Source organism: Cherax quadricarinatus, chromosome 92 (assembly GCF_038502225.1).
Source record: "Cherax quadricarinatus isolate ZL_2023a chromosome 92, ASM3850222v1, whole genome shotgun sequence".
Taxonomy (NCBI): Eukaryota; Metazoa; Arthropoda; class Malacostraca; order Decapoda; family Parastacidae; genus Cherax; species Cherax quadricarinatus.
Window position 1 is genome coordinate 522,501 of NC_091383.1, and position 140,426 is coordinate 662,926.

The 140,426-nt window shown below is 42.7% G+C and overlaps 3 protein-coding genes across 6 annotated transcripts; 2 read left to right on the top strand and 1 right to left on the bottom strand.

Annotated features, from left to right (window-relative positions):
- The first annotated feature begins 20,191 nt into the window (after nucleotides 1-20,191).
- HLH3B (Helix loop helix protein 3B) lies at nucleotides 20,192-52,044 on the top strand. Its single transcript, XM_070104520.1, has 5 exons — nucleotides 20,192-20,204; nucleotides 21,474-21,723; nucleotides 22,231-22,539; nucleotides 48,171-48,469; nucleotides 50,688-52,044. The coding sequence occupies exons 1-5, from the start codon at nucleotides 20,192-20,194 to the stop codon at nucleotides 51,404-51,406; spliced, it is 1,590 nt and encodes a 529-aa protein (XP_069960621.1). The 3' UTR covers nucleotides 51,407-52,044.
- Nucleotides 52,045-56,599: 4,555 nt separating this feature from the next.
- On the bottom strand, nucleotides 56,600-76,425 carry LOC128698367 (solute carrier family 49 member 4 homolog). Of its 2 annotated transcripts, none has more exons than XM_053790580.2 (10): nucleotides 76,242-76,425; nucleotides 70,074-70,258; nucleotides 65,338-65,582; nucleotides 64,629-64,741; nucleotides 63,520-63,648; nucleotides 63,234-63,363; nucleotides 59,542-59,650; nucleotides 58,561-58,747; nucleotides 58,070-58,252; nucleotides 56,600-56,950 (listed from the first exon to the last, which is right to left on the bottom strand). In XM_053790580.2, exons 1-10 carry the CDS (start codon nucleotides 76,318-76,320, stop codon nucleotides 56,838-56,840), a joined length of 1,473 nt encoding a protein of 490 aa, XP_053646555.2. In that variant the 5' UTR covers nucleotides 76,321-76,425; the 3' UTR covers nucleotides 56,600-56,837. The 2 variants fall into 2 exon arrangements, with proteins under 2 accessions (XP_053646555.2, XP_053646556.2); XM_053790581.2 differs by having other exon boundaries at nucleotides 56,696-56,950; nucleotides 58,070-58,180.
- A 29,857-nt stretch (nucleotides 76,426-106,282) lies between these two features.
- LOC128698368 (glycosyltransferase 25 family member) lies at nucleotides 106,283-125,142 on the top strand. Of its 3 annotated transcripts, none has more exons than XM_053790583.2 (5): nucleotides 106,283-107,820; nucleotides 111,154-111,297; nucleotides 113,356-113,517; nucleotides 116,548-116,722; nucleotides 118,923-125,142. In XM_053790583.2, the coding sequence occupies exons 1-5, from the start codon at nucleotides 106,570-106,572 to the stop codon at nucleotides 118,931-118,933; spliced, it is 1,743 nt and encodes a 580-aa protein (XP_053646558.1). In that variant the 5' UTR covers nucleotides 106,283-106,569; the 3' UTR covers nucleotides 118,934-125,142. The 3 variants fall into 3 exon arrangements, 2 of the variants coding, with proteins under 2 accessions (XP_053646558.1, XP_053646557.1); XR_008408460.2 differs by having other exon boundaries at nucleotides 106,284-107,820; nucleotides 116,548-123,424; nucleotides 123,509-125,142; XM_053790582.2 differs by having other exon boundaries at nucleotides 106,284-107,820; nucleotides 116,548-125,142.
- The last annotated feature ends 15,284 nt before the right edge of the window (nucleotides 125,143-140,426 follow it).

Consider the following 140,426-nt stretch of genomic DNA (forward strand, 5'->3'; position numbering starts at 1 on the left):
AGCTTTGTTTAGGCCGTTACAAACAAGACAGCGACACAAAGGTAGGTAGTAGTGGTAGTAGTAGCAGTAGTCCCTGTAGTGGTAGTAGTAGTAGTTGTAGTAGCAGTCCTTGTGGTGGTGGTAGTAGTAGTAGTAGTCGTCCTAGTCCTTGTGGTGGTAGTAGTAGCAGTAGTCCTTGTAGTGGTGGTAGTAGTAGTAGTTGTAGTAGCAGTCCTTGTGGTGGTGGTAGTAGTAGTAGTAGTAGTCGTAGTAGTCCTTGTGGTGGTAGTAGTAGCAGTAGTCCTTGTAGTGGTGGTAGTAGTAGTAGTTGTAGCAGCAGTCCTTGTGGTGGTGGTAGTAGTAGTAGTAGTAGTAGTAGTAGTCGTAGTAGTCCTTGTGGTGGTAGTAGTAGTACTTCAATGTCGTCCTAGTCAGATCTTTTATGGAACTACTGGTTGCTGTAGCGACTCTAATGTTAGCTAGTGCGAGCACTCTAGAAACGTTGAGTGCAACTTGGCTCTAGGGAAGAATTATAACTTTGTCAGGAGTGGTGTTAGTGCGTGGAGAAAAATGATCTGAAGGACTCTTTCCTTACACTCCGTTGAAAAAGGAAATGTGGATCAGTGAATGTTTGGTGCAGACATGTACATTCCTCGTCAAGAAACTCCAGACTGTAAATAAATGGTATAAAATACCGACACAATGGAAATATAAACACATATGCAGTTTAATGTGATCCTTTATTGACAACGTTTCGCCCACACAGGGGGCTTTTTCAAGTCACAAACAGATTTACCTGGGGTGAAAGGTATGTGAGTATTTATAGTCAGGTTCAGAATGTTGAGGTCAGGTGGAGAATGCTGCATCTGATGATGTACCGAGTGGGGTTATAGAGTCTAAAATCTTGGGTAGCTTGGAAGGGAGATTGGATAAGTTTGTGAGCAGACCTTCTACAGTGTTCTTCCATTCCTATGCTCTTATGTGGGATAGCGATGGAGAAGTTTCTTGGCGAGTGGTTCAGCTATGTTATAGAAGCCACTATTCTGGTTGAAGTTGTCGGATATAGAGATAAGCGATGATTCCAGGATTCTTCGGTATTGAGTGTTGTCTTCTGTGGCGATAAGTCTTGAGTTTCTGTAGTTTATCAAGTGGTTGTGTGAATTACGGTGTTGTACACAGACATTCCTTGTATCGTCAGACCTGCTTGCGTATTGGTGTTCTGAAATACGTGTTTGGAGGTCCCTTGATGTATCGCCCACGTATAATTTGTTGCAGTCATTACAAGAGATTATGTATACCCCTGTAGAGGATGGAAGCTTGTCCTGTCTATCACTGGTAATGTCCTTGATGGTCGTGGTTGTGGAGGTAGATACTTGGAATGAGGTGTTGTAAAAGATGTTGGAAACGTGCTTGGCAGTGGAGTTGGTGGGGAGGACTATGTATCTCTTCTCGGCAGTGTCTTCTCTGGGTGTGTTGAAGATGTTTAATGCCCGTCGTCTGCAGTCTCTGATGAAGTGACGAGGATAGTGGAGTTTAGAAAATACTTGTTCAATTATAGTGCATTCTTCCTCAAGGAACTCGTTGCTGCAGATTCTGAGTGCACGCAGGAAGAAGCCTATAATTACACCACGTTTAGTTTTGGTGTCGTGGTGAGAGTAGAAGTGGAGAAGATCGTTTTGGTTGGTGGGTTTTCGATAGACTTTAAAACGAAGTTCGTGGTCAGCTTTGCAGAGCAGAACATCAAGGAAAGGAAGAGTGTTGTCGACTTCTTCTACAAGTGTGAACTGGATTGAAGGCTCGACCTGGTTGAGCTTGTCTTGGAGAACTTGAACGTTGAAGCGTCTAGGAGTTATGAGGAGAATGTCGTCAACATAACGGAGCCAGGTGACAGACGAAGGAATAATGGTGGAGAAACGTTCGGCTTCTAGATGTTCCATATATAGGTTCGCCAGGACCGCACTGAGTGGCGAACTCATGGGTAGTCCGAAAGTCTGCTGAAAGAGGTGATTTTCGAAAGAGAAACACGTAAAGCCAACACATAGTTCAACAAGATCGATGAAATCGCTGGCTGGAATAGGAAGATCAAGTGAATCGTCAATTTTCCTGCGCAGGAGATCGATGGCTTGTGTAGTAGGTACTTTGGTGAATAGGAAAGTTACGTCAAGGCTGGAAAGTTTCTTGTTCCTGATGTTGATGTTGCGAATGCAACTGAGAAGATCACCCGAGTGTTTGAGATGTGCTGGACTGATAGTGCCCAAGAGTTTAGACTGCATATTCGGTATTCTCTCAGAGAAAAACCCAATAATGATGCCTCTTTTGGTGTCAATGTCTTGACTGGAATAAAGTGTGTGAGATCGTTTTTGTTGGTAGGTTTCCTGTAAACTTGTCATATCTCTAGTAATTCCCTCGTCAATGTCATTGATTTATATTATAACTAACAATGGGCCTAAAACTGATCCTTGTGGAACGCCACTTGTTACAGATCCCCACTCAGATTTTACCCCATTTATGCACACTCTCTGCTTCCTATTGGTGAGCCATGACTCGATCCATGACAGCACTTATCCCCCAATACCATGAGCTGCCACTTTCTTTATCAGTCTCTGGTGCGGTACTCTATCAAAAGCCTTACTAAAATCCAAATAAACAATATCGAATCCTTTATCACGATCAACAGCCTCAAAACTTAACAAATTAGTCAGGAACTGCCTCTCGTGAATCCATACTGAACATCATTAATCAAATTATGTTATTTGACTTAATTGGCTCTAGCAATTTACCTACAATTGAGGTCAGGCTTATTGGGCGGTAATTTTACTGTTACAAAAAAATGCGATTCTAAAAGCTTAGAGATCTCCAGTGAACACTAGAAAGGACTGCCCTTCTAGCATCCAGCCTGTTACTGGGTTTTTATAACAAGTAGTCAGTATCCTTGTCCAATTATCCATTGAAATTTAGTATGGTTCAATAGTGCTTTAGGATTACAACTGGTAGGCTACTAACTAGAGAAATTAAAATTTAATAAATTTATTAAGTCTATAAGTTGTCTAGAGGTATATTATCAAATTAAATTAATTACAGCAATCAAAATAAAATCAATCTCTCGAGTTCAATATTATTGTGCTGAAAGCACATATCACATTTATAATTCTTAAGTACCGTCAGGTACAATAACATTTAATAAGATATTACAAATATGTACAAGTAAGTGAGTGTATGCGTGTAAGTGCTCTTAAGTAGTTAGCCATGTCTCAAGACTCGAATAAGACTTAAACAAGTGACTGACAAAGTCCTCAAATAAACTAACTTCTTGACCGACTGGCAACCCGAACAGTCTGCTTGAACAACAAAGAATGCTAAGCCCAATAGCAATACAATATCAAGCGACTGCTACACAGTATCAGGAACTGGGAAATAATATAACGACACTAAGTAGGGACCATCAGCAGATCCTCCACAAGTTACAAAACTCCCATAATACTGAATCTTTGTTCAGCATAGGAAAAACTGTGACTGTGACAATACACAGGAACCAGTACAAAATTAGGTCAGAAGCTATAGCTCGGGACCTGAGATGTTCAGAGTGTCAATAGGACACACAACCTCAGTACAACGTAGAAAATCACTAAGTCTACACAATGTTCTGTGAACAAAGTTCTACAGAACTAACAAGAATAATGAGACAGACAATCTGTCCAACCAGCAAGCGAGTCTCCAGCAGACTCTCAGACAGACAATCTGTCCAACCACCAAGCGAGTCTCCAGCAGACTGAGACAGACAATGTCCAACCAGCAAGCGAGTCTCCAGCAGACTGAGACAGACAATGTCCAACCAGCAAGCGAGTCTCCAGCAGACTCTCAGACAGACAATCTGTCCAACCACCAAGCGAGTCTCCAGCAGACTGAATACTTTACGAGAGGTGAGGACACCCCCCCCTCGATCACGTGATAGCTACGTGGACAACTGCAGCTCAGAAGCCGGCAGTATAACGAGCGACAAGCGATAATTACAGTAGTTTGACAATCAAGCCTAACTGAGCACATTTTATATACATCCTAACAACATAAGCTAAATAACAATATAAAAGTCAAATAATAATATAAAGTCATACATTTACGATTTAGCTATTATCGCAAATATAAGCAATATAAAATTAAATGAAAAGGTAATATACATTATATATACATAATAATCATTGTAACCCATTCAGGGGTTGCAACACCCCCCCCAACACGACAGAGGGTCGCACTAGGAGTTGCATAAATGTCTTTCATTGTTTCTGGTTACTCATATCAATATTATCAATATCAATATTAACGAGTCTCTCTTGTGCCAAGCACCTCTACAATTTCACAGCGTCCGTCACTAGGATATGTCCCTAGGTACTAGGGCAGTACACAGTATCGTATATCTTCATATTCGTGGTTATGTACATCAGTGTAGAGACAGGATAGCGCTGACAAGGAGGGCACGTTGAGGCTCGATCATAGTAGAGGAGACTGCATTCCACTCTTAAGTAGTGGTTGTGGAATGCGAGGCAGTATGAACATCTGAGTATGAAACAGCTTAAGGTGTGTAGTGAGGGGGGGGTCTGCGACAGGACAGTGTTGCGTCACGCAGTACATCACCCGCACCACACTACTCACTCAACACTCAGCTTGTCTCCTCCTCACATAACATTACTGTGAATATATAAATATAATAATTAGACATGACATGAGTATATATAGTTAATATGGGCTGGAGGGATTAAGTTACTTTACTGAATTTGACATAGCAAGTAACAAAAGGTATTTGGGCATAAAATTACGTTAATTTAATGTAACTGATAATTATTAAGGACGAGACAGAGCGTCAGCAATTACATTACAATGACCACTTATGTGTTTTATACTAATAGAATAAGGTTGGATTCTGAGAGCCCACCTCAAGATTCTAGCATTCTTACTCTTCATGGTGTTTATATAAGTGAGTGGATTGTGGTCAGAAAAAACGTTAATTTTAAATGGGGAAGTGCCCAAATACACGTCAAAATGTTCCAATGACACCACAAGAGCTAGAGCCTCTTTCTCAATAGTGGCATAATTTTTCTGGTGTCGTTTAAGCTTAGATGAATTGTAACATTTAGGATGGAGAATATCAGAGGATGTTGACTGTTGGAGCAGCACAGCACCCACTGCATAGCCACTCGCATCTATATGTAAAAAGAAGGGAAGATTGAAATTAGGACTCTTCAACACAGGAGCAGAGGATAGCAAGCGCTTCAACCTTTTGAACGAGTCTGAACAATCTCTAGTCCAGGTGAACTGAACTTTGCTACTAGTAAGCTCAGTGAGAGGAGCTGCAATCTGAGAAAAGTTTGGACAGAACCTGCGATAATATCCTGCCATACCCAGGAATCTCTGTACTCCTTTCCTATCCTGTGGCACTGGAAATTCAGAAATGGCACGAACCTTAGCCTCAATAGGAGCAACCTCACCTTGGCCGATACAAAAGCCTAGATAGGTAATCTTGGCTTGACCAAAACTACATTTAGCTAAGTTAACAGTGAAGTTGTAGTGCGCCAGTCTCTCAAACAATGCTCTGAGACGCGTCAAGTGCTGTTCCCACTCGTCACTGTACACCACTAAGTCGTCAAGGTAGGCTTCTACTCCTTCTAAGTTGTGGGTCAATTCGTTCATTATACGTTGGAATGAAGAAGCCGCGTTACATAGGCCGAAGGGGGTGACGAGGTAGTTAAACAATCCATCTTGAACAGTAAAAGCAGATATTTCTTGAGCAGGTTCAGTAAGCGGGACTTGATAATAGCCTCGTAAGAGATCTAAACGGCTGACAAACTGGGCTCCTGACACACGGTCAATAAGGTCGTCAATGCGAGGTAGAGGATAACCATCAGGTAAGGTGACAGAGTTCACTTTCCTGTAATCAGTGCACATCCTGAAACTACCGTCAGGTTTAGGCACTAAAATACAGGGAGATGCCCATGGACTTTTACTGCGTTCAATAAGTCCGTGAGATAACAGAAAATCAACCTCTTCTCTCAATGCTTTATGCTTTGTTGGACTCATCCTATATGGTGATTGCTTAATGGGTGATGCTCCCTGTACATCAACGTCATGTACACCCAGAGTACAACGTTTAGGAACATCAGCGAACAATTCAGGGAAATGCAAAATCATGTTTTTAATATCACCAGCTTTATCAATCCCAAGGTTACTAAGAAAATCGTCTAGTGATTGTAGAGTCACTGAATTTTCTAAACGAACCTCTATACCTCTAGAGATGTCAGGTAGACTGACGTTATCTTCCTCTGTCCTAGGAAGAATAGAAGTAGTAGGTAGAGGACTAGCGTAGTATGCCTTGAGCTGGTTAACATGGTACACATGATTAGATTTCTTTTTCCCAGGCGTACGTACCAAATAATTTACGTCGCTAAGCTTTTTCACTACTTCCAGGGGACCATCATACCTGGCTTGTAGAGCATGACCTGGTACTAATTTCCGAGCCATCACCTTATCTCCAGCTTTAAAAGAACGAGGGACAGCACGCTTGTCATAATGTTGCTTCATTCTAGCTTGGGCTGAAACTAGGTTTTTCGAAGCTAGCTCTCTAGCGGCTGTCAAATGTTGCTGCATTAATGAAGGTGAAGTACTCAATGATGGATTTGATTTTCCTGTCCACACGTCTTTCAACACTGCAAGAGGACCACGCACTTGGTGTCCGAATATTAGTTCAAACGGACTAAACCCGAGACTTTCTTGCTCACTTTCTCTCATAGCGAACAGAAGAAAAGGTATACCCTCATCCCAGTCTCTAGAAAAATGTTCACAATAAGCTCTCATCATGGACTTCAGTGTCTGATGAAATCTCTCTAGAGCCCCTTGTGACTGTGGATGATAACTGGTTGAAAGTACAGACTTTATTCCTAGGTGGGATAATGCTTCTCGAAAGATCTTAGAAGTGAAGTTAGATCCCTGATCTGATTGTATCTCTCGTGGCAATCCAACCTGGGAGAAAAATTTCATCAGCGCTCTCACAATAGCACGAGCATTAATTTTTCTCATAGGAATAGCTTCGGGATAGCGTGTTGCAGCGTCCATAATAGTAAATAAGTATTGGTTTCCTAGTTTGGTTCTAGGCAAAGGACCAACACAATCAATAATAAGACGTGAGAATGGTTCACCATGCACGGTGATAGGAATGAGAGGCGCAGGTGGAGGTGTGTGCGCTGGCTTGCCTGTCACTTGACACACGTGGCAACGTCGCACATGATCAGCTACTGTTTCCTTCATCTTTGGCCAAGTAAAATGTTTTGCCAGTTTACCGAGTGTCTTCTTGACACCCAAATGTCCTCCTATGGGACTATTGTGAGCAAAATCAATGGCTTGTTCACGAAATGTAACTGGTAACACAACTAGATTCTTGACTGTGGTAGAAACACTATCAGCTGACAACTTACATGTATTTTTCTCCATCAGTACACCGTTACTATAATAGTAACAATTATCGAGATCCTTTGCTTCACTCTCAGTAACTGCTATATCTCTCAGTCTTTCCAGTGACTGATCAACAAACTGATCCTTGATTAAATCATCATGAGTTAGAAATTTAACGTCAGTTGTGTCCTGACTAGGTTGATGACCAGGGGGAGTCAGTGTTAATGATCCTGGGCGCAGAGCGTCACTAAACAACATATTCAAGCCCAAATCATTGTCATCCACTAACTCAACAGGAGACAAGGATGGTTGTTGAATCTTTGACATAGCTCTAGTAATTGCGCTGAGAGGAAATAAAATAGGTTTCTCTCTACAAGCTTCAATGGCATAATTATCATCAGTGTTATTATCAATCACAAGTGGTTCTTTACATATACCAGCATGAAGGCTATCGTTCCCTATCAACAATTCCACTGACCTGATGGGAAATACACCACTGGATATACCCACTGAAATATAACCAGTATAATAGCTTGTTTCAATATAAACTTTGTGCAGAGGCACTTTTATAACAGCCCCTCCATAGGCTTCTAACAATACATCTATCTTGCAATAGGTATCGTCAGTAATGGGTAGTACATCTCCTCTTAATAACGTGAGATAACTGCCAGTGTCTCTGAAAGAAATTATCTCAGTTAGATGTGATTCGTCAAATCCTACTTTATCTCTCGAAAAGTAAGGACTCATCGCTGAACGAATCTTTTCGTCAGATACACTTTCTGACGATAGTCATCTATCCTGAGTAACATTATCTAAAACAGTAGGATCAGAGGCATTGCTAGGCTTTTGGTGTCTTTGTTGCACGGAAGAGGATACGACTTGAGTGGGGGCGCCAGCCGCACGACTGTTTCTCGTATCTCTTTCTAACTTATAGCAATATTCTCTAGTATGTCCTTTTCTGTTACAATAGGTACATTTAACTTTCTTCTTCTCGATACCAGATTTCTGTCTAGCCACAGAGACAGATTCAGGATTGTGAGTTTTCCTGGTAAAGGTACGAGAAGTTACAGTAGCAGGTACATCAGGCCGGCAATGAGCAGCTGATTTAGTTTGCCAAATTCTAGGACAATTTTTAGTTACCTTGTTTCTTTGTGTTTTAGTACGTACAAGTTTGTGAGAAATCTCATAATTGTCTGCTAATGCTGCAGTTTCCAGAATATCTGAGGTAGTATGATCGATCAGATATTCTTGTATGTCAGCAGACATACAGTTGTTAAACTCTTCGTGTAGTAACAACTGAACAAGGCTGTCGTAGTTGGTACACTTAGCAGCTCTAGACCATCTCTCAAATGCAACTTTTTTCTCACGAGCAAACTCTACACAAGTTTGATCTTGTCGTCGTTGTAACGTACGAAAGGCTCTTTGATAACTTACAGGTAACAAGTTATACATCTCTAGAATAGTTTGTTTGACAGCGTCATAACTAATGTACTTAGCAAATGGCAAAGCAGCCGTACAAGTTTGAGCTCTTCCCGTCAACGCTGTATGAAGCAATGTTGCCCAGTGCTTACGTGGCCAGTTCATAGCACGAGCCTGGTTCTCAAACACATCAAAATATGTGTCTAAGTCACTTTCAAAAAACTTAGGAACCATGGATGCAGCTTTCTGCACATTAAATGTGTCCTGTGATATATCAGTCTGTTGTCTTCCCAGACGAACATTTTCTCTTTGGAAATCTTCTTCGTTCAATTTCCTCTGTGCCTCTATTTGTGCAGTCTGCAACATAATGAGGCGTTCAAACCTCTCAAACTGTTCCTGAGAGATAGGACCAGTGGGTAATGGAGGAGTAGGGAAATTAACGTGGTCTGGACGGTCCTTAGGTCGGACACTTGGTCCAGCCGTCTCTAGAGAGTCTAGATCTGGTCTAGGATAAGTAAATACAGGTGTAGTATACACTGTACTAGTATTAGGCTGTGTCATACTACCAGCTACACTCTGTACTATAGTGTCAGTGAAGGAAGGAGCGAGCGAGAACTGAGCTACACTAGGCTCAGACACTAGGCTCACTTCTGCTCTAGTTGCTCTTTCTTCATCAAATAGAGTCATACTTCCTAATCGTGACACTAGGCTTTCTAAATCTGAATCATAATCAGACATCTCTGTATGAGCAGGAAACAATATATCTTTAATTAATGCTCTGACAGTTTCTGCGGTGTAATTCCTGTTATACGTCACACCGAGATATTTGGCTACTTGCCAACACGTCTGAAGTTTTAATGTACTTAACTCAGACAAAGTCAGAGTATCAATTAACTGTTTCACTTTGGCATACATCACGAAAATAATTGTACTACGAGAGAGTGATTATGGGAAACTATAATCCTAATAGGAATTTTAGTGTTGGATGTCTTAGAGTTAGAACTCATAAACAGTATTTCCATCTCCTTGGATCAAGAGACTCAGTCAGGTACATACATCCACCTGGTATGTTGTACAAGACTAAACTCAAAGTCTTCAGATTAGGAAAGTACTCAAAGTGTTTGATCATAGATTCACTAGTATGTCAAACTGGACAATTTCTCCAACACCTTGGATCAAGAGCCTCCCGGACAGGCCCCCATTTGTTACAAAAAACGCGATTCTAAAAGCTTAGAGATCTCCAGTGAATACTAGAAAGGACTGCCCTTCTAGCATCCAGCCTGTTACTGGGTTTTCGTAACAAGTAGTCAGTATCCTTGTCCAATTATCCATTGAAATTCAGTATGGTTCAATAGTGCTTTAGGATTACAACTGGTAGGCTACTAACTAGAGAAATTAAAATTTAATAAATTTATTAAGTCTATAAGTTGTCTAGAGGTATATTATCAAATTAAATTAATTACAGCAATCAAAATAAAATCAATCTCTCGAGTTCAATATTATTGTGCTGAAAGCACATATCACATTTATAATTCTTAAGTACCGTCAGGTACATTAACATTTAATAAGATATTACAAATATGTACAAGTAAGTGTGTATGCGTGTAAGTGCTCTTAAGTAGTTAGCTATGTCTCAAGACTCGAATAAGACTTAAACAAGTGACTGACAAAGTCCTCAAATAAACTAACTTCTTGACCGACTGGCAACCCGAACAGTCTGCTTGAACAACAAAGAATGCTAAGCCCAATAGCAATGCAATATCAAGCGACTGCGACACAGAATCAGGAACTGGGAAATAATATAACGACACTAAGTAGGGACCATCAGCAGATCCTCCACAAAAGTTACAAAACTCCCATAATACTGAATCTTTGTTCAGCATAGGAAAAACTGTGACTGTGACAATACACAGGAACCAGTACAAAATTAGGTCAGAAGCTATAGCTCGGGACCTGAGATGTTCAGAGTGTCAATAGGACACACAACCTCAGTACAACGTCGAAAATCACTAAGTCTATACAATGTTCTGTGAACAAAGTTCTACAGAACTAACAAGAATAATGAGACAGACAATCTGTCCAACCAGCAAGCGAGTCTCCAGCAGACTCTCAGACAGACAATCTGTCCAACCACCAAGCGAGTCTCCAGCAGACTGAATACTTTACGAGAGGTGAGGACACCCCCCCCCTCGATCACGTGATAGCTACGTGGACAACTGCAGCTCAGAAGCCGGCAGTATAACGAGCGACAAGCGATAATTACAGTAGTTTGACAATCAAGCCTAACTGAGCACATTTTATATACATCCTAACAACATAAGCTAAATAACAATATAAGTCAAATAATAATATAAAGTCATACATTTACGATTTAGCTATTATCGCAAATATAAGCAATATAAAATTAAATGAAAAGGTAATATACATTATATATACATAATAATCATTGTAACCCATTCAGGGGTTGCAACACGTAATCTGCTAAGTGAAAATCTGGGACCAGTACTGAATTAACTCTACTATCATACTTCCATTCTATGCTAAGGTAATTGATTTGTGATCGCTAGTGCCGAGTTCCTCTGTAATTCCTAAATTATTAACAAGGGATTCTTTGCTTGCTAGAACTAAGTCAAGCAGGTTATTTCCCCTTGTAGGTTCTGTCACAAACTGCTTTTAAAAACAATCCTGAACTACTTCTAAGAAGTCGTTGGACTCTAAATTCCCAGTCAAGGAATTCCAATCAATCTGACTAGTTAAAGTCTCCTAGAATTACTACATTATCGTGCCTTGTGGCCTTAACAATTTCCTCCCATAGTAGTCTCCCTTGGTCCCTATCTAAGTTTGGGGGACGGTATATCACTCCTAAAATTAATTTTTCATGCCCCTCTGAAAATTCTATCCATACAGACTCTGTACGTGTTACTTCAGACTTAATACCCGTTTTTATGCAACAGTTCAAGCGATCTCGGACATACAGTGCCACCCCACCCACCTTCCCGATACTTCTATCTACCTGGAACAATTTAGAACCCTGAATGGGACATCCAGGAGGCATGTCCCGATTTTTCGTATTGAACCACGTCTCAGTTATGTCAAAAACATTAATGTTACAGCACTAGCAACTATCCTCAACTCATCCATCTTATCCCTAGCACTAGACTATTAGTATGATATTAATTTAAAGACCCTCCCTTCTCTTTTCCCTTCCTGCTCATTTCTGTTCCGCCGCTGTACCTGTTACTCTCCTTATCAGCCAGTACCACTGACTTTCCAGTACTGGCAAATAACTCGACCTCATTCTGCCTATAATTGACTTTCCCGAAAATCACACTGTCGCTACACTGTGTTGTCCAGGGCCCCCATCCCGGTACTCCCATCCCGGTACTCCCATCCCGGTACTCCCATCCCGGTACTCCCATCCCGGTACTCCCATCCCGGTACTCCCATCCCGGTACTCCCATCCCGGTACTCCCATCCCGGTACTCCCAGTGAGTACGGGATGTAATGTACAAATGGTATATTTTAAATGTATGACTTGTTATAACAATAATAATAATAATAATAATAATAATAATAATAATAATAATAATAATAATAATAATAATAATAATCCTTATTTACTACCAGTACATGATGCAACTTATACAGACCATAGCTGACGTCAATGACATACTACTATATAGAAAATCCCTTGTTATGTTGAGCATTTCCCGCAAATTAGGTCAGTTTTGTCCCAGGATGCGACCCACACCAGTCCACTAACACCCAGGATGTGACCCACACCAGTCCACTAGCACCCAGGATGCGACCCACACCAGTCCACTAACACCCAGGATGTGACCCACACCAGTCCACTAGCACCCAGGATGTGACCCACACCAGTCCACTAGCACCCAGGATGTGACCCACACCAGTCCACTAGCACCCAGGATGTGACCCCACACCAGTCCACTAACACCCAGGATGTGACCCACACCAGTCCACTAGCACCCAGGATGCGACCCACACCAGTCCACTAACACCCAGGATGTGACCCACACAAGTCCACTAACACCCAGGATGTGACCCACACCAGTCCACTAGCACCCAGGATGCGACCCACACCAGTCCACTAACACCCAGGATGTGACCCACACAAGTCCACTAACACCCAGGATGTGACCCACACCAGCCCACTAACACCCAGGATGTGACCCACACCAGTCCACTAACACCCAGGATGCCACCCACACAAGTCCACTAACACCCAGGATGTGACCCACACCAGCCCACTAACACCCAGGATGTGACCCACACCAGTCCACTAACACCCAGGATGCGACCCACACCAGTCCACTAACACCCAGGATGTGACCCACACCAGCCCACTAACACCCAGGATGTGACCCACACCAGTCCACTAACACCCAGGATGTGACCCACACCAGTCCACTAACACCCAGGGTGTGACCCACACCAGTCCACTAACACCCAGGGTGTGACCCACACCAGTCCACTAACACCCAGGTACCTACTTGCTGCTAGGTGAACACTGACAACCGGTGTAAGGAAATACGCTCACTGTTTCAACCCTCGCCGGGAATCGAACCCGGAGACTCACTGTGTGAAGCGAGAGGTTTTGCCACCAGGCCACGGGCCACTGTCACCAGGCCACGGGCCACTGTGACCAGGCCACGGGCCACTGTCACCAGGTCACGGGCCACTGTCACCAGGCCACGGGCCACTGTCACCAGGCCACGGGCCACTGTGACCAGACCACGGGCCACTGTGACCAGGCCACGGGTCACTGTCACCAGGCCACGGGCCACTGTCACCAGGCCACGGGCCACTGTCACCAGGCTACGGGCCACTGTCACCAGGCCACGGGTCACTGTCACCAGGCCACGGGCCACTGTCACCAGGCTACGGGCCACTGTCACCAGGCCACGGGCCACTGTCACCAGGCCACGGGCCACTGTCACCAGGCTACGGGCCACTGTCACCAGGCTACGGGCCACTGTCACCAGGCCACGGGCCACTGTCACCAGGCCACGGGCCACTGTCACCAGGCCACGGGCCACTGTGACCAGACCACGGGCCACTGTCACCAGGCCACGGGTCACTGTCACCAGGCCAGGGGCCACTGTCACCAGGCCACGGGCCACTGTGACCAGGCCACGGGCCACTGTCACCAGGCCACGGGCCACTGTCACCAGGCCACGGGCCACTGTCACCAGGCCACGGGCCACTGTCACCAGGCCACGGGCCACTGTCACCAGGCCACGGGCCACTGTCACCAGGCCACGGGCCACTGTCACCAGGCTACGGGCCACTGTCACCAGGCCACGGGCCACTGTCACCAGGCCACGGGCCACTGTCACCAGGCCACGGGCCACTGTCACCAGGCCACGGGCCACTGTGACCAGACCACGGGCCACTGTGACCAGGCCACGGGCCACTGTCACCAGGCCACGGGCCACTGTCACCAGACCACGGGCCACTGTCACCAGGCCACGGGCCACTGTCACCAGGCCACGGGCCACTGTGACCAGGCCACGGGCCACTGTCACCAGGTCACGGGCCACTGTCACCAGGCCACGGGCCACTGTCACCAGGCCACGGGCCACTGTGACCAGACCACGGGCCACTGTGACCAGGCCACGGGTCACTGTCACCAGGCCACGGGCCACTGTCACCAGGCCACGGGCCACTGTCACCAGGCTACGGGCCACTGTCACCAGGCCACGGGTCACTGTCACCAGGCCACGGGCCACTGTCACCAGGCCACGGGCCACTGTCACCAGGCCACGGGCCACTGTCACCAGGCCACGGGCCACTGTCACCAGGCTACGGGCCACTGTCACCAATCGACGGGCCACTGTCACCAGGCCACGGGCCACTGTCACCAGGCCACGGGCCACTGTGACCAGGCCACGGGCCACTGTGACCAGACCACGGGCCACTGTCACCAGGCCACGGGTCACTGTCACCAGGCCAGGGGCCACTGTCACCAGGCCACGGGCCACTGTCACCAGGCCACGGGCCACTGTCACCAGGCCACGGGCCACTGTCACCAGGCCACGGGCCACTGTCACCAGGCCACGGGCCACTGTCACCAGGCCACGGGCCACTGTCACCAGGCTACGGGCCACTGTCACCAGGCTACGGGCCACTGTCACCAGGCCACGGGCCACTGTCACCAGGCCACGGGCCACTGTCACCAGGCCACGGGCCACTGTGACCAGACCACGGGCCACTGTGACCAGGCCACGGGCCACTGTCACCAGGCCACGGGCCACTGTCACCAGACCACGGGCCACTGTCACCAGGCCACGGGCCACTGTCACCAGGCCACGGGCCACTATCACCAGGCCACGGGCCACTGTCACCAGGCCACGGGCCACTGTCACCAGGCCACGGGCCACTGTCACCAGGCCACGGGCCACAGGAAAATAAATTAGACACATGTACAACATCAGGGTTACATTTATTGTGGAAACGTTTCCTCACACTGCCTTCATCAGTCCAATATAAAGAAGAACGGTGAAAATCAGAAAAACTTTGAGGTAATCGGTCCCTCAACCTGGAATCGATGTAATTAATCCTCAAAAGATTACATCATAAGAAGAACATAAGAACATAAGAACGAAGGAACACTGCAGAAGGCCTACTGGCCCATGCGAGGCAGGTCCAAGTCTCCTACCGGCTTAAGCCAATGCACCCAACCTAGTCAGGTCAGGTCACATTGACTTAAGGGAGGAACACGGCAACCGACCTGTTAGCACAAGCTATCAGGTCTAACTCACACCCACCCACATCCACTCATGTATTTAGGTCAGGTTTGTGAGGACACAAGTGTTTCCTGACGCTGGTCTTAGTTATATGAAGACCCACAGCTGGAGCTTTTGGTCATCTGACAGAGACCTTCCGCTGGCTTACCACATTAAAACTTATGGCTATAATTATACAAGAATGGTATACAATACCCACAGGATAAAAATTTGACACGTGTACAACATCTGGGTATCTTTATTGTAGACGTTTCGCCCACCAGTGACTTTAAATACAAATTCTTGAAGACTACGGTGGTCTTCACCACCAAGACTGAGGGACTGATTACCTCATCTTTTGTATATACTTCTACAGTCTTCACATTATGTCTTTGTATTGATAAAGTCGCTGGAGGGCGAAACGTCTTCAATATAGACACCCAGGTACTGCACGTGTCTAATTTTCATGGTTATAACTAGAAGAGTTTGGTTTATACAGAGCTTATACGTGAAAACGGGACTTATACAGCAACCAGGTGAAGCAGTGGTAGGCGGCGTCACCTGGGATAAATCCACATGTGCAAGCAGGTCATGTCAGGTCAAAGGACACTAAGTGAAACTAATGTGACCTTTATTGTGGCAAAACGTTTCGCTCTCCAGGAACTTTGTCGACCCGACATTATTACGAAAGTAGGTCCTGAGTATAGGTTACCTAGTGAAGGAGTTATGTGTCAGGATCCCAGGATGATGTTGCGTCTGACAGCAGTGTTAATAGGACATATTTGCAACAGTTAGGTACCTTTATTCCGAAACGTTTCGCCTACACAGTAGGCTTCTTCAGTCGAATACAGAAAGTAGGCAGGAAGAGTAGAGATGTGAAGACGATGTAATCAGTCCATCACCCTTGAAAGTCCTGCCTACTTTCTGTACTCGACTGAAGAAGCCTACTGTGTAGGCGAAACGTTTCGGAATAAAGTTGCCTAACTGTTGCCTATGTGTCTCACCTACCAACCTGTCGGTATTGTATACCATTTTAATGTTCAACAGTTAGGTACCTTTATTCCGAAACGTTTCGCCTACATAGTAGGCTTCTTTAGTCGGGTACAGTTAGCAGAGCAGAAGAGATGCAAAGACGATGTCTTCAGTCTATCACCTTTCACGACGCAGTTCTGAGGTGGTCAGTCCCTCAGCCAGGAGAAGAGTGTTGTTCCATAGTCCGGAACAATGTTCCAGATAGTTACACTATCAGAGATAGTTACACTATCAGGGATAGTTACACTATCAGGGATAGTTACACTATCAGGGATAGTTACACTATCAGGGATAGTTACACTATCAGGGATAGTTACACTATCAGGGATAGTTACACTATCAGGGATAGTTACACTAACAGGGATAGTTACACTATCAGGGATAGTTACACTATCAGGGATAGTTACACTATCAGGGATAGTTACACTATCAAGGATAGTTACACTATCAGGGATAGTTACACTATCGGGGATAGTTACACTATCAGGGATAGTTCCACCATCGGGGATAGTTACACTATCAGGGATAGTTACACTATCAGGGATAATACACTATCAGGGATAGTTACACTATCAGGGATAGTTACACTAACAGGGATAGTTACACTATCAGGGATAGTTACACTATCAGGGATAGTTACACTATCAGGGATAGTTACACTATCAAGGATAGTTACACTATCAGGGATAGTTACACTATCAAGGATAGTTACACTATCAAGGATAGTTCCACCATCGGGGATAGTTACACCATCGGGGATAGTTACACTATCAGGGATAGTTACACTATCAGGGATAGTTACACTATCAGGTATAGTTACACTATCAGGGATAGTTACACTATCAGGGATAGTTACACTATCAGGGATAGTTACACTAACAGGGATAGTTACACTATCAGGGATAGTTACACTATCAGGGATAGTTACACTATCAGGGATAGTTACACTATCAGGGATAGTTACACTATCAGGGATAGTTACACTATCAGGGATAGTTACACTATCAAGGATAGTTACACTATCAGGGATAGTTACACTATCGGGGATAGTTACACTATCAGAGATAGTTCCACCATCGGGGATAGTTACACTATCAGGGATAATACACTATCAGGGATAGTTACACTATCAGGGATAATTACACTAACAGGGATAGTTACACTATCAGGGATAGTTACACTATCAGGGATAGTTACACTATCAGGGATAGTTACACTATCAAGGATAGTTACACTATCAGGGATAGTTACACTATCAAGGATAGTTCCACCATCGGGGATAGTTACACTATCAGGGATAGTTACACTATCAGGGATAGTTACGCTATCAGGGATAGTTACACTATCAGGGATAGTTACACTATCAGGTATAGTTACACTATCAGGGATAGTTACACTATCAGGGATAGTTACACTATCAGGGATAGTTACACTAACAGGGATAGTTACACTATCAGGGATAGTTACACTATCAGGGATAGTTACACTATCAGGGATAGTTACACTATCAGGGATAGTTACACTATCAGGGATAGTTACACTATCAGGGATAGTTACACTATCAGAGATAGTTACACTATCAGGGATAGTTACACTATCAGGGATAGTTACACTATCAGGGATAGTTACACTATCAGGGATAGTTACACTATCAGGGATAGTTCCACTATCAGGGATAGTTACACTATCATAGTTACACTATCGGGGATAGTTACACTATCAGGGATAGTTCCACTATCAAGGATAGTTACACTATCAGGGATAGTTACACTATCAGGGATAGTTACACTATCAAGGATAGTTACACTATCAGGGATAGTTACACTATCAAGGATAGTTACACTATCGGGGATAGTTACACTATCAGGGATAGTTACACTATCAGGGATAGTTACACTATCAGGGATAGTTACACTATCAGGGATAGTTACACTATCAGGGATAGTTACACTATCAGGGATAGTTACACTATCAGGGATAGTTACACTATCAGGGATAGTTACACTATCAAGGATAGTTACACTATCAGGGATAGTTACACTATCAGGGATAGTTACACTATCAGGGATAGTTACACTATCAGGGATAGTTACACTATCAGGGATAGTTACACTATCAGGGATAGTTACACTAACAGGGATAGTTACACTATCAAGGATAGTTACACTATCAGGGATAGTTACACTAACAGGGATAGTTACACTATCAGGGATAGTTACACTATCAGGGATAGTTACACTATCAGGGATAGTTACACTAACAGGGATAGTTACACTATCAGGGATAGTTACACTATCAGGGATAGTTACACTATCAGGGATAGTTACACTATCAGGGATAGTAGTACACTATCAGGGATAGTTACACTAACAGGGATAGTTACACTATCAGGGATAGTTACACTAACAGGGATAGTTACACTATCAGGGATAGTTACACTATCAGGGATAGTTACACTATCAGGGATAGTTACACTATCAGGGATAGTTACACTATCAGGGATAGTTACACTATCAGGGATAGTTACACTAACAGGGATAGTTACACTATCAGGGATAGTTACACTAACAGGGATAGTTACACTATCAGGGATAGTTACACTATCAGGGATAGTTACACTATCAGGGATAGTTACACTAACAGGGATAGTTACACTATCAGGGATAGTTACACTATCAGGGATAGTTACACTATCAGGGATAGTTACACTATCAGGGATAGTTACACTATCAGGGATAGTTACACTATCAGGGATAGTTACACTATCAGGGATAGTTACACTATCATAGTCCATCATATGAGCACTTTTTAAATAATTTCTTTATTTTATTACAATATACCGCAGACTGATGATGTATGGAGGAACAACCGAAATGTTAAGAAAATGTGCATTCATATCTATCTATTATCTATCCATCTATATAGATAGATAGTGATATCTTGCACGTGGTAGAGAGAGAGAGGGAGTGTGTTGGTCACGTGTCTATTAGTAGCTACCACCACCACTACTATCACCACTACCACCACCACTACCACCACCACTACCACCACCACCACCACTACTATCACCACTACCACCACCACTACCACCACCACTACCACTACCACTACCACCACCACTACAACCACCACTACCACCACCACCGCTACCACCACCACTACCACCACCACTAGTAAGATCACGTACTAGTAAGATCACGTACCAAGATAACTAGTGTTATAAAAGTTCTCAACCACAATCACCCACGTCAGAGGTCAACCCTCCCACTGTTATCATAATTGAATGACGTAATAACCAGCAAATTGTTGCCTTAATACCCATGGGAAACATTTTTTTCTGTGGCCACGAGGCTAATAAGTCAATTTAAATCAATACATTCCCCTCGTAATGTAAATATTGGCCAATGGCCTCGCACGTGGCCCTTCGGAGGCCTTCCATTGGCTCCCGCCGGCGGGGAGGATAACGGTCAGCGCGTTGATTGGCCTTGGCGGCTCCCAGAGGGAAGGTGATTGGCTGAGAGCTCGTAAGCTCCGCCCACCGGGGGAAGAATGTCAACAGAGGGGTTTCCGGTGTCATGGCGGCTGAGGGTAAGTGGATAAGACAATTGTTTTGGTGTGGAGTGTCAGGTGGGAGGTTCAAGTGGCACTCTAAAGTGCCATCCACGCCGCCTAGATGATGGATAAGGTGAGTCAGTGGATGATGGATCAGTGGATGATGGATCAGTGGGTGATGGATCAGTGGGTGATGGATCAGTAGGTGATGGATCAGTGGATGATGTACCAGTGAATGATGGATCAGTGGATGATGGATCAGTGGATAATATACCAGTGGATGATGTAACAGCGATTGACGGATCAGTGGAAGATATGTCGGTGAAGATTTTGTTCCTGTGAGCGAAGCCTTCCCTGGCTTACTTCAGAGGCTTATTAACCCAGGATAATCCAAGCAGTGTGTCTCCCCCAAGATGCCACCCACAACAGTCAACTAACACCAAGGTACCGACTTACTGCTAAGTGAACACTGACAGCATGTGACCATCCTGTGGATGGTAGCACAAGAACGTATGGATACACAATAGGCCTAAGAACTAGGTTTCAAAAGGGTTAACAGGAGAACATCTGGATTTATATCTACAGTTCACTTATCTGTCACAAGGAAATTTAGGAAATTTGCTTAATATATCTGGTATCTTATTTTCGTTAATATCTTGACATATCACATAAGTTATTATACTGTCTATATATTCCTCAGTAAGTGGATGATTAAGCACATAGTGTTTAAGATAGTGACCATAGGCCTGGCCACACAAGATAGTGACCATAGGCCTGGTCACACAAGATAGTGACTATAGGCCTGGCCACACAAGATAGCGACCATAGGCCTGGCCACACAAGTTAGTGACCACAGGCCTGGTCACACAAGATAGCGACCATAGGCCTGGCCACACAAGTTAGTGACCATAGGCCTGGCCACACAAGATACCGACCATAGGCCTGGCCACACAAGATAGTGACCATAGGCCTGGCCACACAAGTTAGTGAACATAGGCCTGGTTACACAAGATAGCGACCATAGGCCTGGCCGCACAAGTTAGTGACCATAGGCCTGGTCAAAAAAGATAGCGACCATAGGCCTGGCCACACAAGTTAGTCACCATAGGCCTGGCCACACAAGATAGTGACCATAGGCCTGGCTAAATACTTTGGATTTGGTTTGATCATCTGTCTGGCTGACATATTGTCAGAAGTATACACAAATAACCCGCACATACAAGAGAGAAGCTTATGACGACGTTTCGGTCCAACTTGGACCATCGTTCCAATCACGGTATTGTGCCTTTTTGTTATTTCTGTCAGAAGCGCCTATAACCAAGCCTAAGCCTAGCTTCCACATCATCAGACTGTCAGAAGTACTTGTAACCAAGCCTAAGCCTAGCTTCCACATCATCAGACTGTCAGAAGTACTTGTGACCAAGCCTAAGTCTGACTACCACATCATCAGACTGTCAGAAGTACTTGTAACCAAGCCTAAGTCTGACTACCACATCATCAGACTGTCAGAAGTACTTGTAACCAAGCCTAAGCCAGGCTACTACATCATCAGACTGTCAGAAGTACTTGTAACCAAGCCTAAGCCTGACTACCACATCATCAGACTGTCAGAAGTACTTGTAACCAAGCCTAAGTCTGGCTACTACATCATCAGACCCTCAGAAGTACTTGTAACCAAGCCTACGTCTGGCTACTACATCATCAGACTGTCAGAAGTACTTGTAACCAAGCATAAGTCTGGCTACTACATCATCAGACTGTCAGAAGTACTTGTAACCAAGCCTAAGTCTGGCTACTACATCATCAGACCCTCAGAAGTACTTGTAACCAAGCCTAAGTCTGGCTACTACATCATCAGACTGTCAGAAGTACTTGTAACCAAGCCTAAGCCTGACTACCACATCATCAGACCCTCAGAAGTACTTGTAACCAAGCCTAAGTCTGGCTACTACATCATCAGACTGTCAGAAGTACTTGTAACCAAGCCTAAGTCTGGCTACCACATCATCAGACTGTCAGAAGTACTTGTAACCAAGCCTAAGTCTGGCTACTACATCATCAGACTGTCAGAAGTACTTGTAACCAAGCCTAAGTCTGACTACTACATCATCAGACTGTCAGAAGTACTCGTAACCAAGCCTAAGTCTGACTACCACATCATCAGACTGTCGGTAGTACTTGTAACCAAGCCTAAGCCTGACAACCACATCATCAGACTGTCAGAAGTACTTGTAACCAAGCCTAAGTCTGACTACCACATCATCAGACTGTCAGAAGTACTTGTAACCAAGCCTAAGCCTGACTACCACATCATCAAACTGTCAGAAGTACTTGTAACCAAGCCTAAGTCTGGCTACTACATCATCAGACTGTCAGAAGTACTTGTAACCAAGCCTAAGTCTGGCTACTACATCATCAGACTGTCAGAAGTACTTGTATCCAAGCCTAAGCCTGACTACTACATCATCAGACTGTCAGAAGTACTTATAACCAAGTCTAAGCCTGGCTACCACATCTTCTGACGTTCAGAAGCACTTGTAACCAAGCCTAAGCCTGACTACCACATCTTCAGACTGTCAGAAGTACTTGTAACCAAGCCTAAGCCTGGCTACCACATCATCAGACTGTCAGAAGTACTTGTAACCAAGCCTAAGCCTGGCTACCATATCATCAGACTGTCAGAAGTACTTGTAACCAAGCCTAAGCCTGGCTACCACATCTTCAGACTGTCAGAAGTACTTGTAACCAAGCCTAAGCCTGACTACCACATCTTCAGACTGTCAGAAGTACTTGTAACCAAGCCTAAGCCTGGCTACCACATCATCAGACTGTCAGAAGTACTTGTAACCAAGCCTAAGCCTGGCTACCACATCATCAGACTGTCAGAAGTACTTGTAACCAAGCCTAAGCCTGGCTACCACATCATCAGACTGTCAGAAGTACTTGTAACCAAGCCTAAGCCTGGCTACCACATCATCAGACTGTCAGAAGTACTTGTAACCAAGCCTAAGCCTGGCTACCACATCATCAGACTGTCAGAAGTACTTGTAACCAAGCCTAAGCCTGGCTACCACATCATCAGACTGTCAGAAGTACTTGTAACCAAGCCTAAGCCTGGCTACCACATCATCAAACTGTCAGAAGTACTTGTAACCAAGCCTAAGCCTGGCTACCACATCATCAGACTGTCAGAAGTACTTGTAACCAAGCCTAAGCCTGGCTACCACATCATCAGACTGTCAGAAGTACTTGTAACCAAGCCTAAGCCTGGCTACCACATCATCAAACTGTCAGAAGTACTTGTAACCAAGCCTAAGCCTGGCTACCACATCATCAGACTGTCAGAAGTACTTGTAACCAAGCCTAAGTCTGGCTACCACATCATCAGACTGTCAGAAGTACTTGTAACCAAGCCTAAGCCTGGCTACCACATCATCAGACTGTCAGAAGTACTTGTAACCAAGCCTAAGCCTGGCTACTACATCTTCAGACTGTCAGAAGTACTTGTAACCAAGCCTAAGTCTGGCTACCACATCATCAGACTGTCAGAAGTACTTGTAACCAAGCCTAAGCCTGGCTACCACATCATCAGACTGTCAGAAGTACTTGTAACCAAGCCTAAGCCTGGCTACTACATCTTCAGACTGTCAGAAGCACTTGTAACCAAACCTAAGCCTGTCTACCACATCATCAGACTGTCGCATCCTGGGACAAAACTGACCTAATTTGCGGGAAATGCTCAGCATAAGAAGTTTTTCTACATAGTAGTATGTCATAGGTGTCAGCTATGGTCTGTATAAGTTTTAACATATACTTGTAGAAATAAAGATTACTATTATTATTATTATTATCATTTTATTATATAGTTCGGGGATTTTTCAGTATCTATACTCGGCTTCCGGTCATGTTAGTCATTATATGAGACAAGAGTCTTAAGTGATGACAGAGTCATTAATAATTACAGAGTCAAGCTCAGTGTTGTAAGTTACCTTTAATGTCACCAGGATGATAAATAATTTAGTTAGCAGTGTAGACATGTTGTTGATATGTCTAACTTAGCGTAGGTTCTGTTGCTGAGGTGACAACACTGCTAGTAGACTACTGCTGGTGGTGACAACACTGCTAGTAGACTACTGCTGGAGGTGACAACACTGCTAGTAGACTACTGCTGGAGGTGACAACACTGCTAGTAGACTACTGCTGGTGGTGACAACACTGCTAGTAGACTACTGCTGGTGGTGACAACACTGCTAGTAGACTACTGCTGGAGGTGACAACACTGCTAGTAGACTTCTGCTGGAGGTGACAATACTGCTAGTAGACTACTGCTGGTGGTGACAACACTGCTAGTAGACTACTGCTGGAGGTGACAACACTGCTAGTAGATTTCTGCTGGAGGTGACAACACTGCTAGTAGACTACTGCTGGTGGTGACAACACTGCTAGTAGACTACTGCTGGAGGTGACAACACTGCTAGTAGACTTCTGCTGGAGGTGACAACACTGCTAGTAGACTGCTGCTGGAGGTGACAACACTGCTAGTAGACTACTGCTGGTGGTGACAACACTGCTAGTAGACTACTGCTGGTGGTGACAACACTGCTAGTAGACTGCTGCTGGAGGTGACAACACTGCTAGTAGACTAGTGCTGGTGGTGACAACACTGCTAGTAGACTACTGCTGGTGGTGACAACACTGCTAGTAGACTGCTGCTGGAGGTGACAACACTGCTAGTAGACTACTGCTGATGGTGACAACGCTGCTAGTAGACTACTGCTGGTGGTGACAACACTGCTAGTAGACTGCTGCTGGAGGTGACAACACTGCTAGTAGACTACTGCTGGTGGTGACAACACTGCTAGTAGACTACTGCTGGTGGTGACAACACTGCTAGTAGACTTCTGCTGGAGGTGACAACACTGCTAGTAGACTACTGCTGGTGGTGACAACGCTGCTAGTAGACTACTGCTGGTGGTGACAACACTGCTAGTAGACTACTGCTGGTGGTGACAACACTGCTAGTAGACTACTGCTGGAGGTGACAACACTGCTAGTAGACTACTGCTGGTGGTGACAACGCTGCTAGTAGACTACTGTTTGTGGTGACAACATTGCTAGTAGACTACTGCTGGTGGTGACAACGCTGCTAGTAGACTACTGCTGGTAGTGACAGCACTGCTAGTAGACTACTGCTGGTGGTGACAACACTGCTAGTAGACTACTGCTGGTGGTGACAACGCTGCTAGTAGACTACTGCTGGTGGTGACAACACTGCTAGTAGACTACTGCTGGTGGTGACAACACTGCTAGTAGACTACTGCTGGAGGTGACAACACTGCTAGTAGACTACTGCTGGAGGTGACAACACTGCTAGCAGACTACTGCTGGAGGTGACACCACTGCTAGTAGACTACTGCTAGTGGTGACAACATTGCTAGTAGACTATTGCTGTTGTGACAACACTGCTAGTAGACTACTGCTGGTGGTGACAACACTGCTAGTAGACTACTGCTAGTGGTGACAACATTGCTAGTAGACTACTGCTAGTGGTGACAACACTGCTAGTAGACTACTGCTAGTGGTGACAACACTGCTAGTAGACTACTGCTGGTGGTGACAACACTGCTAGTAGACTACTGCTGGAGGTGACAACACTGCTAGTAGACTACTGCTGGAGGTGACAACACTGCTAGTAGACTACTGCTGGTGGTGACAACACTGCTAGTAGACTACTGCTGGAGGTGACAACACTGCTAGTAGACTACTGCTGGAGGTGACAACACTGCTAGTAGACTACTGCTGGTGGTGACAACACTGCTAGTAGACTACTGCTGGAGGTGACAACACTGCTAGTAGACTACTGCGGGTGGTGACAACACTGCTAGTAGACTACTGCTGGTGGTGACAGCACTGCTAGTAGACTACTGCTGGAGGTGACAACACTGCTAGTAGACTACTGCTGGTGGTGACAACACTGCTAGTAGACTACTGCTGGTGGTGACAACACTGCTAGTAGACTACTGCTGGTGGTGACAACACTGCTAGCAGACTACTGCTGGTGGTGACAACACTGCTAGTAGACTACTGCTGGTGGTGACAACACTGCTAGCAGACTACTGCTGGTGGTGACAACACTGCTAGTAGACTACTGCTGGTGGTGACAACACTGCTAGCAGACTACTGCTGGTGGTGACAACACTGCTAGCAGACTACTGCTGGTGGTGACAACACTGCTAGCAGACTACTGCTGGAGGTGACAACACTGCTAGTAGACGCCTGAATAGATCCATCAGTGCAGATAATTTATGGTCAATTAATAATAATAATAATAATAATAATAATAATAATATTAAAAATAATAATAATAATAATAATAATAATAATAATAATAATAATAATAATAATAATAAGTACAAGTACATGTACAAGGTATACAAGTACATGTACAAGGTATACAAGTAAATGTACAAGGTATACAAGTACATGTACAAGGTATACAAGTAAATGTACAAGGTATACAAGTACATGTACAAGGTATACAAGTACATGTACAAGGTATACAAGTACATGTACAAGGTATACAAGTACATGTACAAGGTATACAAGTGCATGTACAAGGTATACAAGTACATGTACAAGGTATACAAGCACATGTACAAGGTATACAAGTACATGTACAATTAATACAAGTACATGTACAAGGTATACAAGTACATGTACAAGGTATACAAGTACATGTACAAGGTATACAAGTACATGTACAAGGTATACAAGTACATGTACAAGGTATACAAGTACATGTACAAGGTATACAAGTAAATGTACAAGGTATACAATTACATGTACAAGGTATACAAGTACATGTACAAGGTATACATGTACATTTACAAGGTATACAAGTACATGTACAAGGTATACAGTGCATGTACAAGGTATACAAGTACATGTACAAGGTATACAAGTACATTTACAAGGTATACAAGTACATGTACAAGGTATACAGTGCATGTACAAGGTATACAAGTACATGTACAAGGTATACAAGCACATGTACAAGGTATACAAGTACATGTACAAATTATACAAGTACATGTACAAGGTATACAAGTACATGTACAAGGTATACAAGTACATGTACAAGGTATACAAGTACATGTACAAGGTATACAAGTACATGTACAAGGTATACAGTGCATGTACAAGGTATACAAGTACATGTACAAGGTATACAAGCACATGTACAAGGTATACAAGTACATGTACAAATTATACAAGTACATGTACAAGGTATACAAGTACATGTACAAGGTATACAAGTTCATGTACAAATTATACAAGTACATGTACAAGGTATACAGGTACATGTACAAGGTATACAAGTACATGTACAAGGTATACAAGTACATGTACAAGGTATACAAGTACCTGTACAAGGTATACAAGTACATGTACAAGGTATACAAGTACATGTACAAGGTATACAAGTACATGTACAAGGTATACAAGTACATGTACAAGGTATACAAGTACATGTACAAGGTATACAAGTAAATGTACAAGGTATACAAGTACATGTACAAGGTATACAAGTACATGTACAAGGTATACAAGTACATGTACAAGGTATACAAGTACATGTACAAGGTATACAAGTACATGTACAAGGTATACAAGTACCTGTACAAGGTATACAAGTACCTGTACAAGGTATACAAAAACATGTACAAGGTATACAAGTACATGTACAAGTACATGTACAAGTTATACAAGTACATGTACAAGTACATGTACAAGTTATACAAGTACATGTACAAGTACATGTACAAGTTATACAAGTACATGTACAAGTACATGTACAAGTTATACAAGTACATGTACAAGGTATACAAGTACATGGACAAGGTATACAAGTACATGAACAAGGTATACAAGTACATGTACAAGGTATACAAGTACAAGTACAAGGTATACAAGTACATGTACAAGTTATACAAGTACATGTACAAGTTATACAAGTACATGTACAAGGTATACAAGTACCTGTACAAGGTATACAAGTACATGTACAAGGTACACAAGTACATGCACAAGTTATACAAGTACATGTACAAGTTATACAAGTACATATACAAGGTATACAAGTACATGTACAAGGTATACAAGTACATGTACAAGGTATACAAGTACATGTACAAGGTATACAAGTACATGTACAAGGTATACAAGTACATGTACAAGGTATACACGTACATGTACAAGTTATACAAGTACATGTACAAGTTATACAAGTACATGTACAAGGTATACAAGTACCTGTACAAAGTATACAAGTACCTGTACAAGGTATACAAGTACACGTACAAGGTATACAAGTACATGTACAAGGTATGCAAGTACATGTACAAGGTATACAAGTACGTGTACAAGGTATACAAGTACATGTACAAGGTACACAAGTACATGTACAAGGTATACAAGTACATGTACAAGGTATACAAGTACATGTACAAGGTATACAAGTACATGTACAAGGTATACAAGTACATGTACAAGGTATACAGTGCATGTACAAGGTATACAAGTACATGTACAAGGTATACAAGCACATGTACAAGGTATACAAGTACATGTACAAATTATACAAGTACATGTACAAGGTATACAAGTACATGTACAAGGTATACAAGTACATGTACAAGGTATACAAGTACATGTACAAGGTATACAAGTACATGTACAAGGTATACAAGTACATGTGCAAGGTATACAGTGCATGTACAAGGTATACAAGTACATGTACAAGGCATACAAGTACATGTACAAGGTATACAAGTACATGTACAAGGTATACAAGTACATGTACAAGGTATACAAGTACCTGTACAAGGTATGCAAGTACATGTACAAGGTATACAAGTACATGTACAAGGTATACAAGTACATGTACAAGGTATACAAGTACATGTGCAAGGTATACAAGTACATGTACAAGGTATACAAGTAAATGTACAAGGTATACAAGTACATGTACAAGGTATACAAGTACATGTACAAAGTATACAAGTACATGTACAAGGTATACAAGTACATGTACAAGGTATACAAGTACATGTACAAGGTATACAAGTACCTGTACAAGGTATACAAGAACATGTACAAGGTATACAAGTACATGTACAAGTACATGTACAAGTACATGTACAAGTTTTACAAGTACATGTACAAGTTATACAAGTACATGTACAAGGTATACAAGTACATGTACAAGGTATACAAGTACCTGTACAAGGTATACAAGTACACGTACAAGGTATACAAGTACATGTACAAGTTATACAAGTACATGTACAAGGTATACAAGTACATGTACAAGGTATACAAGTACATGTACAAGGTATACAAGTACATGTACAAGGTATACCAGTACATGTACAAGGTATACAAGTACATGTACAAGGTATACAAGTACATGTACAAGGTATACAAGTACATGTACAAGGTATACAAGTACATGTACAAGGTATACAAGTACATGTACAAGGTATACAAGTACATGTACAAGGTATACAAGTACATGTACAAGGTATACAAGTACATGTACAAGGTATACAAGTACATGTACAAGGTATACAAGTACATGTACAAGGTATACAAGTACATGTACAAGGTATACAAGTACATGTACAAGGTATACAAGTACATGTACAAGGTATACAAGTACATGTACAAGGTATACAAGTACATGTACAAGGTATACAAGTACATGTACAAGGTATACAAGTACATGTACGAGGTATACAAGTACATGTACAACTTATACAGACCATAGCTGACATCAATGACATACTACTACATAGAAAGCCACTTGTTATTACCCAGAGTATACCTGGAGAGGGTTTGGAGGGGTCAACGCCCCCGCGCCTCGGTCTAAGACCAGGCCTCGTGGTGGATCTGGGTCTGATCAACCAGGCTGTTACTGCTGTCAAGCTGACGTTCGAACCACAGCCCGATTGGTCAGGTACTGACTTTAGGTGCCTGTCCAGTGCCTTCTTGAAGACAGCCAGGAGTCTTGAAGACTGCCAGGGGTCTATTGGTAATCCCCCTTATGTATGCTGGGAGACAATTGAACAGTCTTGGGCCCCTGACACTTATTGTGGCACCCCTGCTTTTCACTTGGGGAATGTTGCATCTCCTGCCCAGTCTTTTGCTTTCATAAGAAGTGATTTTCGTGTACAAGTTTGATACCAGTCCCTCCAGGACCTTCCAAGTGTATATTATCATGTAGCTCTCTCGCCTGCGTTCCAAGGAATACAGATCAAGGACCTTCAACCGTTCCCAGTAGTTTAGGTGCCTTATTGTACTTATATGTGCCGTGAAAGTTCTTTGTACATTCTCCAGGTCTGCAATGTTGCCAGTCTTGAAGGTGGCCGTTAGTGTACAGCAGTATTACAGCCTAGAGAGCACATTAGGTCAGTATTATTCCCAGGATGCCACCCACACCAGTCCACTAACACCCAGGTACCTACTTACTGCTAGGTGAACAGAGACAGCAGGTGTAAGGTGACTAACACCCAGGTACCTACTTACTGCTAGGTGAACAGTGACAGCATGTGTAAGGTAACTAACACCCAGGTACCTACTTACTGCTAGGTGAACAGGGACAGCAGGTGTAAGGTGACTAACACCCAGGTACCTACTTACTGCTAGGTGAACAGTGACAGCATGTGTAAGGTGACTAACACCCAGGTACCTACTTACTGCTAGGTGAACACACACAACAGGTGTAAATCAACACGTCCAGTGTTATTTGTTGCTACCAGTGTTGCAGCAACAGTATTACCACCAGTGTTGCAGCAACAATATTACCACCAGTGTTGTAGCAACAATATTACCACCAGTGTTGTAGCAACAATATTACCACCAGTGTTGTAGCAACAATATTACCACCAGTGTTGTAGCAACAATATTACCACCAGTGTTGTAGCAACAATATTACCACCAGTGTTGCAGCAACAATATTACCACCAGTGTTGTAGCAACAATATTACCACCAGTGTTGTAGCAACAATATTACCACCAGTGTTGTAGCAACAATATTACCACCAGTGTTGTAGCAACAATATTACCACCAGTGTTGTAGCAACAATATTACCACCAGTGTTGTAGCAACAATATTACCACCAGTGTTGTAGCAACAATATCACCAGTGTTGTAGCAACAATATTACCACCAGTGTTGTAACAACAATATTACCACCAGTGTTGTAGCAACAATATTACCACCAGTGTTGCAGCAACAATATTACCACCAGTGTTGCAGCAACAATATTACCACCATTGTTGTAGCAACAATATTACCACCAGTGTTGTAGCAACAATATTACCACCAGTGTTGTAGCAACAATATTACCACCAGTGTTGTAGCAACAATATTACTACCAGTGTTGTAGCAACAATATTACCACCAGTGTTGTAGCAACAATATTACCACCAGTGTTGTAGCAACAATATTACTACCAGTGTTGTAGCAACAATATTGCCACCAGTGTTGTAGCAACAATATTACTACCAGTGTTGTAGCAACAATATTACCACCAGTGTTGTAGCAACAATATTACCACCAGTGTTGCAGCAACAATATTACCACCAGTGTTGTAGCAACAATATTACCACCAGTGTTGTAGCAACAATATTACCACCAGTGTTGTAGCAACAATATTACCACCAGTGTTGTAGCAACAATATTACCACCAGTGTTGTAGCAACAATATTACCACCAGTGTTGTAGCAACAATATTACCACCAGTGTTGTAGCAACAATATTACCACCAGTGTTGTAGCAACACTAACACCAGTGTTGTAGCAGCAACACTAACACCAGTGTTGTAGCAGCAACACTAACACCAGTGTTGTAGCAACACTAACACCAGTGTTGTAGCAGCAACACTATCACCAGTGTTGTAGCAGCAACACTAACACCAGTGTTGTAGCAGCAACACTAACACCAGTGTTGTAGCAGCAACACTAACACCAGTGTTGTAGCAGCAACACTAACACCAGTGTTGTAGCAGCAACACTATCACCAGTGTTGTAGCAACAATATAACCACCAGTGTTGTAGCAACAATATTACCACCAGTGTTGTAGCAACAATATTACCACCAGTGTTGTAGCAACAATATTACCACCAGTGTTGTAGCAACAATATTACCACCAGTGTTGTAGCAACAATATTACCACCAGTGTTGTAGCAACAATATTACCACCAGTGTTGTAGCAACAATATTACCACCAGTGTTGTAGCAACAATATTACCACCAGTGTTGTAGCAACAATATTACCACCAGTGTTGTAGCAACAATATTTCCACCAGTGTTGTAGCAACAATATTACCACCAGTGTTGTAGCAACAATATTACCACCAGTGTTGTAGCAACAATATTACCACCAGTGTTGTAGCAACAATATTACCACCAGTGTTGTAGCAACAATATTACCACCAGTGTTGTAGCAACAATATTACCACCAGTGTTGTAGCAACAATATTACCACCAGTGTTGTAGCAACAATATTACCACCAGTGTTGTAGCAACAATATTACCACCAGTGTTGTTTACCTGGAGTTTACCTGGAGAGAGTTTCTTGGGTCAACGCCCCCGCGGCCCGGTCTGTGACCAGGCCTCCTGGTGGATCAGCCCCTGATCAACCAGGCTGTTGCTGCTGGCTGCACGCAAACCAACGTACGAGCCACAGCCCGGCTGATCAGGAACTGACTTTAGGTGATTGTCCAGTGCCAGCTTGAAGACTGCCAGGGGTCTGTTGGTAATCCCCCTTATGTATGCTGGGAGGCAGTTGAACAGTCTCGGGCCCCTGACACTTATTGTATGGTCTCTTAACGTGCTAGTGACACCCCTGCTTTTCATTGGGGGGATGGTGCATCGTCTGCCAAGTCTTTTGCTTTCGTAGTGAGTGATTTTCGTGTGCAAGTTCGGTACTAGTCCCTCTAGGATTTTCCAGGTGTATATAATCATGTATCTCTCCCTCCTGCGTTCCAGGGAATACAGGTTTAGAAACCTCAAGCGCTCCCAGTAATTGAGGTGTTTTATCTCCGTTATGCGCGCCGTGAAAGTTCTCTGTACATTTTCTAGGTCGGCAATTTCACCTGCCTTGAAAGGTGCTGTTAGAGTGCAGCAGTATTCCAGCCTAGATAGAACAAGAGACCTGAAGAGTGCCATCATGGGCTTGGCCTCCCTAGTTTTGAAGGTTCTCATTATCCATCCTGTCATTTATCTAGCAGATGCGATTGATACAATGTTATGGTCCTTGAAGGTGAGATCCTCCGACATAATCACTCCCAGGTCTTTGACGTTGGTGTTTCGCTCTATTTTGTGGCCAGAATTTGTTTTGTACTCTGATGAAGATTTAATTTCCTCATGTTTACCATATCTGAGTAATTGAAATTTCTCATCGTTGAACTTCATATTGTTTTCCGCAGCCCACTGAAAGATTTGGTTGATGTCCGCCTGGAGCCTTGCAGTGTCTGCAATGGAAGACACTGTCATGCAGATTCGGGTGTCATCTGCAAAGGAAGACACGGTGCTGTGGCTGACATCCTTGTCTATGTCGGATATGAGGATGAGGAACAAGATGGGAGCGAGTACTGTGCCTTGTGGAACAGAGCTTTTCACCGTAGCTGCCTCGGACTTTACTCTGTTGACGACTACTCTCTGTGTTCTGTTAGTGAGGAAATTATAGATCCATCGACCGACTTTTCCTGTTATTCCTTTAGCACGCATTTTGTGCGCTATTACGCCATGGTCACACTTGTCGAAGGCTTTTGCAAAGTCTGTATATATTACATCTGCATTCTTTTTGTCTTCTAGTGCATTTAGGACCTTGTCGTAGTGATCCAATAGTTGAGACAGACAGGAGCGACCTGTTCTAAACCCATGTTGTCCAGGGTTGTGTAACTGATGGGTTTCTAGATGGGTGGTGATCTTGCTTCTTAGGACCCTTTCAAAGATTTTTATGATATGGGATGTTAGTGCTATTGGTCTGTAGTTCTTTGCTGTTGCTTTTCTGCCCCCTTTGTGGAGTGGGGCTATGTCTGTTGTTTTTAGTAACTGTGGGACGACCCCCGTGTCCATGCTCCCTCTCCATAGGATGGAAAAGGCTCGTGATAGGGGCTTCTTGCAGTTCTTGATGAACACAGAGTTCCATGAGTCTGGCCCTGGGGCAGAGTGCATGGGCATGTCATTTATCGCCTGTTCGAAGTCATTTGGCGTCAGGATAACATCGGATAGGCTTGTGTTAATCAAATTTTGTGGCTCTCTCATAAAAAATTCATTTTGATCTTCGACTCTCAGTCTGGTTAGCGGCTTGTTAAAAACTGAGTCATATTGGGACTTGAGTAGCTCACTCATTTCCTTGCTGTCATCTGTGTAGGACCCATCTTGTTTAAGTAGGGGCCCAATACTGGACGTTGTTCTCGATTTTGATTTGGCATAGGAGAAGAAATACTTTGGGTTTCTTTCGATTTCATTTATGGCTTTTAGTTCTTCCCGCGATTCCTGACTCCTAAAGGATTCTTTTAGCTTAAGTTCGATGCTTGCTATTTCTCTGACCAGTGTCTCCCTACGCATTTCAGATATATTGACCTCTTTTAGCCGCTCTGTTATTCTTTTCCGTCGCCTGTAAAGGGAGCGCCTGTCTCTTTCTGTTTTACATCTACTCCTCCTTTTTCTTAGAGGAATAAGCCTTGTGCATACATCGAGTGCCACCGAGTTAATCTGTTCTAGGCATAAGTTGGGGTCTGTGTTGCTTAGTATATCTTCCCAGCTTATATCGGTTAGGACTTGGTTTACTTGGTCCCACTTTATGTTTTTGTTATTGAAGTTGAATTTGGTGAATGCTCCCTCGTGACTAATCTCATTATGTCGGTCTGGGGCTCCACGCATACATGACTGAACCTCAATTATGTTGTGATCTGAGTATATTGTTTTTGATATGGTGATATTTCTTATCAGATCATCATTGTTAGTGAAGATGAGGTCTAGTGTATTCTCCAGTCTAGTAGGCTCTATTATTTGCTGGTTTAAATTGAATTTTGTGCAGAGATTTAAAAGCTCGCGTGAGTGTGAGTTTTCATCAGAGCTGCCTCCTGGTGTTATTACTGCAACAATATTATTTGCTATATTCCTCCATTTTAGGTGCCTTAAGTTGAAATCCCCCAGGAGCAAGATGTTGGGTGCAGGAGCTGGAAGGTTTTCCAGACAGTGGTCAATTTTTAACAGCTGTTCCTGGAATTGCTGGGATGTTGCATCCGGAGGCTTGTAGACTATCACAATGAATAGGTTTTGGTTCTCTACCTTTACTGCTAAAACTTCCACTACATCATTTGAGGCATTTAGCAGTTCTGTGCAAACAAGTGACTCTGCAATGTACAGGCCAACCCCCCCCCCCTTTTGCCTGTTCACTCTGCCACATCTGTATAGGTTGTAACCTGGGATCCATATTTCGTTGTCCAAGTGATCCTTTATGTGGGTCTCAGTGAAAGCCGCGAACATTGCCTTTGCCTCTGCAAGCAGTCCACGGATGAAAGGTATTTTGTTGTTTGTTGCTGGCTTTAGACCCTGTATATTTGCAAAGAAGAATGTTATCGGACTGGTGGTATTGTTGGTACTGGGGGGGGATTTTTTTCCCGGCATTAGTATCTGTATCTGTTGGTTTGGAGTGGAGGCCATCGACTGTGGTTCCACTCCAGGAATGACTGGATTTGGTGTACGATTTCTGCCATTTCCTGCCAGTTTTTTTTCCTTCCTGGCACTAAAAAACCTCTCCCTCTTGAGTGGCTGTGGCTACCCAGGTTTTCCCATGGCCTGGATGTTTTGTATCTTTTTGTCCCCTTTAGATGGTATGCCTGGCAATTTAAGTTATAGCACAGTCTTTCCTGTACTGAAGAGGTACACAGTTCAGGGTGAAAAAGCTTACAGGAAGGGAGTTTGCATTTTCCTGTTGTCATATGGGCATGGCATTTCCTAGGGTGGTCATAGTTGCACGTCCCATCTGTTTTTCCAGATTTCCCATGCCAGCAGATACCGAGTGCATAGTATGTGCACAGGCTTGGTTTCCGTTTGCCTTGGGTTTCTGTGACTGTATTCCCTGTTGGTGCATGTTTCCCTGTCTTACTTCTATCCTCCCTAGCACCAACAATGGAGCTCCCACCATTTGTTTTTGGTAATATATCCTCACTATTGCTAGTGTAGTCCTCTTGTTTGCTATTTCCTGCGGTATTTCTAGTTTGCAATATTGGTTTTATCTTATCTTTGACTACACTTGTTTCCCTACTATGGCTCCTGTCCCCTATGGGGTCATTTATATGTATTCCTTCCTGCGTATAATTCCCGACTACCTGGACAAAATCTCCAGCTTCACCATTACTGTCTCCCAGGACAGCATCTCCAGCTTCCCCATTACTGTCTCCCAGGACAGCATCTCCAGCTTCACCATTACTGTCTCCCAGGACAGCACCTCCAGCTTCACCATTACTGTCTCCCAGGACAGCACCTCCAGCTTCCCCATTACTGTCTCCCAGGACAGCACTATCAGCCCCCCATTTACTGACTACCAGGACATCATCTCCAGCCTTACAGTTTGTGACTACATGGCCAGTATCAAGGGCAGTATCATTCAGCCCGGACTTTTTATGTTCCCATCTGTTGTAGAAAGCTTCCAGGTTTTCTATGAAAGCAGCTTTGATGTTATCCTCTTTTAATACCCTTGTGATTTTAGTCCACAGATTTATCTCATTTGGGCATACCCAAAAACACTTCCCTGTTTTAATACTGCTTGTAGCTAGTTCTTGGATATCTGCACAAGGGGCGTGACACCAATTTCCACAGAAATGACAATTTATGCATGTGGAAGCCCGTTTGTTTGACTGACCACAGACTACACACAGCTTCATAATGATTTGAATGGTTGATTTACTGCAATTCTACTAGCAACCTCTTGAATATTATATTAATAACCTGCTAGGTGGTGCACAACGAAACCGTTTGAAACCAGTCCAGGGTTCGGACCAGTCAAGGGTTCGGACCAGTCAAGGGTTCGGACCAGTCAAGGGTTCGGACCAGTCAAGGGTTCGGTCCAGTCTATCTGATCTGATCAGTGGGTCACTTATTTAAACCATACTGGTCGGTGATTTGAGCTAACACATGAAGGATCTACTGGAAATTATCTACCCGAGTAATATGTGATTTGATTGATACAAAAGTATAACTTGCGTGTTGAAGAGCCGGTGACTGCTGGCACTCCTACAATGACGAACGGTCGAGCCTCCACCTTTGTTTATCAATCGCTGTATCTAGCTTCTCTATTTTTTTTCCGTCTCCACCACAATAAATGTTATATTATCACTATAGTTGACTGGTGCAAATTTTGGAGGAAGGGCGCTTTTTCTGTAGTAATAATTGCTTCTCGTTGTGTATATTGCGACCGCTGGTAACTACAGGTTATATGAAATTCACAGTATACGTCTGGTATTTCAAGAAAAAGAAACTAATGAAAGTCACTCCACTCCACTAAGTACCATTATAATACTGGTTAGTTGCTACTACAACACTGTATTCTGCTATTCACTGGTATCACTAGATTATATGCGAGTACACTAGCAGGCCAGGAAGATTATTAAAAACAGCTGACATGTGGTAAGTTTCTGGCGACTTCTGGCACCTGCCTCTATAGGCTTATCACTTCATTTACAAATTCACCTGTTTTCAAATGACACTTTAGCCTTTATCATCAATATACTAGGGAGCCACTGTAGTATACACTATACACTATGTATACTCAATGCTTTCAGGGAGACTTTCTTTCCTCTGACACAAAGTTCAATTATTATTATTTTTCCACACGGGACAGGCCTATGATTCCCCTCTGGCAGTAAACTCTGCTAGGTAGTGCACACAATTCTCCTTTTTTGACTCAGTATATAATGTTTTCCGCCCAAGATTGGTTCCAGGCGCTAGAGGGATGTATCGTATAGGATTGATGACACAAATTAAAGTTCTAGCACGTAAGAGCGACCGTGAAAACACCAGAAAACCCGGAGCACAACGAGGCACGCTGACACTGTAGCACTACACCAGTGTTGTAGCAACAATATTACCACAAGTGTTGTAGCAACAATATTACCACCAGTGTTGTAGCAACAATATTACCACCAGTGTTGTAGCAACAATATTACCACCAGTGTTGTAGCTACAATATTACCACCAGTGTTGTAGCAACAATATTACCACCAGTGTTGTAGCAACAATATTACCACCAGTGTTGTAGCTACAATATTACCACCAGTGTTGTAGCAACAATATTACCACCAGTGTTGTAGCAACACTAACACCAGTGTTGTAGCAACACTAACACCAGTGTTGTAGCAGCAACACTAACACCAGTGTTGTAGCAGCAACACTAACACCAGTGTTGTAGCAGCAACACTAACACCAGTGTTGTAGCAGCAACACTAACACCAGTGTTGTAGCAACAACACTAACACCAGTGTTGTAGCAACACTAACACCAGTGTTGTAGCAACACTAACACCAGTGTTGTAGCAACAATATTACCACCAGTGTTGTAGCAACAATATTGCCACCAGTGTTGTAGCAACAATATTACCACCAGTGTTGTAGCAACAATATTACCACCAGTGTTGTAGCAACAATATTACCACCAGTGTTGTAGCAACAATATTACCACCAGTGTTGTAGCAACAATATTACCACCAGTGTTGTAGCAACAATATTACCACCAGTGTTGTAGTAACAATATTACCACCAGTGTTGTAGCAACAATATTACCACCAGTTTTGTAGCAACAATATTACCACCAGTGTTGTATCAACAATATTACCACCAGTGTTGTAGTAACAATATTACCACCAGTGTTGTAGCAACAATATTACCACCAGTGTTGTAGCAACAATATTACCACCAGTGTTGTAGCAACAATATTACCACCAATGTTGTAGCAACATTATTACCACCAGTGTTGTAGCAACAATATTACCACCAGTGTTGTAGCAACAATATTACCACCAGTGTTGTAGCAACAATATTACCACCAGTGTTGTAGCAACAATATTACCACCAGTGTTGTAGCAACAATATTACCACCAGTGTTGTAGCAACAATATTACCACCAATGTTGTAGCAACATTATTACCACCAGTGTTGTAGCAACAATATTACCACCAGTGTTGTAGCAACAATATTACCACCAGTGTTGTAGCAACAATATTACCACCAGTGTTGTAGCAACAATATTACCACCAGTGTTGTAGCAACAATATTACCACCAGTGTTGTAGCAACAATATTACCACCAGTGTTGTAGCAACAATATTACCACCAGTGTTGTAGCAACACTAACACCAGTGTTGTAGCAACACTAACACCAGTGTTGTAGCAACACTAACACCAGTGTTGTAGCAACACTAACACCAGTGTTGTAGCAACACTAACACCAGTGTTGTAGCAACACTAACACCAGTGTTGTAGCAGCAACACTGTACAACACTCGGGTATCTTTACTGACGGAACGTTTCGCCCATCAGTGTCTTCAGTCCAAGACAGATAATTCCTCCTTGTGGAGGTCCTCGTCTACAACTACGATGGTTGTTGACGATCTATTGGATAGATAACCTGTTATCTGATTGAGTTAATTGTTATTCATGCGAGTTGTTGTTATCAAAGAGTGTAGTCACCTATTTGTGGTTGTTGGGGTCGAGGCACAACCCCTGGCCCCGCCTCTTCGGGGTCCGGGGGTCGAATCTCCCCCGGTACGGCTGGAAAATATTAGAGACGTGTTTCCATAAGACACCTGTTGTCCCTGTTTACCCATCAGTAACATGGGTACCTGGGTATTACTGGACTGGAGTGGGTCATATCCAGCGTGTTAGTGGACTGGTGTGGGTCATATCCAGCGTGTTAGTGGACTGGTGTGGGTCATATCCAGCGTGTTAGTGGACTGGTGTGGGTCATATCCAGCGTGTTAGTGGACTGGTGTGGGTCATATCCAGCGTGTTAGTGGACTGGTGTGGGTCATATCCAGCGTGTTAGTGGACTGGTGTGGGTCATATCCAGCGTGTTAGTGGACTGGTGTGGGTCATATCCAGCGTGTTAGTGGACTGGTGTGGGTCATATCCAGCGTGTTAGTGGACTGGTGTGGGTCATATCCAGCGTGTTAGTGGACTGGTGTGGGTCATATCCAGCGTGTTAGTGGACTGGTGTGGGTCATATCCAGGGTGTTAGAGGACTGGTGTGGATCATATCAAGCGTGTTAGTGGACTGGTGTGGGTCATATCCAGCGTGTTAGTGGACTGGTGTGGGTCACATCCTGGGTGTTAGTGGACTGGTGTGGGTCATATCCAGCGTGTTAGTGGACTGGTGTGGGTCATATCCAGCGTGTTAGTGGACTGGTGTGGGTCATATCCAGGGTGTTAGAGGACTGGTGTGGGTCATATCCAGCGTGTTAGTGGACTGGTGTGGGTCATATCCAGCGTGTTAGTGGACTGGTGTGGGTCATATCCAGGGTGTTAGTGGACTGGTGTGGGTCATATCCAGCGTGTTAGTGGACTGGTGTGGGTCACATCCTGGGTGTTAGAGGACTGGTGTGGGTCATATCCTGGGTGTTAGAGGACTGTTGTGGGTCATATCCTGGGTGTTAGAGGACTGTTGTGGGTCATATCCTGGGTGTTAGTGGACTGGTGTGGGTCATATCCTGGGTGTTAGAGGACTGGTGTGGGTCACATCCTGGGTATAGTGGACTGGTGTGGGTCATATCCAGCGTATTAGTGGACTGGTGTGGGTCACATTCTGGGTGTTAGTGGACTGGTGTGGGTCACATTCTGGGTGTTAGTGGACTGGTGTGGGTCATATCCAGCGTGTTAGTGGACTGGTGTCGGTCACATTCTGGGTGTTAGTGGACTGGTGTGGGTCATATCCAGCGTGTTAGTGGACTGGTGTGGGTCACATTCTGGGTGTTAGTGGACTGGTGTGGGTCATATCCTGGGTGTTAGAGGACTGGTGTGGGTCACATCCTGGGTGTTAGTGGACTGGTGTGGGTCACATCCTGGGTGTTAGTGGACTGGTGTTGGTCATATCCAGCGTGTTAGTGGACTGGTGTGGGTCATATCCAGCGTGTTAGTGGACTGGTGTGGGTCATATCCAGGGTGTTAGAGGACTGGTGTGGGTCATATCCTGGGTGTTAGAGGACTGTTGTGGGTCATATCCTGGGTGTTAGAGGACTGTTGTGGGTCATATCCTGGGTGTTAGTGGACTGGTGTGGGTCATATCCTGGGTGTTAGAGGACTGGTGTGGGTCACATCCTGGGTATTAGTGGACTGGTGTGGGTCATATCCAGCGTGTTAGTGGACTGGTGTGGGTCACATTCTGGGTGTTAGTGGACTGGTGTGGGTCACATTCTGGGTGTTAGTGGACTGGTGTGGGTCATATCCAGCGTGTTAGTGGACTGGTGTGGGTCACATTCTGGGTGTTAGTGGACTGGTGTGGGTCATATCCAGCGTGTTAGTGGACTGGTGTGGGTCACATTCTGGGTGTTAGTGGACTGGTGTGGGTCATATCCTGGGTGTTAGAGGACTGGTGTGGGTCACATCCTGGGTGTTAGTGGACTGGTGTGGGTCACATCCTGGGTGTTAGTGGACTGGTGTGGGTCACATCCTGAGTATTAGTGGACTGGAGTGGGTCATATCCAGCGTGTTAGTGGACCGGTGTGTGTCACATTCTGGGTGTTAGTGGACTGGTGTGGGTCATATCCTGGGTGTTAGAGGACTGGTGTGGGTCATATCCTGGGTGTTAGTGGACTGGTGTGGGTCACATCCTGGGTGTTAGTGGACTGGTGTGGGTCACATTCTGGGTGTTAGTGGACTGGTGTGGGTCATATCCTGGGTGTTAGAGGACTGGTGTGGGTCACATTCTGGGTGTTAGTGGACTGGTGTGGGTCACATCCTGGATGTTAGTGGACTGGTGTGGGTCATATCCAGCGTGTTTGTGGACTGGTGTGGGTAATATCCAGGGTGTTAGTGGACTGGTGTGGGTCACATCCTGGGTATTAGTGGACTGGTGTGGGTCATATCCAGCGTGTTAGTGGACTGGTGTGGGTCACATTCTGGGTGTTAGTGGACTGGTGTGGGTCATATCCTGGGTGTTAGTGGACTGGTGTGGGTCATATTCTGGGTGTTAGTGGACTGGTGTGGGTCACATTCTGGGTGTTAGTGGACTGGTGTGGGTCATATCCTGGGTGTTAGTGGACTGGTGTGGGTCACATTCTGGGTGTTAGTGGACTGGTGTGGGTCACATTCTGGGTGTTAGTGGACTGGTGTGGGTCACATTCTGGGTGTTAGTGGACTGGTGTGGGTCACATCCTGGGTATTAGAAGGACTGGTGTGGGCCATATCCTGGGTGTTAGTGGGCTGGTGTGGGTCACACCCTGGGTATTAGTGGACCGGTGTGGGTGGCATCCTGGGTGTTAGTGGACTGGTGTGGGTCACATCCTGGGTGTTAGTGGACCGGTGTGGGTGGCATCCTGGGTATTAGTGGACTGGTGTGGGTGGCATCCTGGATGTTAGTGGACTGGTGTGGGTTACATCCTGGGTCTTAGTGGACTGGTGTGGGTGGCATCCTGGGTGTTAGTGGACTGGTGTGGATCACATCCTGGGTGTTAGTGGACTGGTGTGTGTCACATCCTGGGTGTTAGTGGACTGGTGTGGGTGACATCCTGGGTGTTAGTGGACTGGTGTGGGTGACATCCTGGGTGTTAGTGGACTGGTGTGGGTGGCATCCTGGGTGTTAGTGGACTGGTGTGGGTCGCATCCAGGGTATTAGTGGACTGGTGTGGGTCATATCCTGGGTGTTAGTGGACTGGTGTGGGTCGCATCCTGGGTGTTAGTGGACTGGTGTGGGTCGCATCCTGGGTGTTAGTGGACTGGTGTGGGTCACATCCTGGGTATTAGTGGACTGTTGTGGGTGGCATCCTGAGTGTTAATGGACTGGTGTGGGTGGCACCCTGGGTGTTAGTGGACTGGTGTGGGTGGCATCCTGGGTGTTAGTGGACTGGTGTGGGTGACATCCTGGGTGTTAGTGGACTGGTGTGGGTGGCATCCTGGGTGTTAGTGGACTGGTGTGGGTGGAATCCTGGGTGTTAGTGGACTGGTGTGAGTGGCATCCTGGGTGTTAGTGGACTGGTGTGGGTGGCATCCTGGGTGTTAGTGGACTGCTGTGGGTGGCATCCTGGGTGTTAGTGGACTGCTGTGGGTGGCATCCTGGGTGTTAGTGGACTGCTGTGGGTGGCATCCTGGATGTTAGTGGACTGGTGTGGGTGGCATCCTGGGTGTTAGTGGACTGGTGTGGGTCACATCCTGGGTGTTAGTGGACCGGTGTGGGTGGCATCCTGGGTGTTAGTGGACTGGTGTAGGTGGCATCCTGGATGTTAGTGGACTGGTGTGGGTGACATCCTGGGTGTTAGTGGACTGGTGTGGGTGGCATCCTGGGTGTTAGTGGACTGGTGTGGGTGGCATCCTGGGTGCTAGTGGACTGCTGTGGGTGGCATCCTGGGTGTTAGTGGACTGGTGTGGGTGGCATCCTGGGTGTTAGTGGACTGGTGTGGGTCACATCCTGGGTGTTAGTGGACCGGTGTGGGTGGCATCCTGGGTGTTAGTGGACTGGTGTAGGTGGCATCCTGGATGTTAGTGGACTGGTGTGGGTGACATCCTGGGTGTTAGTGGACTGGTGTGGGTGGCATCCTGGGTGTTAGTGGACTGGTGTGGGTGGCATCCTGGGTGTTAGTGGACTTGTGTGGGTCACATCCTGGGTGTTAGTGAACTGGTGTGGGTGGCATCCTGGGTGTTAGTGGACTGGTGTGGGTGACATCCTGGGTGTTAGTGGACTGGTGTGGGTGGCATCCTGGGTGTTAGTGGACTGGTGTGAGTGGCATCCTGGGTGTTAGTGGACTGGTGTGGGTGGCATCCTGGGTGTTAGTGGACTGGTGTGGGTGGCATCCTGGGTGTTAGTGGACTGCTGTGGGTGGCATCCTGGGTGTTAGTGGACTGCTGTGGGTGGCATCCTGGGTGTTTGTGGACTGGTGTGGGTGGCATCCTGGGTGTTAGTGGACTGGTGTGGGTCACATCCTAGGTGTTAGTGGACTGGTGTGGGTGGCATCCTGGGTGTTAGTGGACTGGTGTGGGTGGCATCCTGGATGTTAGTGGACTGGTGTGGGTGACATCCTGGGTGTTAGTGGACTGGTGTGGGTGGCATCCTGGGTGTTAGTGGACTTGTGTGGGTCACATCCTGGGTGTTAGTGAACTGGTGTGGGTGGCATCCTGGGTGTTAGTGGACTGGTGTGGGTGACATCCTGGGTGTTAGTGGACTGGTGTGGGTGGCATCCTGGGTGTTAGTGGACTGGTGTGGGTCACATCCTGGGTGTTAGTTGACTTTTGTGGGTCGCATCCTGGGTGTTAGTGGACTGGTGTGGGTTACATCCTGGGTGTTAGTGGACTAGTGTGGGTGGCATCCTGGGTGTTAGGACACTGGAGTGGGTCACATCCTGGGTATTAGTGGACTGGTGTGGGTGGCATCCTGGGTGTTAGTGGACTGGTGTGGGTCACATCCTGGGTGTTAGTTGACTGGTGTGGGTCGCATCCTGGGTGTTAGTGGACTGGTGTGGGTCACATCCTGGGTGTTAGTGGACTGATGTGGGTGGCATCCTGGGTGTTAGTGGACTGGTGTGGGTCACATCCTAGGTGTTAGTAGACTGGTGTGTGTCGCATCCTGGGTGGTAGTGGACTGGTGAGGGTCACATCCTGGGTGTTAGTCGACTGGTGTGGGTCAAATCCTGGGTGTTAGTGGATTGGTGTGGGCCACATCCTGGGTGTTATTAGACTGGTGTGGGTGGCATCCTGGGTGTTAGTGGACTGGTGTGGGTCACATCCTGCGTGTTAGTGGACTTGTGTGTGTCGCATCCTGGGTGTTAGTGGACTGGTGTGTGTCACATCCTGGGTGGTAGTGGACTGGTGTGGGTCACATCCTGGGTGTTAGTGAACTGGTGTGGGTCACATCCTGGGTGTTAGTGGACTGGTGTGTGTCACATCCAGGGTGTTAGTTGACTGGTGTGAGTCGCATCCTGGGTGTTAGTGGACTGGTGTGGGTCACAAATTGGGTGTTAGTGGACTGGTGTGGGTCATATCCTGGGTGTTAGTGGACTGGTGTGGGCCACGTCCTGGGTGTTAGTGGACTGGTGTGGGTGGCATCCTGGGTGTTAGTGGACTGGTGTGGGTCACATCCTGCGTGTTAGTGGACTGGTGTGTGTCGCATCCTGGGTGTTAGTGGACTGGTGTGGGTCGCATCCTGGGTGTTAGTGGACTGGTGTGGGTCACAAATTGGGTGTTAGTGGACTGGTGTGGGTCGCATGCTGCGACAAAACTGACCTAATTTGCGGGATACCTTGTACATGTACTTGTATACCTTGTACATGTACTTGTATACCTTGTACATGTACTTGTATACCTTGTACATGTACTGGTATACCTTGTACATGTACTTGTATACCTTGTACATATACTGGTATGCCTTGTACATGTACTTGTATACCTTGTACATGTACTTGTATACCTTGTACATGTACTTGTATACCTTGTACATGTACTTGTATACCTTGTACATATACTGATATGCCTTGTACATATACTGGTATACCTTGTACATGTACTTGTATACCTTGTACATGTACTTGTATACCTTGTACATGGAATTGTATACCTTGTACATATACTGGTATACCTTGTACATGTACTTGTATACCTTGTACATGTACTTGTATACCTTGTACATGTACTTGTATACCTTGTACATGTACTGGTATACCTTGTACATGTACTGGTATACCTTGTACATGTACTGATATACCTTGTACATGTACTTGTATACCTTGTACATGTACTGGTATACCTTGTACATGTACTTGTATACCTTGTACATGTACTGGTATACCTTGTACATGTACTGGTATACCTTGTACATGTACTGGTATACCTTGTACGTGTACTTGTATACCTTGTACGTGTACTGGTATACCTTGTACATGTACTTGTATACCTTGTACATGTACTTGTATACCTTGTACATGTACTGGTATACCTTGTACATGTACTTGTATACCTTGTACATGTACTGGTATACCTTGTACATGTACTTGTATACCTTGTACATGTACTTGTATACCTTGTACTTGTATACCTTGTACATGTTCTTGTATACCTTGTACATGTACTGGCATACATTGTACATGTACTTTTATACCTTGTACATGTACTTGTATACCTTGTACATGTACTTGTATACCTTGTACATGTACTTGTATACCTTGTACATGTACTTGTATTCCTTGTACATGTACTTGTATACCTTGTACATGTACTTGTATACCTTGTACATGTACTTGTATACCTTGTACATGTACTTGTATACCTTGTACATGTACTTGTATACCTTGTACATGTACTTGTATACTTTTTACATGTACTGGTATAACTTGTACATGTACTTGTATACCTTGTACATGTACTTGTATTCCTTGTACATGTACTTGTATACCTTGTACGTGTACTTGTATACCTTGTACATGTACTTGTATACCTTGTACATGTACTTGTATACCTTGTACATGTACTTGTATACCTTGTACATGTACTTGTATACCTTGTACATGTACTTGTATACCTTGTACATGTACTTGTATACCTTGTACATGTACTTGTATACCTTGTACATGTACTTGTGTACCTTGTACATGTACTTGTATACCTTGTACATGTACTTGTATACCTTGTACATGTACTTGTATACCTTGTACATGTACTTGTATACCTTGTACATGTACTTGTATACCTTGTACATGTACTTGTATACCTTGTACATGTACTTGTATACCTTGTACATGTACTGGTATACCTTGTACATGTACTGGTAGAAATAAAGATTATTATTATTATTATTATTATTATTATTATTATTATTATTATTATTATTATAGATAGATAGATAGATAGATAGATAGATAGATAGATAGATAGATTGATAGATAGATAGATAGATAGATAGATAGATAGATAGAGAGAGAGAGAGAGAGAGAGAGAGAGAGAGAGAGAGAGAGAGAGAGAGAGAGAGAGAGAGAGAGAGAGAGAGAGAGAGAGAGAGAGAGAGTTATGGATACACCATTGTTTGTGTGAGTGTCACATGACACCCAGGGGGGTCAGGTCACCGCCACCTGCATCAATGTATCAGCCTACATGTCACTCGGGAGAAAGTCACGTCACCTACCACCTGCCTTGACGCTGGTGAAGGGATCTTGATCAAAGGCATCAGAACTATTCCCTCTACATCCATTAGAACGTGTATCCATAAGACACCTGCTGTCCCTGTTCACCTAGCAGTAAGTAGGTACCAAGGTGTTAGTTACCTTACACCTGCTGCCACTGTTTACTTAGCAGTAAGTAGGTACCCGGGTGTTAGTTACCTTACACCTGCTGCCACTGTTTACTTAGCAGTAAGTAGGTACCCGGGTGTTAGTTACCTTACACCTGCTGCCACTGTTTACTTAGCAGTAAGTAGGTACCCGGGTGTTAGTTACCTTACACCTGCTGTCACTGCTTACTTAGCAGTAAGTAGGTACCTGGGTGTTAGTTACCTTACGCCTGCTGTCACTGTTCAGCTAGCAGTAAGTAGGTACCTGGGTGTTAGGTAACTGGTGTGGGTGGCATCCTGGGGGACAAGATTGGAGTATGACAATGGAAATAAGAGACGGCTCTTGATAACGCACTGATTTTCTTGCCTTATCCTGGCTTATTAATCCAACATGTTATCCTGGGTTAATAATCCAAGGAAGCACTAAGCCCGTAAGGGTCACACCGTAATGAGGTCTGACCCCATGGTAGCTCCGGTTCCTCGGATCAAGGCTACGAAACTATATTTCATTTTTTAATTGGTCAGGTGACAGATGAGAATTCCCCGGGCGGCGTGTGTGGGTGTGTGGGCGGCTGTGTGGGCGGCTGTGGGGGCGAGAGTAGCGACCTGGACCTGGCTGACGACCTCTCTGACGACACCCACGACTCTACTACTGACGACGACCACGGGGAAGATGGTGGTAGTGGTGGTAGTGGTGGTGGTAGTGGTGGTAGTGGTGACTACACTTCTACTCACCATCCCAGGTACCTATCCTGGAGACGATCCCATGGTGAGTACTCTGTCTATCTATCTATCTGTCTATCTATCTATCTATCTATCTATCTCTCTAAATATATCTATCTAAATATATCTCTCTCACAAACATATACATAGCTTTAAGAAGAGGTACAATAAGGGTCTTGGAGCAGGGAGAGTTGATCTAGTAGCGAAGAGCCGGGACCAGGAGTTGTGAATCGACCCCTGCAACTACAAATTGGTAAGTACACACACAGACTAGTAGCGACCAGCGAAGAGGCGGGGCCAGGAGCTATGACTCGACCCCTGCAACCACAAATAGGTGAGGGCACACACACACACACACACACACACACACACACACACACACACACACACACACACACACACACACAGGGAGAGTGACCCAGTAGTGGCTAGTGAAGAGGCGGGGACAGGAGCTATGACTCGACCCCTGCAACCACAAATAGGTGAGGGCACACACACACACACACACACACACACACACACACACACACACACACACACACACACACAGGGAGAGTGACCCAGTAGTTGCTAGTGAAGAGGCGGGGCCAGGAGCTATGACTCGACCCCTGCAACCACAAATAGGTGAGGGCACACACACACACACACACACACACAAACACACACACACACACACACACACACACACACACACGCACACACAGGGAGAGTGACCCAGTAGTGGCTAGTGAAGAGGCGGGGCCAGGAGCTATGACTCGACCCCTGCAACCACAAATAGGTGAGGGCACACACACACACACACACACACACACACACACAGCAGTAAGACAAGAGAGAGAGGGGTGGGTGGATTGCATTTTCTTGGACTGCAAGAAGGCGTTTGACACAGTTCCACACAAGAGATTGGTGCAAAAACTGGAGGACCAAGCAGGGATAACAGGGAAGGCACTACAATGGATCAGGGAATACTTGTCAGGAAGACAGCAGCGAGTCATGGTACGTGGCGAGGTGTCAGAGTGGGCACCTGTGACCAGCGGGGTCCCGCAGGGGTCAGTCCTAGGACCAGTGCTGTTTCTGGTATTTGTGAACGACATGACGGAAGGAATAGACTCTGAGGTGTCCCTGTTTGCAGATGACGTGAAGTTGATGAGAAGAATACACTCGATCGAAGACCAGGCAGAACTACAAAGGGATCTGGACAGGCTGCAGAACTGGTCCAGCAATTGGCTCCTGGAGTTCAATCCCACCAAGTGCAAAGTCATGAAGATTGGGGAAGGGCAAAGAAGGCCGCAAACGGAGTACAGTCTAGGGGGTCAGAGACTACAAACCTCACTCAAGGAAAAAGATCTTGGGGTGAGTATAACACCAGGCACATCTCCTGAAGCGCACATCAACCAAATAACTGCTGCAGCATATGGGCGCCTAGCAAACCTCAGAACAGCATTCCGACATCTTAATAAGGAATCGTTCAGGACCCTGTACACCGTATACGTTAGGCCCATATTGGAGTATGCGGCACCAGTTTGGAACCCACACCTAGCCAAGCACGTAAAGAAACTAGAGAAAGTGCAAAGGTTTGCAACAAGACTAGTCCCAGAGCTAAGAGGTATGTCCTACGAGGAGAGGTTAAGGGAAATCAACCTGACGACACTGGAGGACAGGAGAGATAGGGGGGACATGATAACGACATACAAAATACTGAGAGGAATTGACAAGGTGGACAAAAACAGGATGTTCCAGAGATTGGACACAGTAACAAGGGGACACAGTTGGAAGCTAAAGACACAGATGAATCACAGGGATGTTAGGAAGTATTTCTTCAGCCACAGAGTAGTCAGTAAGTGGAATAGTTTGGGAAGCGATGTAGTGGAGGCAGGATCCATACATAGCTTTAAGCAGAGGTACGATAAAGCTCACGGCTCAGGGAGAGTGACCTAGTAGCGATCAGTGAAGAGGCGGGGCCAGGAGCTCGGACTCGACCCCCGCAACCTCAACTAGGTGAGTACAACTAGGTGAGTACACACACACACACACACAGGGAGAGTGACCCAGTAGTTGCCAGTGAAGAGGCGGGGCCAGGAGCTGTGACTCGACCCCTGCAACCACAAATAGGTGAGTACACACAATCACACACTGACACAGGATCAAGGTGTGAGGGTTGTAAATGGTGTAACATCCACTGTAATATTTAACATTCCTTGTATTTAACAGAAGACTTGCTGTAACAGTTACTGTAACAAAAGCCACATCTTGTTACGTTACAGGATCCGGCTGTGAGGGCGGGGATAGTGAAGGAGGACTGGTAGTTGAACCTGGCTCAGGTGAAGAGTCTGGGGCCCCACAACGTACCATCAGGAAGGTGTTTACCAACACAAGAGAAAGATGGAGGCAGCAGAATGTCAGTGGGGCATTTGCCGAGTTGCGACGTCTCGTACCCACACATCCCCCTGATAAAAAACTTTCTAAGAACGAAATCTTGAGGTTGACGATCAAATACATCAAATTACTCAACTCTGTGTTGGAGTGGCAACAGAAACATGATAATCTGGACTCTGATAGTTGTAATAACAACACCAGTAAGACTGGCAATGCTAATTCCCGTAGCAGCCAGCTACGACCCATGTCCCCTAACGATACCTGTCTCACATTGGATGCCTCAATGAGGTACCGGTACCTAACTCTGGCTTCACCTCCATCACCTAATTCTCCTCTACCTATCTCCTCTACATCCTCCACTCCTTCTCCAGTATCTTACTCCACTACCAGTGTACGACCCTCTCCACTACCCACACAAGTACCTACCCTACCCACATCCTCACCTCCCTCACCTACTCCAGCACCTACTCCCTCTACAGCACCTTCTCCAGCACCTGAGGAATTAGTACCGTCATCACCTGATGACCCAGGACGTAGGTACCATCCTTATGTACTAGCACTTAGAGTCCGTCCAGGACTCTCACTCCTTAACCCTCACACTAACTAAAGCTCCATCTAAAGCTCTACGTATGAGGAAATAGAGCTTCTCCTGGTTACTTCCCCCTATGTCCCTAGGTAATCTATGACCGCCCCTGTGGGTTTAGCACTTTCCAAAGAAATATAGTAATTATCTCTACTTCTGTGTAGAGCTGTATGAAGTCATACCAATGCTCTGTAGAGAGCACAACGTAACTTGATAAAGCTCTACATGACTTGATAAAGCTCTACGTAGAGTGAAACATGACTTGATAAAGCTCTACGTAGAGTGAAACATGACTTGATAAAGCTCTACGTAGAGTGAAACATGGCTTGATAAAGCTCTACACAGAGTGAAACATGACTTGATAAAGCTCTACGTAGAGTGAAACATGGCTTGATAAAGCTCTACACAGAGTGAAACATGACTTGATAAAGCTCTACGTAGAGTGAAACATGACTTGATAAAGCTCTACATAGAGTGAAACATGACTTGATAAAGCTCTACGTAGAGTGAAACATGACTTGATAAAGCTCTACGTAGAGTGAAACATGACTTTATAAAGCTCTACACAGAGTGAAACATGACTTTATAAAGCTCTGGAAACAGCATATTAGTCACCTCTGTATCAGACAGGAGAAGCCTGCTGAGCAGACGGTAAGTGTCGTTAATAAAGTTACCAAATGTGACATATGTTTTATTAATGACTAATTCTCACTACTAGTGCACTAGTGTGTACTAGTTCTCACTACTAGTACACTAGTGTGTACTAGTTCTCACTACTAGTGCACTAGTGTGTACTAGTTCTCACTACTAGTGCACTAGTGTGTACTAGTTCTCACTACTAGTGCACTAGTGTGTACTAGTTCTCACTACTAGTGCACTAGTGTGTACTAGTTCTCACTACTAGTGTCATGTAGGGGGGTGATGATTAGGGGAATATGGGGGTAAGTGGGGGGAGTCAGTAGGTAGGGGACAGGCGAGGTGGTAGGAGTGAGGTAGGTAGATAATGTAAGGTCACTGGTGACTACAACTTCACCTCTCATTACTCTACCCACCACACTACACTCCCTCTCACTACATGAAATAAAATAAGAAATAGGAATAGCAAATAACGGGGACAGTGAATATTATTATTCTACTCAAACACAGTTTATTATTAAGTCTTTGTACAATAATATATTTGGGAACAGAACACTATTGTGGTTTAGATAAATGGGGTGGTACACATAAGCAGTGAGACAGGGAACACAATCAACTTGACCAAAATGAATATAACTTACAATATAGTTCAGAGGACAGTTCACCACAGGAACTAAGCCACAGGTCCCAAGACCTACACAGCACGAGTACTGCGCCAAGCCAGTACTCTGCCCAATGCCTCCAACAGTCTCCTCCAGAGACTTCAGCAGCCTTCTCCCGAGCCCTGCACCCCAGCAGCAGCTCCGCTCGAAGTCTCTGCTCAGGAGCTCTGCACCCCAGCAGCAGCTCCGCTCGACTCTCTGCTCAGGAGCTCTGCACCCCAGCAGTAGCTCCGCTCGAATCTCTGCTCAGGAGCTCTGCACCCCAGCAGCAGCTCCGCTCGAATCTCTTGATCATGCTCTTCCTTGGGCTTTTATGGTGGTCCAAGCACCCTCCACAACCACGTGTACGACCTGACGCCTAGGTCTGAGGCGTCAAGAACAAAAGACCTCAGACGTGGGCGTGGCTACAGACGTTTGCCAAGGCAAGGTGTGACCATATAATTGGTTAAATTAGGTCTCCCCAGAGACCTCACAAGCCCAGCTGGACTACATCACACTAGTGCACTAGTGTGTATTAGTTCTCACTACTAGTGCACTAGTGTGTATTAGTTCTCACTACTAGTGCACTAGTGTGTGCTAGTTCTCAGTACTAGTGCACTAGTGTGTACTAGTTCTCACTACTAGTGCACTAGTGTGTACTAGTTCTGACTACTAGTGCACTAGTGTGTACTAGTTCCCACTACTAGTGCACTAGTTCTCACTACTAGTGCACTAGTGTGTACTAGTTCTCACAACTAGTGCACTAGTGTGTACTAGTTCTCACTACTAGTGCACTAGTGTGTACTAGTTCTCACTACTAGTGCACTAGTTCTCACTACTAGTGCACTAGTGTGTACTAGTTCTCACTACTAGTGCACTAGTGTGTACTAGTTCTCACTACTAGTGCACTAGTTCTCACTACTAGTGCACTAGTGTGTACTAGTTCTCACTACTAGTGCACTAGTGTGTACTAGTTCTCACTACTAGTGCACTAGTTCTCACTACTAGTGCACTAGTGTGTACTAGTTCTCACTACTAGTGCACTAGTTCTCACTACTAGTGCACTAGTGTGTACTAGTTCTCACTACTAGTGCACTAGTGTGTACTAGTTCTCACTACTAGTGCACTAGTTCTCACTACTAGTGCACTAGTGTGTACTAGTTCTCACTACTAGTGCACTAGTGTGTACTAGTTCTCACTACTAGTGCACTAGTTCTCACTACTAGTGCACTAGTGTGTACTAGTTCTCACTACTAGTGCACTAGTTCTCACTACTAGTGCACTAGTGTGTACTAGTTCTCACTACTAGTGCACTAGTTCTCACTACTAGTGCACTAGTGTGTACTAGTTCTCACTACTAGTGCACTAGTGTGTACTAGTTCTCACTACTAGTGCACTAGTGTGTACTAGTTCTCACTACTAGTGTACTAGTTCTCACTACTAGTGCACTAGTTCTCACTACTAGTGCACTAGTTCTCACTACTAGTGTACTAGTTCTCACTACTAGTGCACTAGTGTGTACTAGGGAGGCCTAGGGACAAGTCTGGACAAATACATGGGTGGTTTTGAGATGAACTTGCGTAGTATGGGCCAGTAGGCCTACTGCAGTGTTCCTCCGGTCTTATGTTCTTAAGATTATTATTATTATTATTATTATTATTATTATTATTATTATTGTTATTGTTATTATTATTATTATTATTATTATTATTATTATTATTATTATTATTATTGTTATTATTGTTATTATTATTATTATTATTATTATTATTATTATTATTATTATTATTATTATTGTTATTATTATTATTATTATTATTATTGTTATTATTATTATTATTATTATTATTATTATTATTATTATTATTATTATTATTATTGTTGTTATTATTATTATTGTTATTATTATTATTATTATTGTTATTATTATTATTATTATTATTATTATTATTATTATTATTATTATTATAATTATTATTATTATTATTATTATTATTATTATTATTATTATTATTATTATTATTATTATTATTATTACAATTAATTCTCTAATAAAACAATTAATATTAATATAATTATTATTAAAAAATCATAATTTAACTAATAATAATTATTGGACAAATAATTTATAAACATTGATTTATTTTAGTCGTTAATAATAAATATTTATAAACATCTGCATACATTAATAAACATTTATAAACATCTATGAACATTTATAAGCATTTATAAACATCCATAAACATCTGTATGCATATATAAACATTTATAAACATGTTTATATTTATAAACATTCATAAACATATATAAACATATACAACTATAAACATCTGTTAGCAGCTATAAACATCTGCATTCATCCATAAACATTTATATTTGTAAACATCCATATACATCTTTAACAATATATAAACATCTATATATATTTATTAATACCTCTATACATCTATAAACATTTATAAACATTCATATACATCTATAAATATCTGTATACATATATAAATGTTTATAAACATCCATATACATTTACAAATATCTATATACATTTATAAACATTTATAAACATCCATATACATCTATAAATATCTATATACATTTATAAATATCTATATACATTTATAAACATTTATAAACATCCATATACATCTATAAATATCTATATACATTTATAAATATCTATATACATTTATAAACATTTATAAACATCCATATACATCTATAAATATCTATATACATTTATAAATATCTATATACATTTATAAACATTTATAAACATCCATATACATCTATAAATATCTATATATATCTATAAACGTTTATAAACATCCATATACATTTACAAATATCTATATACATTTATAAACATTTATAAACATCCATATACATCTATAAATATCTATATACATTTATAAATATCTATATACATCTATAAACATTTATAAACATCCATATACATCTATAAATATCTATATACATTTATAAACATTTATAAACATCCATATACATCTATAAATATCTATATACATTTATAAACATTTATAAACATCCATATACATCTATAAATATCTATATACATCTATAAATATCTATATACATCTATAAACATTTATAAACATCCATATACATCTATAAATATCTATATACATTTATAAACATTTATAAACATCCATATACATCTATAAATATCTATATACATCTATAAACGTTTATAAACATCCATATACATTTACAAATATCTATATACATTTATAAACATTTATAAACATCCATATACATCTATAAATATCTATATACATTTACAAATATCTATATACATCTATAAACATTTATAAACATCCATATACATCTATAAATATCTATATACATTTATAAACATTTATAAACATCCATATACATCTATAAATATCTATATACATTTATAAACATTTATAAACATCCATATACATCTATAAATATCTATATACATTTATAAACATTTATAAACATCCATATACATCTATAAATATCTATATACATCTATAAACATTTATAAACATCCATATACATCTATAAATATCTATATACATTTATAAACATTAGGTCAAAAATCTTCAATAATAAATCAAAATATCTCGGTAATTCTGGGAATTATTAGAAGGGGAAGCGGTAAACCCGTAGGAGGTGTCACAATGCTCGAGGGGTTTAATGAGTGTTGATCCGAGGAAGGGGAAGTTCTAATTCGAGAAGGTTTTAAAGCATTATATCTGTTGCAGCCTTTTTTATATTTTGTAAAATTGTAATAGGTGTATAGGCCTACAACTAGACCTATGGGTCGTCTGTTATATGCTTTCCCCATGAACAATACCAGGGCAGAGGTGACAGTAGGCCTACACTCAGATGAGCCAGTAATTCTTCAAGTGTACACCAGGGCAGGTGACAGTAGGCCTACACTCAGATGAGCCAGTAATTCTTCAAGTGTACACCAGGGCAGGTGACAGTAGGCCTACACTCAGATGAGCCAGTAATTCTTCAAGTGTACACCAGGGCAGAGGTGACAGTAGGCCTACACTCAGATGGGCCAGTAATTCTTCAAGTGTGCACCAGGGCAGAGGTGACAGTAGGCCTACACTCAGATGGGTCAGTAATTCTTCAAGTGTACACCAGGGCAGAGGTGACAGTAGGCCTACACTCAGCTGATCTTAATTTTTGGAGGTGTCAATGTTGAGCCTGGTATATTCGAACTTAACAAATATGAGTGGCATCATGGCCAGTGACGTACACAACACCAGTGTATATGTCATCCACAGATACCCTGTAACAATATACATTAATATTTAATAACAACCTGGGAAAATTCATAAATAAATTCATATATAATTGACACAGTTACTTTTTGCTGATGATTCTGTGCTTTTGGGAGATTCTGAAGAGAAATTGCAAAGGTTAGTGGACGAGTTTGGGAATGTGTGTACAGGTAGAAAGTTGAAAGTGAACATAGATAAGAGTAAGGTGATAAGAGTATCAAATGATTAAGATAAAGAAAAAATGGATATCACAGTGGAGGGAGTGTGGAGAAGTGAATGTGTTCAGATATTTGGGAGTTGACGTGTCAGTGGATGGGTTTATGAAGGATGAGAGTAATCATAGAAATGATGAAGGAAAAGGGGTGAGTAGTGCAGTGAGGTATATGTGGAGTCAAAGAACATTATCCATGGAGGCAAAGAAGGGAATGTATGAAAGTATAGTAGTACCAACACTCTTATATGGGTGTGAAGCTTGGGTTGTAAATGCAGCAGCGAGGAGACGGTTGGAGGCAGCGGAGATGTCCTGTCTAAGGGCAATGTGTGGTGTAAATATTATGCAGAAAATTCGGAGTGTGGAAATTAGGAGAAGGTGTGGAGTTAATAAAAGTATTAGTCAGAGGGCAGAAGAGGGGTTGTTGAGGTGGTTTGGTCATTTAGAGAGAATGGATCAAAGTAGAATGACTTGGAGAGCGTATAAATCTGTAGGGGAAGGAAGGCGGGGTAGGGGTCGTCCTAGGAAAGGTTGGAAGGAGGGGGTAAAGGAGGTTTTGTGTGTGAGGGCTTGGACTTACAGCAGGCGTGTGAGCATGTTAGGAGTGAATGGAGACGAAAAGATTTTGGGACTTGACGAGCTGTTGGAATGTGAGCAGGGTAACGTTCAGGGAAACCAGTTAGCCGGACTTGAGTCCTGAATGTAGGAAATACAATGCCTGCACATTAAAAGGGGGGGGGGGAGGTTGAGATATTGGTTTTAAATTCAATAACCCTATTAGGGTTGGATTTAAGTGGGACTTACACTTGAGTAATAGTGCTACCAAAACTAATTCCTTGAGTAACATTTCTGTTAGTGTTATAGGTTTGAGAAGAACCTGCCTAGCACGGACTTCCTTACATTGCTTCCCACTTACCAACATTGGGGATGAAGAAAGCCAGCAAGAAGATAACGCAGGTTATGTTGTCCATGAGAACGATGACGCCAGAGACCAAGATTTCCTGCACAGGGTAGGCCAGGTCTAGGCCTACCTCGAACAACAGCGGAATGGTAGCAAAGTTACAAGACACAGAACCTATCACCGAGAAGTATACCTGCCCTGCACACCATTATTATTATTATTATTATTATCATTATTATTATTATTATTATTATTATTATTATTATTATTATTATTATTATTATTGCTGTTATAATTATAATCATTATTATTATCATTATATACTTTTCACTAGTTATTATAGGCATAATTCAACTACAAACGAATTATAAATTCAACTAAATAAATTCAAATTAAAATCAACAAACATATCGCTAAACAATTTAAAAAAATCTAAGGCAAATAAAAAATAATTACATAGAATCTCTCAAAACTTAAAAAAAGGTACAAAAAAAAAAGCTACTCACACGTCGAAGGCGTAAGAACTTGATAAGAAATGAGGAGGAACCAGTAGAAGAAGAGAGAAGTGGATAACATGAGGATAAATGTTATGGTTCTCAAGTGTCCCTGGATAAGGTCATTGATCCTTCCTGCTATCACTGGTGATAGGCTGGATACTATCACCGTGCTGATGCCTATCCCCATAGCCTGGTCCTGCAGGAAGGATAGGATGGTTAGTTGAGGAGGAGGATGGTCTGGATAATGCTACTATCCATAGTGAAGTGTTGCCTGTAGACTAATAAGAGTAGTCCATAGGCTTTCCAACTAATACAGTACTAGTCTATAGGCTTTCCACCTAATGCAGTAGTCTATAGGCTTTCCACCTAATGCAGTAGTCTATAGGCTTTCCAACTAATACAATAGTCTATAGGCTTTCCAACTAATACAGTAGTCTATAGGCTTTCCAACTAATACAGTAGTCTATAGGCTTTCCAACTAATACAGTAGTCTATAGGCTTTCCAACTAATACAGTAGTCCATAGGCTTTCCAACCAATACAGTAGTCTATAGGCTTTCCACCTAATACAGTAGTCTGTAGGCTTTCCACCCAACAGGTTTTACACTTAATACAGTACAGTCAATATGCTTTATACCTAACAGAGTACAGTATAGTCTTACAGGCTTTACGCCTAGCAGAGTGCGGTCTATAGGTTTTACGCCTAGCAGAGTGCGGTCTATAGGCTTTACGCCTAGCAGAGTGCAGTCTATAGGCTTTACGCCTAGCACACTAGAGTACAATGTCTTGACACACGTCTGACCTGACCTGAGACGGTCACAACATAGCCCCTATGTCCGAAATGGCCCGACATGAGAGTGACTTCCGTTGTACTTAGCAAGCCAACAATATAATTACACATTGAACCTTTGCAAAGAAATGAAATCCTTAATCCTTAAGGGTTTAGCACCACATGTGTGTGAGGATAACGAGGTGGGGGTACACAACTGACCTGGTGGAATTCCAGAGGCAGGAGAGAGTAATCCAGGACCGTCATCCAGGCTACTGGTGGACCAACACTTACTCCATATGCTACCAGCAATATTATGAACTGCTTGTTCCTGTGGATATACAACATTGTGAGTGTATGATATACAACACTGAGTGTATGATATACAACATTGTGAGTGTATGATATACAACATTGTGAGTGTATGATATACAACATTGTGAGTGTATGATATACAACACTGAGTGTATGATATACAACATTGTGAGTGTATGATATACAACATTGTGAGTGTATGATATACAACATTGTGAGTGTATGATATACAACACTGTGAGTGTATGATATACAACATTGTGAGTGTATGATATACAACATTGTGAGTGTATGATATACAACACTGAGTGTATGATATACAACACTGAGTGTATGATATACAACACTGTGAGTGTATGATATACAACACTGTGAGTGTATGATATACAACACTGTGAGTGTATGATATACAACACTGTGAGTGTATGATATACAACACTGAGTGTATGATATACAACACTGTGAGTGTATGATATACAACACTGTGAGTGTATGATATACAACACTGAGTGTATGATATACAACACTGTGAGTGTATGATATACAACATTGTGAGTGTATGATATACAACACTGAGTGTATGATATACAACACTGAGTGTATGATATACAACACTGTGAGTGTATGATATACAACACTGAGTGTATGATATACAACACTGTAAGTGTATGATATACAACACTGTGAGTGTATGATATACAACACTGAGTGTATGATATACAACATTGTGAGTGTATGATATACAACACTGAGTGTATGATATACAACACTGAGTGTATGATATACAACATTGTGAGTGTATGATATACAACACTGAGTGTATGATATACAACACTGAGTGTATGATATACAACATTGTGAGTGTATGATATACAACATTTTGAGTGTATGATATACAACACTGTGAGTGTATGATATACAACACTGAGTGTATGATATACAACACTGAGTGTATGATATACAACATTGTGAGTGTATGATATACAACATTGTGAGTGTATGATATACAACACTGTGAGTGTATGATATACAACACTGTGAGTGTATGATATACAACATTGTGAGTGTATGATATACAACATTGTGAGTGTATGATATACAACACTGAGTGTATGATATACAACATTGTGAGTGTATGATATACAACACTGAGTGTATGATATACAACATTGTGAGTGTATGATATACAACACTGAGTGTATGATATACAACATTGTGAGTGTATGATATACAACATTGTGAGTGTATGATATACAACACTGTGAGTGTATGATATACAACATTGTGAGTGTATGATATACAACATTTTGAGTGTATGATATACAACACTGTGAGTGTATGATATACAACACTGTGAGTGTATGATATACAACACTGAGTGTATGATATACAACATTGTGAGTGTATGATATACAACACTGAGTGTATGATATACAACACTGAGTGTATGATATACAACATTGTGAGTGTATGATATACAACACTGTGAGTGTATGATATACAACATTGTGAGTGTATGATATACAACACTGAGTGTATGATATACAACACTGAGTGTATGATATACAACACTGTGAGTGTATGATATACAACATTGTGAGTGTATGATATACAACATTGTGAGTGTATGATATACAACACTGTGAGTGTATGATATACAACATTGTGAGTGTATGATATACAACACTGTGAGTGTATGATATACAACATTGTGAGTGTATGATATACAACACTGTGAGTGTATGATATACAACATTGTGAGTGTATGATATACAACACTGAGTGTATGATATACAACACTGTGAGTGTATGATATACAACACTGTGAGTGTATGATATACAACACTGAGTGTATGATATACAACACTGAGTGTATGATATACAACATTGTGAGTGTATGATATACAACACTGTGAGTGTATGATATACAACACTGTGAGTGTATGATATACAACATTGTGAGTGTATGATATACAACATTGTGAGTGTATGATATACAACACTGAGTGTATGATATACAACATTGTGAGTGTATGATATACAACATTTTGAGTGTATGATATACAACACTGTGAGTGTATGATATACAACACTGTGAGTGTATGATATACAACACTGAGTGTATGATATACAACATTGTGAGTGTATGATATACAACACTGAGTGTATGATATACAACACTGAGTGTATGATATACAACATTGTGAGTGTATGATATACAACACTGTGAGTGTATGATATACAACATTGTGAGTGTATGATATACAACACTGAGTGTATGATATACAACACTGAGTGTATGATATACAACACTGTGAGTGTATGATATACAACATTGTGAGTGTATGATATACAACACTGAGTGTATGATATACAACATTGTGAGTGTATGATATACAACACTGTGAGTGTATGATATACAACATTGTGAGTGTATGATATACAACACTGAGTGTATGATATACAACACTGTGAGTGTATGATATACAACACTGTGAGTGTATGATATACAACACTGTGAGTGTATGATATACACACTGTGAGTGTATGATATACAACACTGTGAGTGTATGATATACAACATTGTGAGTGTATGATATACAACATTGTGAGTGTATGATATACAACATTGTGAGTGTATGATATACAACATTGTGAGTGTATGATATACAACATTGTGAGTGTATGATATACAACATTGTGAGTGTATGATATACAACACTGTGAGTGTATGATATACAACACTGTGAGTGTATGATATACAACACTGTGAGTGTATGATATACAACACTGTGAGTGTATGATATACAACACTGTGAGTGTATGATATACAACACTGTGAGTGTATGATATACAACACTGTGAGTGTATGATATACAACACTGTGAGTGTATGATATACAACACTGTGAGTGTATGATATACAACACTGTGAGTGTATGATATACAACACTGTGAGTGTATGATATACAACACTGTGAGTGTATGATATACAACACTGTGAGTGTATGATATACAACACTGTGAGTGTATGATATACAACACTGTGAGTGTATGATATACAACACTGTGAGTGTATACAGATTAACTCCCTCCTAACCTCGTTCGTGTGTGTACTCACCTATTTACTGTTGCAGAGGTCGATTCACAGCTCTTGGCCCCACCTCCTAGATTACCGTGTTCAGCAATCACTGACCTCTGACCTCATGAACTTTATATCTACTCTTGAAGCTGTGTATTGAATTTGCCTCATCCAAGTCTTTCTTCAGCCATCCTGAGACTAAAAATACGTCCTAACATCCCTATGTATTATCTATCTCCAGTGTCTACCTGTGTCCCCTTGATCATCTTACTTCAAGAAATCTATCCCTTATCAAATCCTCTGAGTATCTTCTAAGTCGTAATTATGTCTCCCCGAGGGGTGTAAAGTCACAGTTATATCCCTCATCAAATCCTCTCAATATTTTGTATGTCGTAATTATGTCTCCCCTATGGTTGTAATTTAACAACTATATTCAAGCAATCCGTGTCCTATCAGATACTCTGAGTATCTTCTACATCGTAATTATGTCTCCCCTAGAATGTAATACAATAACTTACTTGATAATAGACAGCAAACCAGGGATAAAGTCGAGACGGTCAGTAGACGACACGACAGATGGTGGAGTGGGTGGTTTAGAGGGAAAGTATATTAATACTGCCAGTAGCAATAAACCAGCTAAACCAGCTCCTGTTAGAATAAAGCAGAAATAAATAAAACAATTATTGTTATTATTATATTACTCTTATTATTATTATTATTATTATTATTATTATTATTATAATTATTAATTTTCTTATTTTCATTTTAATTTAATGGGTAACTCAATTATTTGTGACACTTTACCTAAATAGAGGAGGTGCGTGACATCCCTTCGTGTATCGTCAATATTAACTTGTGGTGAAGGTAGACGTACTAGTAGAGGTTCCAGGTAGCTGCCTAATAGTCCCAGCTGGCTGGCACCCATCATCACAGCTATATATATGGATGTATATAATGCATATTCGTAAATAAGTAACGAAAAATGTCAATAGCATTGTTTCGGAAAGTGAGTATGTGTGCTGAGACGCGTGTATTTCTTAATGTATATACACCGAGAGGTTTATATATGCATATACAAGGGTGGATCGGTATATTTCAGTGTATATGAGCGTGTGTAAATGTCTCAGTGTATATGAACTGATGTGTAGCAGTGTATATACATTGAAGGGTGTATATCTCTCGTAGAGTATACACCCAAAGGTGTATATCTCGATGTGCGCACACAAATAGGTATATACCGCACAGTGTATATACACCCAGACATCGATACCATGCCTAACCCTTCTAGGGCAGGGTAGGTGCCAGAGCCCGAGCCTTTAGCTCATAAGACTGTCATTCCCATTAGCCCCTTGGGGCGGGGATGGCAGACCAGAGAGGCCTAGCTTGTGGCTAGGCCTGGGGACAGTTGGTCCCAAAGATGAGGAGGTACTTGTGCCTCCTCCCATGGGAGACTTAGGTCTCAGACATTCCCTAGAGAGGGAGACAAGGCCGGGCCACCACTTGGAAAAGGCCCGGGCCGCCAGAATACCGGCTAATCTTTAATCTTTAATAATAATACACCCAGAGATACATATCGATCATAGTATATACACTGGTAGTTTACATTAATTACTATTTTAGGCATAAAATAAAAAAAAAATGCGCAATACCGTGACATGGAAGGACTTTGCAAAGGCGTTCCTTGTGATCGTATTTGTCTGAACCTCCTCTTCTATTCTCCAACATTGCAAGCTCCTGATGATACATTAATTACAACACGAAAGGCCTAGAGCTATCACTCAACTCCCCCCGTGGTTGTTTTGCATACATAAATATAAATTTAGTCCTGAAGTGGCCTATGGTGTCGAGAAAGCTGAGCAACTCTACATTTAAATTATTAAAATTATAATAATGGGTGGGTTAGAACGCCTTACCCACTGCTGTGGTTCGCTCCTGGAGTGGGAACCAATCTGAAGCTATAAGTACAGGGGCGGCCAAGATCAGCGTACTGGATATTCCCATGAGGATAGCACATGTATGACACATACTGGAAATGGAATTGTAGGTCAGTTGTACAATTATACATTATTGTAGTATTGTAGAGGCATAATATAGCAATGCAGTATTGTGGTATTGTAACTAAGATGTGAAACAGTTATGTATCTTTATTACGAAACGTTTCGCCCGTACAGTAGGCTTCATCAGTGGATTGTAATAATGTTGGTAGAATTAATGGCTTGATAAAGCTCCTGGAGAGCGAAACGTTGCCACAATAAAATGTCATATGAGTTGCACTTGTGTCCTTTTACCTAATATTCATCAGTGGAATACAGAGGTGGTAAATATGGAAACAACAGAAGCAGGAGAGAGGTTAAGATGAGGAGGTTAGTCCCTCAATCTTGAGGTAGCAGCTTTAGGGGGTCAGTCCCTCAGTCTGGAGATGTGATCAATTTCATAGTCTTGAATTATGTGAAGCTTAAGTTGAACACTGGTCCAGGCTGAGGGACTGACCACCTCATAACTATTACTACAAGACTGAGGGACTGACCACCTCAGGGTGGTATACTCACACAGTAAAGACAGGAGGGGTACTAGTTATACACCTTAGGGCAGTACCCAGGAAGACCAGGACAGTATACTCACACAGTAAACACAGGAGGGGTACTAGTTATACATCTTAGGGCAGTGCCCAGGAAGATGAGGGCAGCACTACTGACCACACCAGCTCTCAGGCCACACCTCTGGATGGCCCAGCACACGGGGAGCACAAACACCACGAACATTATAGTGCCCCAGTTGGCCATCATGGCCACAGTTGAGGGCCCCCAACCAGGGAACGCTGCCTCCATACTCTCAGCTATGGGACCCCAAGTGTTCCACTGCACGCCCTGAAGAGATAATATTAATTAATATTGTTGAGGAATTGTGAAGCATATTTAGAAACCTTTATTCCGAAATGTTTCTCCTACACAGTAGGTTTCTTCAGTCGAGTACAGAGCGTAGGCAGGAGCAATAGAGACGTGAAGACGATGTAATCAGTCCATCACCCTTGCAGACATTGAGGTGGTCAGTCCCTCAGCCTGGAGAAGAGTTCTATTCCATAGTCTGAAACACTGTGAAGAACAAGCTTAGGTTAGGTCAGGTTTGCCAGGAAACAGGACAAGTGCTTCCTGACGCTGGTCTTAGTCAGATGATGACCCGCCGTTGGAGCTTTTGGTCATCTGATCAAGGCCTTCCGTTGGCTTACCGGTCCATCCCTTTAAAAATTATGGTCATAGTTAAAACCATTTTAGTCATGTGAAAAACCAGCGACAGTGTGGAGACTTATATACTGTCTGAAGGAGAGGTGTAGAGTAGTTACCTGGAGAGAGAGGGGTAGTAGAGAGGATGTAATCACTGAGAGGTCACGTCCCTCTCAGATCCAACCATCTAGAATGGTTGGATTGTAGATAAATGGCTCACAGAACCGACATGTTGATAAATTAGACGCATGTGCAACTCTTGGGTATCTTTATTAAGGAAACGTTTCGCCACACAGTGGCTTCATCAGTCCACACAAAGGAGAATCTTGAAGCAACAGGAGAATGTAATCACTGAGAGGGACGTGCACTCTCAGTGATTACAATCTTTTACTACGCTACACCTCTTCTTCAGACAGTATATAAGTCTCCACACTGTCGCTGGTTCTTCACCTGAGTAAAATGGTGAACCGGTAAGCCAGCGGAAGGCCTCGGTCAAATGACCAAAAGCTCCAACGGCGGGTCATCATCTCTAAGACCAGCGTCAGGAAACACTTGTCCTGTTTCCTGGCAAACCTGACCTGACCTAAGCTTGTTCTTCGTGTTTCAGACTTTGAAACAGAACTTCTCCAGGCTGAGGGACTGACAACCTCAAATCTACGACTTCAAGGGTGATGGACTGATTACATCGTCTTCACATCTCTACTGCGCCTACTTTCTGTACTCGACTGAAGACGCCTTCTGTGTAGGCGAAACGTTTCGGAATAAAGTTGCCTCTGTGTCTCACCTACCAACCTTCTTATTACTACTACCATCACAACTACTACCACTACTGTTACTACTACCACTACTGTTACTACTACCATCACAACTACTACCACTACTGTTACTACTACCACTACTGTTACTACTACCATCACAACTACTACCACTACTGTTACTACTACCACTACTGTTACTACTACCATCACAACTACTACCACTACTGTTACTACTACCATCACAACTACTGCCACTACTGTTACTACTACCATCACAACTACTACCACTACTGTTACTACTACCATCACAACTACTACCACTACTGTTACTACTACCATCACAACTACTACCACTACTGTTACTACTACCATCACAACTACTACCACTACTGTTACTACTACCATCACAACTACTACCACTACTGTTACTACTACCACTACTGTTACTACTACCATCACAACTACTACCACTACTGTTACTACTACCATCACAACTACTACCACTACTGTTACTACTACCATCACAACTACTACCACTACTGTTACTACTACCATCACAACTACTACCACTACTGTTACTACTACCATCACAACTACTACCACTACTGTTACTACTACCATCACAACTACTACCACTACTGTTACTACTACCATCACAACTACTACCACTACTGTTACTACTACCATCACAACTGCTACTACTGCTGTTACTACTACCATCACAACTACTACCACTACTGTTACTACTACCATCACAACTACTACCACTACTGCTACTACTACCATCACAATTACTACCACTACTGTTACTACTACCATCACAACTACTACCACTACTGTTACTACTACCATCACAACTACTACCACTACTGTTACTACTACCATCACAACTACTACCACTACTGTTACTACTACCATCACAACTACTACCACTACTGTTACTACTACCACTACTGTTACTACTACCATCACAACTACTACCATCACAACTGCTACTACTGCTGTTACTACTACCATCACAACTACTACCACTACTGTTACTATTACCATCACAACTACTACCACTACTGTTACTACTACCATCACAACTACTGCCACTACTGTTACTACTACCATCACAACTACTACCACTACTGTTACTACTACCATCACAACTACTGCCACTACTGTTACTACTACCATCACAACTACTGCCACTACTGTTACTACTACCATCACAACTACTGCCACTACTGTTACTACTACCATCACAACTACTGCCACTACTGTTACTACTACCATCACAACTACTACCACTACTGTTACTACTACCATCACAACTACTACCACTACTGTTACTATTACCATCACAACTACTACCACTACTGTTACTACTACCATCACAACTACTACCACTACTGTTATTACTACCATCACAACTGCTACTACTACTGTTACTACTACCATCACAACTACTACCACTACTGTTACTACTACCATCACAACTACTACCACTACTGTTACTACTACCATCACAACTGCTACTACTGCTGTTACTACTACCATCACAACTACTACCACTACTGTTACTATTACCATCACAACTACTACCACTACTGTTACTACTACCATCACAACTACTGCCACTACTGTTACTACTACCATCACAACTACTGCCACTACTGTTACTACTACCATCACAACTACTACCACTACTGTTATTACTACCATCACAACTACTACCACTACTGTTACTATTACCATCACAACTACTACCACTACTGTTACTACTACCATCACAACTACTACCACTACTGTTACTATTACCATCACAACTACTACCACTACTGTTACTACTACCATCACAACTACTACCACTACTGTTACTACTACCATCACAACTACTGCCACTACTGTTACTACTACCATCACAACTACTACCACTACTGTTACTACTACCATCACAACTACTACCACTACTGATACTACTACCATCACAACTACTACCACTACTGTTACTACTACCACTACTGTTACTACTACCATCACAACTACTAACATTACTGTTACTACTACCACTACTGTTACTACTACCATCACAACTACTACCACTACTGTTACTAATACCATCACAACTGCTACTACTACTGTTACTACTACCATTACAACTACTACCACTACTGTTACTACTACCATCACAACTACTACCACTACTGTTACTACTACCATCACAACAACTACCACTACTGTTACTACTACCATCACAACTACTACCACTACTGTTACTACTACCATCACAACTACTACCACTACTGTTACTACTACGACTACTGTTACTACTACCATCACAACTACTACCACTACTGTTACTACTACCATCACAACTACTACCACTACTGTTACTACTACCATCACAACTACTACCACTACTGTTACTACTACCATCACAACTGCTACTACTACTGTTACTACTACCATCACAACTACTACCACTGCTGTTACTACTACCATCACAACTACTACCACTGCTGTTACTACTACCATCACAACTACTACCACTGCTGTTACTACTACCATCACAACTACTGCCACTACTGTTACTACTACCATCACAACTACTACCACTACTGTTACTACTACCATCACAACTACTACCACTACTGTTACTACTACCATCACAACTACTACCACTACTGTTACTACTACCATCACAACTACTACCACTACTGTTACTACTACCATCACAACTGCTACTACTACTGTTACTACTACCATCACAACTACTACCACTGCTGTTACTACTACCATCACAACTACTACCACTGCTGTTACTACTACCATCACAACTACTTCCACTGCTGTTACTACTACCATCACAACTACTGCCACTACTGTTACTACTACCATCACAACTACTACCACTACTGTTACTACTACCATCACAACTACTACCACTACTGTTACTACTACCATCACAACTACTACCACTACTGTTACTACTACCATCACAACTGCTACTACTACTGTTACTACTACCATCACAACTACTACCACTGCTGTTACTACTACCATCACAACTACTACCACTGCTGTTACTACTACCATCACAAATATTACCACTACTGTTACTACTACCACTACTGTTACTACTAACATCACAACTACTACCACTACTGTTACTACTACCATCACAACTGCTACTACTACTGTTACTACTACCATCACAACTACTACCACTACTGTTACTACTACCATCACAACTACTACCACTACTGTTACTACTACCATCACAACTACTACCACTACTGTTACTACTACCATCACAACTGCTACTACTGCTGTTACTACTACCATCACAGCTACTACTATTACTACTACTGCTACTACTACTATCACTTACATGAAACCAGCATACGAGAGAGAAGATAAACAGTATCCAGAACCTGGATAAGTAGGTTCTGGTGGAGACCAGCGAGGTACTGCTCGAGTCATGGTACTGGCTACTTCCTTTAATACTCTGGTAGTTACTGCTACCTATAGTGTTCACCGTCACTATGGACATACGTTCACCTTTATGTTCATTGTCTGTTCAAGAAAGAAGGTATTAGTTAGGTATTAGTTAGGTATTAGTTAGGTTAGGTGCTAGCTGCCCAGACAACTTATGTTCCAAATAGGGAACTCAGATTAAGCAAAAATGATCCTAAATGGATGAACAATAGATTAAAATATCTAATTGGTCAAAAGAGAGGCATATATAGGCATATCAAAAGAGGAGAGGTGCAATTAAGAAATCGATATATTCAGTTAAAGAGAGAAATAAAAAAGGGAATTAGAAAAGTTGTACAAGAATGGTATATAATACCGACACGATGAAATTAAGACACATGTGCAACATCTGGGTGTCTTTATTGTAGACGTTTCGCCCTCCAGTGACTTTATCAATACAAATTCTAGGTATTAGGTATTAGTTAGGTTAGGTTAAGTATTGGTTAGGTTACGGGTTTTCGTGTGGACAACAGGTGTAAGGTGACTAGCACCCAGGTACCTACTTACTGCTAGGTGAAGAGTGACAGCAGGTGTAAGGTGCCTAACACCCAGGTACCTACTTACTGCTAGGTGAACAGTGACAGCAGGTGTTAGGTGACTAACACCCAGGTACCTACTTACTGCTAGGTGAACAGTGACAGCAGGTGTAAGGTGACTAGCACCCAGGTACCTACTTACTGCTAGGTGAAGAGTGACAGCAGGTGTAAGGTGCCTAACACCCAGGTACCTACTTACTTCTAGGTGAACAGTGACAGCAGGTGTTAGGTGACTAACACCCAGGTACCTACTTACTGCTAGGTGAACAGTGACAGCAGGTGTAAGATGACTAACATCCAGGTACCTACTTACTGCTAGGTGAACAGTGACAACATCTGTAAGATGGCTAAGACCCAGGTACCTACTTACTGCTAGGTGAACAGTGACAGCAGGTGTAAGGTGCCTAACACCCAGGTACCTACTTACTGCTAGGTGAACAGTGACAGCAGGTGTAAGGTGACTAACACCCAGGTACCTACTCACTGCTAGGTGAACAGTGACAGCAGGTGTAAGGTGCCTAACACCCAGGTACCTACTCACTGCTAGGTGAACAGCGACAGCAGGTGTAAGGTGACTAACACCCAGGTACCTATTACTGCTAGGTGAACAGTGACAGCAGGTGTAAGGTGGCTAACACCAAGGTACCTACTTACTGCTAGGTGAACAGTGACGGAGGATCGAGCCTCCAGCACAATTGCTATGGTAACACCATCAACTCTCACTTTCATCACTCTCTTTATCACGCATAATCAAGAAGCGCAAAACCCGAATGGGTTCCCCCTTATCATACAATCTTACGACAGTCGCGCAGTAAGAGTTTTTTACTTGTGAGATTAAGCAAGGTTATTATGTGTGGGGTTTAGGTAAAGAGCTCTTGATCCAAGGAGATGGGGTTGATCCAGTGGCTCTACTTCCTCGGATCAAGAAGCCTTCACTAGTATCAAGACTCTCTTGAACCATCGTGAAGTTAGATTATTATTATTATTATTATTATTATTATTATTATTATTATTATTATTATTATTATTATTATTATTATTAGAAGAAGAAGAAGAGTGTACCAATGTTCAGTTATACCATGAATCTTCACATTATAAAGAGTAAAATACCTCCCTCAGAGAAAGTAAACATCTTGCCAAACAACTGTTATCTGGGGTACAAGAGCTACAACTTAACCCACACCTTGAACCATACATCTTATCTTGTTATCTTCACAATAACGGATTAATGTACTCTACATACACACATCTCAGGGCCAGGAGCTGTGATTCAACCCCAGCAACCACGTATAGGTGAACACACACACACACATCTCGAGGCCAAGAGCTGTGATTCAACCTCTGCAACCACGTATAGGTGAACACAGACACACACACACACATATCTTGAGGCCAAGAGCTGTGATTCAACCCCTGCAACCACGTATAGGTGAACACACAGACACACACACACACATCTTGAGGCCAAGAGCTGTGATTCAACCCCTGCAACCACGTATAGGCGAACACAGACACACACACACACACACATCTCGAGGCCAAGAGCTGTGATTCAACCTCTGCACCCACGTATAGGTGAACACACAGACACACACACACACACACACACATCTCGAGGCCAAGAGCTGTGATTCAACCCCTGCAACCACGTATAGGTGAACACAGACACACACACACACACACACATCTCGAGGCCAAGAGCTGTGATTCAACCCCTGCAACCACGTATAGGTGAACACAGACACACACACACACACACGTATCTCGAGGCCAAGAGCTGTGATTCAACACCTGCAACCACGTATAGGTGAACACACAGACACACACACACATCTCGAGGCCAAGAGCTGTGATTCAACACCTGCAACCACGTATAGGTGAACACACAGACACACACACACATCTCGAGGCCAAGAGCTGTGATTCAACACCTGCAACCACGTATAGGTAAGTACATACACACAGGTGGTGTGACAGATGTTACCATGGTAATTAGAAGGTTCTTTAATAAGCATAATTAACTTAATGACTATATAAAGAGACCAATCACCCTACCAGGCACTTCCACTCATCAACTACCCTATTTCAAAACCAATACTTTCCTATATCCTTTCTAAATCTAAACTTATCTAATTTGAATCCATTATTTCGGGTTCTCTCTTGGAGAGATATTCTCAAGACCTGACTAATATCGGGAGTTAATTCTTGTGTAGCTTTGGGTAGAGGTCGTTTTGATAAGGACCTGCCTTGTATGGGCCAGTAGGCCTTCTGCAGTGTTTCTCCATTCTTATATTCTTATTAATGGTATAAACCTTGGTAATAAATACCGACAAGCTGGTTAAGAAAGACACGTAAGCAAACACTATAACATATTTATTAGAAAACGTTTCGGTCCTGAAGTGATCAAGGTAACAGGACCGAAACGTTTTCTAATAAATATGTTATAGTGTTTGCTTACGTGTCTTTCTAAACCAACACTTCAATCATGTCTCCCCTCATTCTTCGTCTTACAAGTGAATGTAATTTAAGGGTATTCAATCTTTCTTCATAAGGAAGATTTCTAATGTATTAATTCTGTCATTCTTCGCTTGATGTTTTCTAATGAGTTTATATTCAGTTTGTAATATGGAGACCAGAACTGAGCTGCATAATCTAGGTGAGGCTTTACTACTGATGTATAAAACATAAGAACGGGCCTACTGGCCCATACGAGGCAGGTCCTTATCAAAACCACCACTATCCAAAGCTATCCAAGAATTTATTCCCATACCCACGACACCAATCAAACCCAGCCCTTCCCTCTCATGTAATATAAGACAGACACTGCAACACAAGGGTATGATAAATTAGACACATGTGCAACTCTTGGGTATCTTTATTGAGGAAACGTTTCGCCACTGTGGCGAAACGTTTCCTCAATAAAGATACCCAAGAGTTGCACATGTGTCTAATTTATCAACATGTCGGTTCTCTGAACCATTCATCTACAACACAAGGGTATCTTGGTACTGACCTGCAATCAACTTCAACAACCTCTACTAGTGAGAACGGCTGGATTTAAGAGGGACCTGACCTCCCAACATCTGCGTTCTTACTTCTACTAGTGACCTACGTCTCACCTCTTGGCGCTATATAAAGCTCCATCCTGTCACTTCAACTCCATATTGTTCCAGACTATGGAACAATGCTCTTCTCCAGACTGAGGGACTGACCACAGTCCATGTGTTCAACATAGAGACGATGTTGGACACCTCGTGAAATTCAATGAAGCTAAACTAGTTATTAAAGAAGACGACTTAAGACGGAGAAAATGCATTGAAGCTGCACTAATTTCTGTCAGTAACACTATAAAGCAAAAATCCGGTAGTTACAGTATTTCAAAATTACTAAGCAAGAGGATATTACCCATCCTGGGAACTGGTGTTACTTGATGCCAGCAGGTCCCTCTCTCGCCTCACCTCCTTAGTTCCATTACTACTACTACTACTACTACTACTACTACTACTACTACTACTACTACTACTACTACCACCTCTACCCACGCGTCACCTCACCTGACTCCTGCCACTATATATATAAATGTTTTCTTAGTTTTCTCTGTATTAGGACTGAAGAAGCCACTCGTGGCGAAACGTTTCCTTTAATAAATGTCCTGAACTGTACACAAGTGTCTTTTTCCACATAAGAACATAAGAAAGGAGGAACACTGCAGGAGGCCTGTTGGCCCATACATAAGAACATAAGAACATAAGAACGAAGGAACACTGCAGAAGGCCTACTGGCCCATGCGAGGCAGGTCCAAGTCTCCTACCGGCTTAAGCCAATGCACCCAACCTAGTCAGGTCAGGTCACATTGACTTAAGGGAGGAACACGGCAACCGACCTGGTAGCACAAGCTATCAGGTCTAACTCACACCCACCCACATCTACTCATGTATTTATCCAACCTATTTTTAAAGCTACACAACGTTCTGGCCTCTATAACGGTACTTGGGAGTTTGTTCCACTCATCCACAACTCTATTACCAAACCAGTACTTTCCTATATCCTTCCTGAATCTGAATTTTTCCAACTTAAAACCATTGCTGCGAGTCCTGTCTAGGCTAGATATTTTCAGCACACTAGGCAGGTCCTTTACAATTCATCCCACTAACAAACATTTGATCAGCCCAATTTTCAATGACACCCAAGAAATAAGCTCTGATGTGAAAGTCCCTCTCAAATCCAACCCCTCCCACTCATGTACTTATCCAGCCTAAATTTGAAACTACCCAAAGTCCCAGCCTCAATAACCCAACTAGGTAGACTGTTCCACTCATCAACTACCCTATTTCCAAACCAATACTTTCCTATGTCCTTTCTAAATCTAAACTTATCTAATTTAAATCCATTACTGCGGGTTCTCTCTTGGAGAGATATCCTCAAGACCCTGTTAATATCCCCTTTATTAATACCTATCTTCCACTTATACACTTCGATCAGGTCTCCCCTCATTCTTCGTCTAACAAGTGAATGTAACTTAAGAGTCTTCAATCTTTCTTCATAAGGAAGATTTCTAATGCTATGTATTAATTTAGTCATCCTACGCTGAATGTTTTCTAACGAATTTATGTCCATTTTGTAATATGGAGACCAGAATTGAGCTGCATAATCTAGGTGAGGCCTTACTAATGATGTATAAAGCTGATAAATTAGACACATATGCAACTCTTGGGTATCTTTATTGAGGAAACGTTTCGCCACACAGTGGCTTCATCAGTCCATACGAAGGAGAAACTTGAAGAACAGGAGGAGAATGAGGTAATCAGTCCCTCAACCTGGAGTCGATGTGTTCAGTCCATGTACGGCCCTATGCTGTACATTCTACAAGATTGATGGACTGAACACATCGACTCCAGGTTGAGGGACTGATTACCTCATTCTCCTCCTCTCCTTACGCCTTCCTCTTTGTATTGGACTGAAGAAGCCACTGTGTGGCGAAACGTTTCCTGAATAAAGATTCCCATATGCTGCATAAGTGTCTCAATCTTCTTCATTATTTAACTGATAAGTACTAGGGTCATAAACACTACCGAGCTTCAGAACCTTGCATTTATCTACATTGAACTTCATCTGCCACTCTTCTGACCACGAATTGAGTTTGTCTAAATCATCCTAAAGTTCCGTGACATCTTCGTCTGAATCAATTATCCCACCTATCTTCGTATTATCAAAGAATTTGCTCATATCTCTAGTAATTCCCTCGTCAAGGTCATTGATTTATATTATAACTAACAATGGGCCTAAAACTGATCCCTGTGGAACGCCACTTGTTACAGATCCCCACTCAGATTTTACCCCATTTACGCATACCATATATAAATAAACATAATAGCATTATTATAGACTAGTGGTTCAGAGTAGCGACAAGTTGATAAATTGGAGAAATGTGCAACATTTTCTCACTAAAGATACCCAAGTGTTGCACATAACAATATTTTACGTACCATTGTTTACTTCCAGTCGTGGGATGTGGAAAGACACCGGTGTTGTATCTCCTTGTTTCCCATAAATGTATTCCCTCATCTTGACTCGTGTTAATTAAATATTCCACGGGAGACCTTGACGGACGCTGGCTGGAGAGTGATACATGTGTTGTGAGGTAGCGCTACCACACTACTGGTACCGTTATTGCACTACTGGCTACATTATACTAGCAATCAGGTACTTTATCTCACTAAGCACCTCCCACTTTCATCCACTCAACCAGTTTCTGTCTAAGATGCTGCTCTTAAGTCAATGTGACCTGACCTGACTGGGTTGGGTGGCTTAATCCGGTAGGAGACTTGGACCTGCAGTGTTCCTTCGTTCTTATGTTCTTAAAGAAGGAACACGGACAAGGAGCACTGTAGCAGGCCTACTGACCAATTCTAGGCGGGTCCAAGTCACTTACTGGCCTAAGCTAGTCAGATTCAAGTCACCTACTGGCCTATGCTACTGGCCCATTCTAGGCAGGTTTAAGTCACCTACTGGCCTAAGCTACTGGCCCATTCTAGGCAGGTTTAAGTCACCTACTGGCCTAAGCTACTGGCCCATTCTAGGCAGTTGTGATGAATGGTTTGAAAAACCGACAAGTTGAAGATTGAGACACTTATGCAGCATATGGAAATCTTTATTCAGGAAACGTTTCGCCACACAGTGGCTTCATCAGTCCAATACAAAGAGGAAGGCGTAAGGAGAGGAGGTGAATGAGGTAATCAGTCCCTCAACCTTGAGTCGATGTGGTCAGTCCATCTTTATCAACATGTCGGTTCTCTGAACCATTTATCTACATGTTCAGCTTAAAAGAGAAGTAAAAAAGGCGATTAGAAAGGCTAAACGTGACTATGAAATTAGAGTCGCTAATGAATCAAAGACTAATCCAAAGGGGTTCTTTCAAGTGTATAGGACGAAGGTGAAGGAAAAAGTAGGACCTCTGAAATCTGGGAATGGACAGCTGACGGATAATGAACTGGAAATGTGAACATTAAAATGGTATAAAATACCGACAGGTTGTTAGGTAAGACACATATGCAACAGTTAGGTATCTTTATTATGAAACGTTTCGCCTACACAGTAGGCTTCTTCAGTCAAGTACAGTTTTGAGGTGGTCAGTCCCTCAGTCTGGAGAAGAGCATTGTTCCATAGTATGAAACAATATGGAGAAGTGACAGGATGGAGCTTTTTATAGCGCCAAGAGGTGAGACGTAGGCCACTAGGAGAGGTAAGAACTCAGATGCTGAGAGGTCAGCAAGAACTCAAGATGCGACCCACACCAGTCCACTAACACCCAGGCTGTGACCCACACCAGTCCACTAACACCCAGGATGTGACCCACACCAGTCCACTAACACCCAGGATGTGACCCACACCAGTCCACTAACACCCAGGATGTGACCCACACCAGTCCACTAACACCCAGGATGTGACCCACACCAGTCCACTAACACCCAGGATGTGACCCACACCAGTCCACTAACACCCAGGATGTGACCCACACCAGTCCACTAACACCCAGGTACCTACTTACTGCTAGGTGAACATGGACAGCAGGTGTTTTAAGGAAACACGTCCTAATATTTCCAGCCGTACCGAAGATCGAACCACGGACCTCAGTGTGTGACCTGAGTGCTCTACCAATCGAGCTACGGGACGGTAGGATGGTAGTTACCACATACCCATAGTGTGGGTGGTAGTTACCACTTACCCATAGTGTGGGTGGTAGTTACCACATACCCATAGTGTGGGTGGTAGTTACCACATACCCATAGTGTGGGTGGTAGTTACCACATACCCATAGTGTGGGTGGTAGTTACCACATACCCATAGTGTGGGTGGTAGTTACCACATACCCATAGGTGTGGGTGGTAGTTACCACATACCCATAGTGTGGGTAGTAGTTACCACATACCCATAGTGTGGGTGGTAGTTACCACATACCCATAGGTGTGGGTGGTAGTTACCACATACCCATAGTGTGGGTGGTAGTTACCACATACCCATAGTGTGGGTGGTAGTTACCACATACCCATAGTGTGGGTGGTAGTTACCACATACCCATAGTGTGGGTGGTAGTTACCACATACCCATAGTGTGGGTTGTAGTTACCACATACCCATAGTGTGGGTTGTAGTTACCACATACCCATAGTGTGGGTGGTAGTTACCACATACCCATAGTGTGGGTTGTAGTTACCACATACCCATAGTGTGGGTTGTAGTTACCACATACCCATAGTGTGGGTTGTAGTTACCACATACCCATAGTGTGGGTGGTAGTTACCACATACCCATAGTGTGGGTTGTAGTTACCACATACCCATAGTGTGGGTGGTAGTTACCACATACCCATAGTGTGGGTTGTAGTTACCACATACCCATACCCATAGTGTGGGTAGTAGTTACCACATACCCATAGTGTGGGTAGTAGTTACCACATACCCATAGTGTGGGTGGTAGTTACCACATACCCATAGTGTGGGTGGTAGTTACCACATACCCATAGTGTGGGTGGTAGTTACCACATACCCATAGTGTGGGTGGTAGTTACCACATACCCATAGTGTGGGTGGTAGTTACCACATACCCATAGTGTGGGTGGCAGTTACCACATACCCATAGTGTGGGTGGTAGTTACCACATACCCATAGTGTGGGTGGTAGTTACCACATACCCATAGTGTGGGTGGGAGTTACCACATACCCATAGTGTGGGTGGGAGTTACCATACCCATAGTGTGGGTGGCAGTTACCACATACCCATAGTGTGGGTGGTAGTTACCACATACCCATAGTGTGGGTGGTAGTTACCACATACCCATAGTGTGGGTGGTAGTTACCACATACCCATAGTGTGGGTGGTAGTTACCACATACCCATAGTGTGGGTGGTAGTTACCACATACCCATAGTGTGGGTGGTAGTTACCACATACCCATAGTGTGGGTGGTAGTTACCACATACCCATAGTGTGGGTGGTAGTTACCACATACCCATAGTGTGGGTGGCAGTTACCACATACCCATAGTGTGGGTGGCAGTTACCACATACCCATAGTGTGGGTGGTAGTTACCACATACCCATAGTGTGGGTGGTAGTTACCACATACCCATAGTGTGGGTGGTAGTTACCACATACCCATAGTGTGGGTGGTAGTTACCACATACCCATAGTGTGGGTGGTAGTTACCACATACCCATAGTGTGGGTGGTAGTTACCACATACCCATAGTGTGGGTGGTAGTTACCACATACCCATAGTGTGGGTGGTAGTTACCACATACCCATAGTGTGGGTGGTAGTTACCACATACCCATAGTGTGGGTGGTAGTTACCACATACCCATAGTGTGGGTGGTAGTTACCACATACCCATAGTGTGGGTGGTAGTTACCACATACCCATAGTGTGGGTGGTAGTTACCACATACCCATAGTGTGGGTGGTAGTTACCACATACCCATAGTGTGGGTGGTAGTTACCACATACCCATAGTGTGGGTGGTAGTTACCACATACCCATAGTGTGGGTGGTAGTTACCACATACCCAGAGTGTGGGTGGTAGTTACCACATACCCATAGTGTGGGTGGTAGTTACCACATACCCATAGTGTGGGTGGTAGTTACCACATACCCATAGTGTGGGTGGCAGTTACCACATACCCATAGTGTGGGTGGTAGTTACCACATACCCATAGTGTGGGTGGCAGTTACCACATACCCATAGTGTGGGTGGTAGTTACCACATACCCATAGTGTGGGTGGTAGTTACCAGTAGTTACCACATACCCATAGTGTGGGTGGTAGTTACCACATACCCATAGTGTCGGTGGTAGTTACCACAAACCCATAGTGTGGGTGGTAGTTACCACATACCCATAGTGTGGGTGGTAGTTACCACATACCCATAGTGTGGGTGGTAGTTACCACATACCCATAGTGTGGGTGGTAGTTACCACATACCCATAGTGTGGGTGGTAGTTACCACATACCCATAGTGTGGGTGGTAGTTACCACATACCCATAGTGTGGGTGGTAGTTACCACATACCCATAGTGTGGGTGGTAGTTACCACATACCCATAGTGTGGGTGGTAGTTACCACATACCCATAGTGTGGGTAGTAGTTACCACATACCCATAGTGTGGGTGGTAGTTACCACATACCCATAGTGTGGGTAGTTACCACATACCCATAGTGTGGGTGGTAGTACCACATACCCATAGTACCACATACCCATAGTGTGGGTGGTAGTTACCACATACCCATAGTGTGGGTGGTAGTTACCACATACCCATAGTGTGGGTGGCAGTAGTTACCACATACCCATAGTGTGGGTGGTAGTTACCACATACCCATAGTGTGGGTGGTAGTTACCACATACCCATAGTGTGGGTAGTAGTTACCACATACCCATAGTGTGGGTGGCAGTTACCACATACCCATAGTGTGGGTGGCAGTTACCACATACCCATAGTGTGGGTGGTAGTTACCACATACCCATAGTGTGGGTGGTAGTTACCACATACCCATAGTGTGGGTGGTAGTTACCACATACCCATAGTGTGGGTGGTAGTTACCACATACCCATGATGTGGGTGGTAGTTACCTCATACCCATGGTGTCGGTGGTAGTTACCACATACCCATGGTGTGGGTAGTAGTTACCACATACCCATGGTGTGGGTAGTAGTTACCACATACCCATGGTGTGGGTAGTAGTTACCACATACCCATGGTGTGGGTAGTAGTTACCACATACCCATGGTGTGGGTGGTAGTTACCACATACCCATGGTGTGGGTGGTAGTTACAACATACCCATGGTGTGGGTGGTAGTTACAACATACCCATGGTGTGGGTGGTAGTTACCACATACCCATGGTGTGGGTAGTAGTTACCACATACCCATGGTGTGGGTAGTAGTTACAACATACCCGTGGGGTGGGTGGTAGTTACATACCCATGGTGTGGGGGGTAGTTACCACATACCCATGGTGTGGGTGGTAGTTACCACATACCCATGGTGTGGGTGGTAGTTACCACATACCCATGGTGTGGGTGGTAGTTACCTCATACCCATAGTTACCACATACCCATAGTGTGGGTGGCAGTTACCACATACCCATGGTGTGGGTAGGTGTTACCACATACCCATGGTGTGGGTAGTAGTTACCACATACCCATGGTGTGGGTGGTAGTTACCACATACCCATGGTGTGGGTGGTAGTTACCACATACCCATGGTGTGGGTGGTAGTTACCACATACCCATGGTGTGGGTGGTAGTTACCACATACCCATGGTGTGGGTGGTAGTTACCACATACCCATGGTGTGGGTGGTAGTTACCACATACCCATGGTGTGGGTGGTAGTTACCACATACCCATGGTGTGGGTGGTAGTTACCACATACCCATCATTTGGCTGGTAGTTACCACATACTCATGGTGTGGGTGGTAGTTACACATACCCATCATTTGGCTGGTAGTTACCACATACTCATGGTGTGGGTGGTAGTTACACATACCCATCATTTGGCTGGTAGTTACCACATACTCATGGTGTGGGTGGTAGTTACCACATACCCATGGTGTGGGTGGTAGTTACCACATACCCATGGTGTGGGTGGTAGTTACCACATACCCATGGTGTGGGTGGTAGTTACCACATACCCATGGTGTGGGTGGTAGTTACCACATACCCATGGTGTGGGTGGTAGTTACCACATACCCATAGTGTGGGTGGTAGTTACCACATACCCATAGTGTGGGTGGTAGTTACCACATACCCATAGTGTGGGTGGTAGTTACCACATACCCATAGTGTGGGTGGTAGTTACCACATACCCATAGTGTGGGTGGTAGTTACCACATACCCATAGTGTGGGTGGTAGTTACCACATACCCATAGTGTGGGTGGTAGTTACCACATACCCATAGTGTGGGTGGTAGTTACCACATACCCATGGTGTGGGTAGTAGTTACCACATACCCATGGTGTGGGTGGTAGTTACCACATACCCATGGTGTGGGTGGTAGTTACCACATACCCATGGTGTGGGTAGTAGTTACCACATACCCATGGTGTGGGTCGTAGTTACCACATACCCATGGTGTGGGTGGTAGTTACCACATACCCATGGTGTGGGTGGTAGTTACCACATACCCATGGTGTGGGTAGTAGTTACCACATACCCATGGTGTGGGTAGTAGTTACCACATACCCATGGTGTGGGTAGTAGTTACCACATACCCATGGTGTGGGTAGTAGTTACCACATACCCATGGTGTGGGTAGTAGTTACCACATACCCATGGTGTGGGTAGTAGTTACAACATACCCATGGTGTGGGTAGTAGTTACCACATACCCATGGTGTGGGTAGTAGTAGTGTAGTAGTTACCACATACCCATGGTGTGGGTAGTAGTTACCACATACCCATGGTGTGGGTAGTAGTTACCACATACCCATGGTGTGGGTAGTAGTTACAACATACCCATGGTGTGGGTAGTTACAACATACCCATGGTGTGGGTAGTAGTTACAACATACCCATGGTGTGGGTGGTACAACATACCCATAGTAGTTACCACATACCCATGGTGTGGGTAGTAGTTACCACATACCCATGGTGTGGGTAGTAGTTACCACATACCCATGGTGTGGGTAGTAGTTACCACATACCCATGGTGTGGGTAGTAGTTACCACATACCCATGGTGTGGGTAGTAGTTACCACATACCCATGGTGTGGGTAGTAGTTACCACATACCCATGGTGTGGGTAGTAGTTACCACATACCCATGGTGTGGGTAGTAGTTACCACATACCCATGGTGTGGGTAGTAGTTACCACATACCCATGGTGTGGGTAGTAGTTACAACATACCCATGGTGTGGGTGGTAGTTACAACATACCCATGGTGTGGGTAGTAGTTACCACATACCCATGGTGTGGGTAGTAGTTACCACATACCCATGGTGTGGGTAGTAGTTACCACATACCCATGGTGTGGGTAGTAGTTACCACATACCCATGGTGTGGGTAGTAGTTACCACATACCCATGGTGTGGGTAGTAGTTACCACATACCCATGGTGTGGGTAGTAGTTACCACATACCCATGGTGTGGGTGGTAGTTACCACATACCCATGGTGTGGGTAGTAGTTACCACATACCCATGGTGTGGGTAGTAGTTACCACATACCCATGGTGTGGGTAGTAGTTACCACATACCCATGGTGTGGGTAGTAGTTACCACATACCCATGGTGTGGGTGGTAGTTACCACATACCCATGGTGTGGGTGGTAGTTACCACATACCCATGGTGTGGGTAGTAGTTACCACATACCCATGGTGTGGGTAGTAGTTACCACATACCCATGGTGTGGGTAGTAGTTACCACATACCCATGGTGTGGGTAGTAGTTACCACATACCAGTAGTAGTAGTAGTAGTAGTAGTAGTAGTAGTAGTAGTAGTAGTAGTAGTAGTAGTAGTAGTAGTAGTAGTACGAGATAACTCTTGCTCCAGGAAAGCTTCACCTCAGTGTAGCTCCACCCCACGGTAGCACCACCCCAGGTTATCACCACCCCAGGGTAGCTCCACCCCAGAGTATCACCACCCAAGGGTAGCACCACCTCATGGTAACTCCACCCCAGAGTAGTACCACCCCAGGGTCGCACTATCTCAGGGTAACTTCACCCCGGGGTAACATCTCCTCAAGGTAGCATCATCTCAGGGTAACTTCACCCCGGGGTAGCACCACCCCATTGCAACACCACCCCAGGGTAGCATCACCCTGGGTGGATCCACCCCAGGGTAGCTCCACCTCATGGTAGCACCACCCTAGTGTAGCACGACCATAAGGTAGCACCACCCCAGGGTAGTATCTCCCTAAGTGATTCCACCCGAGGGTAGCTCCACTCCATGGTAACCCCACCCCAGTGTAGCACCACCCCAGTGTAGCACCACCCCAGGGTAGCATCTCCCTTGGTGGCTCCACCCCAGGGTAGCTTTACCCCATGGTAGAACCACCCCAGGGTAGCACCACCCAATGGTAGCTCCACCCTAGGGTAGCACCACTCCAGGGTAGCTCCACCCCAGGGCATCAGCACCCCAGGGTAGCACCACCCCAGGTTAGCACCACCCCAGGGTAACACCACCCCAGGGTAGCACCACCCCAGGGTAACACCACCCCAGGGTAGCACCACCCCAGGGTAGTTCCACCCCAGGGCATCACCACCCCAGGACATCACCACCCCAGGGTAGCACCACCCCATAGTAACACTACCTCAGGGTAGCACCACCCAAGGGTAACACCACCCCAGGGTAGTACCACCCCAGGGTAGCACCACCCCAGGGCATCACCACCCCAGGGCATCACCACCCCAGGGTAGCACCACCCCAGAGCAGCACCGCCCCATTGCATCACCACCCCAGGGTATCACCACCCCAGGGTAGCACCACTCCAGGGTAACACCACCCCAGGGTAGCACCACCCAAGGGTAGCACCATCCAAGGGTAGCACCACCCCAGGGTAGCACCACCCCAGGGTAGCACCACCCCAGGGTAGCACCACTCCAGGGTAACACCACCCAAGGGTAGCACCACCCAAGGGTAGCACCATCCAAGGGTAGCACCACCCAAGGGTAGCACCACCCCAGGGTAGCACCACCCCAGGGTAGCACCACCCATGGGTAGCACCACTCCAGGGTAACACCACTCCAGGGTAACACCACCCAAGGGTAACACCACCCAAGGGTACCACCACCCCAGGGTACCACCACCCCAGGGTACCACCACTTCAAGATCAAAAACCCCCGGGTACTGGAGACAAATAATACAAAATATCAACAAGGCAGTAATAAAAGGGCACATACAGTACAACGACCCCTGTGCTAAGTCAGATTATTGACACTGGCAATGTTTATCGCCCGTGCTGGTGTGTTGCTTCCCCACTCGCTAATTTTATCGCATCTCAGCACATAATGACGCAAGGTGTGATGCATTTCACCACATAATGACGCAATGCGTGATGCATTTCACCACATAATGACGCAAGGCGTGATGCATTTCACCACATAATGACGCAATGCGTGATGCATTTCACCACATAATGACGCAATGCGTGATGCATTTCACCACATAATGACGCAAGGCGTGATGCATTTCACCACATAATGACGCAATGCGTGATGCATTTCACCACATAATGACGCAAGGCGTGATGCATTTCACCACATAATGACGCAATGCGTGATGCATTTCACCACATAATGACGCAAGGCGTGATGCATTTCACCACATAATGACGCAAGGCGTGATGCATTTCACCACATTATGACGCAAGGCGTGATGCATTTCACCACATAATGACGCAAGGCGTGATGCATTTCACCACATTATGACGCAAGGCGTGATGCATTTCACCACATTATGACGCAAGGTGTGATGCATTTCACCACATTATGACGCAAGGCGTGATGCATTTCACCACATAATGACGCAAGGCGTGATGCATTTCACCACATAATGACGCAAGGCGTGATGCATTTCACCACATAATGACGCAAGGCGTGATGCATTTCACCACATAATGACGCAAGGCGTGATGCATTTCACCACATAATGACGCAAGGCGTGATGCATTTCACCACATAATGACGCAAGGCGTGATGCATTTCACCACATAATGACGCAAGGCGTGATGCATTTCACCACATAATGACGCAAGGCGTGATGCATTTCACCACATAATGACGCAAGGTGTGATGCATTTCACCACATTATGACGCAAGGTGTGATGCATTTCACCACATTATGACGCAAGGCGTGATGCATTTCACCACATAATGACGCAATGCGTGATGCATTTCACCACATTATGACGCAAGGTGTGATGCATTTCACCACATTATGACGCAAGGTGTGATGCATTTCACAACATTATGACGCAAGGTGTGACACTGCTTTATCTGGTCCAGTTTATATTTCGTTTGGTCTACATCTGATAGCTGTGATGATTTAACTCGCAGAGATACTGGTAACCCAGCCAGAGATACTGGTAACCAAGTCAGAGATACTGGTAACCCAGCCAGAGATACTGGTAACCAAGTCAGAGATACTGGTAACCCAGCCAGAGATACTGGTAACCAAGTCAGAGATACTGGTAACCCAGCCAGAGATACTGGTAACCAAGTCAGAGATACTGGTAACCCAGTCAGATACTAGTAACCTAGTCAGAGATACTGGTAACCCAGCCAGAGATACTGGTAACCAAGTCAGAGATACTGGTAACCCAGCCAGAGATACTGGTAACCAAGTCAGAGATACTGGTAACCCAGCCAGAGATACTGGTAACCAAGTCAGAGATACTGGTAACCCAGCCAGTGATACTGGTAACCAAGTCAGAGATACTGGTAACCCAGTCAGATACTAGTAACCTAGTCAGAGATACTGGTAACCCAGCCAGAGATACTGGTAACCAAGTCAGAGATACTGGTAACCCAGCCAGAGATACTGGTAACCAAGTCAGAGATACTGGTAACCCAGCCAGAGATACTGGTAACCAAGTCAGAGATACTGGTAACCCAGTCAGATACTAATAACCTAGTCAGAGATACTGGTAACCCAGCCAGAGATACTGGTAACCAAGTCAGAGATACTGGTAACCCAGCCAGAGATACTGGTAACCAAGTCAGAGATACTGGTAACCCAGTCAGATACTAGTAACCTAGTCAGAGATACTGGTAACCCAGCCAGATACTAGTAACCTAGTCAGAGATACTGGTAACCCAGCCAGAGATACTGGTAACCAAGTCAGAGATACTGGTAACCAAGTCAGAGATACTGGTAACCAAGTCAGAGATACTGGTTACCCAGTCAGAGATACTAGTAACCCAGCAGGAGATACTGGTAACCCAGCCAGAGATGCTGGTAACCAAGTCAGAGATACTGGTAACCAAGTCAGATACTAGTAACCTAGTCAGAGATACTGGTAACCAAGTCAGAGATACTGGTAACCCAGCCAGAGATACTGGTAACCAAGTCAGAGATACTGGTAACCCAGCCAGAGATACTGGTAACCAAGTCAGAGATACTGGTAACCCAGCCAGAGATACTGGTAACCAAGTCAGAGATACTGGTAACCCAGCCAGAGATACTGGTAACCAAGTCAGAGATACTGGTAACCCAATCAGATACTAGTAACCTAGTCAGAGATACTGGTAACCCAGCCAGAGATACTGGTAACCAAGTCAGAGATACTGGTAACCCAGCCAGAGATACTGGTAACCAAGTCAGAGATACTGGTAACCCAGCCAGAGATACTGGTAACCAAGTCAGAGATACTGGTAACCCAGTCAGATACTAGTAACCTAGTCAGAGATACTGGTAACCCAGCCAGAGATACTGTTAACCAAGTCAGAGATACTGGTAACCCAGCCAGAGATACTGGTAACCAAGTCAGAGATACTGGTAACCCAGCCAGAGATACTGGTAACCAAGTCAGAGATACTGGTAACCCAGTCAGATACTAATAACCTAGTCAGAGATACTGGTAACCCAGCCAGAGATACTGGTAACCAAGTCAGAGATACTGGTAACCCAGCCAGAGATACTGGTAACCAAGTCAGAGATACTGGTAACCCAGTCAGATACTAGTAACCTAGTCAGAGATACTGGTAACCCAGCCAGATACTAGTAACCTAGTCAGAGATACTGGTAACCCAGCCAGAGATACTGGTAACCAAGTCAGAGATACTGGTAACCAAGTCAGAGATACTGGTAACCAAGTCAGAGATACTGGTTACCCAGTCAGAGATACTAGTAACCCAGCAGGAGATACTGGTAACCCAGCCAGAGATGCTGGTAACCAAGTCAGAGATACTGGTAACCAAGTCAGATACTAGTAACCTAGTCAGAGATACTGGTAACCAAGTCAGAGATACTGGTAACCCAGCCAGAGATACTGGTAACCAAGTCAGAGATACTGGTAACCCAGCCAGAGATACTGGTAACCAAGTCAGAGATACTGGTAACCCAGCCAGAGATACTGGTAACCAAGTCAGAGATACTGGTAACCCAGCCAGAGATACTGGTAACCAAGTCAGAGATACTGGTAACCCAATCAGATACTAGTAACCTAGTCAGAGATACTGGTAACCCAGCCAGAGATACTGGTAACCAAGTCAGAGATACTGGTAACCCAGCCAGAGATACTGGTAACCAAGTCAGAGATACTGGTAACCCAGCCAGAGATACTGGTAACCAAGTCAGAGATACTGGTAACCCAGTCAGATACTAGTAACCTAGTCAGAGATACTGGTAACCCAGCCAGAGATACTGGTAACCAAGTCAGAGATACTGGTAACCCAGCCAGAGATACTGGTAACCAAGTCAGAGATACTGGTAACCCAGTCAGATACTAGTAACCTAGTCAGAGATACTGGTAACCCAGCCAGATACTAGTAACCTAGTCAGAGATACTGGTAACCCAGCCAGAGATACTGGTAACCAAGTCAGAGATACTGGTAACCAAGTCAGAGATACTGGTAACCAAGTCAGAGATACTGGTTACCCAGTCAGAGATACTAGTAACCCAGCAGGAGATACTGGTAACCCAGCCAGAGATACTGGTAACCAAGTCAGAGATACTGGTAACCAAGTCAGATACTAGTAACCTAGTCAGAGATACTGGTAACCAAGTCAGAGATACTGGTAACCAAGTCAGAGATACTGGTAACCAAGTCAGAGATACTGGTAACCCAGTCAGATACTAGTAACCTAGTCAGAGATACTGGTAACCCAGCCAGAGATACTGGTAACCAAGTCAGAGATACTGGTAACCCAGCCAGAGATACTGGTAACCAAGTCAGAGATACTGGTAACCCAGTCAGATACTAGTAACCTAGTCAGAGATACTGGTAACCCAGCCAGAGATACTGGTAACCAAGTCAGAGATACTGGTAACCCAGCCAGAGATACTGGTAACCAAGTCAGAGATACTGGTAACCCAGTCAGATACTAGTAACCTAGTCAGAGATACTGGTAACCCAGCCAGAGATACTGGTAACCAAGTCAGAGATACTGGTAACCAAGTCAGAGATACTGGTAACCAAGTCAGAGATACTGGTAACCCAGTCAGATACTAGTAACCTAGTCAGAGATACTGGTAACCCAGTCAGATACTGGTAACCCAGTCAGAGATACTGGTTACCCAGTCAGAGATACTAGTAACCCAGCAGGAGATACTGGTAACCCAGTCAGAGATACTGGTAACCCAACAGGATATACTGGTAACCCAATCAGAGATAATGGTAATAAAGTCAGGGATACTGGTAACCCAGTCAGAGATACTGGTAACCCAGTCAGAGATACTGGTAACCCAGTCAGAGATACTGGTAACCCACTCAGAAATATTGGTAACCCACTCAGAGATATTGGTAACCCAGTCAGAGATACTGGTAACCCAGTCAGGAATACTGGTAAGCCAGTCAGAGATACTGGTAACCCAGTCAGAGATACTGGTAACCAAGACAGAGATATTGGTAATCCAGCCAGAGATACTTGTAGCCTAGCCGTAGATATTGGTAATCCAGTCAGAGATACTTCTAGCCTAGCATAGATACTGGTAATCCAGCCAGAGATACTTGTAGCCTAGCATAGATACTGGTAATCCAGCCAGAGATACTTGTAGCCTAGCATAGATACTGGTAATCCAGCCAGAGATACTTGTAGCCTAGCACAGATACTGGTAATCCAGCCAGAGATACTTGTAGCCTAGCATAGATACTGGTAATCCAGCCAGAGATACTTGTAGCCTAACATAGATACTGGTAATTCAGCCAGAGATACTTGTAGCCTAGCATAGATACTGGTAATCCAGCCAGAGATACTTGTAGCGTAACATAGATACTGGTAATCCAGCCAGATATACTTGTAGCCTAACATAGATACTGGTAATCCAGTCAGAGATACTTGTAGCCTAACATAGATACTGGTAATCCAGCCAGAGACACTTGTAGCATAACATAGATACTGGTAATTCAGCCAGAGATATTTGTAGCCTAGCATAGATACTGGTAATCCAGTCAGAGATACTTGTAGCCTAACATAGATACTGGTAATCCAGCCAGAGATACTTGTAGCCTAGCATAGATACTATTAATCCAGCCAGAGATACTTGTAGCCTAGCATAGATACTGGTAATCCATCCAGAGATACTTGTAGCCTAGCATAGATACTGGTAATCCAGCCAAAGATACTTGTAGCCTAACATAGATACTGGTAATCCAGCCAGAGATACTTGTAGCCTAACGTAGATACTGGTAATCCAGCCAGAGATACTTGTAGCCTAACATAGATACTGGTAATCCAGCCAGAGATACTTGTAGCCTAACATAGATACTGGTAATCCAGCCAGAGATATTTGTAGCCTAGCATAGATACTGGTAATCCAGCCAGAGATACTTGTAGCCTAACATAGATACTGGTAATCCAGCCAGAGATACTTGTAGCCTAACATAGATACTGGTAATCCAGTCAGAGATACTTGTAGCCTAACATAGATACTGGTAATCCAGCCAGAGATACTTGTAGCCTAGCATAGATACTGGTAATCCAGCCAGAGATACTTGTAGCCTAGCATAGATACTGGTAATCCAGCCAGAGATACTTGTAGTCTAGCATAGATACTGGTAATCCAGCCAGAGTTACTTGTAGCCTAACATAGATACTGGTAATCCAGCCAAAGATACTTGTAGCCTAGCATAAATACTAGTAATCCAGCCGGAGATACTTGTAACCTAGCATAGATACTAGTAATCCAGTCAGAGATACTTGTAGCCTAGCCATAGATACTAGTAATCCAACCGGAGCCGGGCGGTATGACTTCCAAGAGTATTTTTATTTTAGGGGTGGGGGATGCACCATAGACATGTGGCTCCTCCTGCATGATAGAATAATGATCGATGGACTGAGTGGTGTCAGTCTCCCTGAGTGTCAAGTCAATGCAAGTCAACTGAGGTTGTCTTCGTATTATCGTTCTTAAACTACCAGTTGACATTCCAAGATTGTAATATACTCCCTCTCTGAAGGCATATGGAAATTTACACATGTATGATAATTGTGTTTGTGTACCTGTGCCCTAAAGAACTTATTTCTTATATACCTTTGCCAAGTCACCAGTTCTATAATGCGTCTGGAGACTAATGGGAGATGGACACTAGAGTATGTGTACTGTGTCCACTGTCTACAGTCCTACCATACTTGTGTTTCGCTTCTGGAACCTCTCCCAACTCAACCGGATCTCGGTTACTGGGGATAATACCAGGTTAGAACGTACAACCCAGAACCTTTGAGGGTGCATCAGATGTTACAGGTACGATCTCTAGTTAGTTTAATATCTTTATTATGCACCCCATACCCATCCTGTGGGCGGTAGTCAAAAGATTACAAAGGTACATAATGGGTCCAGGGACTGGGCCCCAAAGTTATGATAGCTAAACTAGTTACAAAGGTAACGAACTCCAGGTAGATCTGGTCACAATGATGGCAAGTTACAAAGGTAATGAATCAGCCTCACTCCTATACATGGTTACAGTCATGAACAAATTACAAAGTAATGAGCCACTGATACGTCCACACCTGGTCACAATTGTAATGAGTTATAAATACAAATATTAAGTGGGTCATACACCTACGCGAGCGCGCGAGCGCGCAAACCATATCACGAGTGGGGCTTGAACCTGCGGTCAGAGAGTCGTACAACTCCAGACCGACGCGTTCTGGCCCTACCCGTGGTATGGTTTGTTTGCAATCATATCACTACGATTTCGTGAGTCACCTCAGCGCCTCATGTCAGTATAAAGAAATATGCGATATCTGTAGCAAGTATGACCCGACTAAGGACTGCCTGGATAAACTGAAGAGAGGTAAATCCACGGAGCCTCGGTGTCCACAGTACAAGAAGCGTCATACAAAGAACTTGCACTACCCAGAGAGGCTCCGCCGTGTCAGGGCAGCATGGAAAATCCCAGTTGTCCAGCTTCCAGCATCAAATAGAGCCATCACCCCTGAGCAGCAACCTCGTCCAGAGGAGCTTACAGTATCACGGAATCCAGGGCCACTTCCCCGACGGAGGAAACCCAGACGACATCAATAACTTCACAGCCAGCTCCCGATACTTCTTCACAATTGTAGATGAATGGTTCACAAAACCGACACGTTGATAAATTAGACACGTGCAACTCTTGGGTATCTTTATTAAGGAAACGTTTCGCCACAGTGGCTTCATCAGTCCATACATAGGAGAAACTTGGGACTACAGCAAGTCCCTGGTCATGGCCCACAGGGACTACAGCAAGTCCCTGGTAATGGCCTACAGGTACTACAGAAAGACCCTGGTCATGGCCCACAGGGGCTACAGCAAGACCCTGGTCATGGTCCACAGGGACTACAGGAAGACCCTGGTCATGGCCTACAGGGACTACAGCAAGACCCTGGTCATGGCCTACAGGGACTACAGCAAGACCCTGGTCATGGCCCACAGAGACTACAGCAAGACCCTGGTCATGTCCCAGAGAGACTACAGGAAGACCCTGGTCATGGCCTACAGGCCCGGTGGCCTGGTGGCTAAAGCTCCCGCTTCACACACGGAGGGCCCGGGTTCGATTCCCGGCGGTTGGAAACATTTCGACACGTTTCCTTACACCTGTTCACCTAGCAGCAAATAGGTACCTGGGTGTTAGTCGACTGGTGTGGGTCGCATCCTGGGGGACAAGATTAAGGACCCCAATGGAAATAAGTTAGACAGTCCTCGATGACGCACTGACTTTCTTGGGTTATCCTGGGTGGCTAACCCTCCGGGGTTAAAAATCCGAACGAAATCTTATCTTATCTTACCCTGGTCATGGCCCACAGGGACTACAGGAAGACCCTGGTCATGGCCTACAGGGACTACAGTAAGACCCTGGTCATGGCCATAGAACAACTGAATTAGATCAGCATCTACTCCACAGGTAAAGACGTCGTAGGTATGAACATCAGAGCCTCAAAGGCATTTTGAATTAAATCGACATCTTAGACTGTACCTCAACATTACAGAGGTACATAATGGGTCCAGGGACTGTATTTCAACATTACAGAGGTACATAATGGGTCCAGGACCTGGGCCGCAAAGTTGTGATAGCTGAACAAGTCACATTGGTAACGAACTATTTACAAGTTTATGTCTGGTTACAGTCGTATTGAGTTATTTATGCAGATATTAATCAGGTCTCACACACACAGAAAATATAAAAATAAGTGGTAATGCGTTATTTACAGTGGGCAAAGTCAGGGTATTTTACCAGAATCTCAGCAGGCAGGTCACCGCATGCGGAAGACCTGAACCTGAAGTCTCTCAGCCTAATACAGACGAACTCTCAGATAGATAGATAGATAGAGATAGATAATGATATAGTTGTACAAAGGTATGTAGTAGTTGGGTGTACATGTCAAAAGTCCTCTTGTATGCAGAGCATTTCTTGCAAACTTACATTAAGATTAGTAAGACAATAACAGATAATTATATGGACATTGATGAGTTACACTGAGTACAATAATTACATTATTACAATCAATGCTACAACTTGAATTAATTTACAATATGAAAATAATACAATAGTACAATTTAAAAACAACTTAGAATATGAAATATTACGATTTAATACAGTTTAGTGTTATTTAATACAATGACATTTAAGCATCTAACTTTGAAGTAATGAGTCTATGGTTGAGCAATAATTAGCACAATGTTTGGTAATGAGGCTGAATTAAGTTTAAAATGAGCAGTCCTAAACTATTTAGAAGTTTTTTTGTATAGCTTCTGAGTCATTGGTGTTGAGTACGGTTTGTCTGGTTAATTTTGGGTGATGAGGTGATTTCTAAGTAGAGCCTTAAATAGATTTGCAGGCAGAGGTCCTTTAGTGTGCTCTAGCAATGAATTCTTTATGTGCTTTATGCCCTTCATGTGCATATTTTTGCACAGGAGAGATGGACAAGAGGGATATTATGGCTGTGTGTTCTGTTATGGTTATTAAGGAGGAGTATAAGAGGAGGGTTTACGTTTGAGTGTAGTATTCTGTGTATGTAGTAATCGCAATAAGTGTGGATGTATTGTATATTAGGCAAGTTAAGACTCCTGAAAAGCTGTGGAATATGCTGTCTAGTGCTTGAGTTAGTAATCAATTGCACATCAGCTTTTTCTTGGGTTATTAAAGGTTTGAGGTGATTTGCTATGGTTGAGCCCCATGCACAAATACAATAGGTGAGGTAAGGGTAAAAGAGTGGTACAGAGCTAGAACTGACTGGGGTACATAGTACCGTATCTTTGAAAGTATGCCTACTGTTTTGGAGACTTTCTTGGATATTTGTTGTATGTGTGTCTGGAATTTGAGACCAGTCAAGGTGGAGACCTAGAAATTTTCTCTGAGTCTAGAAATGGGTGAACCATTTATCATTGTTTAGCCGTATATTTGACGCTCTGTTCCCAAACAACATAAAGTAGGTTTAGTCTATATTGAGAGTAAGTTTGTTGGTAGTCATCCAAGTAGATATTTTAAGTAATTCGTCATTTACAGTCTGTTAGTATGGTTGGATTTGGGCGAGAGAAGACATAAGTAGTGTCATCTGCAAATAATATGGGTTTAAGGAGTGCAAATGCGTTTGGTATTATTATTATAATCAAAAAGAAGCGCTAAGCCACAAAGGCTATACGGCGCTGCAGGGTAGGGAAGGAAGCGAGGGTATTGGGCGGCAGAAGGGGGGGGGAGGGATGATCAGTAGGTTACAGAAAACAGCAGGGCAGGGGATAGTACGGGGGTAGAGGGTAGCAAGAGATTGAGGTAGAAAGGGCTGAAGGTATCAGAGTTTGTGAAGTAAGTCAGTTGTTGTCAAAAAGTCAATGAGAGAGTCCGGATGAAAGGTGGGTCCATCAGCGAGAAGGGAAGGTAAAGAGAGAGCAGCGGAGCGAAGACGACGATGGAGGTAAATTCTGCGTGCTCGTTGATAAAGTGGGCAGTCCAACAGAATGTGGCTGACTGATAATGGAGCCTGGCAATTCTCACAGAGAGAAGCAGGGCGCCTCTCCATGAGATATCCATGAGTAAGACGAGTATGGCCAATGCGAAGATGGGAGAGAGTAGTCTTCCAACCTCGACACTGGTGATATGAAGATGGCCAGTAACCTATACTCGGATATGATGTGTACATGGGTTGTTCTACACGACTGAAAGGTGGTGTGGCGCTATTAATTAAGGAAGCCAGCCCATTTCTTTTGCATAGGTGTGAGGTAGGGGAGGAGGGGCGGGTGGTTAGGGTCGAGGGTATGTGGGGTGGGGTTCTGGTGGGTTTCATTGGGGTGTATGGGCCAGTGGAAGGGGACATTGGTATTAAAAATAGATTCTTTAGGGATGTCCTTGTCTACCATTTCAGATCGCTGCCAGATATTACAATTATAGGGGGTGATTGGAACTGTGTTGTCTGACGTAAGGATGTAGAGCCTAGGGGGAGGGTTATTTTTTGGGGGTTTTAGGGGATCTGTTGAGAGGTGTGAATGTAGTGGATGTTGGAGGGGAGGTGAGTGGAGTGATGCATACGTTTATTAAGCATGATTATGCGGTGAGGCTTGATCGCATTTATGTATCACGGGGGGTGAGGGTGAGCAGTGTGTGTGCTTTGAATGTAAGCTTCTCTGATCATCGAGAGGTTCTGGTGGATTTAAATTGGGAGGGTTTGCCAAAGCGTTTCAGAGGTTTCTGGAAGATGAATGTTGGGTTATTGAAAACAGGGGAGGGAATCTTTTGCGTGCACTTGGAAAAGGTGGTGGCCTGATGGAGGGGTATGGGTTGATGTCATTGGGTGGTGGGACTCGGTTGGTAAGGGAAAGGTGAGGGATTTTTATCAGAAGAGGGGAAAGGAAGAGAGGCGGTTTCAATATGGGATTTTAAATTACTTTGAGGGTCAACTACAGGAATGCTATATGGGAGGGGGGGTGCATATCCAATGGGTGAGATTGAGGGTTTGAAACAACGAATTAGGGATATTCAAAATCATAATTCTGATGCTGCAAGGGTTGCAGGGGGCCTTGATGAGGTCTTATGGGGGGACCGTCCATCGGCGTATGTCTTGCAGGAGCAGGGGACACATCGTAGGGCAATGGAAGTGATGAGTTTGCGGGTACAGGAGCAATTGGCGGGATATCGTCAGGGGCAGGTGCTTTCGTCGACAGAGGGTATGAGTTGTTATGTGGATGCATGGTACGAGAAGAATGGTAAAAGTGTGGGGGTTAATTGTGAGGCGTTAGGCACAATGGGCGAATGGGTAAACTGTAATCTAGAGCATAAGGATCGATTGAGATTGAGTGGGCCTATAAGTGAGGAGGAGATTAGGGTGGCAGTGGACGGGATGAGCATGGGTAAATCGCCTGGTATTGATGGCATCCCTTGTGATTTTTATAGGGAAAACTGGGAGTGTTTGCGTGGGTTTTTAGTGGAGTTATTTAATGCCATGAAAACCAGGGGTAGGTTGGGGGAACAGCAGAGAATGGGTCTAGTGGTCATGGTCCCTAAAAAAAAAGTCTTGTGAATGTGTGCATGACTACCGTTCGATCACCTTAATGTGTGGTGATTACAAGATCTTTGCTAAAATGTTGGGAAATAGGTTGAAAGGTGTTCTTGCCAGAGTTTTGGACGAGGGTCAATATGGAGTGCCTGGGCATTCGATGTGTGTGGGGCAGGGGATTATACATAGGTTTATAGATGAAAGTGGGGGGGAACATCAAGGGTGGGGTTTTAGCATTAGATTGGCATGCAGCGTATGACTGAGTGGAGCGTGAGGCGTTGTGGAAGTTTATGCAATGGCAGGGGTTTGGGAGGGAAATCGTCAGTTGGACTAAGGTGTTGTATGAGCAGGCAATGGTTAGGGTACAAGTGAATGGTAGATTAGGTCAACCTGTTAGGATGGAAAGGGGCTTAAGGCAGGGATGCCCTGTGTCGCAGCTTCTCCTTGCATTGCTCCAAGACCTGTTCTATAGGGCTGTGCATTGGGGCTGGTGAGGGATGGGGTGTCTGTGGAACCGGGGATCGTTGGATATGTTGATGACACCACAGTGCTATTTAGAAGGTCTGAAGATTTACCTAGGGTTAGTGAGTTGGTGGAGAGTTTTGGCATGGCAACAGGGATGACGCTTAATAGAGATAAGCTGATGTTATTGAGGGTGGGGGATGGTGTGGGTGGGGTATACAAACAGGGTGAAGGTTGGTCCCTGGTAAGTAGACTTAAGGTATGTGGGGTTGTTCACATGGAAAATCTCCTGGAGACACGGAAGGTGAATTCGAAAGAAGCTGTGGATAGGGTTTTGGATAGATTAGCGGGTTTGCATACAGGAGGTTTGACACTGCACCAGCGTGCTATTGTGGTGAATGTGAAACTGTATAGTAAGCTGTGGCATGTGGCAGGTACATATCCCTTGGAAACATGTGATGAGAAGCGTCTGTTGAAGTGCGTGTATCAATATATTTGGGGTTTGGGTTGTGAATGGTTGTCGAGAGATGTTGTGTGTCTACCGGTATGCCAGGGAGGGCTGGGGTTAATGACGCTGCATCAAAGGTTGTTGGGTATGTACGTTAAATGTAGTTATTTGAGGGAGGGCAGAATTACAGGTACAAGTTTGGCATGGGTGAGAAGGGACTTGGTACGTTGGGTGAAGAGTAGGGATGTTAAGGTTGTTGTGTTATGCAAGGGAACCCTGCGGGGTTAAGATAGGTACACTGGCTCGGGTGGGTGGTGGGGAGGTAGTTGCTAGGGTTGTGGGTTTGTATCCAATGTATGCATGGAGTGATATATGGGGGCGCCTGCAAGGGTTGCGATTGAAGGCTGTGGTGCGGGAGGTAATGTTTAAATTTCTCCATAATATATTGCCGTCGGGGAAGTTGTTAGGTAATAGGCGTGTGCAGAAGGGACGGGAATGTTGTGAGTGTGGGGGTATTGACACTGTTTTCCATGCAGTATATTTTTGTGAAAGGTTGGAACCAGTGAGAGAGTGGTTTAGCAGGGTTTTACGTATGGTGGGTGGGGGTGGTATTTGTGTTCTACGGGCATTAAGCTTAGATGTGGGGGGGTGGGGGTGCCGATACAAAATGCGATGGGTTATCTGGTAGCCGACTTCGTGTATACTTCGTGGGTTTTACGGAGAGCGCCGGTGGGGGAGCGAATTAGGGCCCTGGCAGCGATATTTAATGGGACACAAAGGAGGAATAAGGATATCACTGGGAATAGATGGTATTTCAAATTTTCAGATGGATATCGTAGCTTTCGAGTGGAGGACTTATGGGCATTACAAATTCAGGGGACGTGACGAAGCTGGCTTCTTGAGGAAGGCGCGGGCGTGATTGGTGCATTTGGAGGACAAGAGGTGTAATGCGAGTTGTGTGGGTCAAGTGAGTGCCTTGGTGTCAGGGAATTTTTAATGACATGTGTTATGCGAGTGAGGGGTTGGGACCTGGTGGTGAGGAAGTTTATGATTCTTCTTATTTTAATTTGGGGATATGAAAAACACGGGGGTTGTGAGGTAGTCAGATTCCCTTCAGGAAACTGGTATGAGTAAGATGGAGCTTTAATTTCGCAAGGTATGAAGTCTGGTACTTTGTGACTGTGAGCTTCTTATGTGCAATATGAATGTGAAGGTTCTTATTATACTAATGTATCATTTTTAACAAATGTACTTACTGTGTCTTGAAGGGTGTGGCTATGTATGATGTGTCTTGCACGGGTGTGGCTATGTATGATGTGTCTTGCAGGGGTGTGGCTATGTATGATGTGTCTTGCAGGGGTGTGGCTATGTATGATGTGTCTTGCAGGGGTGTGGCTATGTATGATGTGTCTTGCAGGGGTGTGGCTATGTATGATGTGTCTTGCAGGGGTGTGGCTATGTATGATGTGTCTTGCAGGGGTGTGGCTATGTATGATGTGTCTTGCAGGGGTGTGGCTATGTATGATGTGTCTTGCAGGGGTGTGGCTATGTATGATGTGTCTTGCAGGGGTGTGGCTATGTATGATGTGTCTTGCAGGGGTGTGGCTATGTATGATGTGTCTTGCAGGGGTGTGGCTATGTATGATGTGTCTTGCAGGGGTGTGGCTATGTGTCTTGCAGGGGTGTGGCTATGTGTCTTGCAGGGGTGTGGCTATGTGTCTTGCAGGGGTGTGGCTATGTGTCTTGCAGGGGTGTGGCTATGTGTCTTGCAGGGGTGTGGCTATGTGTCTTGCAGGGGTGTGGCTATGTGTCTTGCAGGGGTGTGGCTATGTGTCTTGCAGGGGTGTGGCTATGTGTCTTGCAGGGGTGTGGCTATGTGTCTTGCAGGGGTGTGGCTATGTGTCTTGCAGGGGTGTGGCTATGTGTCTTGCAGGGGTGTGGCTATGTGTCTTGCAGGGGTGTGGCTATGTGTCTTGCAGGGGTGTGGCTATGTGTCTTGCAGGGGTGTGGCTATGTGTCTTGCAGGGGTGTGGCTATGTGTCTTGCAGGGGTGTGGCTATGTGTCTTGCAGGGGTGTGGATATGTGTCTTGCAGGGGTGTGGCTATGTATGATGTGTCTTGCAGGGGTGTGGCTATGTGTCTTGCAGGGGTGTGGCTATGTATGATGTGTCTTGCAGGGTGTGGCTATGTGTCTTGCAGGGGTGTGGCTATGTGTCTTGCAGGGGTGTGGCTATGTGTCTTGCAGGGGTGTGGCTATGTGTCTTGCAGGGGTGTGGCTATGTGTCTTGCAGGGGTATGGCTATGTGTCTTGCAGGGGTGTGGCTATGTGTCTTGCAGGGTGTGGCTATGTGTCTTGCAGGGGTGTGGCTATGCGTCTTGCAGGGGTGTGGCTATGTGTCTTGCAGGGGTGTGGCTATGTGTCTTGCAGGGGTGTGGCTATGCGTCTTGCAGGGGTGTGGCTATGTGTCTTGCAGGGGTGTGGCTATGTGTCTTGCAGGGGTGTGGCTATGTGTCTTGCAGGGGTGTGGCTATGTGTGAAGAGTGTTTAAGAATGCTTCTGTATTAAGATCTGTTGATTTAGTTTTTTTTTTTTTTTTTGGATTTTATTGGATTTTAATTTTTATATATTATTATTAATACTTAGTACTTGTATGAAGTGATGGTATGTTCACGTAGAGTATTTTATTATGCTGTGTTGTTATGTAGGGGTTTAATTACGTGTTTGGAGAGGTTTACCTGGAGTTTACCTGGAGAGAGTTCCGGGGGTCAACGCCCCCGCGGCCCGGTCTGTGACCAGACCTCCTGGTGGATCAGAGCCTGATCAACCAGGCTGTTGCTGCTGGCTACACGCAAACCAACGTACGAGCCACAGCCCGGCTGATCCGGAACTGACTTTAGGTGCTTGTCCAGTGCCAGCTTGAAGACTGCCAGGGGTCTGTTGGTAATCCCCCTTATGTATGCTGGGAGGCAGTTGAACAGTCTCGGGCCCCTGACACTTATTGTATGGTCTCTTAACGTGCTAGTGACACCCCTGCTTTTCATTGGGGGGATGGTGCATCGTCTGCCAAGTCTTTTGCTTTCGTAGTGAGTGATTTTCGTGTGCAAGTTCGGTACTAGTCCCTCTAGGATTTTCCAGGTGTATATAATCATGTATCTCTCCCTCCTGCGTTCCAGGGAATACAGGTTCAGGAACCTCAGGCGCTCCCAGTAATTGAGGTGTTTTATCTCCGTTATGCGCGCCGTGAAGGTTCTCTGTACATTTTCTAGGTCAGCAATTTCACCTGCCTTGAAAGGTGCTGTTAGTGTGCAGCAATATTCCAGCCTAGATAGAACAAGTGACCTGAAGAGTGTCATCATGGGCTTGGCCTCCCTAGTTTTGAAGGTTCTCATTATCCATCCTGTCATTTTTCTAGCAGATACGATTGATACAATGTTATGGTCCTTGAAGGTGAGATCCTCCGACATGATCTCTCCCAGGTCTTTGACATTGGTGTTTCGCTCTATTTTGTGGCCAGAATATGTTTTGTTCTCTGATGAAGATTTAATTTCCTCGTGTTTACCATATCTGAATAATTGAAATTTCTCATCGTTAAACTTCATATTGTTTTCTGCAGCCCACTGAAAGATTTGGTTGATGTCTGCCTGGAGCCTTGCAGTGTCTGCAATGGAAGACACTGTCATGCAGATTCGGGTGTCATCTGCAAAGGAAGACACGGTACTGTGGCTGACATCCTTGTCTATGTCGGATATGAGGATGAGGAACAAGATGGGAGCGAGTACTGTGCCTTATATCGGTTAGGACTTGGTTTACTTGGTCCCACTTTATGTTTTTGTTATTGAAGTTGAATTTGGTGAATGCTCCCTCGTGACTAATCTCATTATGTCGGTCTGGGGCTCCACGCATACATGTCTGAACCTCAATTATGTTGTGATCTGAGTATATTGTTTTTGATATGGTGACAATTCTTATCAGATCATCATTGTTAGTGAAGATGAGGTCTAGTGTATTCTCCAGTCTAGTAGGCTCTATTATTTGCTGGTTTAAATTGAATTTTGTGCAGAGATTTAAAAGCTCGTGTGAGTGTGAGTTTTCATCAGAGCTGCCTCCTGGTGTTATTACTGCAACAATATTATTTGCTATATTCCTCCATTTTAGGTGACTTAAGTTGAAATCCCCCAGGAGCAAGATGTTGGGTGCAGGAGCTGAAAGATTTTTCCAGACAGTGGTCAATTTTTAACAGCTGTTCCTGGAATTGCTGGGATGTTGCATCCGGAGGCTTGTAGACTACCACAATGAGGCATTAAGCAGTTCTGTGCAAACAAGTGACTCTGCAATGTACAGCCCCCCCCCCCCCTTTTGCCTGTTCACTCTGTCACATCTGTATAGGTTGTAACCTGGGATCCATATTTCGTTGTCCAAGTGATCCTTTATGTGGGTCTCAGTGAAAGCCGCGAACATTGACTTTGCCTCTGCAAGCAGTCCACGGATGAAAGGTATTTTGTTGTTTGTTGCTGGCTTTAGACCCTGTATATTTGCAAAGAAGAATGTCATCGGACTGGTGGTATTGTTGGTACTGGGGGGGGGGGATTTTTTTTCCGGCAATAGTATCTGTATCTGTTGGTTTGGAGTGGAGGCCATCGACTGTGGTTCCACTCCAGGAATGACTGGATTTGGTGTACGATTTCTGCCATTTCCTGCCAGTTTTTTTTTCTTCCTGGCACTAAAAAACCTCTCCCTCTTGAGTGGCTGTGGCTACCCAGGTTTTCCCATGGCCTGGATGTTTTGTATCTTTTTGTCCCCTTTAGATGGTGTGCCTGGCAATTTAAGTTATAGCACAGTCTTTCCTGTACTGAAGAGGTACACATTTCAGGGTGAAAAAGCTTACAGGAAGGGAGTTTGCATTTTCCTGTTGTCATATGGGCGCGGCATTTTCTAGGGTGGTCATAGTTGCACGTCCCGTCTGTTTTTCCAGATTACCCATGTCTGCAGATACCAAGTGCATAGTATGTGCACAGGCTTGGTTTCCGTTTGCCTTGGGTTTCTGTGACTCTATTCCCTGTTGGTGCATGTTTCCCTGTCTTATTCCTATCCTCCCTAGCACTAACAATGGAGCTCCCACCAGTTGTTTTTGGTAATATATCCTCACTATTGCTAGTGGAGTCCTCTTGTTTGCTATTTCCTGTGATATTTCTAGTTTGCAATATTGGTTTTATCTTATCTTTGACTACACTTGTTTGCCCACTACGGCTCCTGTCCCCTATGAGGTCATTTATATGTATTCCTTCCTGCTTATAATTTCCGACTACCTGGACAAAATCTCCAGCTTCACCATTACTGTCTCCCAGGACTGCACCTCCAGCTTCACCATTACTGTCTCCCAGGACAGCACCTCCAGCTTCACCATTACTGTCTCCCAGGACAGCACTATCAGCCCCACATTTACTGACTACCAGGACATCACCTCCAGCCGTACAGTTTCTGACTACATGGCCAGTATCAAGGGCAGTACCATTCAGCCCAGACTTTTTATGTTCCCATCTGTTGTAGAAAGCTTCCAGGTTTTCTATGAAAGCAGCTTTGATGTTATCCTCTTTTAATACCCTTGTGATTTTAGTCCACAGATTTATCTCATTTGGGCATACCCAAAAACACTTCTCTGTTTTAATACTGCTTGTAGCTAGTTCTGGGATATCTGCACAAGGGGCGTGACACCAATTTCCACAAAAATGACAATTTATCCATGTGGAAGCCCGTTTGTTTGATTGACTGCAGACTACACACAGCTTCATAATGATTTGAATGGTTGATTTACTGTAATTCTACTAGCAACCTCTTGAATACTCTATTAATAACCTCCTTAAATGAAGCTCTAGCCTGGTGGCTAAAGCTCCCGCTTCACACATGGAGGGCCCGGGTTCGATTCCCGGCGGGTGGAAACATTTGGACACGTTTCCTTACACCTGTTGTCCTGTTCACCTAGCAGCAAATAGGTACCTGGGCGTTAGTCGACTGGTGTGGGTGGCATCCTGGGGGATAAGATTAAGGACCCCAATGGAAATAAGTTAGACAGTCCTCGATGACGCACTGACTTTCTTGGGTTATCCTGGGTGGCTAACCCTCCGGGGTTAAAAATCCGAACGAAATCTTATCTTATCTTACTTGTATATTGGACAGCTTACCGTGTACGTTCCTGATTTATATTTATTGTTTGTGTTTGATAACCCCATCCGTTTACAGTCTGCTTTATTGTCCAACGAATCCGTTTGTAACCGGTCAAGAGTTCGGACCATCAAGGGTTCGGACCATCAAGGGTTCGGACCATCAAGGGTTCGGACCATCAAGGGTTCGGACCATCAAGGGTTCGGACCATCAAGGGTTCGGACCATCAAGGGTTCGGACCATCAAGGGTTCGGACCATCAAGGGTTCGGACCATCAAGGGTTCGGACCATCAAGGGTTCGGACCAGTCGATCTTATCTGATCAGTGGGTCACTTATTTAAAACATACTGGTCGGTGATTTGGGCTAACGCATGAAGGATCTACTTGAAATTATCTACCCGAGTAATATGTGATTTGATTGATACAAAAGTATAACTTGCGTGTTGAAGAGCCGGTGATTGCTGGCAGCTCCTACAATGACGAACGGTCGAGCCTCAACCCTTGTTTATCAATCGCATGTTAATTAATATTAGGTATGCCGTGTCTGTGTATACCGCTGTATTATTGTGGTTTTTGTACGTATGTAATACATGTGTTTATGCATTTGTATTTCCTCTGTTTTGCAGGAATGTGGTTATGTATGAAGCGTGTTTCAGAATGTTTATATTTTCAACCATGTTAATTAATGTTATTTTATAGTTTTGGTTATGATGGTGACGGCAGATACAGCTGTTGGGAATAGGGGGGGAGGGGGTTGTAGTGTGTGTTGTATTCTTATAGTAACAATTTGGACAGGGATGTTGCATCCGGGTTGTTATAATGTTTCATTTCTAGGTTTCCATAAACATCTGTTTTAAGAACATAAGAACATAAGAATGGAGGAACACTGCAGAAGGCCTACTGGCCCATACAAGGCAGGTCCTTATCAAAACGACCTTAACCCAAAGCTACCCAAGAATTAGCTCCCATATGCAGTCTGGGTCTCTGTGAAACACATGGTAAGTAAGTAAGTAAGTAAGTAAGCTTATTCAGGTATACACAAATACAGTTACATAGAATTATCATACATAGCAGCATATGTGTAGATTATTATTATTATTATTATAATCAAGGGGGAAGCGCTAAACCCGGAGGATTATACAGCGCCTGGGGGGGGGATGTGGAAGGCATTCAGGCTTAATTTGGGGAACTGGAGCACAGATCCAATTCCCTAAATCAAGAGCCCCTCACCAACATCAAGGAACCTTCCTTGAGGGCAGCATATGTGTAGAGAACCTGGGATAACCCAAAAAAGTCAGAGTGACTTATTTCCATTGTGGTCCTATATACTTCCTTGTGTTGCGATTTAAGTTATATATTTTGTTTTTATTTATATATTGTTATTATGGGTTCGAACCTCTGTAACGTAACATTATGTATTATATCTTGGATGATTGGTATTTTTGTATACACTGTTTTTAAATAAAAAAAAATGTTACAAGACCCCATTGGAAATAAGTCACTGACTTTTTTTTTGGGGGAGGGGGGGAGGGGGTATTTTAGTGGGTAATTTACATTGTGATAATTGCACTTATGTGTACCTGTACCTAAATGAACTTACACCCCAGAAACAAGAGCCTCAAGCCATCTACGCTAGGTCTACCCCAAATTCAAGGTCCCCAAGGGGCATCTACAACACCCCATGATCAAGAACCCCAAGGGGCATCTACAATAGCTCCATCCCGGATCAAGAGCCCCACAGGCATCTAGGGTAGTTCCACCCCAGAATCAAGAGCCCCAGGGTATCTACACAACATGATAAAGAGCCCCGGAGGGTTCTCACCCTCAGGATCAAAAGCCCCAGGGGATCAAGAACAGCTCCATCCTATTAATAAGAGACCTAGGGGCTATCCACCCCATATTCAGAGCTCCAGGGGCATCAGGGACAGCTCCAACTCTAGTATCAAGAGCCCCAGAGGCATCAAGAACAACACACCACGATTAAGAGCCCCAGGGTAGCTCCACTCCATGATCAAGTGCCCAGGGTTATTCCACCACATGATCAAGAGCCCCAGGGGCATCAAGGGTAGCTCCACCCCATATCCAGAGCTCCAGGGGCATCAAGAACAGCTCTACCCCCAGGATCAAGAGCCCCAGTGGCTTCAAGAACAGCTCCACCCCAGGATCAAGAGCCCCAGTGGCCTTAGGAACAGATCCACTCCAGGATCAAGAGCCCCAGTGTCGTCAAGAACAGCTCCACCCCAGGATCAAGAGTCGCAGTGTCGTCAAGAACAGCTCCACCCCAGGATCAAGAACCCCAGTGTCAAGAATAGCTCCACCCCAGTATCAAGAGCCCCAGTGTCGTCAAGAACAGCTCCACCCCAGGATCAAGAGCCCCAGTGTCGTCAAGAACAGCTCCACCCCAGGATCAAGAGCCCCAGTGTCGTCAAGAGCAGCTCCACTCCAGGATCAAGAGCCCCAATGGCGTCAAGAACAGCTTCACCCCATGATCAAGAGCTCCAGGGGTCTCTCCACCCCTTACAATCAAGAGCCCCAGGGGAGCATCAAGGGGGTGCTATATACTGATGAGTTAAGCAGTGTTTACAAAGAGTGTGGAGGGGCGGGGCAGCAGCGCCCAGGACCCGTGTGAAAAATGTCATATTTCCCCCCTATACCCAGTGCCCCACGTCTTTTCCTCCTCCTGGGCAGTGCCCTGATCATCCTCGGAGCCGCTGATCAAAACCAACTCAAAAAACCGAGCGTTCTAGTGGTACTTTTGGCCAGAAATAAGGAGCATACCCTGCCGTATTTCCTGACATTGTTTGAACGTCTTGAATACCCAAAGAAAAGATTATCATTATTTATTCGCTCTGATCATAATTCTGATAAAACTATAACAATTTTGGATGATTGGTTGAGGCATAATAAGCACAAGTATCATTCCTGTGATGTTAAATTGGATGGTTTAAGTACGAGTTATCCGGGGGACACTAAGGGCACTGAATGGGGCCAAGAAAGATTTAATAATCTTATTAAGATAAAAGAAGAGGCACTGGCACTAGCTAGGCATAAATGGGCAGATTATATATGGTTTTTGGACATGGATGTGTTTTTGACCCGAGGGGATATATTAGAGACGCTTATATATGAGGGTAAGGGTATAGTGGCACCCATGTTAAACTCCCTGGCTACGTATAGTAATTACTGGGGTGATATGACCGAGGATTACTGGTATACCCGCTCCGAGGATTATATCCCCATACTAGAGAGGCGGCAGAAGGGATGTTTCGCCCTTCCGATGGTTCATTCGTGCGTCTTCGTCGACCTGCGGCGAGTTGCTTCCGATAGGTTAACTTTCGCCCCCTTGAATGTCAGTAACTACAATGGCCCCAATGATGACATTATCACCTTCGCCGTATCGGCGAAGAACGCTGGGATTGACATGTATGTGTGCAACTCTGAGGTGTATGGCTTCATCCCTCCGCCGCTGGACGACGACCAACACATCGATGTGGATCTCAAGCAGCTTCTCAGCATTAAGTTAGAAGTCCTAGTCGAACACCCACCGTTACCTGTATCGAAGTTACTCAGCAAATATCTCCCTCCGATGCCTAAGAAAGACAAAGCCGGGTTCGATGAGATATACCTCATCAGCCTACCCCGGAGGCCGGAGCGACGCGAACGCATGAATCTCTGCTTCGATGAATTGGGGCTCGACGTTAAATTATTCGACGCGGTAGATGGGAAGAAATTGAACGAAAGTTACCTTAGAGAACTTGGAGTGAAGCAAATGAACGTATATAAGGATCCGTGGTCGAAACGCGACATGACCTTCGGTGAAATAGGCTGCTTCCTTAGCCATTACTTCATCTGGGAAGATATCGTGAACAATGGCTATAAAAAGGTATCGGTTTGACCCTTGTGGGCTAAGCACTTACTGATAGTTGTAATAATATAACAAGGTACAATTTATACTATGTCTCTGATTATTATTCTTGCCTAAAATGACTACCATAATAAATATCTTTATTTTCAGCATGTACATGTATTTGCATTTTTATTTATTGTATTTTAATTATTATATTTGTATCATAATTGTGTTTTTACATAATGAATTTGTGGTTGAATTTTTATTATAATTGTATGAAAGCTGTATCCACCTGAATTATAAATGCAGTCGACCACAATGGAAATAAGTCTGTGTGATTTTTTTAGGGTTATCCTGGTGGGTAATTTACATATCTTAGTATGTATGATAATTGTACTTATGTATACCTGTGCCTAGGTAAATGTACTTACTAAACACCGTAATTCACACTGCAGTAAATGGATAATAAAGATTTATGTATATACGTATTTTATTTCTTTATTATTATGATTGCAGGATAATCACTTCGTTCCCATTTGTAATTACCTGCTGCTCTCTCCTCTCTATTAGTCCATTAACTTGGAATATAATATATATGTAGTTGAGCTATTTACATTAACAGTAGTCTGTCCTAAATATTGTATAATAATAATAATAATAATAATAATAATAATAATAATAATCATCTCTATTTCTACATGTACATGATACTTTTTATACAGACCATAGCTGACATCAGTAGCATCTTATTATGCAGAGCATTTCAGACAAATTGGGTTAATTTTGTCCCCAGCATGTGACCCCATATCACTTGGCTAACACTCAGGTACCTACTTACTGCCAGGTGAACAGGGACAGCAGGTGTCTTAAGGAAACATGACATTGTGTGAATAAAACTCCTACTTAATATCTCATGTCTGGTTCTTATAGTCGTTAAGCATTAGGATTAGTCTGCCCGAAATGCACCTCATGGTAGTGGCTTTCTTTTGTGCCTAACAATTTTAAATGTAAACTACATTGCCTATACAGGTGCTCCTCAACTTACGATGTTTTGACTTTATATAATGGTGCAAAGGTAATTACCGTATTTTGCGGCTTATTAGACACATTTTTTTTCTATAAAATGTCTCGAAAAACCAGCCTGCGTCCTATAAACTGAAGGTCAGTGACGGGAGCTATAAGTTTGGGGTGTGGGGCGGGCTGTAGCTCTCCCAGTTACGTCCGAATCTGAGCCATTGGAACTAAAACAAGTCTTATAAGCCGCGAAATACGGTACTTTGGAGATGAAACTTAAGATAATTACCACCATGAAGGTGGCCTGTAATTTGTATACATTTTTTTTTTTGCTGTTCAATACTGGTATTTAGTAGGGGATGTGTAGATCAAGTGTTTACATTGAAGCATATATGTGAACAGTATTTAGATAAAGGTAGGGAAGTTTTTATTGCATTTATGGATTTAGAAAAGGCATATGATAGAGTGGATAGAGGAGCAATGTGGCAGATGTTGCAAGTATATGGAATAGGTGGTAAGTTATTAAATGCTGTAAAGAGTTTTTATGAGGATAGTGAAGCTCAGGTTAGGGTGTGTAGAAGAGAGGGAGACTATTTCCCGGTAAAAGTAGGTCTTAGACAGGGATGTGTAATGTCACCATGGTTGTTTAATATATTTATAGATGGGGTTGTAAAAGAAGTAAATGCTAGGGTGTTCGGGAGAGGGGTGGGATTAAATTTTGGGGAATCAAATTCAAAATGGGAATTGACACAGTTACTTTTTGCTGATGATACTGTGCTTATGGGAGATTCTAAAGAAAAATTGCAAAGGTTAGTAGATGAGTTTGGGAATGTGTGTAAAGGTAGAAAGCTGAAAGTGAACATAGAAAAGAGTAAGGTGATGAGGGTGTCAAATGATTTAGATAAAGAAAAATTGGATATCAAATTGGAGAGGAGGAGTATGGAAGAAGTGAATGTTTTCAGATACTTGGGAGTTGACGTGTTGGCGGATGGATTTATGAAGGATGAGGTTAATCATAGAATTGATGAGGGAAAAAAGGTGAGTGGTGCGTTGAGGTATATGTGGAGTCAAAAAACGTTATCTATGGAGGCAAAGAAGGGAATGTATGAAAGTATAGTAGTGCCAACACTTTTATATGGGTGTGAAGCTTGGGTGGTAAATGCAGCAGCGAGGAGACGTTTGGAGGCAGTGGAGATGTCCTGTTTAAGGGCAATGTGTGGTGTAAATATTATGCAGAAAATTCGGAGTTTGGAAATTAGGAGAAGGTGTGGAGTTAATAAAAGTATTAGTCACAGGGCAGAAGAGGGGTTGTTGAGGTGGTTTGGTCATTTAGAGAGAATGGATCAAAGTAGAATGACATGGAAAGCATATAAATCTATAGGGGAAGGAAGGCGGGGTAGGGGTCGTCCTCGAAAGGGTTGGAGAGAGGGGGTAAAGGAGGTTTTGTGGGCGAGGGGCTTGGACTTCCAGCAAGCGTGCGTGAGCGTGTTAGATAGGAGTGAATGGAGACGAATGGTACTTGGGACCTGACGATCTGTTGGAGTGTGAGCAGGGTAATATTTAGTGAAGGGATTCAGGGAAACCGGTTATTTTCATATAGTCGGACTTGAGTCCTGGAAATGGGAAGTACAATGCCTGCACTTTAAAGGAGGGGTTTGGGATATTGGCAGTTTGGAGGGATATGTTGTGTATCTTTATATGTGTATGCTTCTAGACTGTTGTATTCTGAGCACCTCTGCAAAAACAGTGATAATGTGCGAGTGTGGTGAAAGTGTTGAATGATGATGAAAGTATTTTCTTTTTGGGGATTTTCTTTCTTTTTTGGGTCACCCTGCCTCGGTGGGGGACGGCCGACTTGTTGAAAAAAAAAAAAAAAAAAAAAAAAAATTATTTACTTATTCAGTGACCATAGTTACTTTATTTACAGCAAGTTCTGAACTTAGGAACACATTGGGGACCTCCTGAATTGTGTATAATATTCATAATGCAGAAGTCTTCAACTTACGAATATGTTGAGGACTTTCTGTATTACCTGGAGTTTACCTGAAGAGAGTTCCAGGGTTCAACACCCCCACGGCCCAATCTGTGTATTGTGTATAGTAATGATATAATACACTGTAATAACGTAATGATGACATTATACATGATACAGAAGATTCTCAACATGTTTGTAAGTCAAGGACTTACCGTACTTGTTTATTTAGCATATATTCGTATTAAGTTAACATATTTTTGACTTACGATGGGTTCGTCAAAATGTATCTCCATTGTAAGTCAAGGACCACCTGTTTATTACAGGAAAGAAATAAAAAATTTATATTTGTACTTATAATGTACCTTACTTGTTCTTTACAGGTGTTATTGTTCGAGGATGACATTCGTTTTGAGCCTTATTTTAGAGAAAAGGTTAAGCACATGATTCGCCAGGCTGATAGATTACTTAAATGGGACCTTATTTATCTTGGTCGTAAGAAATTGAAAAACTCGGATGAACCATGGGTAAGTTATCTAATAGAATTGCCTTGTTACCAGCTGTAACGTAAATAATAATACATGTAGTACTACTGTAGAAATTTGTTATGAAGGAACAGTGCACAGTAATAGGTACAGACACTATATAAGTTGTAACATGTACAATGTACAGTGGACCCCCGGTTAATGATATTTTTTCACTCCAGAAGTATGTTCAGGTGCCAGTACTGACCAAATTTGTTCCCATAAGGAATATTGTGAAGTAGATTAGTCCATTTCAAACCCCCAAACATACACGTACAAACGCACTTACATAAATACACTTACATAATTGGTCGCATTGGGAGGTGATCGTTAAGCGGGGCTCCACTGTACTTGTAGAAATAAAGATTATTATTATTGTTTTTATTGTTATTTTGGAAATTGTTCACGGTGTCCCATGGCCTGATGGCTAAAGTTCATGCTGCACACGGCGATAAATTCACTATAAATAAAATCATGATAAGTAACACATTTGTGCAACACTTGGGTATCTTTCCAGAATAAAGATACCCGAGTGTTGCACAAGTGTCTTATTTATCAACTTGTCGGTTTTCTAAACCATTTATTCATGTCCCCACTCAGCCTTCAGAGTACAGTACATATTGTGTACACATATTTGTACACACATTTATGAAGGGATTCAGGGAAATCAGTTAGCTGGACTTGAGTCTTGGAGGTGGGAAGTACAGTGCCTGCAGTCCGAAGGAGGGGTGGAGTTATGTTGCAGTATTTGAACTGTAGTATTGACATGCCGCTTGCTAGTGATGGAGTGAGTAATGAAAGTGTTTCTTCTACTTCAGGTCACTCTGCCTCAGTGGGAAATGGCCGATGTGTTAATAAAAAAAATAGACATTTAAGATTAAATTAAATGTATGTAGGTACATAGACATTCTATACAACTGTAGCTTCATCTATTATTATTGTTGTTACAGCTACACCGACCATCCGACTTACGACCACTCGACTTACGACCACTCGACTTACGACCACTCGACTTACGACCATGTTTTTTATGCCAAATTTCTGGGAAATAAACAACTCCTTGTGTTGTACACAGTATTTATCCTAAACCTTACAGTATAAAATACAATACTAACAGCATAAAAACTAAAGGAAAAAATAAAATACCAAAATAAAACAATAAAAGAAAATCATTACAAAAGCATGATGTTGATATTCAGTAGTAAGGTTCGACTTACGTCCATTTTGACTTACAACCGGTTGGCCGGAACCAAGCTTGGTGGTAAGTCGGATGGTACCTATTACCATACCTCTTCAACCCTTTAACTATGGGAATATTTTGAAAAATAATTTTTTTTTAAAGTTAGATAGTTTGTCTTTCTGAATCGAATAAGACTAAAATGATTAAAATCTGATAAAAACTTGTGATTCTGTGGTGCATTGAATTTGGTGAGAAAATGATCACAAATTGGCACCATCAGTGAGTACTAGTACATCGGACACAGTTAAAGATTTAAATTAATAAAATTCTTAGACATCAGATTTTGACGTTAAAACTAACATACCTTATTAATCATACAGATTAAGAATTATTATCTAGGGTACTAAACGCTAGATGCAGTTTGTTAGAATTAAGATCTTGGTTTTGTCTAGTCTTTAGTGTGTAAGTACACCTACCATCTGACTTACGACCGAGTTCGGCTCCGAGAAACCGGTCGTAAGTTGAAATGGTCGTAAGTCGAACTTTACTACTGAATATCAACATAACATTTTTGTAAAGACTTTATTTTATTGTTTTATTTTGGTATTTCATGTTTTACTTTACTTTTTATGCTGTTAGTACTGTATTTTATACTGTAAGGTTTAGGATAAACACTGTGTGCAACACAAATACTTGTTTATTTCCCAGAAATTTGGCATAAAAAACACGGTCGTAAGTCGAGTCGTCGTAAGTCGAGCAGGTCGTAAGTCGGATGGTAGGTGTATTAGCATTGGTCTGGCTTTCTTTGTACTTAACCATATTTTATTCCATGTAAACTACATTTTGCATACTACACAAACAAATAAATTTTGATTGTTTAGGTCGAAGACTCGGACACGCTTGTACACGTAGACTACTCCTATTGGACACTCTGCTATGCCATCACCCTCGAAGGTGCCAAGAAGCTACTTGATGGTCAGCCTCTTGGTCAGCTAGTTCCTGTTGATGAATACCTGCCAATCATGTTCAACAAACATCCTGAGGTGAGTGGAAAAACCAGCTAGTGGATGAACACCCACATAATGTAGCATAGCTTTTATTTATTTATTTTTTTTATTTATTTACAATTTGAGCACACATACAGAGGTACAAAAAAAATACAGATAAGAGCAGCATGCCAAAGCCACTTATACTATGCATAGCATTACGGGCTGGCTTAAAATTAACTTAAGATTAACTAAGCAATGATGAAATCAGTGATAAAACATTATTGTAAACAGATAACTATAAAGCACAAGTGAGTATTACAAAGACAGGTCATATGGTTGCATGCATTGTTGTACATTCAGTAGAATGGAGTATTCTGTTAGGTAGTGTATTTAAAAAATAATAAAGTTAGATTGGGTTTTAGGTTTAACATTTATGTGATATAATTGTGAGAAACATTTAAGATATACAATTTATAAGGTTCAATTATTCAGTATTTATTTGGTTTTGGGTGAGTAAGTGATCTTTGAGAAGAGACTTGAATTTATAAACAGGTAGTGTTTCTTTTATATTTACAGGTAATGAATTCCAGATTTTAGGGCCTTTTATGTGCATTGAGTTTTTGCATAGCGTGAGATGGACACGAGGAACATCAAAGAGTGATCTGTGCCTTGTGTTATGGTCATGTGTTCTGTTGAGGTTGGCAAGGAGATGTTTGAGGGGAGGGTTAATATCAGAGTTAAGTGTTCTATGTATGTAATAGGTGCAGTAATAAGTATGGATGTTTTGTATGGTGAGTAGGTTGAGTGTATTGAATATTGGTGGAGTGTGCTGCCTGTAGTGAGAATTTGTTATGAGAATGTTTTACTCCAGGGAAGCTTTAATAAGGTATATGCTGTGCAAGGATAATGTAATTTACATAAAATGAGCATTTTCAGGCATAAAATAAAGCCATTACAGTGGAACTTCAGTTTTCGTGAATAATTCGTTCCAGAAAGTCTGACGAAAACCAAATTGTACGAAAACTGAAGCAATATTTCCCAAAAGAAATAATGTAATTCCAATTAATCCGTTTCAGACATCCAAAAATATTAAAAAAAAATGCATTTTATAGAGAATGACTATAGTTTTACATACAGAAAACAATGAGAAATAAATATAAATGGCTAATGAGATGGATAAATGAACATTTAACATCACTTTTACTTTTATTGAAGACTCTTGTTGGCATATGGAAGATAGCGAGGAGGGGAGAGGGAGGAGGAGAGGTTATTGTTTGGAAAGGGAATCCCCCTCCATAAGGACTTAAGGTACTAGGACCAGCTTGAGAGTCACTGCACCTTTGTCACACAAAAAATCTGTCCAGAGAGGACTACACTGCTGCCTCTGTATTTGACTGAAGAAGTCTACTGTGTTGGTGAAACGTTTCAACAATAAAGATACCCAACTGTTGCACATGTGTCTTAATGATCACAGACAAAACAATCCTTTAATAAAAACAATGTTTCTCTCAATGACAGTTGTAATTGCTGGAGCTTTCACTGCGACCACAATGTTTTTAATATAGGCTAGTCACACACTGTGACTGTGTAATGTTCCAAGTTGGACTGCAACACTTAAGTTTCTCTCTCCTGTGTGTAGGTTATTTGTGTATTGTTCCAGTCATGGTATACCTGGAATATACCTGGAGAGGGTTTCGGGGGTCAATGCCCCCGCTGCCCAGTCTGTGACCAGGCCTCACGGTGGATTAGGACCTGATCAACCAAGCTGGTATTGGGTCTTTTTGTTTTTTATTCAATGCATTTTGGGCAGACTAATCAATTGGAGCAAGCATTTCTCATTCGTTGGATCAAACCTGACTGTTTTGTGTTCCCAGGCACCGTATGACCCCTGCAGGTTTAGCACTTACCTGGAGTTTACCTGGAGAGAGTTCGGGGGTCAACGCCCCCGCGGCCCGGTCTGTGACCAGGCCTCCTACCAAATGATTTTGTTTTGGGACACATTGGCAGCATCTTGTTAGGTTTGCCTTGTTTGGCCTTTGCATCTTCCTCCTCATCTTTTTCCCCTTTCTTCTTTTTCTTTTTCCTCTTACTAGTGCTTTCACCTGAGTATTTAACAGAGTCATCAGTATGTATGCTGGTAGACAACAAATATCTTGGTAAGCTAAGTCGAAATACACTTTTCAGCGATATAAAGGGACAAAATAGGGACGACCCCATATTTTATCCACAGTGCGGCTTACAAGCCATTTTATCAGTACAGGCAGGCCCCACCTTACAGCGCTTCACTTTATGGAGTTTCACTAATACAGTGGACCCCCGGTTAACGATATTTTTTCATTCCAGAAGTATGTTCAGGTGCCAGTACTGACCGAATTTTTTCCCATAAGGAATATTGTGAAGTAGATTAGTCCATTTCAGACCCCCAAACATACACGTACAAACGCACTTACATAAATACACTTACATAATTGGTCGCATTCGGAGGTGATCGTTATGCGGGGGGTCCACTGTACAGCAGTTTGCAATTATACCCAGTCTTCATTTATTCAGTCTTCCTACAATAAATATATTCACCACTCACTACAAAATAAGGGCAAAAATATTTTAAAGTAATGCGTGTGCTGTAGTATATGCATTTTTTAGGCCTAGCTCTATTGCTCACTTAATATATGATAGTGTAAATATGTTATCAGACTTTTATATGCATTTCAAAGTGGAAAATGGTTTCATTTTACAGTGATATTTGCTTTACTGTAGTAGCCTAGAACCTAACCTGCTGTATAAGCGTGGCTCTTCTGTATGTTATTTTTTTTTTCCAACAAGTCGGCAGTCTCCCACCGAGGCAGGGTGACCCAAAAAAGAAGAAAATCCCCAAAAAGAAAATGCTTTCATCATCATTCAACACTTTCACCAAACTCACACATTATCACTGTTTTTGCAGAGGTGCTCAGAATACAACAGTTTAGAAGCATATACGTATAAAGATACACAACATATCCCTCCAAACTGCCAATATCCCAAACCCCTCCTTTAAAGTGCAGGCATTGTACTGTATGTTGTTATAGATGATATTATTACTTACAGACTGAGTGGATGGAGATGTTTCCAGTGCGGAATTTGAATGCTTTCTCAGTGGCTCCTCTATATGTGTACCCAACACACTACACTGGTGAACTAGGCTACATTAGTGACACCGAAGAATCGCCCATTATTCAGGAAACAGATGAGACTGCGGCTGCAATGGAATCTAATCTGGAAGGTAAAGGCCTTGAACTAGAGGTGGGATTTAATGGCCTAGTGAAGGATGAGTTTTGAGTAAAATGCCTTCCTAGAAGTATATATGCAAATGAATGTAGCTTGTAGGATTTACATTATACTGCACTAAGTTACCCCAGTTACTGCCATATTGTGTATCTCAGTTATCTCAATGTTTTGGAGCAGTTTGAGACATTTTCTGACGTACAGTATTTGAAATTTTAGTTTTAGTCTGCATAAATAGCAAAATTTATGTCGTTTTATGTGGTAACACGTAAGTTATGTTAATTTTAAATCAGACTTCCATAATTTTGAATTATCAGTTTTTTTTTTTTAATTTCTTAGTCTAATTTCTCCAGTTTTTAAGCAAATTTCTTGTTTGTAATTTTTTAATTTATGAATGCCATACTGCATTGTAAGATATAAAACTTGAAGAGCATATATTAAAAAATATATATACAGTGGACCCCCGCCTTGCGATATTATTTCATCCCAGAAGTATGTTCAGGTGCCATTACTGAACGAATTTGTTCCCATAAGGAATACTGTGAATTAGATTAGTCCATTTCAGACCCCCAAACATACACATACAAACGCACTTACATAAATACACTTACATAATTGGTCGCATTGGGAAGTGATCATAAAGCGGGGGTCCACTGTATTAGAAATTAAAATGCACATACACTAGTGTACACGCCAGCTTTGCAATTAATACAAGCAATCCCATCGCATGCAATGGCTTTCCCTGTTTTAGCTTTCACTATACTTAACCATGTATATTGAGCTTGCTAATGTAACCTTCACCCTATTCTAATATGGTAAAACTTGTTAATACAATGGTAGAATATATTGACAGCATGTAAACGACATGGTACTATATAAATAAGACAGTATGTAAACAAGACACAGTATGTGGTTTATGGCATCTTATAAAAACATTTCTTCCACCTTATTCAATTCAAAAACCGATAAAGTCCATGGTGGTTGAAACATCTTCGTAAATAAATTTCCATAACCATCATATTGTGTCTTACTTATATTCATGGTAAAACTCATTAAATCGAACTTTCAAATCAATTGCGTCAGATATGGGACCACTCTTAGTTTAGCAGACTAGTCATTAATAATAAATTAAACTTAAAAAAGACATTGAATGCTCTCTCAGATCTCAGGATCCAACCAGATAAAATACATAAATCGTACATGCCAAAGAAAATAAATATTTTGTCTGGGCTACCAAAACTGCAAATATATTTGTTGATGAAAAAGACACATGTGCGACACTTGGGTATCTTTATTGATGAGATGTTGCACCAACACAACACTTGACTATCTTTATTGATGATGATGCACCAGCCTCTTCACTTGTATACAGGTAAATAATATAATATAGTGGTACCTCGAGTTACGAACTTAATTCGTTCCAAAAGGCTGTTCGAGTGCCGATACCGAACAATTTGTTCCCATAAGGAATAATGTAAATTAGATTAATCTGTTTCAGACCCCCAAAAATACACTTACAAAAGCACTTACAAAAATACACTTACATAATTGTTTGAATTGGGAGCTGTTCGAAACTCAAGGTACCACTGTACTGGGATAGTAATAGTAGTTTTGAGGTAATCAGTTTCTTAAACTGTGAGGGACTGACCCTCCTACCAAGGCTGAAGGACTGATTACCTCAAACCTACTTAAAATATGATTTTTATTTCTTTATGCAGTACAAAATATTGTAGTTTACGTGTAATAAAACACAATTAGGCACTGAAGAAAGCCACTGATATGCATTGTATTTTGGGCAGACTAATCTTAATGCGTATATTTTACTTCTGTGTCCTGTGTTATATTCTCCTGTATTCAGTTGAGGACGGCTTCTGTTTATGCTAAATGATTTTTGCCACAAAGATAACTGAGTGCTTCACGTGTGTTTTATTTGGCAACTTGTTGGTATTGTATACTATTGATAATATAATACAATAGAACCCCTGTATCCGCGGATTTGGTTACCACAGTTTTGGGCATCCGTGGTAGTTCTTGGAACGTATCACTTACGGAAAAGTGGGGGGACTACTCAGTAGTCCCCCTTATCCACTGGTGATACATTCCAAGACCTACCATGGGTGCCCAAAGCTGCAGTAGCCAAATCCACGGATACAGGGGGTCTACTGTATAACTAAATTTCAGTTTCTCCTCATCTATAGGTCAATTCTAGCCAGTAAAATCCATGATACCCAACCAGCGAGCCTACACAGATGACTGCCTTAACTCCCTTACTTAGCTTTAAGTATCCCTTCTTAGGTAAACTATATCAAATACTTATAGTTCAGTTGTTAATAAAGTGGGGAGTTAAGTTAAAATATCCTCAGTCATATTCATGACTAAGTTAACTCTACAATCTTCTAATAATGATGGAATTTGGGATATTATGTTTCTTCATTATTTTTAGCCAAATACATTATATGCAATGGGTTCATACTTTTTTTTAATTTAAATTGGTCAAGGAGTGTAAATTTTTTTTGAACAACTATACCAGTTTTTTTTTTTTGGCTTTCTGTTACCTGTTTTTCATGGCTCAGGAGCTTCCTCAGCTCACTAAGTGACTGGGGTTTAATCCTCGGCTCGGGTAGAAATGGTCATGTTTCCTTACACTTGATGCCCCTGTTCACCTAGCAATAAGTAGGTATCTGGGTGTTAGAGAATAAAAAAATACCAATAGAAATAATATTGACAGTCCTCATTAGCATCCTGACTTATTGAGTTATCCTGGGTTACTAACCCTTAGGGTTAATCATTCCAGCAAAATCTATCTGTTATAAAGACTAGTGTTCGACTTTTGTCAAAGACTTGCTTAGCTGATTTCTCACTTGCACATTTTTCTAAGACACACTCTTACGGATGTTGGTACTATGAAGTCAAGAGTCACATTTATGTACGTAAATGCAACCAATCTTCTTATTTTAGCCATGAGTCTAAAGCATAACTTGGAGCACTTGCTCTCAATCAAAACACATTAACTTGTAGCTGAGAATATATCTTCTTTCTTTCTTTCTTTCAACAAACCAGCCATATCCCACTGAGGCAGGGTGACCGAAAAAGAAAAACAAAAGTTTATCTTTTTAACTTTAGTAACGTATACGAGAGAAGGGGTTACTAGCCCCTTGCTCCTGGCATTTTAGTCACCTTTTACAACACGCATGGCTTACCGAGGAAGAATTCTGTTCCACCTCCCCTGGAGATAAGAAGAAATAAACAAGAATAAGAATAAGAACTAGTAAGAAAATATAAGAAAACCCAGAGGGGTGTGTATATATATGCTTGTACATGTATGTGTAGTAAGAACATAAGAAAGGAGGATCACTGCAGCAGGCCTGTTGGCCCATACTAGGCAGGTCCTTTACAATCCATCCCACTAACAAAACATTTGCCCTACCTAATTTTCAATGCTACCCAAGAAATAAGCTCTGATAACTCTATCCACTCATTTGCAAGTCCCACTCAAATCCAACCCCTCTCACTCGTATATTTATCCAACCCAAATTTGAAACTACCCAAAGTCCTAGCCTCAATAACCCAATTAGGTAGACTGTTCCACTCATCAACTACCCTATTTCCAAACCAATACTTTCCTATGTCCTTTCTAAATCTAAACTTGTCTAATTTAAATCCATTACTGCGGGTTCTCTCTTGGAGAGATATCCTCAAGACCTTATTAATATCCCCTTTATTAATACCTATCTTCCACTTACACACTTCGATCAGGTCTCCCCTCATTCTTCGTCTAACAAGTGAATGTAATTTAAGAGTCTTCAGTCTTTCTTCATAAGTAAGATTTCTAGTGCTATGTATTAATTTAGTCATCCTACGCTGAATGTTTTCTAACGAATTTATGTCCATTCTGTAATATGGAGACCAGAATTGAGCTGCATAATCTAGGTGAGGCCTTACTAATGATGTATAAAGCTGCAGTATGACCTCTGGACTAATGTTGCTTACATTTCTTGATATAAATCCCAGTAATCTATTTGCCTTATTACGTACGCTAAGTGTAAGTAGAAGTAGCAAGACATGCTAGAAATCTTGCATGTTTGTGAGACAGAAAAAAGACACCAGCAATCCTACCATCATGTAAAACAATTACAGATTTCCGTTTTGCACTCACTTGGCAGAACGGTAGTGTACCTCCCTGGGAGGTTGTTGTTTACCACCCTACTACCTACACTGAGAATGTATGTGAACCATTAATTTATAACTCAGAATATGTTAGCTGTCTAGAGGTCAGTCTTCTATATTATATACTGAAGAGTATTTTTGCCTCTTAAATACAAGAGGGAATCTTAGATAGGTATTTAACCCTAGAGGGGTATACTTCTAGATATAGTCTTCATTGGTTATACCTGGATATACTGTACCTAGTGAGGATAAACAATGAACCAATCATTCTAGTGAAAATTTATATTGATATTAAGAGATTTGATCTCCATGTGGAAGTGGAACAGAATTCTTCCTCCGTAAGCCATGTGTATCATAAGAGGCAACTAAAATGCCAGGAGCAAGCGGCTAGTAACCCCTTTCCCTGTATACATTACTCAAGTTAAAAAGAAGAACTTTCATTTTTCTTTTTGGGTCATCCTGCTTGGGTGGGATGTGACTGGTTTGTTGAAAGAAGAAAGAAGATTAAGGGATTTGAGTCCTGGATGTGGGAAGTAAGGTGCCTGCACTCTGAAGGAGGGGTGAGGATGTCAGCATGCTTCTGGTAAGACAGTGAACGAATGAATGATGCTGAAAGCATTATTTCTCTGTTAGGTAAGACACATTTTATATTTTATACCATTTTAATGTTCATTATTTCTCTTTTGGGTCACCCTACCTTTGTGGGAGACAGTCATGTTAAAAAAAATTAAGGAACATATAAAGTAACAATCATTGAAGTGAATAAGAAGTTAATCATGATTCTATTTCACCATCCACACCCAAAAATGCCTCACTAGGGTTAAAAACCATGTAAACTATCAGCATTGCCCATTCTTTCTAGTCCATCTCTTGGGCCGCCACACATCATCCAGTTGTACAGCATCAAACTCTTTTAGACAGAGGGAAGAATAGACACAAATGCAGTATAATATGATTCTTTATTGACTATATTTCACCCACACAGTGGGCTCTTTGTGACTTGATCTCTTTGTGACTTATCAAGTCACAAAGAGATCTGTTTTTGACTTGATAAAGACCACTGTGTGGGTAAAATGTTGTCAATAAAGGATTGCATTATACTGTACGTATTTGTGTGTTTTTCCATCATGTCAGTATTTTATACCATTTATCTCTTTTAAATAGATTAAATTGGTATTTTAAGGTAAGTTAGGGGTAACTTAATAAAATTTTTAGAATAAAAAATTAGTGTGTCAACAATCACTGGAACTGTGAACTGGTCACAGTTTCAGTGAGGTCACATTTAACAAGTTTTACTATATACAGTAATTTTTTTAAAAAATTGGCACCTGAGATTCCAGAGCATTTTCAAAGATTACCAAATGAGTGTACAAATTCACGTTAGCAAAACCGACCTTTAGATTAGGTCTATTTGTCATGTTGCAATCTCAAAATGCTCAGGCCACTGACCCTTCAGTAGTGATTGGATCTTGATCCAATAAATTGGGGCTACCTTCAACTTCATCTGATCAAATCTATTCACCTAGTACTAAGTAGGTACCTGGTCATTAGTCACATTACACCTGCTGTCAGTGTTCAACTAGCAGTAAGTAGGAACCTGGGTATTAGTTGACTATTGTGGGAGGAATCCTGGGGAACAAAATTGAAGGACCACAATGGAAATAAGACAGACAGTCCTTGATGACACACTGACTTTCTTAGGTTATCCATCAGCCCCCTCCAACCCCTCCAAAGAATAATAATAATAATAATAATAATAATTCTTTCAAGATTACTAAATGTAAAAAGAAGACAAACTTTTCGTTTCTTCTTTTTCGGGTCATTCTGTCTTGGTGTGAGACAGCCGGTCTGTTAAAAAAAAAATTATACGGGTCAAGTCCCCTAGCCTCCTCTTTCAACTAGATGACTCCTATATAGAACTTCTGGAAACACCCCGGAGTATACTGGAGAAAAAGATGCTGTAACGTTAATTTAGTGTCGATAGTGCCCTCTCGAGATACGAGAGCGGCCACAGTTGCGAAGCAACTAGTTTTTTAAGAGTCTACTGTATGGGTATGATGATGATACTACTACTACTACTGCTGCTGCTGCCGCCGCCGCCGCCGCCGCCGCCGCCGCCGCCGCCGCCGCCGCCGCCGCCGCCGCCGCCGCCGCCGCCGAGCATTACCACTACCATTACTGTACTTGTATTTCTTCCTTTATTTGTCCCATCCCTGTCCCCCCTCGGCTATATATACTGGCTTCCTGACTCTCGTGTGTTAGCGTGACTGTAAATGGTCCAAGATGGACTGAAACATTCTCAAAAGTTCTCTCCTGTGTGCTAGTTATTTGTGCATGATACAATATATAGAATAAGCTTTTATTGCATCAACATTACTCTCAGGTTAAAGCTTAATTATAGCTTGATCAAGCTCTATGCAGAGGGTAATAGAGACCATTAGAAGCTTGTTTTTGTGCCCACGCCTGTCAGTGTTACACCTCTACATCCTTACTGTACTGCATTCATGTTTCTCACTCTGAAAATAATAGGCAGGTGCTTTTAAATGCTTCAGCAAATGATTCAAAACTTAACATTAGAAATTAAACTAGAAATGTTAATAGACAGGTTAATAGGCAGGTGCTTTTAAATGCTTCAGCAAATGATTCAAAACTTAACATTAGAAATTAAACTAGAAATGTTAATAGACATATAATGCCAAGATGTTTTTGAAGACTGTTTATACTAACTTGGTGTAAATGCTAGAAAATAATTAAGTATGATGTATGCTGTGGCAGATTAAGTATAGATGAGGCTTTGTGGCATCACATATAAATGCAATAATGTATATTTTTAATTTAAGACATAATAGAATTATATTTTATTTGAAAATACAAATACAGTAATGCATTTCCGTTGTTCCGCTACAGCTATTTTTGTATACAAGATGGAATTATGGGGATCTTGATGCATACAGCAATTGCTCCCTTTGCCCTTAGGTTAATCTGCCACAGTGGTTAAGTATTTGGCAGGTGTAGGCATGGACATCCAGTAGGAATGAAGCATAAAGGAAAGGGGACACTTGGCCACCTTGGATGAGAAAGGGGACACTTGGCCACCTTGGATGAGAAAGGGGACACTTGGCCACCTTGGATGAGAAAGGGGACACTTGGCCACCTTGGATAAGATAAAGATATTTTACTTTAGCATGACACATTATTATAATAATCATGGGGGAGCGCTAAACTCATAGGATTATACAGCGCCTGTTGGGGGGGGGGGAGATATAAGGTATTCAGGCTCAATTCAGGGAACTGTAATGCAGATCCAATTCCCTAGATCAAGAGCCCCTCACCAGCATCAAGGAACATCCCTTGAGGGGTCAGCATGATACAGTGTTTGTACAAAAGTGAGTGACACTGAGGTGTGCATGCAGAAGCCCCTTAATATGCAGAGCATTACGAGCAAACTTAAGCCTAACTTAAGATTAATAACTCGCTGACCAATAGTTTTATATATACAATCTCTTAGGTGATTGCAAATATAAATTTTGGAGTTACAATAGATCAAGCCTGTGTCAAGATAAAACTGCCATATTGATGTGTTACATTTCCCATTATTTTTTCTGGGAAAGTTCCAGTGGATGTCCTTGGTTGTGTACTGTACAGTCACCTCTCTTAAAAACATCCGCTATATAGTGAATTTCTTTAAATGCAATTGAAAAAGTTCTTTCAAAATTAAATGGCATGTAGAAGGATTTCCATATTGTGAATTATTCACTGAGATGCACTATATCAGTTGCATTCATACAAAAAATCCCACTGTATCAATGCACCTTTTCAGTTGCATTTCCAAAAATCCCACTGTATTGATGTACTTTCCAGTGGCATTTACAAAAAAATCCATTGTACAGAAGAGCTCCTTATAATAGAGCTGACTGTACTTAGAACTACAGCAATTCATTACCATTGTATTCTGGTAATAACTGAAAATAATCTATTCATAGCTTTTTGAGAAATGCATTTATTTGAGTTATTTCAGTTACTGTTACGTAGTTGTAAGTTGAATAGTTAAGTATACTGTAGGATATTGTAGTTTCCAAAAAATGTATTTTTCTAGTTATTCATGATGCGTTACATGTTTGTTGAAATATGTAGTTAAAATACATATTGTGTGTTGTTTACATGACCTAATATTTTTGATAGCTATTGAGGTACAAATATACTTCATATATGAATTTCTTTGTTGTTAAGTGATAAGACTGTACTGTATGGTACTGTATGGTACTGTATGGTACTGTATGGTACTGTATGGTACTGTACTGTACTGTATGGTACTGTACTGTACAGTACTGTATGGTACTGTACAGTACTGTATGGTACTGTACTGTACTGTATGGTACTGTACTGTACTGTACTGTATGGTACTGTACTGTATGGTACTGTATGGTACTGTACTGTACAGTACTGTATGGTACTGTATGGTACTGTACTGTACTGTATGGTACTGTACTGTACTGTATGGTACTGTATGGTACTGTACTGTACTGTATGGTACTGTACTGTATGGTACTGTACTGTATGGTACTGTACTGTACTGTATGGTACTGTACTGTACAGTACTGTATGGTACTGTATGGTACTGTACTGTACTGTATGGTACTGTACTGTACTGTCCTGTATGGTACTGTACTGTACAGTACTGTATGGTACTGTATGGTACTGTACTGTACAGTACTGTATGGTACTGTATGGTACTGTACTGTACTGTATGGTACTGTACTGTACTGTATGGTACTGTACTGTATGGTACTGTACTGTATGGTACTGTATGGTACTGTACTGTACTGTATGGTACTGTATGGTACTGTACTGTACTGTATGGTACTGTACTGTATGGTACTGTACTGTATGGTACTGTACTGTACAGTACTGTATGGTACTGTACTGTACTGTATGGTACTGTACTGTACTGTATGGTACTGTATGGTACTGTACTGTACTGTATGGTACTGTATGGTACTGTACTGTACTGTATTGTATGGTACTGTACTGTACAGTACTGTATGGTACTGTACTGTACTGTATGGTACTGTACTGTACTGTACTGTACTGTATGGTACAGTACTGTACAGTACTGTACAGTACTGTACTGTACAGTACTGTACTGTACAGTACTGTACAGTACTGTACTGTACTGTACTGTACTGTACAGTACCATACAGTACTGTACAGTACTGTATGGTACAGTACTGTACAGTACTGTACAGTACAGTACTGTACAGTACTGTACTGTACTGTACTGTACTGTACTGTACAGTACCATACAGTACAGTACAGTACAGTACAGTACAGTACAGTACAGTACCATACAGTACAGTACAGTACAGTACCATACAGTACCATACAGTACCATACAGTACAGTACAGTACAGTACAGTACCATACAGTACCATACAGTACAGTACAGTACAGTACCATACAGTACCATACAGTACAGTACAGTACAGTACAGTACCATACAGTACCATACAGTACCATACAGTACCGTACAGTACAGTACAGTACAGTACAGTACAGTACAGTACAGTACAGTACCATACAGTACCATACAGTACAGTACAGTACAGTACCATACAGTACCATACAGTACCATACAGTACCATACAGTACCATACAGTACAGTACAGTACAGTACCATACAGTACAGTACTGTACAGTACAGTACTGTACAATACAGTACTGTACAGTACAGTACTGTACAGTACTGTATGGTACAGTACTGTACAGTACAGTACAGTACTGTACAGTACTGTACCGTACTGTATGGTACAGTACTGTACAGTACTGTACAGTACAGTACAGTACTGTACTGTACTGTATGGTACAGTACTGTACAGTACAGTACAGTACTGTACAGTACTGTACCGTACAGTACAGTACAGTACTGTACAGTACTGTACCATACAGTACTGTACAGTACAGTACAGTACTGTACAGTACTGTACAGTACAGTACAGTACTGTACAGTACAGTACTGTATGGTACAGTACTGTACAGTACTGTACTGTATGGTACAGTACTGTACTGTACTGTATGGTACAGTACTGTACATAAGAACATAAGAAAGGAGGAACACTGCAGCAGGCCTGTTGGCCCATACTAGGCAGGTCCTTTACAATTCATCCCACTAACAAACATAAGAACATAAGAACATAAGAAAGGAGGAACACTGCAGCAGGCCTGTTGGCCCATACTAGGCAGGTCCTTTACAATTCATCCCACTAACAAACATTTGACCAACCCAATTTTCAGAGCTTATTTCTTGGGTAGCATTGAAAATTGGGTTGGTCAAATGTTTGTTAGTGGGATGAATTGTAAAGGACCTGCCTAGTATGGGCCAACAGGCCTGCTGCAGTGTTCCTCCTTTCTTATGTTCTTATGTTTGTTAGTGGGATGAATTGTAAAGGACCTGCCTAGTATGGGCCAACAGGCCTGCTGCAGTGTTCCTCCTTTCTTATGTTCTTATGTACAGTACTGTACCATACAGTACAGTACAGTACTGTACCATACAGTACAGTACTGTACAGTACTGTACCATACAGTACAGTACTGTACAGTACTGTACAGTACAGTACTGTACTGTACTGTATGGTACAGTACAGTACTGTACAGTACAGTACTGTACAGTACTGTACCATACAGTACTGTACAGTACTGTACAGTACTGTACTGTACAGTACTGTACTGTACAGTACTGTACCATACAGTACTGTACAGTACTGTACCATACAGTACTGTACAGTACTGTACAGTACTGTACTGTACAGTACAGTACTGTACAGTACTGTACCATACAGTACTGTACAGTACAGTACAGTACTGTACAGTACAGTACAGTACTGTACAGTACTGTACAGTACAGTACAGTACTGTACAGTACTGTACAGTACAGTACAGTACTGTACCATACAGTACAGTACAGTACTGTACAGTACAGTACTGTACAGTACTGTACCATACAGTACTGTACTGTACAGTACAGTACAGTACTGTACAGTACAGTACTGTACAGTACTGTACCATACAGTACTGTACTGTACAGTACAGTACAGTACTGTACAGTACAGTACAGTACTGTACAGTACAGTACAGTACTGTACAGTACAGTACAGTACTGTACAGTACAGTACAGTACTGTACAGTACAGTACAGTACTGAACAGTACTGTACTGTATGGTATTGTTATGTACTGTGTTGTAATGTACAGTACTGTAATATACAGTGCTTTTTCTGTTGAAGTTAATTTAGTATAATAAAGTGCATTTTAGGCTCGCTTAAAGCCCCTCTATATAGAGCAATTTTTTGTAAATGTTGCTCAAAATTGCAGAGAGCCATTGAAAGGCTTTCAGTAGCACATGCTATTTAGTTTTTCATTACTGAAAAATTGCCCTGTATATAGGCTGATGAGAGAGCTGTCTCATATATATATTTTATAATCAAAAGATGTGGCTGTACAGGTTATGAAATATAATATTAATTGAAGTGATGAATGAATATATTTTCAATTTGAAGAAATGTCTTGTAATAGGCATAGTGCACTGCTCGGGGAGTTCTTAGTGATGACATTTTAGATAGGGTCCAAACCTGGTCATGGAGGGAAGTTTCTGCCAGTATTGTCAAAGGTTAATTTTTTGGCCATTAATTAATCCTCAGTGATCTTCTTTCAACAAACTGACTGTATCCCACTGATCCTCAGAGATACTCTAATTAACTTTGAAAATGGCTATTGTTGACAGTCATCTCTTTTATTAAGCTCATCAGCATAGTAAAATTTTTGGTAAATGTGAATGAAAAAGTGCATAATAAATTGAATCACCTTTATTATAAAGGCCTTTCCATGTAAATAAGTTTCTTTAGGTGCAGGTACACACAAATACGGTGGTACCTCGGGATACGAACTTAATTCGTTCCAGAAGGCTGTTCGAGTGGCGATACCGAACCAATTTGTTCCCATAAGGAATAATGTAAATTAGATTAATCCGTTACAGACTCCCAAAAATACACCTATAAAAGCACTTACATAGATCTTTCTTTCAACACACCGGCCGTATCCCACCGAGGCGGGGTGGCCCAAAAGGAAAAATGAAAGTTTCTCCTTTTACATTTAGTAATATATACAGGAGAAGGGGTTACTAGCTCCTTGCTCCCGGCATTTTAGTCGCCTCTTACAACACGCATGGCTTACGGAGGAAGAATTCTGTTCCACTTCCCCATGGAGGACTTACATAGATACACTTACATAATTGTTCGAGTTTTGAGCTGTTTGTAACTCGAGGTACGAATGTAATGTTACACAGATTATCATACATAGTAATGTGTAAATTATCTAAGACAACCCAAAAAAGTCAGATAAAGTGACTTCGTTACACTGGATTATTTAATTTTGGAGGTTCTTGTTACAGCTACATTTACAAAAAATTGCTGTGTATAGAGTTTTGTGAAAGAGCTGACCATACAGGAATATTTTTTGTGTTTGGTGTGAAAGAGACAGAACTTAATCACATCTAAACTGTTATATATCTGTGTGCCTCTGGCAAGGCAGTGATAGTGTGAATGATGGTGAAAGTGTTTCTTTTTCTGGTCGTCCTGCCTCAGTGGGAGATGGTCGATGTGTTAAACAAAACTACTTTTGTCATGCAAAATATACATGTATAACTCTACAACATTGCTAATTTTTAAATTGATCTCGCAAAGTTTGTATAATTAGTAGTTGTTATAAGCTCATTCTTCCTATAGAGTTGTTCATAGACATTACCTGTACCTTAGGTTTTTGATGCTTTAGAATTTGAAATGTTACCAATAATTTATTCCCTTTCACATACTATTTATTCATCTTAGTAAACTTGGGCCATCGTGGATAATGAAGTGTAACCAAGGCCAGTACAGGTCGGCCATCATTTATCTGGCAATTAGTTATCCGGTTCCATCAGTAATCCGGCACTAATTTTGGCTAGCATAATTTGAAATTTCATCATTATACTGGCTCAAATCATTGTACTGACTCAAATTTCATCATTATACTGGTTCAGAAATTGTGCAGATGGTTGTAAACCCACAGCAGCAAGCCAGTGGAGCAGAAAGCAGTGATGAAGAGGAAGATGTAGCAGAAAGAGTCTCTATTGATAGGTTAATTAAGTGTATTTTAACCTAACCACTCTGTAATCCAGCAAAATCATTAATCTGGCACACTACAGGTCCCAATGATGCCGGATTAGTGATGGCCGACCTGTATTAGAAAATAAGCTCACAGGTGCCAAATCAACTAAGTTGTGCTGGTTATGTAGGCCTGTGGGTTGCTAGCAGCAACAGCCTACTTGACTGACAATAAATTATAGCCTTATCTAAGGTTTAAAGAATAGAAGAATTTTCAAAGCCCATTTATAAGTTGCAGAGTAAGAGATTATATGTAATATTTATATCATGTGACTTGTTGAATATGACACATGTGCAGTTCATGCCTATCTTTATTGCTAAAATGTTCTGCCTGCTCAACAGTTGAATACAGGCTTTCTTAGTTGAATACAGCCTTCTTTACTTAAATACAGGCTTTTTTTAAGTTGACTAGAGTCTTCTTAAGCTTAATGGAGCTTTCTTAAGTTAAATACAGGCTTTTTAATTTAAATACAGGCAGCTTTAGTTGAATACAGGCTTTTAAAGTTGATTACAGGCTTCTTTAGTTGAATACAGGCTTTTTAAGTTTAATAGAGCTTTCTTAAGTTGAATATAGCCTTCTTTTGTTCAATACAGAACTTTTTAATTTGAATAGAGCCTTCTTAAATTGAATACAGGTTTTTTAAGTTGAATAAAGGCTTTTTAAGTTGAATACAGGCTTTTTAAGTTGAATACAGGCTTCTTTAGTTGAATAAAGCCCTCTTCTATTAAATACAGGCAATTGTACACTGAAGACAGTAGTAGTAGTACTTTTGAGGTAGTCAGTCCCTCAGCTTGGGTATAGTCTCCTGTGTCCAACTGAAGACATCTTCCACAGTCAATATGTTTCTTCAGTAAAGTAACCCAGGTGTTGCACTTGTGGCTTATTCATCAACTTGTTGCTATTGTGTGCCATCAACATTGTGATTTCATGTGACTTATGTCTTAAGTAATGTTAATTGTATGATGGTTTATATCTTAAATGTAATTTAAAACTTAGGCGATCATAAGTTTACTTTAGTATATCATTATATTGTTAGTGTTGTATTGCAAGAAAGCTTTTTATGTGTTGTATTGCAAGAAAGCTTTTTATGTGTTGTATTGCAAGGAACTTATGATGATGTAAATATGACAAAAACTTTTGTACTATGGTACTGTTTACAGATCAGCTTTTATTTACGGCTCAATTAGCAGTCAGCTGCAGCTTTATTTTCAGTTGCTCAGCAGTTGGGAAGTACATTGTCTGTACTCTGAAGGATGAGTGAGGATGTTACAGTCCTGGAGGTGGGAAGTACAGTGTCTGTACTCTGAAGGATGAGTGAGGATGTTACAGTCCTGGAGGTGGGAAGTACAGTGTCTGTACTCTGAAGGATGAGTGAGGATGTTACAGTCCTGGAGGTGGGAAGTACAGTACCTGTACTCTGAAGGATGAGTGAGGATGTTACAGTCCTGGAGGTGGGAAGTACAGTGCCTGTACTCTGAAGGATGAGTGAGGATGTTACAGTCCTGGAGGTGGGAAGTACAGTACCTGTACTCTGAAGGATGAGTGGGGATGTTAGTCCTGGAGGTGGAAAATACAGTACCTGCACTCTGAAGGATGAGTGAGGATGTTACAGTCCTGGAGGTGGGAAGTACAGTACCTGTACTCTGAAGGATGAGTGAGGATGTTACAGTCCTGGAGGTGGGAAGTACAGTACCTGCACTCTGAAGGATGAGTGAGGATGTTACAGTCCTGGAAGTGGGAAGTACAGTACCTGTACTCTAAAGGATGAGTGAGGATGTTACAGTCCTGGAGATGGGAAATGCAATACCTGCACTTTGAAGGATGGGTGAGGATGACTGAAGATGGGTGGAAATATTGTAGTTTTGAGGCCATCTGAAGTGTGATGTTGACTGATGTGAGTGACATCCTGGGGGACAAGATTGAAGGACCCCAATGAAAATAAGACACAGTCCTCGATGACACACCAACTTTCTTAGGTTATCCTGGTTGGCTAACACTCCCTACACTAGGTTATCCTGGTTGGCTAACACTCCCTACACTAGGTTATCCTGGTTGGCTAACACTCCCTACCCCAGGTTATCCTGGTTGGCTAACACTCCCTACCCCAGGTTATCCTGGTTGGCTAACACTCCCTACCCCAGGTTATCCTGGTTGGCTAACACTCCCTACCCCAGGTTATTCTGGGTACCTATTTTACTGACAGGTGAACAGGGACATCTCATTGTTTTTGTATGTGATTTATAAATTATTTTCATAGGTTTAAAGAAGAAAAATATTTGTTAGATATTAATACTTGGATGTGCATATACAGCCTCTCCTCACTTAACGACGGAGTTCTGTTCCTAAGACCACGTCCGTAAACAAATTCATTATTAAGTGAGGAGCATACTATAATGGTAGTGAGTTTGTCAACTATCTTCGATATTATTTCAATGCCACCTTTGTGCCATTTATAACATTTCTGGTATACAGTGGACCCCCGCATAATGATCACCTCCGAATGCGAACAATTATGTAAGTGTATTTATGTAAGTGCGTTTGTACGTGTATGTTTGGGGCTCTGAAATGGACTAATCTACTTCACAATATTCCTTATGGGAACAAATTCGGTCAGTACTGGCACCTGAACATACTTCTGGAATGAAAAAATATCGTTAACCGGGGGTCCACTATATTTTTAAATATTTATACAGTTGTGTACTGTATATTGTAATAAACAGAATAGAGGAAATTAGCTCTAATATACATTATTTAGGTATACATACTGATCAGAGAGCCCATCGTAAGTCCGAGGTGTCGGTAAACGAGTACGTCACTAAGTGAGGAGAGGCTGTACATGTGTATGAACTGTTTCATGGTAGGATATTGTCATGACCACACATCAATTCAAATATACATATGAGCAACACATGTGGCTAAGAGACAGGGTCAGGAACTGAGACTTAACCCTCTGCAACTACAAACAGGTGTACAGTATATATACTGTAAAGGTGTCCCGTAGCTTGATTGGTAGCGCATCCAGCTCAAACAGTGATGTCTGGGTTCAATCTCCAGTAAGGGTGGAAACTTTAGGACATGTTTCCTCAAGACACCTGCTGTCCATGTTCACCCGTCGGTAAAATAGGTACCTGGGCATTAGTCAACTGGGACAAAATCGACCTAATTTGCGGGAAATGCCCTGCATAACAGCTACTTCTATATAGTAATATGTCACTGTTGTCAGCTATGGTCTGTATACATTGTACGTGTACTTGTAGAAATAAAGATTATTATTATTGTTATTAGTATTTTTATTATTACTATTATTATTATTATAGAGGTAAAACATTGGCTTCCACATTAAGAAATATGTTGACATAGACACTAGCATATTGCATCACACTTCGATTAATGATTAAAGTGAAGATTCCATGACCTGAAGCTGGGTGATGATTATGATGATTATAATCATGATTATAATGATTATGATCATGATTATAATGATTATGATCATGATTATAATGATTATGATCATGATTATAATGATTATGATCATGATTTTCATGATTATGATGATTTTGGTCAGACTATTAATATTTGAACTTTGGAATATTAACTCTTATACATAGGAGCTGTGACTCAGCCCTGCAACAACAGATAAGTCAGTACATGAAATAAATCTTTGACTTTGACCTTGATCATTGTACCAAGAGCTAGGACTCATCCCTACAAACTCAAATAGGTAATTACAGCGTTAAACATGAGCGCAGTGACGCAGTCCTGAGTTGTGTGTGTGTGTGTGTACTCACCTATTTATGGTTGCAGGGGTCGAGTCTTAGCTCCTGGCCCCGCCTCTTCACCGGTTGCTACTGTGTGTGTGTATGTGTGAGCGCGCATGTGCGTGCGCGCTCATTTATTTGTGGTTGCAGGGGTTGAGTCATAGATCCTGGCCCCGCCTCTTCACTGATCGCTACTAGGTCCTCTCTCTCCCTGTTCCATGAGCTTTATCAAACTTCTTCTTAAAACTATGTATGGTTCCTACTTGCCTCCACTACGTCACTTTCTAGGCTATTCCACTTCCTGACTACTCTATGACTGAAGAAATACTTCCTAACATCCCTTTGACTCATCGGAGTCTTCAACTTCCAATTGTGACCCCTTGTTTCTATGTCCCATCTCAAGAACATCCTGTCTTTGTCCACCTTGTCAATTCCTCACAGTATTTTGTATGTTGTTATCATGTCTTCCCTGACCCTCCTGTCCTCCAGTGTCATCAGGCCAATTTCCCTTAACCTTTCTTTATAGGACATTTCCCTTAGCTCTGGGACTAGTCTTGTTGCAAACTTTTGTACTCTCTCTAATTTCTTGATGTGCTTGATCAGGTGTGGATTCCAAACTGGTGCTGCATACTCCATTATGGGCTTGACGTACATGGTGTATGTACTTGTGTGTGTGTGTGTTTGTATGCGTGGGCATGTGCATTTGTGCATGTGTGCACGTAAAAGTGCAGTATTTGAATGGTGGTTAAAAAAAAAATGAAACTTCTAATTTTATTAAAGAATAAAGCTATGCTATGCTATGTACACTGTATGTGATGATGTTAACTTGGTGGTGCTATTGTATTATGTGTTCATAGGTTAAGTATTTAAGTTATGAAATGTGACATCAACATAAGAAGTGTTACATGTATTTTATGGAATGTATGAAGATACATAGATATTTTCCAGCATATAAGATGATACTTCCAAGCATTTGTAATGTAAGATTAAGATGTTTATTTTGACATGATATATGGTTGTACAGAGGAATATAATAGTTGGGTGTACATGCCAAAAGTCCCTTTGTATGCAGAGCATTATGGACAAACTTAAAATTAACGTAAGATTAGGAAGGTAATAATAAGATGAACATCAAAATGGTATAAAATACCGACAGGTAATAATAGTTCATATGGTCATTAGATGAGTTACAGTGAGTACAAGAGTAAGTAAAGTTAGTAAACAACTGCTAAAACATAACCCAAAGCTTGACCTTGACCATGACCTTGCTTGACGATGACCTTGAGCATATAATGCATAGGCTGATTTTCCAAGACTTTTTGTAGGGAAAAAAGCCTGCCTTGCGTGCTGGAAAATACAGTTTGTATAATGACTCTCCTTGGCTGTTATATGTAGTACAGTACTATATTAAGTGAACAGTAGTGTACTACTACCTTAGTTATTTGTTACAATGTGAATATCAAAAGCTTACAGCATTAATTTTAAGGCATATTTATGGCTGTACTATTTGTAGTCGATCCTGGGGGTAAATGTCCCCCCCCAGAATTCAGGTCTCTAAGTAAGCATGAAATACCCTCCATTATAAACATTGGAAAGTTCTTGTGTGTGACGTTAGTAATAAAATGTTGCTATTTAATACTTTTGTTATTATCAACTTCTTCTGTATACATCAGCCTCTTTTTCGTGTTCCACATTGTTATTATTATTGAAAAAACTGCTCTTTTCCATCTGTAAAGTAAAAGGACACAAGTGCAACTAATGTGACATTTATTGTGGCAACGTTTCGCTCTCCAGGAGCTTTATCAAGCCGTTACTACTACTACTACTACTACTACTACCACTACTACCACTAGTGAACATCGAAATGGTACCTCACTAGTATTACACCTCACTCTGAGCCTTTATATACCCTCTGTGTCCATGTATTGTTTGCAATGGCTTGATAAAGCTCCTGGAGAGCGAAACGTTGCCACAATAAATGTCACATTAGTTGCACTTGTGTCCTTTTACTTTACATATTGTCGGTAATTCTACCAACTTTATTCTTTTCCATCTGATGATTTTCACTTAACGTACAGAGTCGGGAACCTATGAGCCATACAAACTGGGCCATCCTGTACTGTACTTCCCCCTCGGTGCAAATCTGGGGGCCAATAGCCTCGGAGAAATTAATAAAATAACCTTGAAGAAAATGTCAAAATTTTTCATTGATGCTGTTTATACATAGATGCATACATACATAGGCAGAATAACCACTGTGAAAAAAATAGTGAATTTTCAAGTTTTTTCATGAGAAATCACAAGAGCGCTTAGAAATTCACTATTTTTTTAACAGCGGATATTTGGAATATTGTGATATCACCTGTTTACTGTGATATTATTGCATACATACATACATACATACATAAATACATACATACATACATACATACATACATACATACATACATACATACATACATACACACACACACACACATACACACACACACACACACACACACACACACACATATACACACATATACACAGGAGCTATGACTCGACCCCTGCAACCACAATTAGATGAGTACATGCATATACACACATATACTGTATATACACATACATAAGCACAAATACATACATACATACATACACTTTATTATGTAAAAATGTTACACAAGTTTACAGGATACACATACACATATACAGTACATTCATATATACATACATATACAGTACATACACACAGTTCATATACGTCAATATACATAGATATGCATATGTATATACGCACACATATATCAAAAAATCAAAATAAAAAATAAAAAACTTTATTTCTTTGCTAACCTGGAGTCTACCTGGAGGTTATTCTGGGGATCAATGCCCCTGCGGCCTGGTCCACAGCCAGGCCTCCCGGTGGATCAGGGCCTGATCAACCAGGTGTTACTGCTGGCCGCATGCAGTCCAACGTTCAAACCACAGCCCGGCTGATCCGGCACTGACTTTAGGTACCTGTCCAGCTCTCTCTTGAAGGCTTATAATGTGTGTTTACATTTTGTAATTTGATTGGAATAAAAAAACCACTATCATGCCGAGGCATTTCACGCAGACTTAACCTAATACATACATACTTATAGACTACTTAAAGTCTAGTCAGGTGAAGAGTGGTAGAATACAAATATTCAATATTTTATTCTATTATTAATTGAGGTAGTACAATTGAGGTTAATCATAGAATTGATGAGGGAAAAAAGGTGAGTGGTGCGTTGAGGTATATGTGGAGTCAAAAAACGTTTTCTATGGAGGCAAAGAAGGGAATGTATGAAAGTATAGTAGTACCAACACACTTATATGGATGTGAAGCTTGGGTTATAAATGCAACAGCGAGGAGACGGTTGGAGGCAGTGGAGATGTCCTGTCTAAGGGCAATGTGTGGTGTAAATATTATGCAGAAAATTGGGAGTGTGGAAATTAGGAAAAGGTGTGGAGTTAATAAAAGTATTAGTCAGAGGGCAGAAGAGGGGTTGTTGAGGTGGTTTGGTCATTTAGAGAGAATGGATCAAAGTAGAATGACATGGAAAGCATATAAATCTATAGGGGAAGGAAGGCGGGGTAGGGGTCGTCCTCGAAAGGGTTGGAGAGAGGGGATAAAGGAGGTTTTGTGGGCAAGGGGCTTGGACTTCCAGCAAGCATGCGTGAGCGTGTTAGATAGGAGTGAATGGAGACGAATGGTACTTGGGACCTGACGATCTGTTGGAGTGTGAGCAGGGTAATATTTAGTGAAGGGATTCAGGGAAACCGGTTATTTTCTTATAGTCGGACTTGTGTCCTGGAAATGGGAAGTACAATGCCTGCACTTTAAAGCAGTGGTTTGGGATATTGGCAGTTTGGAGGGATATGTTGTGTATCTTTATACGTATATGCTTCTAAACTGTTGTATTCTGAGCACCTCTGCAAAAACAGTGATAATGTGTAAGTGTGGTGAAAGTGTTGAATGATGATGAAAGTATTTTCTTTTCGGGGAATTTCTTTCTTTTTTGGGTCGCCCTGCCTCGGTGGGAGACGGCTGACTTGTTGAAAAAAAAAAAAAACATATATACACATTATTATGTAAAATGTTAGACTAGTTTACAGTATACATTGATGGTGCAAAGTGAGTTATGCCCTTCTTTCACAAGAGGCACTTTCAATATACACTTCCCTCCTTTTCCTTGGATCAAATCTGATAATCTGCCATTTTCCAGGCACTGTATGACCCCCTTTGTGTTCAGTGTTTCCCCATGAAGGTAGTAATATTGGTATCGTAGAGATGGTGGGTATCAGTACTGCCGGGATGGTGGGGCATCAGTACCAATGGGATGGTGAGTAGCAGTAACTCCGGAATGGACCTCGATATCAGTACCACTGGTGTCGGCTTCACCAGACCTTGGTATCTTTACCACTGGTGCCGGCTTCACCGGGCCTCGGTATCAGCACCACAGGTGCCAGGTTCACTGGACTTTGGTATCTACCACCGGTGCTGGGTTCACTGGACCTTGATATCAGTACCACTGGTGCCGGGTTCACTGGACTTCAGTATCGGTACCACTGGTGCCAGGTTCACTGGACCTCAGTATCCGTACCACTGGTGCCGGGTTCACTGGGCCTCGGTATCAGTACCACTGGTGCCGGGTTTACTGGGCCTCGGTATCAGTACCACTGGTGCCGGGTTCACTGGACCTCAGTATCGGTACCATTGGTGCTGGGTTCACTGGACCTCGGTATCAGTACCACTGGTGCCGGGTTCACTGGACCTCAGTATCAGTACCACTGGTGCTGAGTTCACTGTACCTCGGTATCTACCACTGGTGCCGGTTTTACTGAATCTCGGTATCTACCACCAGTGCAAGGTTCACTGGACCTTGGTATCAGTACCACTGCTGTCGGGTTCACTGGACCTCGGTATCAGTACCACTGGTGCTGGGTTCATTGGACCTCAGTATCAGTATCACTGGTGTCGGGTTCACTGGACCTTGGTATCCACCACTGGTGTTGTGTTCACTGGACCTCGGTATCAGTACCACTGGTGCATGGTTCACTGGACCTCGGTATCAGTACCACTGGTGCCAGGTTCACTGAACCTCAGTATTATTACCACTGGTGCTGGGTTCACTGGACCTCGGTATCAGTACCACTGGTGCCAGGTTCACTGGACCTTCGTATCAGTACCACCGGTGCTGGGTTCACTGGACCTCAGTATCAGTACCACCGGTGCCGGGTTCATGGGATCTCGGTATCTACCATCGGTTCTGGGTTCACTGCCGGGTTCACTGGACCTCGGTATCAGTACCACTGGTGCCGGGTTCACTGGACCTCGGTATCAGTACCACCGGTGCCGGGTTCACTGGATCTCAGTATCAGTACCACTGGTGCCGAGTTCACTGAACCTCAGTATCAGTACCACTGGTGCCGGGTTCACTGGACCTCGGTATCAGTACCACTGGTGCTGGGTTCACTGGACCTCAGTATCAGTACCACTGGTGCCGGGTTCACTGGGCCTCAGTATCAGTACCACTGGTGCCGGGTTCACTGGACCTCGGTATCAGTACCACTGGTGCCGGGTTCACTGGACCTCAGTATCAGTACCACTGGTGCCGGGATCACTGGACCTCAGTATCAGTACCACTGATGCCGGGTTCACTGGACCTCAGTATCAGTACCACTGGTGCCGGGTTCACTGGACCTCAGTATCAGTACCACTGGTGCCGGGTTCACTGGACCTCAGTATCAGTACCACTGGTGCCGGGTTCACTGGACCTCAGTATCAGTACCACTAGTGCCGGGTTCACTGGACCTCAGTATCAGTACCACTGGTGCCGGGTTCACTGGACCTCAGTATCAGTTCCACTGGTGCCGGGTTCACTGGACCTCAGTATCAGTACCACCGGTGCCGGGTTCACTGGACCTCAGTATCAGTACCACTGGTGCCGGGTTCACTGGACCTCAGTATCAGTACCACTGGTGCCGGGTTCACTGGACCTCAGTATCAGTACCACCGGTGCTGGGTTCACTGGACCTCAGTATCAGTACCACTAGTGCCGGGTTCACTGGACCTCAGTATCAGTACCTCTGGTGCCGGGTTCACTGGACCTCAGTATCAGTACCACCAGTGCCGGGTTCACTGGACCTCAGTATCAGTACCACTGGTGCCGGGTTCACTGGACCTCAGTATCAGTACCACTGGTGCTGGGTTCACTGGACCTCAGTATCAGTACCACTGGTGCCGGGTTCACTGGTCCTCAGTATCAGTAGCACTGGTGCCGGGTTCACTGGTCCTCAGTATCAGTACCACTGGTGCCGGGTTCACTGGTCCTCAGTATCAGTACCACTGGTGCCGGGTTCACTGGTCCTCAATATCAGTACCACTGGTGCCGGGTTCACTGGTCCTCAGTATCAGTACCACTGGTGCCAGGTTCACTGGACCTCAGTATCAGTACCACTGGTGCCGGGTTCACTGGACCTCAGTATCAGTACCACTGGTGCTGGGTTCACTGGTCCTCAGTATCAGTACCACCGGTGCCGGGTTCACTGGTCCTCAATATCAGTACCACCGGTGCCGG

Bases quoted from the DNA above. Each gene is read 5' to 3' on its own strand.
- HLH3B (XM_070104520.1), top strand. The intron at 21,724-22,230 runs GTCAGAAGTACT...CTACATCATCAG, and splicing joins GGCTACTACATCATCAGACT to ACTGTCAGAAGTACTTGTAA. The intron at 22,540-48,170 runs GTCAGAAGTACT...ACCCCATGGTAG, and splicing joins GGCTACTACATCATCAGACT to CTCCGGTTCCTCGGATCAAG.
- LOC128698367 (XM_053790580.2), bottom strand. From the start codon at position 76,320: ATGAGGGAATACATTTATGGGAAACAAGGAGATACAACACCGGTGTCT. The intron at 65,583-70,073 runs GTAAGTGATAGT...TTATCTCTTCAG, and splicing joins CTCTCGTATGCTGGTTTCAT to GGCGTGCAGTGGAACACTTG. The intron at 58,748-59,541 runs GTCAGTTGTGTA...TCCTTCCTGCAG, and splicing joins TGCCTCTGGAATTCCACCAG to GACCAGGCTATGGGGATAGG.
- LOC128698368 (XM_053790582.2), top strand. From the start codon at position 106,570: ATGTCATATTTCCCCCCTATACCCAGTGCCCCACGTCTTTTCCTCCTC. The intron at 107,821-111,153 runs GTATCGGTTTGA...TGTTCTTTACAG, and splicing joins TGAACAATGGCTATAAAAAG to GTGTTATTGTTCGAGGATGA. The intron at 111,298-113,355 runs GTAAGTTATCTA...TTGATTGTTTAG, and splicing joins AAAACTCGGATGAACCATGG to GTCGAAGACTCGGACACGCT.